The sequence below is a fragment of the Budorcas taxicolor genome, chromosome 5 (assembly GCF_023091745.1).
Source record: "Budorcas taxicolor isolate Tak-1 chromosome 5, Takin1.1, whole genome shotgun sequence".
NCBI classification, from domain to species: domain Eukaryota; kingdom Metazoa; phylum Chordata; class Mammalia; order Artiodactyla; family Bovidae; genus Budorcas; species Budorcas taxicolor.
In genome coordinates, this window is record NC_068914.1 from 128,049,951 (window position 1) to 128,184,930 (window position 134,980).

Sequence of the window (134,980 nt, forward strand, 5' to 3'; positions counted from 1 at the left end):
TTGTGTGTTCATTACGTGTCATTACGTTCATTGCTCGAGGCCCTTGGAATGCTTCAGTGAAGAAGCCAGAGGACACCTGCTCTTCTGGAGGTGGGGTTCAGCAGTGCATGGATGGAAGATGCAGACAGTAGCAGCCCAGGAGTGCTAGGAGGGCCCAGCTCTGATGCCAGCTCCCCTAGCTTTGAGTCCTCTTTTCTGCCACTTGCCTGACTCTCTTGAAAAGTTACGTAAGACTCTGACACTTCAGTTTTGAGCTCAGGTGTCTTTGGCCTGCAGCAGCTTGAAGCACGGTTTCAGTTCCCAGCCAGAGACTCAAGTCAGGCAGAGGCGGTGAGAGTGCTGAATCCCAACTACTAGATCCCTGCCCTCGCCGGGGACCGGCGGCCAGTGATAAAGGAATTTCCACATAGAGACAGTAAGTAGTAAAATAAGTAAAGTGCTTACCAGACGGAAAAAGAGTACAGTACATGTGGATAGATACATGGGCAGGCTCAAAGAGAGTCATGCCCTACTTGCAGTTTGAATCACTTTATGGGGTATTTTTTTCCAGGTTTCCTTTGGCCAGTCATCTTGCTTTGTCTGGTTCTGAGTCTGTATTTGGTGTATCTCAGGGTCCTCCCATGTGTGCACACAGCTCTTAGCCAAGGTGAATTCTAGTGAAGAGGCCTGTGGGTAGGTTGATATCACTGACTATGAGGTGATGCCCCTCACTTTTTGACCTGCAAAGAAACTTTCTGCACATATATAGTCAGGAATATCTCCTTGACTTCGGGAATGAAGAATATGAGGTCTTTTTTCTGGCCAGGACTTAGCTCCTCACTCACTCCTGCTATTTTGGAGTTTGTGTCCATGGGGTAAAAACTCCAGCTGCTCAGCCTGGGGCCTGTCTATCTCCTGCCTCAGTTTCTCTCCATCTGTCTTTAGATTCAAGTTTCAGTTCAGTCCCTCAGTCGTGTTCAACTCTTTGTGATCGCATGGACTGCAGCATGCCAGGCCTTCCTGTCCATCAACAATGCACTGAGCTTGCTCAAACTCAAATTCATCAAGTCAGTGATGCCATCCAACCATCTCATCCTCTGTCAACCCCTTCTCCTCCCGCCTTCAATCTTTCCCAGCATCAACGTCTTTTCTAATGAGTCAACTCGTCGCATCAGGTGGCCAAAGTACTGGAGCTTCAGCTTCAGCATTGGTCCTTCTAATGAATATTCAGGATTGATTTCCTTTAGGATTCACTGGTTTGATCTCCTTGCTGTCCACGGGACTCTCAAGAGTCTTCCCCAGCACCACAGTTCAAAAGCATCAATTCTTCGGTGCTTAGTCTTCTTTACTGTCCAACTCTCACATCCAAACATGACCATAGTAAAACCATACTTTTGACTATACAGACTTTTGTAGGCAAAGTAATGTCTCCACTTTTTAATATGCTATCTAGGTTTGTCGTAGCTTTTCTTCCAAGGAACAAGCATCATTTAATTTCATGGCTGCAGTCACCATTTGCAGTGATTTTGGAGCCCAAGAAAATAAAGTCTCTTCCTGTTTCCATTGTTTCCCCATCTATTTGCCATGAAGTGATGGGACCAGAGACCATGATCTTCGTTTTCTGAATGTTGAACTAAAGCCAACTTTTTCACTCTCCTCTTTGACTTTCATCAAGAGGCTCTTTAGTTCCTCTTCACTTTCTGCCATAAGGGTGGTGTCATCTGTATATCTGAGGTTATTGATATTTCTCCCGGCAATCTTGATTCCAGCTTGTGCTTCATCCAGCCTGGCATTTCTCATGATGTACTCTACATATAAGTTAAATAAGCAGGGTGAGAATATACAGCCTTGACATACTCCTTTCCCAATTTGGAACCAGTCCATTGTTCCATGTCCAGGTCTAATTGTTGCTTCTTGACCTGCATACAGATTTCTCAGGAGGCAGGTCAACTGGTCTGGTATTCTCATCTCTTGAAGAATTTTCCACAGATTTTTGTGGTCCACACAGTCAAAGGCTTTAGTGTAGTCAATTAAGCAGATGTTTTTCTGGAACTCTCTTGGTTTTTGATGATCCAACATATATTGGCAATTTGCTCTTTGGTTCCTCTGCCTTTTCTAAATCCAGCTTGAATATCTGGAAGTTCTAAGTTCATGTACTGTTGAAGCCTAGCTTGGAGAATTTTGAACACTACTTTGCTAGCATGTGAGATGAGTGCAATTGTGCGGTAGTTTGAGCATTCTTTGGCATTGCCTTTGTTTGGGGTTGGAATGAAAACTGACCTTTTCCAGTCCTATGGCCTAGCTGGGGTGAAATACCTGTTGCACAGCGCTGGAGAGAATCACATGACACGGTGCACATAAAACACTTAACGCGAGGCAAGGACTCAGTAAATTTTCCAGCTGAGCTGTTTCAAATCCTAAAAGATGATGCTGTGAAAGTGCTGCACTCAATATGCCAGCAAATTTGGAAAAACTCAGCAGTGGCCACAGGACTGGAAAAGGTCAGTTTTCATTCCAATCCCAAAGAAAGGCAATGCCAAAGAACGCTCAAACTATTGCACAACTGAACTCATCTCACACACTAGCAAAGTAATGTTCAATATTCTCCAAGCCAGGCTGCAACAGTATGTGAACCGTGAATTTCCAGATGTTCAAGCTGGTTTTAGAAAAGGCAGAGGAATCAGACAGCAAATTGCCAACATCCATTGGATCATCAAAAAGGCAAGAGAGTTCCAGAAAAACATCTATTTCTGCTTTATTGACGATGCTGAAGGCTTTGACTGTGTGGACCACAACAAACTGGAAAATTCTTCAAGAGATGAGACTACCAGACCAGTTGACCTGCTTCCTGAGAAATCTGTATGCAGGTCAAGAAGCAACAATTAGACCTGGACATGGAACAACAGACTGGTTCCAAATTGGGAAAGGAGTATGTCAAGGCTGTATATTGTCACCCTGCTTATTTAACTTATATGCAGAGTACATCATGAGAAATGCCAGGCTGGATGAAGCACAAGCTGGAATCAAGATTGCCGGGAGAAATATCAATAACCTCAGATATGCAGATGATACCAACCTTATGGCAGAAAGCAAAGAGCTAAAGAGCCTCTTGATGAAAGTGAAAGGGGAAAGTGAAAAGCTGACTTATAACTCAACATTCAGAAAACGAAGATCATGGCCTCTGGTCCCATCACTTCATGGCAAATAGATGGGGAAACAATGGAAACAGGAAGAGATTTTATTTTCTTGGGCTCCAAAATCACTGCAAATGGTGACTGCAGCCATGAAATTAAAAGACACTTTTGGAAGGAAAGTTATGACCAACCTAGATAGCATATTAAAAGCCAGAGACATTCCTTTGCCAACAAAGGTCCGTCTAGTCAAGGCTATGGTTTTTCCAGTGGTCATGTATGGACGTGAGAGTTGGACTATAAAGAAGGCTGAGTGCCAAAGAATTGATGCTTTTGAACTGTGGTGTTGGAGAAGACTCTTGAGAGTCTCTTGGACAGCAAGGTGATCCAACCAGTCCATCCTAAAGGAGATCAGTCCTGAATATTCATTGGAAGGACTGATGCTGAAGCTGAAACTCCAATCCTTTGACCACCTGATGGGAAGACCTGATGATCTGATGGAAAAGACCCTGATGCTGGGAAAGATTGACGGTGGGAGGAGAAGGGGACAACAGAGGATGAGATGGTTGGATGGCATCAATGACTCGATGGACGTGAGACTGAGTGAACTCCAGGAGTTGGTGATGGACAGGGAGGCCTGGTGTGCTGCGATTCATGGGGTCACAAAGAGTCAGACACGACTGAGCGACTGAACTGAACTGAGAACAAATGAAGACATGGCAGCAGACAGTGCTGGCTTTAGAGATGAATACAATCCACTCAGGGTTTTGTAGGAAGAGCAAGATGACCTGGTGCCTGAAGCTGCAATGCTGACTTTAGACTTTTGTGTTCAACACAAGAAGAGAGGTCAGTTCAGAGAAAAGATGGAGAGAAAAGTCAAATTGAATGACCTGCTCTGTGAAAAGCTAGCATGTCCCTGGAGCCCATTAAAATGGGCAAGTCGGGTAGCAGTTTCAACAGTTTTTGTTTTCCCTGGCAGGAAAAGCTAGGAGCTTTACTCCTATCATGTTGAAGAAAAAGAAACTTTTAAGTGGAAAAGGTGCATTTTAGCATGTATCTCATGCTTTAGAGAAACAGCAGCAACAACAAAACAGCCCCATTACATTTATTTTGCTAACTGTGAATGTTGGAATTGAGTTCATAGAATTGAAGAGCAGACGTTAAAGTTCTTGTTAACATTTAAAAAGGCCTGTCTGCCATTTTTTTCTGAAATGCCCTTTTAAAACATGAATGGGGAACTTCCTTTGTGATCTGGTGGTCAGGAATCTGCCCTGCAGTACAGAGAATGCAGGTTCAAGCCCTGGTCAGGCAAATAAGACCTCACACACCACAGGGCAACCACTGAACCCTCACACTCTAAAGCCCATGCTCCACAACTAGAAAAAGCCTGCATGCTGCAGAGAAGACCTGGTGCAGCCAAAAGTTTAACAGTATGGAAAACCCACAGGCTCCCCTGTCCACAGAATTCTCCACTCAGCACTGGAGTGAGTCACCATTTCCTACTCCAGGGGATCTTCCTAACCCAAGGATCGAACCCCGGTCTCCCACACTGCAGGCAGATGCTACCATTTGAGCCACCAGGGAAACCCATAGGTATTGGTATTCCAAATACAATCCAAAATACAATCATATATGGGGACATACAATTTCCTCTGGAAAGGGAACTCCATCATAACTGAAAGTAAACTATGGCAATAATCAAGCTTTTTTTTTCCTTTTTCTCAGCATGGCACACCCAAATTTCAAAGTCGAATTTACATCATAAACTACACATGGTCATCACTGTATGCATTTCACATCTCTTCAATATTTAAAAGCTAAAACTTTTGGAGACAGAGAGTTCAGAGGATTCCCTGAGAAGGGTCAAAGACTTCCACTCTGAGTTATTCGACTACTGCCAGAATTTACATGTTAGCAGAAAAATCTTACAGTGAATGCTTCAAAAAGGGAGGAATTAGCAAATCTATCCAGGATGAGCTTTAGCGAAAATTCTCTTGTATTAGTTATGCCCAGGAAAGTTTGATGGTCCAGTTTGCTGAAAGGAGTCTGTCCCTAGGCAGGGCCAGGCAGTAGGGGTTCGGGGGCGTGAACAGGAGGGAAAGGCAGGAATGCTAGGGAGGGGCTGCAGGAGGCCTTGTGCTCTGCCCCACCTGCCAAGGGCTGGAAGTTTGCTTCGGAAAAAACAGCAGAAGGAGCACCTGCAGCCTTAGATCATTCTTTCCTGGATCTCAGCCTGACTACCATCAGCCAGGCTGCCTGGAAGAACCATCTGGAAATGGGAATATTCTCCTAAACATCTTCTCTGGCAAAGACAGGCATAATAGGGTGGGGTGGAGTCAGAGTGGTAGTCCCTTTTAGCCATCTTATAAGCTGATTACAAAAGGGGGACTCAGAACTTTGAGTTTATTATTATATATTTTACTTGCACTGGAAAGAAGTGAAAAGGTGATTCTAATGTGCAGCTGGGGCTGAGAATTACCAACTTAAAGGAAAGAAGAGTTCTGAGGAGGGATAAAAGAATTTTTAATACTTCTAGTACCATTACTTTGGGTTAAGAATTTTCTCCCTTAAAATGGAAATGTTCTAAGAAGTAGGAGCCACATATTAAACCTCTAAAAATATCTTAGTGGGAGTGATTTTATCAACTTTCCTTTCTCCTCACGAGTAGATCTTCAGGAAGGGCTGATAGTAGAATCGAAGCCAAGGTTGACTAGAAAGCCATTGATTTGCTCTGTGTTTATTTTGTTATTTAGAATTTTTATACTTTAAGTCAAATTGATAATCTCCTCATATTTTTCATTTTGTGTATTAATTGTAGTATAAAGTTGGAAACCTAGTTGATAATGTATAAATGGTTACTAAGCACATACCACCAACCCAGCAATTCTACTTTTTTGAATATATTCTGGAAAGACTGCTGTGTGAATGCACAGGCAAATATATACAAAGGTGTTTTTTGTATTGTTTTTAACAGGGAAAATTGGGAATAATCCAAATGTCACTGAATACAGAAATGGGTCAATAAATTGGAGCAAGTTATAGAATGTCTTAAAATAGTGTGGCAAAGACTGTGACTCAATCATCAAACCTCTCTTCTGGGGCAATCATTTCACAGTGATGAAGATGGGTGATGAATTTCACTCATTCAACAGGCGTGTAATGAATGGCTGCTAGGTTTTAAGTGTAATAATACTATGCTAGGTACTGTGGATACACAAAGACAGATCACCTGCTTTCACAAAGCTCATAGCCTAGCCATCTTTGTATTTTACCGACCAAAGTATGATCCTAAAATTTATTTAGAGTTATCTTTTTGATCATTTTAGCAGGTGACTTGGTCTTGGAGTCAATTATTAAATTACATTGACAAATATTCAAATTGACATCAAATGATTTTACTGACAGAGCAAATCATTGACTTTCTAGACAGACTTGGTTTCTTTGATTCTACTGTAGGCCCTTCTTGAAGATCTTCTCACAAGGAGAAAGGAAACTTGATAAAATCACTCCTACTAAGATCTTTTTAGAGACCTAACAGGGTGCTCCAACCTCTTAGAGCATTTCCACTTTAAGGGAGAAAATTCTTAACCAGCCAAAGTGATGGTACTACTACAAGTATCAAATTCTTTAATCTACCCCTCAGAACTCTTTTCTGAGTTCTGGGGAACGATTCTTAAAAACACTGATCCCTGAGCCCTAATAGAGACCAATTAAATAAGAATTCCCAAAGGTACAGCCTGGGACCCGGAATTTTCTAGGAGCTCCCTTGGCAACCCTAATAGGCAGAGTTGTTTGAAATCAATCAAAATGTACATCTCCAGTAAAACTCTATGGTTAGCTAATGCATAAACAACCACAGAGGGACAAACTGGAGACAAAAAGGCCATTCTTGTGATAGTACTAGTGATGAAGAATCTGCCTGCCAGTGCAGGAGACACAAGAGATGCAGGTTCAATCCTTGGGTTGAGAAGATTGCCCTGGAGGAGGAAATGGCAACCCACTCCAGTACTGTTGCCAGGAAAATCCCACTGGCAGAGGAACCTGGTGGGCTACAGTCCACGTGATTGCAAAGAGTCAGACATGACTGAGGTCTGAGCACAATTCATCTAGAAAAGTTAAGATTGGGGAAATGATTGAGAGAGCAGTCTCTGGAGTCGGACCAGGCAAGTGTGTGTCAATGCTGCACACACAAGCTGTGTGAGTGGGTACATCAATCCCTTGACCGGTCACATGGGAGCAGGAATAATACCTACCTCTCCTAGGATCAGTATGAATAGAAATATTGGGTTGGCCAAGAAGTTCATTTGGTTAGTGAATGCATTGTTCAATAAAGTTCTTGGTGAAAATGAAAAAAAAAAAAAAAGGGTCTTATTTTTTACTTAAAACTGAACAAATTTTTTGGCTAAGTCAATACTTAGGCCAGAGTCTATTACCATTAGATCCTTCCAGTGGTGCTTCAGATTTCCCCTACTCTTTAAAACTTTCTTTCAGTCACTCAAGAAGAGTATATTACTTGCTTCTCTGGGCTTGCACTTTCTCTACTGAGACTAGTATTACTTAGCTGTTTATCACTTGGCAATGCAGTTGATGTTCTTCCTGTCTATCTCCCCTTACAGTAGTTTTCTGTTAAGTGAAATGCTTTACACTAGGGAGAATTACCTTATCACTAAAGGAAATAAACATCAATTCGTACTTCACTGATATTTTAAAATAACCCTTCCTATTTTAACTCTTTGAGAAAGTAGAAGCCACCAGAAGAAAATGTCTGGAGGCTCCCACCACCATTTCTACCAGCCGCCTGCATCCATGCCAATACACACACCCACCTTCCTTCACTACCATGGATACATGATCCTTTCCCCTAATAAAGGCCATCCCCTCCACTGGTTCATGAGGTCTCATCCTTTCTTGTCTACTGAGATGCTGCCTTCTGGATTTGACTAGTATCAGTGAAGTGTCTGTTGCCTCCAATCAAGAGGCACATGGTACCCAAGATTGCACAAGGACACTGGAATTCTGTAAAATTCACTTCTTCAGTTCAGTTCAGTTCAGTCGCTCAGTCGTGTCCGACTCTTTGCAACCCCATGGATCGCAGCACGCCAGGCCTCCCTGTCCATCACCAACTCCCGGAGTTCACTCAGACTCACGTCCATTGAGTCAGTGATGCCATCCAGCCATCTCATCCTCTGTCGTCCCCTTCTCCTCCTGCCCCCAATCCCTCCCAGCATCAGAGTCTTTTCCAATGAGTCAACTCTTCGCATGAGGTGGTATTATTCATTAAAAATAAATAAGGGAAAACCCTCTACCCAACAGGGCCTCCTCTTTAATATTAACAATAATGTTAATATTAATTTCAGGCCATTACTCATCCATTAATATTAATGTTAGTATTAAAGTTAATAGTAATATTAATAGCAGCAAGGGGAAAAGCAAGTCTCAGCCAGAGCTTGTGAGTCTTAATAGAATGTGCAAGTTACTGAGCAAGTTATTTATCTTCCCTGAGCCTCAGTTTCCTCATTTGTAAAGTGAATCGGGATAAAGATTCAATGATATAGAGCCTAGCACAAATGTCTGACACATAGTAAGTGCTCAAGAAATGCTGGCTATGATTCATCCAAAAAGTCAAAGTCGCTCAGTTGTTTTTGACTCTTTGCAACCCCATGGACTGTAGCCTGCCATGCTCCTCTGTCCATGGAATTCTCCAGGCCAGAATACTGGAGTGGGTAGCCGTTCCCTTCTCCAGGAGACCTTCCCAACCCAGGGATTGAACTCAGGTCTCACACACATGCAGGCAGATTCTTTACCAGCTGAGCTACCAGGGAAGCCTTGATTCATCCAAGTCTTTCCTTAAATATTTCTTTCTTAGTTCTTCACTGACCACACTATCTAAAATAGTATCAGTGATGTCATCTCTTTAACCTGTCTTATTTATTTTCTTCATAGACCTTACCACTATCTGACAGTATGAAGTGTGTGCGTATGTATGCATGTGTGTTAGCAACTTCAGATAGAGGTGATTCATTATAGGGAATGACATGCTTTTTCAGTTTATTCACTTATGTTAACAAGAAACATTTGAGTTTCCCTTTAAAATGTTAATTTTGCTGAATCTCTATCAAATGCTATGGCATTTTTCTTATTTCTGCAGTTAGCAGTAGAAAGAAAAGCTCTATCTCATTGAACTCACAAAAAACCCTTTGAATAGGTCCAATTATGTTAAAAGTTAAATGGTAAAGCAGGTTTAATAGGCACATTCTACCCCTGAAGTTTTGCTGTTTCAAGGAAAATATCTCTGACCGATAAACATTTACTCTTTAATCTACCACACACAATAAAGGGAAGCAGCCAAAATGGTGAGCAAAGGAAACATAAATTTATAAAGAACTATTTAAATAAGAAGTCAGTTTAACACAAAATGAGTCCCATTCTAGTACCATATTTGATGTAAAGCTCTTGTTCTCTCAGGACCTAGGATTCAGCACTGAAAATGTTCTCATTTTACTTAACTTACCTGCCTATATGAAATAATTTCGTGGTCAATATGAAGTTAACTTGGCTTGTCAAATCACTTGTCTGGGAAATAGATCAAGATGGACAGGAAGACCCAGAAAGAGAGGCAGGAAAGGCAGTGGTCTATTTCACAATCATATTTGGGGAATTTTTTTCATTAAACTTCTGTTCTTTTGGGGAAGGAAATTGCAACCCCCTCCAGTACTCTTGCCTGGAAAATCCCACGGACAGAGGAGCCTAGTAGGCTGCAGTCCATGGGCTCACAAACAATGGGACAGGACTTCACTTTTACTTTTTTTCTTTACGGTAATATACTGCAAATGTCCTTAAGTTGAATACTTGAATGCTAGCACTAAACCATTATATTTGACTAGACTATGGATGGGATGTACTTAACTCTCTCAGCTCACCTACAGAGTCAAGGATTCCACAGTGTGCTTCCCTCCTCTCACCCCTCCCTCTTCACTGTGTTCTTCATCTGCCTGTGCTCAGGTGTCCCCATCCTTAATAAAACCAACAACCTCCTCCCACTCCCATCATAATGATCAAACAGGTTCCTTTGATCTTATTAATCTCCTTCACTTGAGTGGCAGTTTTCTTTATGTCATTTATTTTCGTGGTCTCCCGTTCCTCATGACCTACTCATAGCCCAACATCTTAGGTAATTGCTCTCTGATATGCCACTAAAATTACCCTTTAATCGTATGTATTCTTAATCACTAAGTGGATAGCTTTCTCTCAGTATTTATTCTTCCTAACTTCCCTGGCATTTGATGATGTTTTTAAAAAAACTTTGGACTGAGTTCAGTTCAGTTCAGTCGTTCAGTCGTGTCTGACTCTTTGTGACCCCATGGACTGCAGCACACCAGGCCTCCTTGTCCATCACCAACTCCCAGAGGTTACCCAAACTCATGTGCATTGAGTCAATGATGCCATCCAAACATCTCATCCTCTGTTGTCCCCTTCTCCTCCCACCTTCAATCTTTCCCAGCATCAGGGTCTTTTTCAAGGAGTCAGTTCTTCGCATCAGGTGGCCAAAGGATTGGAGTTTCAGCTTCAGCATCAGTCCTTCCAATAAACACTCAGGACTGATTTCCTTTAGGATGAACTGATTGGATCTCCTTGCTGTCAAAGGGACTCTCAAAAGTCTTCTCCAATATCACAGTTCAAAAGCATCAATTCTTCAGCGCTCAGCTTTCTTTATAGTCCAACTCTCACATCCATAGATGACTACTGGAAAAACCATAGCTTTGACTAGATGGACCTTTGTTGGCAAAGTAATGTCTCTGGCTTTTAATATGTTGTCTAGGTTGGTCATAACTTTTCTTCCAAGGAGTAAATGTCTTTTAATTTCATGGCTGAAATCACCATCTGCAGTGATTTTGGAGCCCCCCAACATAAAGTCTGACACAGTTTCCACTATTTCCCCACCTATTTCCCATGAAGTGATGGGACCAGATGCCATGATCTTAGTTTTCTGAATGCTGAGCTTTAAGCCAACTTTTTCACTCTCCTCTTTCACTTTCATCAAGAGGCTTTTCAGTTCCTCTTCACTTTCTGCCATAAGGGTGGTGTCATCTGCATATCTGAGGTTATTGATATTTCTCCCAGCAATGTTGATTCCAACTTGCAATTCATCCAGCCCAGCATTTCTCATGATGTACTCTGCATATAACTTAAACAAGCAGGGTGACAATATACAGCCTTGACGTACTCCTTTACCTGTATGTCAAAAACAAATTTATGGTTACTAGGGACTAAGAGCAAGGGGAGGGATAAATTGGGAGATTGGGATTGACATATCCACACTATGATATATAAAATAGATAACTAATAAGGACCTACTGTATAACACAGGGAACTCTACTCAATATTCTATAATGGCCTATATGGGAAAAAAAATCTGAAAGAGAGTGAATATTTACATATAAATATATGTATAACTGATTCACTTTGCTATAAAGCAGAAACTAACATAACATTATAAATCAACTATACTCCAATAAAAATTTAAAAACAAACAAAAACTTGATCCCTCTCTTTATATCCCTACCCTGGATTATATGAGTTCTCTTCATTCTCCCCTGCTTCTTCTGATTCCTGTAAACCCCTAAAAGTAGATGTTTCTTAAGGTTCTCTTCTCTCTTTAAAGACACCGCTTTGAGGGTCTTACCCACTCCCACAGTCTCAACTGTGAAGGGAAGAAAGCTCCCCAGTTTTCCTTCATTCTTAGCCTCTGGTGCCACCTCAAACTCTACATGTCCAAAACCAAACCCAACATTTTCCCTTGCAGTTGATTGTGCCTTAAGACTTTCTCGTTATATGTGATGAATGAAACCATTTTCCCAGTCCAAATTAAAAGCCTTGGAAATTCGGTGGCTTCTCCCTCTCCCATCTAATGAGATGCCATCTAATGAGGTATCTACATCTCTGTGCCCTTCCCATCACACACCATCTGCACTATCACCACTCTAAAACAGCCTCTCGTTGCCTCTTTTCCTGGAACATTACTTTGCGTGCGTGCAGGCGTGTGCGCTGTCACTTCAGCTCTGTCTGACTCTTTGCGGCTCTATTGACTGTAGCCTGCCAGGCTCCTCTGTCCATGGGATTCTCCAAGCAAGAATGCTGGAGGGGGTTGCTGTGCCCTCTTCCAGGGGATCTTCTCAACCTAGGGATCAAACCCACATCTCCTATGGCTCCTGCATTGCAGGTGGATTGTTTACTGCTGAGCCACCGACACAGCCTGGACCATTACCTTATTTCCTGATTATCTCCCTCTTTCTGGCAGGCAATTGTTTTGCTGCATAGCTCTTTCTTAGTCTAGTAGGAAAGACCAACTCATTTTCAGAGCTTGCTCTCTCAGTTTTCATGCATGTCTATGTTATTACCTAGCTGCAATTTCCTTGATTTATATTTTCTCCTGTCAAAATCTTACCGACTATTGAAGGGCCAAATCTTCTATTTCATTGTTGAAGTATAGTTGATTTATAATGTTGCTGTTGTTGTTAAGCTGCTCAGTTGTGTCCAGCTCCTGCGAACCAACGGACTATAGCACAACACAGTCCTCTGTCCTCCACTGTCTCCCAGCGTTTGTGGAAATTCATGTCTATTGAGTCAGTGATGCTAGCCACCTTATCCTCTGCCACCTCCCTCTCCTTTTGTCTTCAGTATTTCCCAGCATCAGAGTCTTTTCGAATGACTCAGCTCTTCACATCAGGTGGCCAAAGTATTGGAGCTTCAGTTTCAGCAACAGTCCTTCCAATAAATATTCAGGGTTGACTTTCTTTAGGATTGACTGGTTTGGTATTTTTGCAGTCCAAGGAACTCTCCAGCACCACAATTCAAAAGCATCAATTCTTTGGTGCTCAGCCTTCTTTATGGTCCAGCTCTCACATCTGTACATGACTACTGGAAAATCCATAGCTTTGACTACACAAAGTGATATCTCTGCTGTCTAGGTTTGTCATAGCTTTTCTTCCAAGCAGCAAGAGTCTTTAAACTTCATGGCTGCAGTCACCATCCGCAGTGATTTTGGAGCCCAAGAATGTAAAATCAGTCACTGCTTCCATTTTCCCCTTCTATTTACCATGAAGTGATGAGACTGGATGCCATGATCTTAGTTTTTTGAATGTTGAGTTATAAGCTGGTTTTTTCCACTCTCCTCTTTCACCCTCATCAAGAGGCTCTTTAGTTCCTCTTCATTTTCTGCCCTTAAAGTGATATCATCTGCATATCTGAGGTTGATATTTTCCCCCTCAATCTTGATTTCAGCTTGTGATTCATCCATCCTAGCATTTTGCATGATGTACTCTGCATAGAAGTTAAGTAAGCAGGATGATAGTATATGGCCTTGTCATACTCCTTTCCCAATTTTTAACCAGTCCATTGTCCTATGTCTAGTTCTAACTGTTGCTTCTTGACCCACATACAGGTTTCTCAGGAGAAAGGTAAGGTGGTCTAGTATTCCCATCTCTTTAAGAATTTTCCGCAGCTTGTTGTGATCCACACAGTCAGAGATTTAATGTAGTCAGTGAAGCAGAAGTAGATGTTTTTCTGAAACTACTTTGTTTTCTCCATGAAGTAAAGAATGTTGGCAATTTGATCTCTTGTTCCTCTACCTCTTTGAAACCCAGCTTGTGCATCTGGAAGTTCTCAGTTCCTACACTACTGAAACCCAGCATGAAAGATTTTGAGCATAACCTTGCTAGCATGTAAAATGAGTGCAATTTTATAGTAGTTTGAACATTTTTTGGCATTGCCCTTCTTTTGGATTGGAATGAAATCTGACCTTTTCCTGTGGCCACTGCTGAGTTTTCCAAGTTTGCTGACATATTGAGTGCAGCACTTTAACAGCATCATCTTTTAGGAGTTTAGATACTCAGCTGGAATTCTGTCACCTCCACTAGCTTTGTTTATAGTGATGCTTCCTAAGGCCCACTTGACTTCACACTCCAGGATGTCCAGTTTTAGGTGAGTGACTGCACCATCATGGTTATCTGGGTCATTAAGATCTTTTTTGTATAGTTCTGTGTATTCTGTGCCACTTCTTCTTAGCCTCTTCTGCTTCTGTTAGGTCCTTACCATTTCTGTCTTTTATTGTGCCCATTCTTGCATGATGTTCCCTTGATACCTCCAATTTTCTTGAAGAGATCTTTAGTGTCTCCCATTTTGTTGTTTTCCTCTATTTCTTTGCCTTGTTTATCTAAATGGACCCTCTTATCTCACCTTGCTGTTCTCTGAAACTCAGCATTCAGTTGGGTATGTCTTCCTCTTTCTCCCTTGCCTTTCGCTTCTCTCTTTCCTCAGCTAATTATAAAGCCTCCTCAGACAACCACTTTGCCTTCCTGCATTTCTTTTTCTTTGGGATGATTTTGGTCAGTGCCTCCTGTACAATGTTACAAACCTCTGTCCATAGTTCTGCAGGCACGTGTCTACCAGATCTAATCCCTTGAATCTATTCATCACCTCCACTGTATAATCCTAAGGTATTTGATTTAGGGCTGCCCTGACTCAGATGGTAAAGAATCTGCCTGAAATGTGGGAGACCTGGGTTTGATCCCTGCGTCGGGAAGATCCTCTGGGGAAGGAAATGGCAACCCACTCCAGTGTTCTTGCCTGGAGAATTCCATGAACAGAGGAGCCTGGAGGGCTACAGTGCATGGGGTCAAAAAGAGTTGGACATGACTGAGTGACTAACACACTGAATGGCCTGGTGGTTTTCCCTACTTTCTTTGATTTAAGCCTGAATTTTGCAATAAGGAGCTCATGATCTGAGCCTGTCCATCTTGGGTGGCCCTGAACAGCATGGCATATAGAGCTTCATTGAGTTATGCAAACCCTTCACCATGACATGGCTGTGATCCCTGAACGGTTTATAGTGTTGTGCCAACATTATATTGAATATAGTTCCCTATGTTGTACAGTAGGACCTTGTTGTTTATCCATCCTATATATCATAGTTTATATCTGCTAATCCCAACTCACAGCTCTTACCTCCCCAACCCTCCTTCTTGCCAACCACAAGTCTGTTCTTTACGTCTATAAGTCTGTTTCTGTTTCCTAGGTAGGCTCATTTGTGTAATATTTTAGATTCTACATATAAGTGATATCATATGGTATTTGTCTTTTTCTGACTTACTTCACTTAGCATGATAATTTCTGGTTGCATCCATGTTGCTGCAAATGCCATTATTCCATCCTTTTTTACGGCTGAATAACATTCCGTTGTATCTATGTACCACGTCTTCTTTATCCATTCATCTGTGATGGACATTTAGGTTGTCTCCATCTTTTGGCTATTGTGAATAGTGCTGCTGTTAAAATAGAGGTGCATATATATTTTTGAATTATAGCTTTGTCTGGATATATGCCTGAGAGTAGGATTGAATGGATCATACGGCAATTCTATTTTCAGTTTTCTGAGGAAACTCCATGCTATTTTCCACATTGGCTGCACCAATTACATTCCCACTAACAATGTAGAAGTGCTCCCTTTTCTCCACAGCCTCTCCAGCATTTGTTATCTGTAGACTTTTGATCATGGGCATTCTGAGTGGTGTGAGGTGGTACCTCATTGTAGTTTTGATTTGCATTTATCTTATAATTAGTGATATTGATCATCTTTTCATGTTGCCTACTGACCATCTGTATGTCTTCTTTGGAGAAATGTCTACTAAGGTCTTCTCTGCCCATTTTTTGATTGAGTTGTTTGTTTTGTTGGTTTTGAATTATATGAGCTGTTTGTGCATTTTGGAGATTAAACCTTTATCTGTCACATAATTTGCAAGTATTTTCTCCCATTTTGTAGGTTGTCTTTTCATTTTTTATGGCTTTGTTTGCTGTGCAAAAGCTTGTAAGTTTGATTAGGTCTTAAGGGCCAAATCCTATTTTATATTTTTAAAGAAAAGTTCTCTCTTCCAACCTCAGACCCCACCATGAATTTTTGAGTTGTTCTTCTACTCCAAAAGTTCAGTGCTTCATGTATCCATTTGGGGCACTTTAATATTCTTGCTCATGTTACTTGTGTATATTTCTCCTTTTCCCTAATGGGATATCAATTTCACGGGGCAAGAATTACCTTTATGTCCTCTATAAACATTACTATAATAGAATTCCTTTCTTAGTCATTCAACACACATTTATTGTTTCTTCAGAATTAAAAGACTAGACTAAATCATCTCTAAGGAGACGTCCAACTTAAAAAAAAAAGTGTATGAATCTAGTTCTAGGACTTATATAATGAATGTAAAAAGACCTCTCTGTGCCCATATTGACTATGAGAGTTAAGAGTCAGATATGCTGATGTCACATTGGTGTTATAGGGAAGTTTATAAAATCTGATTTTGAAAAGTAGGTAAGTTTATTTTTCAAGAACTTTTGCAACCTTTCTATTGAGATAGTCAACACATGTTCCTGATAGAACTTTGAACATCAAAAGAATTGCACATCTGGTTATAGTTTTATGAAATTAAGTGACACTAAATCAGAGCTCCACAAAGTTAAAGGTTGTATAATTAAGAACATTCAAAAGGTAAACAGGGAATTCTGGCAAGACTTAAGAAGGGGAACATCTTATTGTGATCTATCAGAAATATTTACCACTCATTTATCTCTACCATTTCTTCCTGCTCTTCATGGCAGCAACCATTGTTGCTGACTTATGCTTGGCAAATTGCTGCCAAGAGTCCAGATGTTTCTCAGTGTGGATCTATGGAAACTTGTGTTGTCCAAATTTCAGAAGACGGGCTCTCAGACTAGGTTAGATAAAACAAGGGGAAAAAAAAACAAAGCCCAGAGCAACTTAGAAAATGAAGCCTGAAGTTTTTTTTGTCTCAATTACTCTCCTTCTCTTTTCGCTTCCCATCTGTGTGCAGTTCTCAGTGACTCAAATTAGAGAGGTTAAAAGCCAAATTAGTTGGAAGGCATGTCTTCCACCTCCAGGAAAATCCAAGTATATGGAAGTTTAGTGGGGTAGTTTGATCAGGTCAGAAGTGTCTTTTACTTTCGGTCCTTCTCAGGAAACAGTCTTCAGAAATTTTTTGGCTATCAGACATTAAAGTAAAGTCTCTCCGTCATGTCCGATTTTTTGTGACTGCATGGACTGAAGCCTGTCAGGCTCCTATGTCCATGGGATTTTCCAGGCAAGAATGTTGGAGTGGGTTGCCATTTCATTTTCCAGGGGGTCTTCCTGACCCAGGGATCGAACCTGGGTCTCCCACACTGCAGGCAGACCCTTTACCATCTGAGCCACTAAGGAAGCCCTCAATTATTAAAAGCCCCTTAGAAAAGTTTGAGAGGAAGTTTTTCCATGTAAGTCTGAGGCAAAGGTGATGCTGAGAAGAAGAGAAAGTCCTGCAACTCCTTAACCCCAAGGGCACCTCCAGCATTCACAAAACTCAGTGGTTTTCCTCAAAGCACAGCCTAGGCTTTCTTTTATTTTTTCAAACTTTGTATTGGGGTATAGCTGATTAACAGTGTTGTGGTAGTTTCAGGTGAGCAGTGAAGGGGCTCACTATATATTTATATACGTGTATCCATTCTCCCCCAAAGCCCTCTCCCATCCAGGCTGCCACATGACATTGAGCAGAGTTCCCTGTGCTATACAGTAGGTCCTTGTTGGTTACCCATTTTAAATGTAGCAAGGTGTACACGACCTTCCCAAAGTCCCTAACTGTCCCTTTTCCCCAGCAGCCATGAGGTCATTTTTTAAGTCTTGAGTCTCTTTCTGTTTTGTAAGTAATTTCATTCATTATGTTTAGATTCCACATATAAGGGATGTCATATGATATTTCTCTGTCTGATTTACTTCATTGAGTATGACACCCTCAAGGTCCATTCATGTTGCTGCAAATGACATTATTCCTGCAATCCCACTCCTGGGCCTATATCCGGAGGGGGAAAAAATGATCAGAAAGGATACATGCACCCCAGTGTTTGTTGCAACACAGTTTGCAATAGCCAGGACATGGAAGCAATGGCTTATGCTTTCTGCTGCTTGCCCCTCCATCCTCTGACTTCTCTTCCCTTTCAGCCTGAACAGGAGAAAGTCAGAATAATACAGTCCAAAAACAATCAACAAGATGGTTTCAGGTTTTTTCTTTTTACCTGGATACATGCTCTAAAGAAAGAAAGATTGAGGATTAACAAGTTGCAATGAGAGTCATGCTGCCCAATGACAAGTGTGATCTCATAAACTTTCCTGGTAACTTGACAATGAGACTAAACGATTTTAAAATTTAATATGACCCCCTTCCTGCTTTTCCTGATATTAAAAGAAGCATTATTAAAAACAATCAAACTCTGACATCATTGCCTAAAACATGCTTTCTAACATTATGGCGTAGGCATGAAAGTGTTGATGGACTATTCAGAAAAGAATGGTTTATAGCAAGAGTAGAACATGAGGACTGATGATTAAGTATTGATTTTCTTTTCTCATAAACTTGTATCTTGTGCTTCCAAAGCATTAGCCTTGTTTTGCAGGGGAATTGAATCTTCTCTTGGGCTTTAAACCCCACAAATGTGTGAGTTCTCTGGAGTAATGTGTGTAGGATAATGGGTGGTTGATTTGGGCTCAGCTTTGATATAAAACACTTCTGCCAGTGCAGGGACTCGTGGGGTAGTTGGACGTGAGGTATCTGCACACTGAATAATTGTTTGTGCAGTCTACACTCTCTTAAGTCTAACTGGTAAACTAGAAAGCATTTTCTAAAAATAATTATTCCATGTGGAATAGTCTTACCATAAAGATTGTAAACCTCATAATCCCTTCCTGGAAATTTGTCTGGTACCTGGGACAGCAAAACAATAATAAGATTCTTTGTTTTTAATGTCAACAGCTTATAAAATGAAAGATGTAATATAACCAAAAAATGTATGTAAAATAGATGTAATTTAAAAATAAGTAAAATGAATGAACTTGTATCTACCACCCAGCTTGAGAAATAGGAACAAATTGAGTGTTAACAATGTCTTATAGTCACCTGCGTGTCCATTCTCAATCCCAGCCTCCAATAGGCACCCTCAACCATTACCCTAGTTTGGTGTTTATCAGTTCTTTTCTTTGCAATTTTACCCCTTATGTATGTATCTCTAACATGCATGTATGTAATTTCGTGAGTTTTTAAATTTTATATTTAAAAAATCATACTTGTTTTCTGTTGACTTGATTTCCTTAACATGTTTGTAAGATTCATTCATGTAGATGTGTGTGCTCAGTCACATTCAACTCTTTGTAGCCCCATGGACCATAGCCTGCCAGGCTTCTCTGTCCATGGGATTTCCCAGACAAGAATACTGGAGTGGGTTACCGCTTCCTACTCCACGTGATCTTCCCATCCAGGGACTGAACCTGCATTTCTTGCATCTCCTGCATTAGCAGGCAGATTCTTTACCACTAGCACCACCTGGGAAGCCATAGATGTGTGTAGCTCTAGTTAATCTATTTCTGACTGTTAAATAAATGGAAGTATTATTCTTTCTCCTATTGGTCAATATTTAAATTGTTTCCAAAATTTTGCTGTTATAAATGATGTTGCTGTAAACATCCTTATGTATGTATCCGGGCTTATCTGATGGACCTGGGTTTGATTCCTGGGTTGGGAGATCCCCTGGAGACAGAAAAGGCTCCTCACTCCAGTATTCTGGCCTGGAGAGTTCCATGGACTGTATAGTCCATGGGGTCGCAAAGAGTCGGACTTCCACTTTCTTTTCATGTATGTATCCTGGGCTTCCCTCATAGCTCAGTTGGTAAAGAATCTGCCTGCAATGCAGGAGACCTGGGTTCGATCCCTGGGTCAGGAAGATCCTCTGGAGAAGGAAATGGCAATCTACTCCAGTATTCTTGCCTGGAATGGACAGAAGAGCCTGGTGGGCTACAGTCCATGGGGCTGCAAGAGTCAGACACGACTTAGTGACTAAACCACATCCTGGACAGTGATTGCTGGGTTGTGGGCATACATGTGTTAGCTCTGCTAGATAATGCCTGCCCCAGTTGTTTTTTCAGATCCCATGGACAGAGGAGCCTGGTAGGCTGCAGTCCATGGGGTTGCTAGAAGTCTGACACGACTGAGTGACTTCACTTTCACTTTTCACTTTCATGCATTGGAGAAGGAAATGGCAACCCACTTCAGTGTTCTTGCCTGGAGAATCCCAGGGATGGGGTAGCCTGGTGGGCTGCTGTCTATGGGGTCGCACAGAGTCAGACACGACTGAAGCGACTTAGCAGCAGCAGCAGCAGCAGCAGCAGCTTATAGAAGTTTCTGTTCTTCCATAGTCTCACCAAAAGTTGATATTATCATACTTTTAAAGCACATTTGGTGGGTCTTAAGTGGTATCTCATTGCATTTTAAATTTGTGTTTCCCTGATTACTAATGGTGTTGAGAATATTTTTAATGTTTAATGACTACTCAGTTCTGATTTTTTGCCCACTTTCCCATTGGAATGTTTCATTTTCATTAATTAACATGCAGGCCTTCTTCCCTTTTAATTGTGAAATATACATAAACAAAACTCCACAAAACATTTATGTACAACTTAGTAAAAAATTTCAAGGAAATATGCACGTAAGTACAACCTATGTCAAGAAATAAATGTTTCCAGTAGATGCAGGGAGGGGATCAAGATGGTGGACGAGAGAAGGACGCTGAGCTCACCTTCCCCAGTGCACACATCAAATTTACATACATCTACATATTGCAGGAAGGGAGATCCATTCCAGGGCCTGATAGTGGGCTGTTGTCTAACACTGGGAAATGAATTGTCTGAGGAGACACATGGGCTGACTAAGCAAGAGACTTTGTTGGGAAAGGACACCTGGGCAGAGACCAGGAGGATAAGGGAACCCAGTAGAACTCTGTCATGTGGCTCACAGTCTCAAGTTTTATGGTGATGGGATTAGTTTCCGGGTGTCCTAGGCCAATCATTCTGACTCAGGGTTCTTCCTGGTGATGCATCCATTGCTCAACCAAGATGGACGCCAGTTAGAAGGATTCTGGGAGATGAAAGGACATGTGACATCTTCTTTTGACCTTTCCCAAACCCTTCTGGTTGGTGGTGGCCTATTAATTCCGTATTCCTTACCAGGACCTTGTGTCATAACTCATGCAAATGGTACTATGGTTCCTGACTAGAGTGGGCAGTTTCAGTGTGTTACCCCTAACATACATGTGGAGCAAGTCTCACTGAAACAAACTGGAGACTGGCAGAAAGACTCTTCTACAACTAAGACTGTAAAGAAAGATCTACCTGGAACCAGGTAAGAAGGGAAGGAGCAAACACCAAGGCAGGGCCTACACAGAAGAGGAGGGGAATTACACAAGCTCAGAGATCCTCCCTAGGCATTGAGGGATCCAAAGCATGTATTGGGGCTCCCACCCTGGGATCCAACACCAGGAAAATGAGTCCCCTTATTTGGTTTAAAAACCAGTGGGACTTACAGGAGGGCTGTAGGAGACCAAGGCTTCATTCATGAAGAGTGCACACACTTACTTCCCTGCACAAGGCGGGAGACGCAGATTAAAACTGCCCAGGGCTCTGGCCAGTTCCCACCCCCCAACCCTCGAGCCCCAGTGCATACCCTCACCAGGGAGAAGGCTGCCGTACCAAGGAGAGTGCACACTTCGGGTGGGGGGACAGAGCCAGCTGGGAACCAGTAGTGCACCTGAGCGGGGTGTGGGTGGGCATTGCTGATGCTCTTGGAAGCAGTGGATCTGGATCACTCTGCAGGTCAGATTGGCATTCTGGGACCATGCCAGTATGTACCCTGGCTGACACTGGGTGCCCACTCTGGCCCACTTCCTTTAGCACTGTTCCCCACTGAGTTGAAGGTGCTATCGCCAGGAGATGGGAGAGTGCACATTTACAGGGAACAAAACCAGGTCGGACAGAACCTTGGGGCTTCTGACCTAGCATCTTAGGACCCAAGCTCAGCCTAGATAGGATGGTGACACCCGCTGAGCATAGGAGAAGCCCCAGATCACACATGGCTCTGGCTCCAGCCTCTCCATTTTCAGCCCCACCTACCACCAAGGTAATAGCTGTCATCACACCTCAGGGAAGGCGGGGCTCATCCTCACTTCAGATCCAGCTCTCCACCAAAGTCACTGGGCACATGAGGACTGCATAAGGATGCTCCCACGCAAGGAAACTCCTTCAAGACCTGGACAGATAACTATTTAATCCAATTTCATAGAGACAAGAGGTTAAAGAATCCACCTGCAATGCAGGAGATACAGGAGATGTGAGTTCAATCCCTGGGTCAGGAAGATCCCCTGGAGGTGGGCATGGCAACCCACTCCAGTATTCTTGCCTAGAGAATCCCATTGACAGAGGAGCCTGGCAATCTACAGTCCATAGGGTCGCAAAGAGTCAGACACGACTGAAGCAACTGAGAATGTGCATAGAGACAAGATTAACAAAATAAGACAGAAATTTGTTTCAAATGAAAGAACATAAAAACCTCTGGTTGAGGGCGGTGGAGGGGGAACTAACAAAACAGAGATAAATAATTTACCAGATAAAGAGTTCCAAATATAAGTAATAAGAATGCTAACTGAACTTGTGAAGAGAATAGATAAACAGAGAATTTTTAACAAGGAAGCAGTGAAGTGAAAGTGAACATGAAAGTGAAGTCGCTCAGTTGTGTCTGACTCTTTGTGACCCCGTGGACTGTAGCCCACCAGGCTCCTCCGTCCATGGGATTCTCCAGGCAAGAATACTGGAGTGGGTTGCCACTCAGAGCTGACGAATACAATAACTGGAATGAAAAGGAAAGAATTGATAGCAGACTAAGGGATACAAAAGAATGCATAAGTGATCTAGGAGATACGACTAATGGAAATCACCCAAACAGAAAAGCAAAACAAAAAAATAATTTTTAAATGAAGACAATTTCAGGGACAATATCAAATAGATGAAAGGTTGTTGCTGAACCACGCAAAGACACCAGGATTCTTGGCCTCCGGAGGAGAAGAATTCAATCCGGGGCTAGAGACGAGGCTTGATTGCTCAGAGCTTTTGTGTAATAAAGTTTTATTAAAGTATAAAGGAGATAGAGAAGGCTTCTGATAGGCATCAAAAGGGGGCAGAAAGAGTATCCGCTTGCTAGTGTAAGCAATGGAGTTATATACTCTCCAGTGAATCAAAAGAATGTCTGGAGGTTGTAAAGACCTAACCAGACCTACTCCCATAATTTACATTTTAAGATAACAGGATTAGCCAGAAGGTTTAATCCAGAGACTGTCCTCAGGCAGGATACATTATTGTTATATAATCCTAAAGAATGTAGAGGGGGGAAAAAAGTTTGTCCTTTCTTCCTCCTTGAGAATTCCAGACCCCTCTCTCCTTGGGGACCCCTAGACTTCTTATCAACATGCCTAGGAAATGACTCTCTCAGTATACTAACATTCACACTGTAGAGGTCTCAGAAGAGAGAGAGAGAAAAGGGAAGAACATATATTTAATGAAATTGTGGTGAAAATTTCCCATACCTGAAAAAGGAAATATACCTCCAGATACAAGAAGCAGAGAGTGTCTCCACAAGATGAATCCCAAAAAGCCTATAGCAACATAAAAGTAAAATAGCCAAAGTTGTCAAAGAGATAATTCTAAAGTCAGAAAGATAAAAACAAAGGGTCACATACAAGGGAACCACCATAATGCTATCAGCTAATTTTTCTACAGAAACATTGCAGGCCAGAAAAGAGTAGCATGATATATTTAAAGTACAAAGGGAAAAACCTACAACCTAGGATACTTTACCCAGCAAGGTTATCATTCAAAATTGAAGACGAGATAAGGAACTTCCCAGAGAAGCAGAAGCTAAAAGAATTCAACGAAACTATACCACACTACAAGAAGCATTGAAAGTGGAAGTCTAAGTAGAAAAGAAAAGGCTATAATATGAAGCAAAAATTTATAGGAAAGGAAAAATCCCATTAGTAAAGGCAAATATATACTAAAGGTTGTGTATCAATCACTTAAATAAGCTAGCCTGAAGATTAAAAGGCAAAAATTGCAATATCAATTATAACTGCAACAAATAGTTAAGGGATAAGATAAATATGGTGTCAAAAACACAAAAATGGAGGAGGGGAGTAAAAACAGAAATCTTTTAGAATGTCTTTGAACTTAAATAACTATCATTTTAAAAGTAGGTATGGGAGGCTGTGTAAGTATGGGACATGATCAAATCTATGTTTCAGGAATATTACCTTCCAGATTTTGTGGAATTTAGGAGGTCAGCTGTATAGTGAGTATTAGGGTTGACTTGATTGATAGTAACCCCAAATAACACTACTTTGAAAAGCTTTGTCTACCTGAAATAAATACAACATTATAAATCAATTGTACTCCAATAAAATCTTTTTTTAAAAGTCGTGTCCAGAGACACAGTTCAAGGTCTAATATGGTATCAAAGGCTCCCTGGTGTCAAAGACTCAGTGTCTTGCATTGCTTTTCTCATGAGTGGTCCCAATCTAATGCCCAAGATGGCAGTATCCACATTTCAAGCAGCAAACTTCAGTAGGGACACAGTAAAAGAGGTCAAAGTATGGCCATCAACAGTCCTTTAAAGAAGATTCCAAGGAACTGTCACATGACTCTTCTACTTACCTCCCATTGGCCAGAACTTAGTCACATGGTCATACCCACTGCAAGATAAACAGGGAAGTGTAGCAGAAAAAATGGAAGTGCAGGCAGCTGGCAGTTCTTGCCACTGAGAAACAAAATATTGGAAACAAGAGAGGAGCAATAACTACTGCAGACTACTGTAGTACTGCAGTAAGAAATAATAGGGACTATGTTTGTGAGGATGAAGTGTGAAGGCAAGATCTAAGAGCTGTCTGGGAAGCAGATGGCTTAAAAGATGGTGATCTAGTGGTTGGGTTGATGGCTCTTGATTTCTGGCTTGAGGGACTGACTAAATAGAAGTCATACCATGGGGAATTTTCACTATCACAAAGCAGATAGAAGGAAAAAACAAAATGAGGGGGGAAAGGCAAAATAGTTTGGATTTCACTTAAAAGCAGGAGAGATACAAATATCCAAATAACATAGGATGCTGGACATTTCCTTCTAGCCAAGAGAGTGGAATATGAAACTTCCAGACCTGATTGTCACCAACTAGAACAACAGTGGGCAAGTGATTTCATCCTCTGGACCTTAATTTTCTCATCTATAAAATGGCTTCCCTGGTGGCTCAGACAGTAAAGCATCTGCCTGCAATGCAGGAGACCCAGGTTCAATCCTTGAGTCAGGAAGACCCCCTGGAGAAGGAAATGGCAACCCACTCCAGTACTCTTGCCTAGACAATTCCATGGATGGAGGAGCCTGGTGGGCTACAGTCCATGGGGTTGCAAAGAGTCAGACATGACTGAGCAATTTCACTTTCATAAAATAGGAAATTTCCACCAGATAATGTCTAAGTTTTCATCAGCTGTAGAACTATTTGATTCACCAATCAATCACCTGTGCTAACCATCGGGATGAAGTGCACAACCTTGCATCACTCCAGCCCATGCATTCTGTGCCAATGGAGAAAGTAAAGAGGTTATATCTTTAAGTCCAAGTAAACACAATTTCCTGTGTAATTGCTTCATATCTCTTTTCAACTTGGCTGTTGGAAACCTAGTTTTGTGTGGTCAGATGGTATTAAACTTTGGCAAATTTACAAAGTCTCTTATTAAAGTGGGAGTAGTTTTGTGAAACTTCACTTCAAGATCATTTTAAAAGGTTTTACTTGGTAAGAAAAGATTATTTTTCCTATTATGTACATAAGTCTACATGGGGTAGTTGAAAATATCTCCCTTGAGTTAAGAATTTTCCCTTTTGGCTGATCAAGTGTCATTGTTCCATCTACTACAAAGGATTAAAATGACTTGCTTCATTACAGAGCAAAATAATGGCCACAGCATGTGATTTTGGTAGAAAGAACACTTTGTAATTGCTAATTTCCTATATCCAAATTCAGCTGAAGATTGCACCCTGAGTCGACAGTGCTTTGCAAGTCTTAACAACAGGACTGAAGGACTCTACCAGGCTTTGTAAAATGCCAGTCAATCTAGACTAGCAGGGAGTTTGCTGAGAATGAGGCTTTGAAAGGAATATTCAAATCCAAGACCCCAAATGCTTTATGGAGATGTGAAAGAGTCCGCAGGACACAACTGGTAGACTCAGGTGTTGGCTTTGGCTCGTGTCTCTCTTCTCATCTTCATTGTGTTCTATGCCAATTGGCAGCTGTCCTCAAGGTCAGACTCTTTTTTAAAAACTCAGCAATTTAAATGAAAGCCAGTGGTGCTTTCAGCAGGTATAATCCCTTTTACTTGAAAAGTGTTTCAGCTAGTATTTCTTTTGATACAAAAAAGTTTGGAAATCTGATATAAGTATAATATTTTCAAACTCATCTCTCACACCAAATTTACATTCCACAGCCAAAGAAAAATATTTTTTACTGAATAAGTATCAGATCCCCATCTACAATGAAAACACACATTTTCTAAGTAGCCAAAAGAAAACAAATGATAATGAAACTATGATGATATAATCAAATTTGATGCCACAGTTTTCTATCCCTCTAGTCCCCAAATAATCAACCTTGTCTCTCGTATTTTTTAATGAATTATTCTTTGCATTCGAAAACCAGACCTTAAAGTGCAAATATCTTTACTCTTTGTCAAAGCATTCCATGTAGATCCATTTGTGGAATGTGGGAACTGGAGTTACAGCTGATACCACTGAAACACTGCACTTCCAATTAGGTCTATAAAATATCTTGAATTATGTAAAATCTGTGAATTCTCAAAATCCAAAACACTGTGTTATGACTTTTGCTGATCAAGAAGTGGAGATGTGTGCAGGAACCACGGTGCTATAGGGCAAAGAGAATTGGCTCGGTATAACCACTGAGTCATACTCAAGGCCAAGTTTGTCCCTAACTAGCAGGGTGATCCTAGCAGAAAGTGAAGAGGAACTAAAAAGCCTCTTGATGAAAGTGAAAGAGGAGAGTGAAAAAGTTGGCTTAAAGCTCAACATTCAGAAAACTAAGATCATGGCATCCGGTCCCATCACTTCATGGGAAATAGATGGGGAAACAGTGGAAACAGTGTCAGACTTTATTTTTTTGGGCTCCAAAATCACTGAAGATGTTGACTGCAGCCATGAAATTAAAAGATGCTTACTTCTTGGAAGAAAAGATATGACAAACCTAGACAGCATATTCAAAAGCAGAGATATTACTTTGCCAACAAAGGTCTGTCTAGTCAAGGCTATGGTTTTTCCTGTGGTCATGTATGGATGTGAGAGTGGGACTGTGAAGAAGGCTGAGCACCGAAGAATTGATGCTTTTAAACTGTGGTGGTGCAGAAGACTCTTGAGAGTCCCTTGGACTGCAAGGAGATCCAACCAGTCCATTCTGAAGGAGATCAGCTCTGGGATTTCTTTGGAGGGAATGATGCTGAAGCTGAAACTCCAGTACTTTGGCCACCTGATGGGAAGAGTTGACTCCAGTACTTTGGCCACCTGATGGAAAGAGTTGACTCATTGGAAAAGACTCTGATGCTGGGAGGGATTGGTGGCAGGAGGAGAAGGGGATGACAGAGGATGAGATGGCTGGATGGCATCACTGACTCGATGGACGTGAGTCTGAGTGAACTCCGGGAGTTGGTGATGGACAGGGAGGCCTGGCGTGCTGCGATTCATGGGGTCGCAAAGAGTCGGACAGGACTGAGCGACTGAACTGAACTGAGCAGAGTGATCTTGGGTAACTGGCCTCTCTCTCACCAATAATTTCTAAATGTTTCAGTAACTCTTTAAGTGAGAAAAATCATCACTATGTCACATATATGAGATAGGCTACTTATCCTGTCTATATCTATCTTATCTGTTGGATTTGGCATAGAGTTCGAGTTCTTCCATAGCATCTTATGATTTGTTTTCAAAACGAATGTTTTGGCCAACCGAATACCTATCTATCTATCTATCTATCTATCCATCTATCTATGTATCATTCATCTACCTATCAGTAAACTAGTAGCTTAATTCCTAAATCCCTGAAGTCATCTTGTCTTCTCATCTCTCACTCCTCACTTCTAATCTACCACCAAATTCTGCCAACATTTCCTTCAGAATATACCCAGAACCTGACCCTTCTTGTTGCCTTCATTGTTCATGGTGGTGACCAGCCCTGTCAGCTCTCTTTGGATGACGGCATTGACCACCTCCCCTGATTTCTCTGCTTCTTGCTCTCCTTCAAGGTATTTTCAACACAGAAGCCAAAGTGACTTCTTAAAAACAGAAGTCAGATCCTCTCAGTCCTCAGCTCAATGACTGATCAGCCCCTGAGGATCTGGCCTCCCTCATCACTCTCTAGCCCGTTTTCTGCCTCTGCCCTCTCTGCCCCAACCTCAACAGCCTCTTGCCAGACATGCCGCTGCCTCAGAGCTCTGCATTGCTGCTTCCTCTGCCAGCAGAGACTGGTTCACCAACCCAAGTTTGAGTTAATGTGGGCAAAATATTTGCATTGAATCACTGGGAATGAAAAAGATATAGTAAATCTAGAATACATTCTTATAAAGTAAGTGTTAGTAAGTGTTAGTTGCTCAGTCATGTCTGACTCTGCAGCTCCATGGACTGTAGGCTGCCAGGCTCTCCTGTCCATGTAATTCTCCAGGCAAGAATACTGGAGTGGGCTGCCATTTCCTTCTTCAGGGGATCTTCCCAACCCAGGGATTGAACCCGGGTCTCCTGAATCTCAGGAGGATTCTTTATCGCCTGAGCCACGTTCCTAGCAAAGGCACAAACTTTACAGGACTGAGTGACAAATTGGAGAAAGGGATTAAAAAGGGTAAAAATATCTGTGTTCCTATATGAGCCAAGGATATTTTAAAATATTTTTTATATTATTTAAATAGCATTATATATTATCTTCCAAAGTTTTTCAGGTGTGGAATTAGTATACATTTCAAGTTCAGCATTTCAAAGTATCTTCTAACTCTAAAATACTATAATTAACAAGTACTATAAAATAATTATGTAAATCAAATACAGATATGCTTTCTCACATGACTGTGCTTATAGAATATTGATACAGTCTTATATGACTTCCCTTGTGGCTCAGCCGATGAAGAATCTGCCTGCAATACGGGAGACCTGGGTTTGATCCCTGGGTTGGGAAGACCCCTGGAGAAGGAAAAGGCTACCCACTCCAGTATTTTTGCCTGGAGAATTCTCGGACACGACTGAATGACTTTCACATTCACTTATTTAAATACTAGATTTATATTGCTGTATTTAACAAAAATAAAATTTTCAGTGACATTCACTTATTTAAATATCAGATTTATGTTACTGTAGTTAAGAAAAAAATTTTTTCAGCTATGTGGTTTTATGAGAAGTATTTTTCTACTTTTCAGAAATAATTTACTAAGAACCAATGAAGTTTTAATTTTAATCTTGAGCATTCCACCTTTCTCTTGCTAGACTGGATGTGTGTGTGTGTGTGTGTGTGTGTGTGTGTGTGTGTGTGTGTTATGTGTGTTTAATGAATCCATTAGTTCATGCAGAAGCCAAAAAATTAAAGTGGATCACCAATTTCGGGCGACTAAGCTACCTATTATTTCTTGTATGCATAAAGATGGATGTTTTTTAACCTATGTGATGTATTTCAACCTACATGGATCAGATATAAAAAGGTTTTCTGTGCCTGTCCCCTGATCCAGTGCCAAGGAGAAAAGACGTTTAAATAATTCTAACTTCTTAATAGCTTATCCAGACAACAAAGCCTCTGCCTTTGGATAATGCTACAGTTTCTTTAAAGTAGTGTTTGCACAGCACTTTAGAAGAGCTATTATTAAAAATGCAGGTCTTTGAGGTTTGTTTCAAACCTTCTGAAAGGTATTTCTAGTGCTGAAGCAGGAATCTGCTCCCTAGTTGACACGCATATATTAAAATTTGAAGATTACTGTAAAGAAGGTATTGCTTGAGGATTCTAAGTCAATATGTTGAAAACATTCCTTTAACATTATCAGTCATGTTTTGTGTTAGCTACTAGGCTGTGTTAAGGGCTCTGGGTATTCAGTTGTTATTGGATTATTGTTATGTAACTGACAGCTTTATTCAGCTAATTTATATACATCCCTCATTCAAAGTATGCTATTTAATGGTTTTTAGTATGTTCATAGAGTTGTGCAACAATCCTAATCATTAATTTTAGAACATTTTAATCCTTCTCGAAAGAATCTTCACACCCCTTAGCTATAATGTCTTTCCTCCTCAGCCCAAGGCAAGCACTAACCTAGCTTCTGTGTCTATAGATATATGGTGAACATTTGTGTACAAGTTTTGGGGTTAACATATGTTTCATTCTCTTAGGCTTTTACACTGAGTGGAATTGCTGGGTCTAATTGCAACTGTATGTTTAACTTTTTGAGCAACTGCCAAACTGTTTTGCAAAGTAGCTGTACCATTTTACATTCCAGCCAAATGTTTGAGAATTCTGATTTGTCTACATTCTCACCAACACTTACTGTCTTTTTGATCATAGCCTTTCTAGACAAGTGGTATTGATTGGCAGTTCCCTAATGACTATGTCAAGCATCATTTAAAATGTTTATTGGCCACTTGCGTATATTCTTTAGGGAAATGCCTGTTCATATCCTTTCCCAGTTTTTTAATGAGTTTTTAAAATCTTTTTATTATTGAGTTGTAAGGATTTTTTCACATAGTCTAGATAGTCCCTTGTCAGATGGATGATTTGCAGATATTTTGTGTCATTCTATGGATTTTATCATTTTCTTGGTAATGCCTTTTTTTGTACACAAGTTTTTAATTTTATTGATTTCCCATTTGTTTCTTCTCTTGTTGCTCATATTTTTTTTGTCCTAGCTAATAATTTGTTTCCAAGTTCAAAGTCATGCAGATTTACTCTTTTGTTTTCTTTCAAGAGTGTTATCGTTTTAGCTCTTAACGTTTAGATTTTTGATCAGTTTGAACTAATTTTTGTACATGGTGTGAAGTAGGGGTCCAGCTGCATGCACATGTCCAGTTGTCCCATTACCATCTGTTGAAAAGATTATTCTTCCCTTTATTGAATGGTTTTGTTGTTTAGTCGCTAAGTCGTGTTGACTCTTTGGCAACCCTATGGATTGTAACCCTCCAGGCTCCCCTGTCCATGGGATTTCCCAGGCAAAAATACTGGAGTGGGCTGCTGTTTCCTCTCCAAGGGATCTCTCTGACCCTGGTATCAAACCTGAGTCTCTTGCATTGGCAGGCAGATTCTTCACCACTGAGATAACAGGGAAGCACTTGAATGGCTTTAGCACCCTGTAAAAAGTCAATGATTCATAAATGTGAGAGTGTATTTCTGGACTTTCAATTCTATTACTGATCTATTATATATTCATCCTATGCCAGTAGCATACTGCCTTGACCACTGTGGCTTTATGATAAGTTTTTAAAATCAGGAAGTGTGAGTCCTTCAAGTTTATTCATCTTATATTAATAAAAGATTATTTGGTTATTCTGGGTCCTTTGGGTTTCCAAATGAATTTTAGGATCAGCATGTCAATTTCTACAAAGAAGTCTGGCAGGATTCTGATAGAGATTTCACTAAATTTATAGATCAGTTACAGAAGTAAAGCCATTTTAACAGTGTTAAGTCTTCCAATCTATAAACATAAAATGTCTTTCTATTTATTGTTCAGTTGAGTTCAGTCGCTCAGTCGTGTCCCCATGAACCGCAGCACGCCAGGCCTCCCTATCCATCACCAGCTCCCAGAGACCATCCAAACCCATGTCCATTGAGTCAGTGATGCCATCCAACCATCTCATCCTCTGTCGTCCCCTTCTCCTGCCCTCAATCTTTCCCAGCACAGGGTCTTTTCTAATGAGTTAGCTCTTCGCATAAGGTGGCGAGTTTCAGCTTCTAGATCAGTCCCTCCAGTGAACACCCAGGACTGATCTCCTTTAGGATGGACTGGCTTGACATCCTTGCAGTCCAAGGACTCTCAAGAGTCTTCTCCAACACTACAGTTCAAAAGCATCAATTCTTTGGCACTCAGCCTTCTTTACTGTCCAACTATCACATCCAAACATGACCACTGGTAAAACAATACTTTTGACTATACAGACCTTTGTAGGCAAAGTAATGTCTCTGCTTTTGAATATGCTGTCTAGGTTTATCATAGCTTTTCTTCCAAGGAACAAGCATCTTTTAATTTCATGGCTGCAATCACCATCTGCAGTGATTTTGGAGCCCCCAAAAAATAAAGTCTCTTACTGTTTTCATTGTTTCCCCATCTATTTGCCATGAAGTGATGAGAACAGATGCCATGATCTTAGTTTTCTGAATGTTGAGTTATAAGTCAGCTTTTCACTCTCTTCTTTCACTTTCATCAAGAGGCTCTTTAGTTCCTTTTTGCTTTCTGCTATAAGGGTGGTGTCATCTGTATATCTGAGGTTATTGACATTTCTCCCAGCAATCTTGATTCCAGCTTGTGATTCTTCCAGTCCAGCATGTCTCATGATGTACTCTGCATAGAAGTTAAATAAGCAGGGTGACAACATACAGCCTTGACATACTCCTTTCCCAATTTGTAACCAGTCCGTTGTTCCATGCCCAGGTCTAACTGTCGCTTCTTGACCTACATACAGATTTCTCAAGAGGCAGGTCAGGTGGTCTGGTATTCCCATCTCTTTCAGAATCTTCCACAGTTTATTGTGATTCACATAGTCAAAGCTTTTGGCATTGTCAATGAAGCAGAAATAGATGTTTTTCTGGAACTCTCTTGCTTTTTCGATGATCCAGTGGATGTTGGCAACTTGATCTTGATTCCTCTGCCTTTTCTAAAACCAGCTTGAACATCTGGAGGTTCAAGGTTCACATATTGCTGAAGCCTGGCTTGCAGAACTTTGAGCATTACTTTACTAGCATGTGAGATGAGTGCAATTGTGTGGTAGTTTCAGCATTCTTTGACTTTGCCTTTCTTTGGGATTGGAATGAAAACTGACCTTTTCCAGTCCTGTGGCCACTGCTGAGTTTTCCAAATTTGCTGGCATATTGAGTGCAGCACTTTCACAGCATCATCTTTCAGGATTTGAAATAGCTCAACTGGAATTCCATCACTTCCACTAGCTTTGTTTGTAGTGATGCTTCCTAAGGCCCACTTGACTTCACATTCCAGGATGTCTGGCTCTAGGTGAGTGTGAGTGATCACACCATTGTGATTATCTGGGTTGTGAAGATCTTTTTTGTACAATTCTTCTGTGTATTCTTGCCACCTCTTCTTAATATCTTCTGCTTCTGTTAGGTCCATACCATTTCTGTCCTTTATCGAGCCCATCTTTGCATGAAATGTTCCCTTGGTATCTCTAATTTTCTTGAAGAGATCTCTAGTCTTTCCCATTCTGTTGTTTTCCTCTATTTCTTTGCATTGATCGCTGAAGAAGGCTTTCTGATCTCTCCTTGCTATTTGGAAATCTGCATTCAAATGGGTATATCTGTCCTTTGCATTTCGTTTCTCTTCTTTTGCCGCTATTTGTAATGCCTCCTCAGACAGCCATTTTTCTTTTTTGCATTTCTTTTTCTTGGGATGATCTTGATTCCTGTCTCCTGTACAATGTCAGGAACCTCCATCCATAGTTCATCAAGCACTCTCTCTGATCTAGTCCCTTAAATCTATTTCTCACTTCCACTGTATAGTCATAAGGGATTTGGTTTAAGTCATACCTGAATGGTCTAGCGGTTTTCCCTACTTTCTTCAATTTAAGTCTCAATTTGGCAAGAAGGAGTTCATGATCTGAGCCACAGTCAGCTCCCAGTCTTGTTTTTGCTGACTGTATAGAGCTTCTCCATCTTTGGCTGCAAAGAATATTCTCAGTCTGATTTTGGTGTTGACCATCTGGTGATGGCCATGTGTAGAGTCTTCTCTTGTGTTGTTGAAAGAGGGTGTTTGCTATTATCAGTGCATTCTCTTGGCAGTACTCTATTAGCTTTTACCCTGCTTCATTCTGTATTCCAAGGCCAAATTTGCCTGTTACTCCAGGTGTTTCTTGACTTCTTACTTTTGCATATCAGTCCCCTATAATGAAAAGGACATCTTTTTCTGGTGTTAGTTCTAGAAGGTTTTGTAGGTCTTCATAGAACTATTCAACTTCAGCTTCTTCAGCTTTACTGGTCGGGGCATAGACTTACTTGGATTACTGTGTTATTGAATGGTTTGCCTTGGAAACTAACAGAGATCATTCTGTCATTTTTGAGATTGCATCCAAATACTGCATTTTGGACTCTTTTGTTGCCCATGATGGCTACTCTATTTCTTCTAAGGGACTCCTGCCCATAATAGTAGATATAATGGTCCTCTGAGTTAAATTCACCCATTCCAGTCCATGTTAGTTCGCTGATTCCTAGAATGTCGACATTCACTCTTGCCATCTCCTGTTTGACCACTTCCAATTTGTCTTGATTCATGGACCTAACATTCCAGGTTCCTATGCAATATTGCTCTTTATAGCATCGGACCTTGCTTCTATCACCAGTCACATCCACAATTGGGTACTGTTTTTGCTTTGGCTTCATCCCTTCATTCTTTCTGGAGTTATTTCTCCACTTATCTCCAGTAGCATATTGGGCACCTACTGACCGGGGGAGTTCCTCTTTCAGTATCCTATCATTTTGCCTTTTCATACTGTTCATGGAGTTCTCAAGGGAAGAATACTGAAGTGGTTTGCCATTCCCTTCTCCAGTGGACCACGTTCTGTCAGACCTCTCCACCATGACCCACTCATCTTGGGTAGCCCCACGGGCAATGCTTAGTTTCATTGAGTTAGACAAGGCTGTGGTCCTAGTGTGATTAGATTGACTAGTTTCTGTGATTATGGTTTCAGTGTGGAAGCAACAGTTAGAACTGGACATGGAACAACAGACTGGTTCCAAACAGGAAAAGGAGTACGTCAAGGCTGTATATTGTCACCCTGCTTATTTAACTTATATACAAAGTACATCATGAGAAATGCTGGGCTCGAAGAAGCACAAGCTGGAGTCAAGATTGCCGGGAGAAATATCAAGAACCTCAGATATGCAGATGACACCACCCTTATGGCAGAAAGTGAAGAGGAACTCAAAAGCCTCTGATGAAAGTGAAAGAGGAGAGTGAAAAAGTTGGCTTAAAGCTCAACATTCAGAAAACAAAGATCATGGCATCTGGTCCCATCACTTCATGGGAAATAGGTGGGGAAACAGTGGAAACAGTGTCAGACTTCATTTTTTTAGGCTCCAAAATCACTGCAGATAGTGACTGTAGCCATGAAATTAAAAGACGCTTACTCCTTGGAAAGAAAGTTATGACCAACCTAGATAGCATATTCAAAAGCAGAGACATTACTTTGCCGACTAAGGTCCATCTAGTCAAGGCTATGGTTTTTCCAGTGGTCATGTATGGATGTGAGAGTTGGACTGTGAAGAAAGCTGAGCACCGAAGAATTGATGCTTTTGTTCTGTGGTGTTGGAGAAGACTCTGGAGAGTCCCTTAGACTGCAAGGAGATCCAACCAGTCCATTCTGAAGGAGATCAGCCCTGGGATTTCTTTGGAGGGAATGATGCTGAAGCTGAAACTCCAGTACTTTGGCCATCTCATGCAAAGAGTTGACTCATTGGAAAAGACTCTGATGCCGGGAGGGATTGGGGGCAGGAAGAGAAGGGGATGACAGAGGATGAGATGGCTGGATGGCATCACTGACTCGATGGACGTGAGTCTGAGTGAACTCCGGGAGTTGGTGATGGACAGGGAGGCCTGGTGTGCTGCGGTTCATGGGGTCTCAAGAGTCGGACACGACTGAGGGACTGAAATGAACTGAACTGATCTGAACCTGATAGTTACATGGTTGGTTCCCCTGGCAATCAGCCCTCATCCTTAGATGGGATCCAAAAGTCACCTAATTAACATAACAAAAAAACGTTGATCACTGTCATCACTTAGGCAGGCAATTCCAAGGGTTTTAGAAGCCACTTCTGATTATGCTGATAATATGGCTGCTGTTAATGTACTAGGGATATATTAGAGGGCCAGGACTGCTTTTTCTTAGTCAAAACAGGAACTGTTTTTAACCCCTAAGGCATCTAGTTTTAAAAATCTGAATCCATTTCCAATGGTGGCATCTCTTTTGCTGATGAAATCTGAGGAGCAATTAGGTAGTTCTGTTGGTTAGTCAACTGTCAAGATTGGTAGCATAATCATAGGTATTTTCACAAGATCTTCTTATTCCTCAGTAAGGAAACATTTCACACTTCTTGGGTATGGGTCCCATGCTACCAGGGGTTTTATATTTTCACATGGACAAGGAGGGATAGAAGCAGAATTGGGAAAGAGGTTTTCGTATATAAGAATAAATGTATTTTCTAACCTAGATTTAACTCTTTTAACATCAATTATTTCTATCCATCAATTTTCCATGTTAGAAAGTAAATTCCTAGGATAATATTAAAAGAGTTTAATCAAAAGAGTTTGGAACAATTATTTTTTTCTATTAAATTTCATGACTTAGAGGTATTCAACATTTATTTATCTCAGAATCACCTTTCCTAGTTCTAACAGGTTCAGAGGGCCAGAGAAATAAAACAACTATGATTACATCACCAGTCTTGACAGTTGGTTTATCAGCTGCACTAACTAGTTGCTCCTCGTATTTCATCAGCAAAAGAGATATCTCCCTTGAAAATGGATTAAGGGAACTTCCCTGGTGGGCCAGTGGTTAAGATTTTGCCTTCCAATGCAGGGGGCACAGGTTCCATCCCTGGTTGGTGAGTGGAGAGCCCACATGCTGCACAGCACAGCCAAAAAATAAAAATGAATGAAATAACAGTAAGAATAATAAAATAATTTTTAAAAGAAAATGGATTCAGATGTTTTAAAACCAGATGCTTTAGGGCTAAAACAATAGTAATTTCTATTTTGGTGAGAAAAAAACATTGGGCCTTTAATTTATCTCTGTTTTAAGTGTTAGTCACTTAGTCATGTCTGACTCTTTGCCACCCCATGGACTGTAGCCCGCCAGGCTTCTCTGTCTATGGGATTCTCAAGGCAAGAATATTGGAGTGGGTTGCCATTTCCTTCTCCAGGGGATCCTCCTGACCCAAGAATCGAACCTATGGATGATGAACTGTACCTATTCTATACCATATATATGGATATCCAAATATATGTATGCATATACATATGTATGGGGTTTCCCTGGTGCCTCAAATGGTAAAGAACCTGCATGCAATAGGGAGACCCAGATTTGATCCCTGGGTGGGGAAGATCTCCCAGAAGAGGGAAAGATTAACCATTCCATGGGGATCATGAAGAGTTGGACACAACTGAGTGACTAACACTTTCACTTCACTTTCATGCACATGTATATTTTTAACTTCATAGACAATTCACAGCCTAAGGAGGAAACACTTTGAAACTAAGATATATCATTGTTGCTTCTTTAAGAGAAAAATTTATTTTAGATTTATGGTTTGAGTCAACTCATATGTCACATAATTTATAAATATCAAACATACTCAGAAACAAAGTTTGGCTTATTTGGATATTTCATTGAGCTAATAAGCCCAAGGGTAGATCTTGATTGACTTATAGGTGAGTTTGATTAGCAAATATTTCTGAGACGAATCTTCAAAGAGCATTTGTATTACTTTGCTCTAGTGAATTCCAAGATTTCATGCTGTCATATAGTAACAGGCTGCACATAAAAAACTTAGTACTGACTCGGCAAATGACAGCTGGGGGAACTGCTCAGTATCGGTGCATAGTCTGAATTGGCTCTAGTCTACACCAATGGTGGTGAGTCTTCATTAGAATATTTTAAAACTTTCTTGTTTACATGGTTTTGCATTAAACCGATTCACATACACATGGAATACATTGTATGATCAGTATCTCAACTATTTGTATTTGGTGACCGATCCTCATGAGCTTCCCCCCACCAAAAAAACTACAGAGTTGAGTAGTTTGTTTGAGGCATAGTCTCACCTACCAGAGTGTCACTGCTTTCCTAACCATGACGCATCTAAGTCCCCAAACTAAATCTGCTTGCCCAAAGGCACTACTGTAGCATTTCGCTCAAACCTGCCCTTCCATGTGCCGGGACCACTTTGCCTCCTCCTCTCTGGTGGCATTTAAACTCCCATTTAAGGAAACATCATGTTTTAGGAATTTAGGTTTGTCCACAGTAGTGTAAAAGTGATCAGCTACTCTTCCCAGTCTGTGTGTGTGTGTGTGTATACGTGTACACACATACCAAGGTGCTCTGTGATGTAAAATGCTTGCACGGATGACCTGCTTCCTGTTTTGTTCTGTGAGGTGGGAAAGGAAGACAAGCAAGCAGATGTGTAATCAGGAAGGTGAGCAGTGCAAGAAGCCTCTCAGGAAGTGAAGCTGAGGCACTAGCAGGTAGAAGGAGTCAGTCCACTGGGACTAGAGAATGGGTTCTCGCCATCTCCTCTCTAATCCCAGGGAGTCTCCTACACGGGCTCCATTAAGACAGGATGGGGAGACCAGCATGGACCCTCAAATGCCCTATGCTCTTAGAATCTATTTTCTGAATGCAAGGGTCCTTCCTAGCGGGTCTCTGGAAGAGAAGCATCTGGTCCCAGTCAAAAGGTCAAAGAAAGAGAGGTTTATTTTTACTTTCTATCTCCCTCATTGAGTTTATTACAGACCTTCTCAATACATATTGGAAACAATGTATTACCTCAATTCTAAGATGATTTTTTTTCACAATTCAACACCTCTGAAACTGAGATGCATCCTATCATCATTGGCAATTTACAGGATTGATGTTGCCTGAATTGAATTTCTTATATGAGCATGTATTTCCACTAGGGTCACTACGGACCTGAGACCACTTTAAATTAGATTATCTCCCTGAGTTGTTTGCAACACACTGGTGGTGTGAATGCAGATCTCATACCTATGTGAGTAAAAGTTATTGTTCTGAATCTCAGGGAAGAGTTTTCTTTTCTTTCGCCTACCAGGGCTGAGGTTGAAAAATGAAATTGTCCCTTGGGGACTCTGACTTTATGCCAGGGTCTCTTATGAGATTCCCTATCCTAGACTTTTTTCTTGGTAGTTGATAAAATAATGGCTTATCTTATAGCCAAAAGAATTTAAGAAATTTCATAGTGGAATTTAAAATGCTTGTCTCCAGGGAGAAGCATTTCTTCCCAGTTTCTTACTTGAATTGAAAATTGAAATTGGTTGTCTCCAGGGACAAGCATTCTTCCCAGTTTCTTACTTCTGAGCAGCAACACTGCCTTCTTCAGGTCTTCACTTGTCTTTCAGAGCCTTCCAGTCCTCTCCAAAAGAGCCAGGTAATCACCCTCCAGATGAATGATTCACTGTGTAATTTGTGGATATAATGGGATTTGTTCATTTGTAATTTCATCAAGATATAATTTTTGAGTAAATATTGTTATAATGCTATAATTACCACTGTGGTGAATTTGTTCATTTTCTTTTGCAAATATTTATAAGGTTATCTATTCTATGCACTGGAGAAGGAAAAAAGATGCCCAAGAAATGGCCCCTGACTTAAGGGAGCTTTGAGTTTGCTATGATTGGATAAGGGATGTGCTAAATAACTGTAATGTAAAGTAATGTAGAAAGTGATAATACTAGGGGGAAGGAATGGAAAAGCTATCCCATGATATTCAGGAGAGAAAGAAATCATTTCTAGTCTGAGAGAATCAAATAATACTTTATGGGTGATATGAGTTATAATATTAAGGGGGAAAGTAATAAGGATCATCTTTTAAAATGCTTTGTGCACTTAGTCACTCAGTCGTGTCTGACTCTATGTGACCCCATGCACTTTAGCCCTCCAGGCTCCTCTGGCTGTGGGATTCTCCAGGCAAGGATACTAGAGTGGGTTGGCAAGCCCTCCTCTTTGCCATGCCTCCTCCTCCTTTAGTTACACTATTTTATGTAATCCTCTATGAAATCAAAGTAAATTTCATTTTACAGCTGAGAAAACTAGTTTTGAAAACTGAATAGCTTTTTAGAGGCATAAGCCTTGTTGTTGGGCTTCCCTGGTGGCTCAGAGGTTAAAGCATCTGCCTGGAATGCGGGAGACCCGGGTTCGATCCCTGGGTTGGGAAGATCCCCTGGAGAAGGAAATGGCAACCCACTCCAGTATTCTTGCCTGGAGAATCCCATGGAGGGAGGAGCCTGGTAGGCTACAGTCCATGGGGTCGCAAAGAGTCGGCACAACTGAGTGACTTCACACACACAAGCCTTGTTGGGAAGGCTGGTGCTTATCAGTGGGAATAGTCGGAACAAAGGCAAGGATGGGGGAAAGCCAGGGGCACATGCACAGATACTACACAGATCATCGGAAGCCTAAAGGCAAGTGATAAGAGAGATAAACCGAGTACTTTGTTTTAGCTAGATAATCAAGGAATCAATGAGAGTTGTCATGGAGATAGAATAAAATAGCCTGGTAGATGGTTTCCTGAAGTTCTAACAAAGGAGGAAAGTGAAAGCGAAGTCACTCAGTCGTGTCCAACTCTGCAACCCCATGGGCTGTAGTTTACCAGGCTCCTCCATAGATGGGATTCTCCAGGCAAGAATACTGGAGTGGGTTGCCATTTCCTTCTCCAGGAGATCTTCCCGACCCAGGGATTGAACCTGATTCTCCTGCATTGTAGGCAGACACTTTACCATCTGAGTCACCAGGGAAGTCCCTAACAATGGAGGAATAGTTGTCACAGATGAGGCAGTGATTCGGGGATTGCGTGTCTAGGAGAAAGTAATACTAGAAGAAATAGAGAGCACAAGAGAATATGGGACATTACGGTCCTGTCCTAATGAGCTTAATTATAAGTATCCAAATACTGTCTGTGCCAGCAGAGTAAGAGTTTAGGAGAAAGGGCCAAGCAATTGTAGGATGTAATCAATGGTAAGGCTAGTGCCCATGGAGGGATAATCTTACATCAGAGTGCTTCAAACTCAAATATGGTTCAGTGAGGTACCATGATATACAAAAAGTGATCCTCATACATGGACCTTGGTGACTCATGAAGTACGGGGAGACTCATTCTCATCAAGGAAGACATTTCAGTCCCCAATGAGAGAGACTGAGAGCAAATCTGAACCACAAGGAAAAGGACTGATTTATGCTAAAGGGGGCTTCTCTAGTGGCTCAGCTGGTAAAAAAAATCTGCCTGTAATGCGGGAGCTTTGTGGTCTTTCAATGGAAGACTGAAATGTTATGCTCTCCACCTCTCTGCTGCTGCTGCTGCTGCTAAGTCGCTTCAGTCGTGTCCGACTCTGTGCAACCCCATAGACGGCAGCCCACCAGGCTCCCCTGTCCCTGGGATTCTCCAGGCAAGAACACTGGAGTGGGTTGCCATTTCCTTCTCCAATGCATGAAAGTGAAAAATGAAAGTGAAGTCGCTTAGTCGTGTCTGAACCTCAGCGACTCCATGGACTGCAGCCCACCAGACTCCTCTGTCCATGGGATTTTCCAGGCAAGAGTACTGGAGTGGCTCCACCTCTCTAGGGATCTGTTGATTTCAAAGCACCCTGACATCAGGCATAAAGAAGTCAAAGGATTACATTACTTCCAGTCCATGTTTGTTTACAGAGAAGGTAACTGATATCTACTGCCAGCCTGAATTCTCATTTATTCTAAATATATGTATATATATTTATTTTTGATGACGCTGTTTGGGTCTTTGTTGCTGTGCATGGGCCTTCTCTAGTTGTGGAGGGGGGGATACTCTCTAGTCAAGGTGTGCGACTTCTTGTGGTGGCTTGTCTTGTTGAAGAGCGTGGACTCTGGGTGCATGGCTTCAGTAGCTGTGGCTCCCAGGCTCCAGAGTCCAGGCTTGGCAATTGCGGCTTAGTTGCCCCATGGCATGTGGGATATTCCCAGACTAGGGATCAAACCGGTGTCCCCTGCAATGCAAGGCAGATTCTTAACCACTGGACCACTAGGGAAACCCTCATTAATTCTAGAACAATTACAGGTAGCTTGAGTAGGGTTGGAAAAATCTGAAACCATCAGTAGGCAGTTGAAATTGCTCGATTAGTTTAAGAGGAGAGCATAAACAAGAGGTTTTAAAGTCATGAAGATACAATGTGTGTCTGCTCGGTCATGTCCAGCTCTTTGAAACGCCCTGCACTGTCGCTTGCCAGGATCCTCTGTCTGTGTAATTTTTCCAGGCAAGAATACTGGAGCAGGTTGCCGTTTCCTCCTCCAGGGGATCTTCCTGACCCAGGGATTGAACCTGAGCCTTTTGCATCTTCTGCATTGGCAGGCAGATTCTTTACCACTGCACTACCTGGGAGGCCCCTAAATAGATACCATGGTTGCAAGTTTGTTTTTTTTTTTTTTAAGTGAAATTGTTGAAGGAAATAGGAAAGGGAAAAAGCAAACAGAGGGAAGATCCAAGGACTGACACAAAGGGATCCTCTGAAGGTGGAGAAAAAGAGGAGGAAGGGGAGCTGGACCAGAATTTGGAGGGAAGGAGGGCAGGAGAGAATGACAGATGTCACACAGAAACAGAGAAGGAATAAAACCATCAGATGGTCTACCAGGAGGTCGTTGTGACCCCTAAGAGCAAGCATGACTTATGCGTGAGTGAACAAATCATACCACAGTGGATGTAACATGAGTGAGCAGTAAGGAAATGAAAGCAATATAGTTTTTTCCCCTCAAAGGTTCTTGCTGTGGAAGGAAGGAGGGAAAGAGAGGCAGGGAAGGAACTCTGAGCACAGAAACTCAGAGTTGAGAGACGTTTTTCTTTTTGATTTTCAAATCTTTGAAGTGTTGTCTTTGAAAAGAATTTTCTCTAATCTTCAGTGTCTTATTGCTTCTATTTTAGGCCGTGGGATTAGAGTCAGAGGGTCCTGGATTCAGTTTATGCTGCTGTGTACTAGCTTTATCTTTTCCATGGAGCATAAGGTGTATGATTTTGACATGTTACTTAATCTTACTTATTTCACATGCAGATGAACATTACGCTTTGTTTACTTTGTGATTCTTCTTCCCAGGAGAAGGTCTGATTAAATCACTTGTCATCATTCAATGAAGCACAACACTTCTGCAGAGAACAGTTCACCAAGACGTTCTCAGAGGTGCTGCTAATCTATGTGCACGAGGTTGTTACAAGATAAATGATTATGAGTCTAGAATAGTAATATGGCCTTATACATGCATTTTTCTTTAAATATTTACAAAGAATTTTTACAGGCATTTTTCTAATTAAATTTGCATAACACACTCTCTGAAAGCAGAAAGAGTGAAGTAGCTAAAAAAACAGAAGGAAAAGCTAGATAATGAGGCCAAATAAAAATTGCCAAGTAGCAAAATAAATTGATTCTCACCTTGAATTTGTCATGGAACCTATAAGCTATAGAACCAGTTCTTTTGTCTAAGCACAATACCAAAGGGAATATTTCTTTTGTTGACTCCAATATATATTGTAAAGAGTTGAGCCAAAAGACATACAAATATTTTATTTAAACAATATGAGAATCAGGATTTAGTAAGGGCTGCCCAGGTACTTTGGACTAATTCTCCTACTGAAAACAAATAGAAAAGCTGGGGAATTGTAATAGAACTAAAGACGCCAAAATGCTATCAAGTCAGTCAAGCATTGTGTTTCCAAGATCCAGAAGAATGAAAAAGACCCAGAAAGATAACTAATCTGTAAAGTCAGATTTGCCCTAAATTTGTCAGGTTATTTTAGAAAGAATTGGTTGAGAGAATAAACAGAGATTTTACAGATTTATGGATACAGAGGACAAAAGTTGGATCTCAAGGCCCAACAAAGAGAGTAACTACTAACATCTCCCTCCAGATTCTTGTTGGAAGCTTGAAAGTCCAACCTGGGAGTAAGAATTGACCAGACAGAGATGGGCCTTCACTGAAACAGAAACCCAGCTCCAAACTGTCCTAAGTCCTAACTGAATTAAGTTAATAGGGACTTTCTGTGTCCCCAGCCATCAGTTAGATATTCTCTAAAGGAATATATCATCTTAGGTCTAAATTAGACCTATAATTTTTTTCATAAACTATAATTGTTAATCAAGAGTACTCAGAAATATGAGGAAACAAGACAGGTGGCTAACACTAAGAAATAATAGATATAAGAAACTTACACTACTCAATAGGAAAAGATATATAAGGTTGTTAGTTATTTGCTGACTTGTGTCTGACTCTTTTGTGACCCTATGGACTGTAGGCCACCAGGCTCCTCCATCCATGGGGTGTTCTGAGCAAGAATACTGGAGTGGGTTGCCGTTTCCTTCCCTGGTGGTTCAGACAGTAAAGAGTCTGCCTGCAATGCAGGAGAGTTGGGTTCAATCCCTGGGTCAGGAAGATCGTCTGGTGAAAGGAATGGCTACCCACTGCAGTATTCTTGTCTGGAGAATCCCATGAACAGAGGAGCCTGGTGGGCTATAGTCCACTGGGTCACAAAGAGGTGGACACAACAGAATGACTAACACTTTCACTTTTTCTTTCTCCAGTACACACACACACATACACACATATAGATATAATCTAGTAAAAAAAAAAAAAAGGAGGGGTGGGCAAAAGACCTGAATAAACATTTTCCCAAAGAAGACATACAGATGACCAATAGGTATGTGAAAAGATGCTCAACATCACTAATCCATCGGAGAAATACAAATCAAAAAATGAGATATCACTTCACACCTGGAGATGGTTTTTGTCAAAAAGACAAGCAATAACAAGTGTTAGTGAAGATGCTGGGGAAAGGGAATCCTTTCACACTGTTGGTAGGAATGTAAAATAGAGTCAAAATCTGCAAAAAATAATGATGAATCTTCACTGTCTGTAATTTTTATAAGTAGGAAAAAATCAGTGAGGATAAAAATAACACAATTATTGCTGATACTTTAATTGAGACATATAAAACCCTATTCTCAACAAATTCAGAATATGCACTTTTTTTCAAAAGCAATAAAAAAACTTTACAAAAATGGACCATATGCTTGCCATGAGGTAATAAAATTTCAAATAAATTATTCAAAGTATGAACTCTGGCCACAGAGGGATTTAATTAAAACTTACTAACAAAAAATAACTTGAAAATCTTTACATGTTTGGAAATTAAGCAACAGCTATCTAAAAAACTATGTAAATTCAAAAATACATATTTAAATAAATGATAATGAAAATACTGAATAGTAACATTTATGGAATAAAGTTCTGACTATATTAGAAAATAAAAATATGATGTAATTGTCTAACTATCCATCTCAAGTATTCACAAAAATAATAGAAAACTAAACCCAAAGCAAATTTTAAAATGTATAATAAAGAGAATCAAAAGCCAGTGATTGGTTCTTTAAAAACACTGAGCAAATTAATGAGGGGAAAAATATATAGACGAGCCAAATAACCAGTGTTAGTAACAAAAAGGAGATAATATCATGGATTCCACCAACATCAAAGAGACTATAGGAAAACACAGCTTACCAGAAATCAATGAAGAAGAAATAGAAAATATAATCAGCCCTGTAACTCTTACTACCCAGTAAGTAAAGTCCAGAATCAAAATATTTCATGAATAAATTCTACACAGGACATAAGGAACTCATAATGCCAATCCTGAGCAATGGAAAAAGAGAAAACATTTACCAACTTGTGTTAAGAGACCAACATAATCTTTCTTTTCTTTTTTTGGACAAGGTAATGGCTATGATTCCCTGTGTTGTACAATGTATTATTGATGCTTACTTATTTTATACATAGTAGTTTTTATCTTTTAACCCCTCTTCCCCACTGGTAACCGTTAGTTTGTTTTCTAAATCAGTGAGTCTGTTTCTGTTTTGCTACATACATGCATTTGTATTATTTTTTTAGATTCCACATATAGGTAATATTGTATCCCAACTCAGGGATCAAACCCAGGTCTCCTGCATTGCACACAGACAGATTCTTTACTGACTGAGCTATGAGGGAAGCTTTTTTATGGCTGAGTAATATTCTTGTGTGTGTGTGTGTGTGTGTGTGTGTGTGTGTTTCTCTCTCTCTCTCTCTCTCTCTCTCTCTCTCTCTCTCTCTCTCTCTATATATATATATATATATATATAAAACACATCTTCTTTATCCATTCTTGGACACTTGAGTTACTTCCATATATTGGCTATTGTAAATAGTGCTGCTGGGAATATTGGGATGCATGTATTCTTACAAATCAGTGTTTTCATCTTTTCCAGATACATACCCAGGAGTGGAATTGCTGGATCATCTGATAGTTCTATTTTTAGTTTTTTGAGAACCCTGCATATGGTTTTCCACAGTGACTGAACCAATTTACATTCCCCACCAACAGTGTACAGGTGTTCCCTTTCCCCCCACATCCTTCCCAACATTTGTTATCTGTAAACTTTTTAATGATAGTCATTCTTATAGATGTAATACAATAGCTCATTGTTGATTTGATTTGCATCTCTCTAGTAATTAGCAATATTCAGCATCTTTTCATGTACCTGTTAGCCATCTGTATGTATTCTTTGGAAAAATATCTATTCAGGTCTTCTGCCCATTTTTACTGGGTTATTTGTTTTTTGATTTTGAGTTGTGTGAGCTGTTTATATATTTTTGTATATTAACATTTTGTTCATTGTCATTTGCGAATATTTTCTCCCATTCTATAGGCTGTATTTTCATTTTGTTTATGGTTTCTTTTGCTGAGTAAAAGTTTAAAGTTTCATTAAGTTCCATTTGTTTATTTTTGCTTTTATTTCAGAGACCAGCATAACCTTCATACCAAAACCTGACAAGACTATTACCAGAAAGGAAGATTGCAGGTAATCCATTCTTTCCAGATTGATCCCTACAGTCAGTGCAACCGCAAACAAAATCTAAGCTGATATTTTTAAAATTGACAAAGTGAAAGTGAAAGTTGTTCAGTTGTGTCCAACTCTTTGTGACTCTCTGGACTATATAGTCCATGGGATTCTCCAGGCCAGAACGCTGGAGTGGGGAGCCTTTCTCTTCTCCAGGGGATCTTCCCAACCCAGGGATCAAACCCAGGTCTCCCGCATTGCAGGCGGATTCTTTACCAGCTGAGCCACAAAGGAAACCCATAATTGACAGGATTATTCCAAAAATTCACTTGGAAATCAAAGAATCTAGAATGGTCATGATACTATTAAATTTTTTTGAAAGACCTGTATACAACACTGGGGCTTCGCAAGTGGCTCAGTGGTAAAGAATCTGCCTGCCAATGCAGGAGATGAGGGAAGAGCCCCTGGAGAAGGAAATGGTAACCCACTCCAGTATGAAATCCCATGGACAGAAGAGCCTAGTAGGCTACAGTCCATGGGGTCTCAAAGAGTAGGACACAACTTAGTGACTAAAACAACAACACAAAGTATGCTACAAAGTTACCTTAATTAAGACAGTGGGGTAATGGCACAAGGATAGACAAATATACTCTACTCATAAAATGCATCTTTCAGAGAGTGAAAATATAAATTATAATCTGAGAGAATATATTTGCAATACATAAATCCAGCAAAGAAATTTGATCTGGAATAAAGAGCGCCTATGAATCCGAAAAAGAAAAACACACATACTCTTTCATACAAATAGAAGGAAGAAACTCCTGAAATATCCTGTTCAGTTCAGTTCATTCGCTCAGTTGTGTCCAACTCTTTGTGACCCCGTGTACTGTAGCACACCTGGCCTCCCTGTCCATCACCAACTCCCAGAGCTTGTTCAAATTCATGTCCATCGAGTCAGTCATATCACCCAAGGAAATATTCTGTAATTAATCTAACTATTGACATTGTTGTTGTTTAGTCCTTAAGGCATGTCTGACTCTTTTGTGATCCCTTGGACTGTAGCCCAGCAAGCTCCTCTGTCCATGGGATTCTCCAGGCAAGAATACTGGAGTGGGCTGCCATTTCCTTCTCCAGGGGATCTTCCTGACCCCGGGAGTAAACCGTCATCTCCTGCATTGGCAGGTGGATTCTTTACCACGAAGCCACCAGGGAAACCCATGTAGTGCATACTGAGAGTGTATTCTACTCCTTGGCCTGGGTTCACAGCCCTCTCTGATCTGGTCTCCACTATGTATCTGACTCTACCTAGCACTGCACACTCAGGTCATCTCTCTGCCTCAGCCATTAGTATGCCTACACCAAGCCTATCCCAGATTTGGATGCTCGCAGAAAAAGTACATTCAATACTGTCAAGTCACAACAAATAATATGTTTCTGTTGAGTGAATGCATGCATGAAAGAATAAAATAATATCTTCCTTCCTGTTCTCTGCTTTTCAAAATCTTATCTAGCCTTTGAGGTCCATACATACTGCATATCCCGTCTCTTCTGTGAAGGCTTTCCTACTAATTCTCTGAGTTCTTCTAGCTCTTTAACAGAACTATCCTTTGATTCATATCACATTCTGTAATGCATTAATTTATTTTCATATTCACAGATACTATTGTCCCATCAAAAGAATAAATTCCAGAAGAGCAAGGAACATATCTGTCATCCATTTATATTATAAAGTATCTGTCCAACTGTCTTATAACCAGTGGTGCTCAATATTTTTCAGGGAAAGAATTGTAATGATGAAAAATGCAGCCCCGAAATTCAAATAGATCTGAACTCTGGCCTTGGTTTTGCTGTGTGACTCTGGGCAGTTACCTGACCGCTCTGTCGGTTTCCTCATCTGTGAAAGATGGAAAATAACACATCTTGTCCTACTCTTTGTGATCCCATGGTCTGTAGCCCTGCCAGGCTCCTCTGTCCATGGGATTTTCTTGGCAAGAATACTAGAGTGGGTTACCATTTCCTCCTCCAGGGGATCATCCCCACCTAGGGATCAAACCTACATCTCCTGAGTCTCCTTCATTGGCAGGCAGATTCTTTACCACTGTGCCACCTGGTAAGCCTGTAATATACATCACACAAATAGGAAATACATGTTAAATGATTGCTGCTATTCATGGGGTCGCAAAGAGTCGGACACAACTGAGCGACTGAACTGAACTGAACTGAGCAGTAGTAGTAGTATTCAGTATTAAATATGGCTCTGACTTGTAAAAGCATTCACTCTGAAAATTAAGAGAGACAAACGTGAACACAGAACAGTAACCATAAAGCTAAGAATAATAGAACAGCCAAAGAAAATTTCCAGCATGTAAAAATGTCCAGCTTGTCTCTCTTCTCCTGCAGACTAATCTACACATGGCCAAAGGTCTTCAGGGAGTTCTGTTTCCTAACACTGCAGGAATTATCTCATTCCATCTCAGATGTCTGCTTTCTCCCCTCTTTCTTATATACAGGGTCTCAAACAAATGACACAGGATAGCTTCAAGCACAGTATTATCCACCCCAGTAATTTCTTTTCTGTCCGTAGTGAAGGTCAGAAGTGTCCTTCTCTTGCAAAAGACATAATGCAAACCTCAGGGTTCTTCTATCCTCAGGATCCTCTCCGATTCTCCTGTCTCATTAGCACAGGAGGATAAAAGCTGCTACACAAGCTACATTTAATTTACTGATTTACATTTGTCTATACTTCAAATTAAATGGTTAGATAGTATCACCGACTCAGTAGCAAACTCTGAGAGATAGAGGACAGAGGAGCCTGGCATGCTACAGTCCACGGGGTCGCAAAGAATCGGACACAACTTTGCAACTGAATGACAACAAAGATACTTCTCAAAAATTATTCTCCTGACAATAATGAAAGCATCTTCATTTACGTATCTAGTATTCTCACGGGATTTCTCAAGAGTAACTGATCCATCCTTAGTAAACTGTACCCCTTATTGCCACCTATTGCCATCATTATCATCAATGATGAATAAAGCTGAAAGTAGCTACCACGGATAAAATTTGTTATGTGTGCCCTAACCAAGGAGGAAGGGGTGAGTCAGGACTGAAGCCCCTTCTTGCCTGGATGTGCTTCCACACTGAGTTGGGAGAGGCTCCATTCAGTCTTATATTTGTGCCTAACACCATGGGCAGAGCCCATATTCAGGTTTCTAATAACTCTCTTTCATACTCCTTTAATCCATGGCTACTCACACTTGTTCCCAAGGGGCACTAGTGTTCCAAGCTATAGAGAGCAAGCGTTTGACTGTAATATTGAATGATTGCCTTTACCCTGTCTGCAAAGGAAAAATGTTAATAGATCACATATTCTCAATTCAAATTTTCTCTCCAATCATTTTTTACAAGTCCTTGTCTCCAGACACCACTTTCCTGCTTAAGGTTGCCAGTAGATGAGAGAAGAAAATGAAATTGCAAATTCCTATGAAGAGGAAATCTCAAAATCAATCATTTGGTCTTGGCTGAACACTTTGTTGGGTGATATATTTTATTTTAAGATGTGTGAGCTGGTAGTTGTGAGTTTATATGGTATCCAAATAATATAGGTGCATTTCTTTTTGCTAGTAAATATGTATATAAAACTAGGGTGTAGAGGAAGTAAAAATGTATTGATCTGTATTTTTGAAAATATTTAACAAAGAAAATGTTCTGCAAATAAGAGCGTATGTTCTGGACCTCTGCCCTTCTGAACAAGTCTGAGATGCCCTGTCTCAGAATAGATATTTTATTCCTCCAAAGAAAGTGGATAGAAATGATTCATGGATAAAGGCTGAGCCTCAGTATATGTACTTATTTATTTTACGTGTAATTACATGTATCTATGTAGTTATTTATGAACTGTTGCTGAAACTGATATGAATGTTTGAGAATTCAAGCTATTGTTTGACATTTAGTATCATGTAAACAAATCTGAGTTCTTACGGTTGTTTGGCAATAGAATTTTGTGATTGGGAAGGGCCATGAAGGTATTCAGAGCAAGATATCTGAAACTTGAAACTCCCAATAACTGGCCCTCTGTCCTTTCCTGTGAACACCTCCAGCAGGACCTTCACGTGACCCTGACTTCAAGGTGAAATAATAGCATCTCTGTTCAAGGCTGTGTTATTACATGTGGATTTGTGTGAAGGATATGAAGCAATACAGCACATTTTTAGACTAGCAAAATGCTTTACAATAGGAATTTGTACTATAATATGAGTGCAAATGTGAAAGTGTAACCCTATATATACAAATTCTTTGAATCATAGATAGTGGAGCAAAATCAAGTTTTAAATTGTAATCTTCAATTACATGATACTCAATTTGGAGATTTCCATCCATGGTCTGAGAGGGGAAGAAAATTCTCTTTATATATACTACCTTCATTCACACAAGACATTTTATTTATATTACTGATTTAATCAAAATCTCCTACTGTGCAAATGTTCTCCATATGGGGAAACAGAAGACCAGAGTGCATAAAGCCAGCTCTTTGTGTCTTTCAACTTTTAAAAAATTATGGACATATAATGTTTTGCCTATTTTTTTTTTAGATTACAGAATATGTATTTTTTTTAATCAAGGTAAAAGCTCACAATATAACTCAGTTATCATCATCTTATTTTGTCCTATATATACTCTTTCAATTTCTCATGCAAAATTCTGATGTCTTCCCAATAGAGGATATAGCCAAAGAAAAATGACGCAGAGTCTGGACGATGGGAGAGAGTGATCTGAGACCATAGCAAAGAGAAAGATCAGGACTGAGCTGGTTCAGGGGCAGAGAAGTAGTTACGCAGTTTCCTTGGAAGGAGTTCGGAAGCTATTGGACATTAATTACAGCAGAGACACAGGGAGTAGAGTGAAGGAGATTTTGTAAGAAATGGGTGTGAGACCAAATCCTGGCTCAGCCATCCAGTGGCCGTATAACCTTGGAAGAGATTTTCATCTCTCTGGACTGCCACTTCCTCACATGGGGAGACTCCCATCTTCCAGAGCTGTAGTGAAAGGACCTGTGTGAGGCTGGTGAACCTCACAAATAGTGTTCCTGCTTTTACCTTTCAGCTCTAACTTGCCTCTGTCCTTCCTGAACTAGAGACAGCCGTGATGATGATGTTATCAATGTAAGGGGTCTGCTGGTGTTCTTGTTCAGTTGCCCAGTCGTGTCCGACTCTACGACTCCATGGACTGCAGCACGTCAGGCTTCCCTGTTCTTCGCTGTCTCCCAAGTTCATGTCCACTGCATCAGTGATGCCATCCAGCCATCTCATCCTCTGACACCCTCTTCTCTTTTTGCCCTCAATCTTTCCCAACATCAGGGACTTTCCCAGTGAGTCAGCTGTTCACATCAGGTGACCGAATCTTCAGTATCTGTCCCTCCAATGAATGCAGAGTCTACACATCCCCAAATGACCCTCCCTTTTCACTACAGAGAATTTCAAAATTTATAGAAAAAATAAACAAAATGTATAACAAACCTCCGTGTACCCATTACCCAGCTTCAACAATTACAAGTCATTGCCATCTTTTTCATTCACAGCTCCATCCACTCCCTACTTTCTGCATTATTTTGAAGCAAATCTAGACATCATATCATTTTATCTACAGTGTTTCAGGATGTATCTCTAAACAAGGAATCTTTTTTTAAAAATACAGTCATAATACCATTGTTGGTTCTTTTGTTGCTAAGTCATGTCTGACTCTTTAGCAACCCCATGGACTGTAGCCCACCAGGCTCCTCTACCCATGGGATTCCCCAGGCAAGTATACTGGAATGGGTTGCCATTTTTCTTCTCTACATAATACCATAATGCACCTTAAATATTTAACAGTTAGTCCTTAATATTATTAAGTATCCAGTGTACTTAAATTTCCAATGTCTTTTGCATTTTTTAGTTTGCTTGAATTCAGATATGTTATATCCACAAATTACACAGGTTGTCTTTAAAATATCTTGATCAATTAGCTAACGTGCTCTTCTGTTCTCTATATTTTATGTAAATTAGAAGATCATCAGATTCATGTTGATTTTGTTGTTGTTGTTGCTACTGTTATTGCCTATGTCAGATAAGTTATATCACATGAACACACCAAGTGATATTGCCTTTGATGATGTAATTTTTCCAACTGATGAACAACTTTTGGAAAAGGTCTGAACAAACCAATCTATAATCTTCCCTCACTGTAAATAATGCATAGTTACTTTAGGGAAAATATTAAAATGTACAAAAATATTTTTCACTTATATATAATACAGAGTTGGGTAGACTCAGATAATTATAAATTAGTTTTCATCTCCATGAATGTCTAGCAAGTCGGATGGTGCATGGGAAAATTCTTTACCAAGGAGGATTATCTGCCACGTTGTAGAAAGCCTAACACTTCTGGATCCTGTCCACTAAATGCCAGTAGCAACCCACCAAATCTTTATGACTACTACTAATTTCCCTTCATGGGATTTCCTGGTGGGTCAGACAGCAAAGAATCTGCCTGTGATATTGAAGACCCAGGTTCAGTCCCTGGAAGATCCTCTGGAGAAGGGAATGGCTACCCACTCCAGTATTCTTGCCTGGAGAATTCCATGGACAGAGGAGCCTGAACAATGTCCCCTCACATTCACAAAATTCCCTGTGATTCACTTCATCTCCTGTTGAAAACTACTGGCTTAGTTTGAGAAGCAGCAAAAGAAGAAACTGATTTTAATTGCATGTATGCTCTAGCTTGGGAAGTAGATAAAGAAAACGTCTTGTGCAGGGAATAACTATTGAAACCTTCACAATACTAAAGCTTTTCAACATTTTTCTCCATTGGCAGGTTTTTGTTTCTCCAAACAATATTGGAAAATGTGAAGAGGTTTTCTGATAAAACAAATGATATCATAATGACATCATGGGAATATATGTAGTTCAAGTACAAAATTGTTTAGTAGCTAGGAAACCATCCCCATAGGAAGATGTAAGGAAACTGGGATGGTGGCAAAAAGTAATAAGTGCATTTGAATTCTTTTCTGAACATAAATATAAATTTATAAATCTCTTTGTGTTGATATAATTGGCCTATAATTCTAATAAGGAATTTCCCTTCATCTCTGAGATGAAGAAAATATAGTCAAATGTTTGCTCTCCTCATGTTTACTTGTATCATTATGTGATATACTTCTTGCCTTTCTCTTTTATTAAAACAGTTACTTTCTTCATTGTCCTTTGTATTGATATTTACATACTATGCATCATTCCAAGTTGGAAGCCATTTTCTAATCTAAATTAGGAGATATTTTATCATTATTCCTTGAGGCAGGAATTGTTTGTTCGTAGTATCTTGATGGTTCCTGGTAATAGTAAATGCTTGTTTAAATATCTATTGAATGAACTTACTCATCCAGTAATCATCATTGATATATCTTATTACTATGCACAATTATGTACTTTCATGTGTGTTAATTGTATCCCCATGCCATTATTATTATGACACACTAAATGTGGATCTTTTACTCAAGGTAGAATCTTAACTGAGTGATCTCTTCTAAATCATATTGCTGGAATAACTAGCAGAAGAATTTAGAACTCCTGGCTTTGGTTTCATTTCCACCAATAGGTTTCTTTTTGCCTCAAAATATACACATTTTCTGTTTGTTCTGCCTAGTTGTTGCCATGTCTTCAAAAAGCATTTGTCAAAACAAATGAACCAACGCCCCCACCCCCAGAACAGTGAGTAACTCCCCCCAGATTTGCATACTAGCTTTAACCCTCAGAAATTCAAAATAGGATAACAAACATTTTGATGACAAAATTTGCCTGGTAGGAGAAATGGCTCTCTTAAAAGCGATTTACGTTATTTGATGTGTGCAAACTGCAAAGCAGGTACAGTATTAACACAGCAATTGTTCAGAGGCTGGAACTTTGTAACTATGGAGACGCTACCTCATAGTGTTCTAACAGGCAGGATCGGCCAGATGTGAAAGTTGTGATCATAAAGGTAGCTTTGCTGGGTTACCGCCCTGTCTCTTGAGCTGCCTCCAGTGAGTGCTGCACACCTTCATCTTGATTTGTTTAACATTCTTAGCCAGTATCAGTATTGGCTATGTCGGTACTTACACATTCACATTAGAATCCTGGCATCAGCTTGGTGAAGAAATCATGATGTCTGGAGAGTGCTTTAAGGTAGTTAGATTAACAAGTGAGGTCACTTGAAAAAGAAAATCTGCCTTGAATCTCAGTTCTCTTCATTGTCTAATGCCATAATTTATTTTTCCAGAAAAGAAAAGATTCTTGTTTTCCAGCCAGTGCAAGAGACTCAGAAACTATTCAGGAAATGTCGGTGGTGCTGCAGAGTGGAGTCCATGAGACAGAAGATAAGATGGAGACTCGAGCACAGTAAGAAAGTCACAAATGAGTTTCAGAAGATGAGGATGGAGCATTTGACCTTTTTATTTCAAAACAGCTTATACAATAGAACTAGAATCGAGTCTACAAATCCCTGAAAATTAATGATAACATACTACAGTTTCCTCAACCACTGTATTATAATGTTTAGTCCCTGAGTAATAAAAAAATTCACCTAGACAGATCTCCATCATATCAGACCTGGTAGAGTTTCCAAAACTCATATCTAAACATGTTAAAGTAATTGGCAAACAGTTTCTTTAAAACTACTTTACTAACAGAGAACTGCTGGAGAATTTTGGTTTAGGAAATGTCTAGGAGGATGTTAAAATTACAACTCTCTGTTTTTTACTACTAATGTAAATCATTTTATCAACGACAGCATCAGCATTTGTTTTCCAACGTTTTGTTAAAAAATGATCTTTAAGAAAAACAGCCATATGTTAATGCATATATATGGAACCTAGAAAGATGATACTGATGAATCTATTTGCAGGGTGGCAGCGGAGACACAGACATAGAGACCAGGCTTGTGGACACAGTGGGGGAGGAAGAGGGAGGGACGAATTGAAAGAGTAACATGGAAACACGTAGATTACCATATGTAAAACAGATAGCCAGTGGGAATTTGCTGTATGACACTGGGAGCTCAAACCTGGTGCTCTGTGACAACCTAGAGAGCTGGGAGGGAGGGGACATATGTATATCTATGGCTGATTCATGATGATGTATGGCAGAAACTAACATAATATTGTAAAGCAATTATCCTCCAATTAAAAATGTTTCAGTTCAGTTCAGTCGCTCAGTCATGTCTGACTCTTTGTGACCCCATGAATCACAGCACGCCAGGCCTCCCTGTCCATCACCAGCTCCTGGAGTTCACCCAAACTCATGTGCATCGAGTCGGTGATGCCATCCAGCCATCTCATCCTCTGTTGCCCCCTTTTCCTCCTGCCCCCAATCCCTCCCAGCATCAGTCTTTCCCAATGAGTCAACTCTTCGCATGTGGTGGCCAAAGTATTGGAGTTTCAGCTTTAGCATCATTCCTTCCAAAGAACACCCAGGGCTGATCTCCTTTAGAATGGACTGGTTGGATCTCCTTGCAGTCCAAGGGACTCTCAAGAGTCTTCTCTAACACCACAGTTCAAAAGCATTAATTCTTTGGCGCTCAGCTTTCTTCACAGTCCAACTCTCGCATCCATACATGACCACTGGAAAAACCATAGCCTTGACTAAATGGACCTTTGTTGGCAAAGTAAGTCTCTGCTTTTCAATATGCTATCTAGGTTGTTCATAACTTTTCTTCCAAGGAGTAAGCGTCTTTTAATTTCATGGCTGCAGTCACCATCTGCAGTGATTTTGGAGCCCCCCAAAATAAGTCTGACATTGATTCCACTGTTTCCTCGTCTATTTCCCATGAAGCGAAGGGACCAGAGGCCATGATCTTAGTTTTCTGAATGTTGAGCTTTAAGCCAACTTTTTCACTCTCCTCTTTCACTTTCATCAAGAGGCTTTTGAGTTCCTCTTCACTATCTGCCATAAGGGTGATGTCATCTGCATATCTGAGGTTCTTGATATTTCTCCCAGCAATCTTGATTCTAGCTTATGCTTCTTCCAGCCCAGCATTTCTCATGATGTACTCTGCATACAAGTTAAATAAGCAGGGTGACAATATACAGCCTTGACGTACTCCTTTTCTTATTTGGAACCAGTCTGTTGTTCCATGTCCAGTTCTAACTGTTGTTTCCTGACCTGCATATAGGTTTCTCAAGAGGCAGGTCAGGTGGTCTTGTTAAATGATCTTTAATACTGAATATACACAATTTTTAAAGCCAATGTTACTTTGGACTTAGATGTCTTGTGTTTACTGATCAGTTCAAGTCCATTTTTAAAATATTTGTTCTTAGAGGTCATCTGAGAAATATTAATAACTCTTGTCAATATGACCAATGCCGCATTGAAATAACATTGAAATGCTCAAATTGAATATTTATAACTACCTCTTCCTTCATGTTAACTAGTTACAGAGGAAGCAAAATACCAAGTAAGAGCTTGGAAAATTCCACATGGGGAAGGGAAACCTAACCAAGCACCAGGAAGAAAGTCTCTCATCTTCCAAAAGGAGTCTAATAGGTCTGTGAGGGCAGGTTTCAAACAGTGGGCTGCCCCATGCTCATCTCTTCCTGAAATGTTTTAGCTTTTCCAACAGTGCACGCTGCCATTAGAAACTTCTTGTTCAGCTACAAAAATAAGAACCCCCCTGTGGCCCTAGACCAGATTTCTTTGATCACAACATTTGCAAAAGCTCATTGGGAATCTTTCATGGAATTAAATTTATTTGGAAATGCAATTGTTTTACCAAAGGAAGAAAAGAAAATCAGAGCTTATAAAATGAACATGCTGAAAAGATATAGTCAGTTGTCTGTAATGAAACCCAGATGTAAGGAACTTTAAAAGAGAAAGGTCCTTTTCCTGCTTGTTCTAGACAGTGTCAGGGAAAAATTATGTCATATGATGTCTCATTTTAGACAGAGATGAAATGCTTGTGACTTGACAATAGACCTCTGTAGTCTCATTTTCATTACCACCCCTGTCATACTCAAGAGGGTGTCTTCATGGGTTAGAGCTTCTTTGACGAAAGCTGAGTGTCTGGGAAGCCAGTGGAATGGCATGTGCTGAAGCTTTTTAAGTACTGCACAGTAATAATGCAGGCTTTCCAGGGGTCACTGTGGTAAAGAACCCACCTGCCAACGCAGGAGACACAAGAGACACGGGTTCGATCCCTGGGTTGGGAAGATCCCCTGGAGGAGGGCATGGCAACCCACTCCAGTATTCTTGCATAGACAATCTGGTGGACAGAGGAGCCTTGCAGGCTACAGTCCACAGGGTCGCACAGAGTCGGACATGACTAAAGCAACTTAGCATGCAGAGTAAGAATGCAGCTGCCAATGCCATTTAATTCTTTTTTAAAGTTGCTTGAGACATCTGTGCCATGTGAGAGGGACACTCAGAGAAGTCTGATTTTGAGTAGAAAGCTATCCAGATATATAACATTTCTGATGAAGGAACTTACCAATTATAGAATAAAACAACTGTGACTACCTCTTGGTAAACAAAAAGATTGAGAGTAATACCAGAAAGATGGCAGATTAGGAAGTTTCAGGCCTTTGTTCCCTTACATAAAGATTTGGAAAAACAAAAACAAAACAGTACTGGCTCAAATAACATTATGGGAACTCTGGAAAATGAGATCAAAATAGAGATGGTGTGTAGAGGCAAAACACTTAGTTCATAACTTATAGACGTGTGGCCCCCAGGAAGGCGGGGCTTAGGCTGGCCATGAATCTGGTTTTTCAGAGCTAAAGGATGGGACTCCAGGACCTTGCATTAAAAACACACACGGTCACAGGCACATGGATTGCTTTGAGGTTACTGAGAAGAGCCTCAATGTGAGTCATAAAACGCAGTTGTCATAAGCCTTTTCATGAGCTACTCCATGAAAATATTGTTTTACTCATAAAATATCTGTATTGTGGTTTAGGGACTTTGTTTAAATCAATGCATACTATACTTTTATATTTATAAAAAAATCTCTTTATTCATAGTAAGATTTACTTACAAAAATAATGCCTGAAGAGTAAGTCTTTCTTCTCTCTTTTGTGCTATTCCCTTCAGCATCCACACACACACATACACAAATACACACACACGTACACATGTGAGCTGTATTTGTAGTTATTAATTTGTAGCATGTATTTGAAAGCATACATTAACTGTAGATTCTTTATAAATGCAAGACAATTAAACAACAAGAGAAATTAAAGGGAAAAGGTATAGTAAACAATGATATATTAAACAGAAGTGATAATCATGTTTTTTCATGTTAATGGAAAGGGGAGATATAATACATGATGAAAGTGGGATGGGTGAATTTAATTCAGATGACCATTATATCTACTACTGTGGGCAAGAATCCCTTAGAAGTAATGGAGTAGCCCTCATAGTCAACAAAAGAGTCCAAAATCCAGTACTCGGGTGCAGTTACAAAAATGGCAGAATGATCTCTGTTCATTTCCAAGGCAAACCATTCCATTTCGCAGTAATCCAAGTCTATGCCCCAACCACTAGTGCCAAAGAAGCTGAAGCTGAACAGTTCTGTGATGACCTACAAGACCTACTAGAACTAACACCAAAAAAATATGTCCTTTTCATCAAAGGGGACTAGAATGAAAAAGTAGAAAGTCAAGAGATACCTGGAAAATAGGCAAGTTTGGCATTGGAGTACAAAATAAGCAGGGCAAAGGCTAACAGTTTTGCCAAGAGAATGCACTGGCAAAGCAAACACCCTCTTCCAACAACACAAGAGACAACTCTACACATGGACATCACCAGATGGTTAATACCAAAATTTGATTATATTCTTTGTAGCTGAAGATGGAGAAGCTCTCTACAGTCAGCAAAAATAAAAGACTGGGAGTTGACTGTGGCTCAGATCATGAACCCTTTATTGCCAAATTCAGGATTAAATTGAAGAAAGTAGGGAAAGCCACTAGACCATTCAGGTATGACCTAAATCAAATCCCTTACAATTATACAGTGGAAGTGAGAAACAGGTACAAGGATTAGATCTGATAGAGTGCCTGAAGAACTATGTATGAGGTTTATGACATTGTACAGGAGGCAGTGATCAAGACCATCCCCAAGAAAAAAAAATGCAAAAGGGCAAAATGGTAGTATGAGGAGGTCTTACAAATAGCTGAGAAAAGAAGAGAAGCGAAAGGCAAAGGTGAAAAGGAAAGATATACTCATCTGAATGCAGAGTTCCAAAGAATAGCAAGGAGAGATAAGAAAGCCTTCAATTAAAATAAATAAATTTAAATTAAAAAAAATAAAACAAGACACAAAGAGCATTAAAAAAAGAAAAAGAAAGCCTTCCTCAGTGATCAATGCAAAGGAACAGAGAAAAACAATAGAATGGGAAAGACTGGAGATATTTTCAAGAAAATTAGAGATATCAAAGAACATTTCATGCAAGTTGGGCACAATAAAGGACAGAAATGGTGTGGACCTAACAGAAACAGAAGAGATTAAGAAGCGGTGGTAGGAATACACAGAAGAACTATACAAGAAAGATCTTCATGACCCAGATAACCACTGTGGTGTGATCACTCACCTAGAGCCAGACATCCTGGAGTCCAAAGTCATGTGGCTCTTAGAAAACATCACTACAACCAAAGCTAGTGGAGGTAACGGAATTTCAGCTGAGCTGTTTCTAGTTCTAAAAGATGATGCTGTTAAAGTGCTGCACTCAATATGCAAGCAAATTTGGAAAATGCAGCAGTGGCCACAGGACTGGAAAAGATCTGTTTTCATTCCAATCCCAAAGAAAAGCAATGCCAAAGAATGCTCAAACTACCACACAATTGCACTCATCTCACACGCTAGGAAAGTAATGCTCAAATGTCTCCAAACAAGGCTTCAACAGTATGTGAACTGAGAAATTCCAGATGTACAAGCTAGATTTAGAAAAGACAGAAGAACCAGAGATCAAATTGCCAACATCCATTAGATCATCAAAAAAGCAAGAGAGTTCCAGAAAAACATCTACTTCTGCTTTATTGGCTATGCCAAAGCCTTTGACTGTGTGGATCACACAAACTGAAAATTCTTCAAGAGATGGGACTACCATACCACCTTGCCTGTCTGCTGAGAAATCTGTATGCAGGTCAAGAAGCAACAGTTAGAACCAGACATGGAACAACGGACTGGTTCCACATTTGGAAAGGAGTATGTCAAGGCTCTATATTGTCATCTTGCTTATTTAACTTATATGCAGAGTATATCATGCAAAATGCTGGGCTGGATAAAGTCCTCCTGACTACAATCTTTCCCAGCATCAGGGTCTTTTCCAGTGAGTCAGTTCTTCCCATCAGTTGGCCAATATTGGAGCTTCTGGAATCAAGTTGGAAACAAGGTTGCCAGGAGAAATATCAAAACCTCAGATATGCACATGACACCACCCTTATAGCAGAAAGCAAAGAGGAACTAAAGAGCCTCTTGATGAAAGTGAAAGAGGAGAGTGAAAAAGTTGGCTTAAAACTCAACGTTCAAAAACCTAAGATCAAGGCATCTGTTCCCATCACTTCATGGCAAATAGATGGGGAAACAGTGGAAACAGTGACAGATTGATTTTGAGGGGGCTCCAAAATCACTGCAGATGGTGACTACAGCCATGAAATTAAAAGATGCTTACTCCATGGAAGAAAAGCTATGACCAACCTAGACAGCATATGAAAAAGCAGAGACATTACTTTACCAACAAAGGTCCGTCTAGTCAAGGCTATGGTTTTTCCAATGGTCATGTATGGATGTGACAGTTGGACTATAAAGAAAGCTGAGTGCAGAAGAATTGATGCTTTTGAACTGTGGTGTTGGAGAAGACTCTTGAGAGTCCCTTGGACTGCAAGGAGATCCAACCAGTGCATTCTGAAGGAAATCAGTCCTGAATATTCATTGGAAAGACTGATGCTGAAGCAGAAGCTCCAATATTGGCCACCTGATGGGAAGAACTGTCTCACTGGAAAAGACCCTGATGCTGGGAAAGATTGTAGTCAGGAGGAGAAGAGGACCACAGAAGATAAGATACTTGGATGGCCTCAATGACTTGATGGACATGAGTTTGAGTAAGCTCTAGGAGTTGGTGATAGGGAAGCCTGGCATTCTGCAGTCCCTGGGGTGGCAAAGAGTCGGACAGGACTGAGCGACTTAACTGAACTGAGAAGTGGGATATAAATGGTTTATAGAGTCTCAATTTTGAGTGAAAAGTCCTGGAAGGAAAAGATATTGAATCAGTACATTGTACATCTGAAACTAATATAATATTGGAAATCAATTGTATTTCAATTTAAACATTCTTAATAAAAATAAGAAGCCTGGAAGGAAATGGTAAAAATTTTAGTTGGTGGGATTGTAATAATTTTTATTTTCTTCTTTCAGGTTTTACACTTTTGTAAAGCTATCTGAAATAGGAGTTTATTGATTTTTAAATAGAAAAAAGAAAAGCTTGACTTGATACTGAAGTGTTTTATTCAGATTGTTAAAATTAAAAATATAAGATAATCTTCTTTAGATGCATAATACCTTTGAAAAGCAAAAACTGGAGTAATAGTAACAGTGAATGCTTCTTGTGTTCATAGTCTATCATTTTGACCATCTCACTTTGTTATACTCATTTTTGTACGCAGGACAGAAGACTCACGGGACGACTTCCCAAAGAAACTGCCATCTTTAGTGCATTTCTTTCCATCGTCGACAGATTCAGATAGCACGACACTGCCGTGTTCACGGTCTTTCTCTGATGAAATCCCTCTCAGTTACTGTCTGTCTAGCCCTCAAGTTAGTGGAGCAACTATATCGACAATTGGACCAAAGCCTCTTCAACCTGCTCTAGGGACCCATTCCAAATCAGAAAACAGCTTGGGTAAGCAAAACGCAAACTTTTTAAGAGTGTTTTTAAAGCCTATAGTTTGAGTCATTATATGCCTCGAAGTCAGAATGACGTTTTATTATTTGTCTTCAGTTCAGTAGATCAGTCATGTCTGACTCTTTGAGACCTGATGGACTGCAGCATGCCAGGCCTCCCTGTCCATCACCAACTCCCAGAGCTTACTCAAACTCATGTCCATCAAGTCAGTGAGGCCATCCAGCCATCTCATCCTCTGTCGTCCCCTTCTCCTCCTGCCTTCAATCTTTCCAGCATCAGAGTCTTTTTAATGAGTCAGTTCTTTGCATCAGGTGGCCAAAGGATTGGAGTTTCAGCTTCAGCATCAGTCCTTCCAAAGAACACCCAGGACTGATCACCTTTAGGATGGACTGGTTGGATCTCCTTGCTGTCCAAGGGACTTTCAAGAGTCTTCTCCAACACCAAAGTTCAAAAGCATCAATTCTTTGGCACTCAGCTTTCTTTATAGTCCAACTCTCACATCCATACTACTACTGGAAAAACCTTAGCTTTGACTAGATGGACATTTGTTGGCAAAGTAATGTCTCTGCTTTTTAATATGTTGTCTAGGTTGGTCATAGCTTTTCTTCCAATGAATAAGCATCTTTTAATTTCATGGCTGCAGTCACCATCTGCAGTGATTATGGAGCCCCCCAAAATCAAATCTGTTACTGTTTCCACTCTTTCTCCAACTATTTGCCATGAAGTGATGGGACCAGATGCCATGATCTTAGTTTTCTGAATGTTGGGCTTTAAGCCAACTTTTTCACTCTTATCTTTCACTTTTATCAAGAGGCTTTTTAGTTCCTCCTCACTTTCTGCCATAAGGGTGGTGTCATCTGCATATCTGAGGTTCTTGATATTTCTCCCAGCAATCTTGATTTCAGCTTGTGTGTCCTCCAGCCCAGTGTTTCTCATGATGTACTCTGCATATAAGTTAAAGAAGCAGGGTGACAATATATAGCCTTGATGTACTCTTTTTCCTATGTGGAATCAGTCTGTTGTTCCATGTCCAGTTCTAACTGTTCCTTCTTGACCTGCATACAGATTTCTCAAGAGGTAGGTCAGGTGGTCTGGTATTCCCATCTTTTTAAGAATTTTCCAGAATGTCTCCAGTATACTAATTTCTTAATGCCATATGCAGAATAATTTAACTATATTCACCATTGATTCTAGCACTGGAAGTCATATTCAGGTCACATAAATATATGTGGCCAAACACATCGTCTCTATGATTAAAGTGTCTTATGTTGTCATAATGGTTCATGGGTTGACCAATTAGATTCTAGAATTGCTGGATAACTGAAAGTTTTGTAGTATGGCATTAACTGCCTTTCCTTTGAATGCCACCAGAAAGATGAACAATATTGTCCATATTGTGCTATAGAACTATGGCTTACAGAAGGAAAGACAGCTAAGAGAACGAAGAAATACAAAGTGCATAATAAAATGGTGGAGAGAAAGGGAGAAACAATCATTTGGAAACAAGGAAAATGACAGTAATGTTTTGACAGTTGCCGCAATGCACTCAGCAGTGTTCACACTATGAGGTGTATGTTCCTCACTGCGTTTGAGGAACTTTGAGTTTTCAGCATTTAATGAAAAGACTACTGTCTTTGGAAACTGAAATCCTTGGTTCAAACCTACAACATGAAACATTTGGAATTAAATTAGTTCATTCCCACTCGAATGAGAATTTGCTTTAATCTTTACGTGAGACATTAGTTTAGATACTTGGTAACTCTGAGTCTCATTTTCCATAACCACAAAATGCAGGTTAAAATATCAACTTCGAGGGCTATTCTAAGTATTAAATGAGATATTTGTGAAAATCACCTAGCGCATAATAAATGTGCTCAGTAAAGTTGTGAATCTGAACGTATCTGTACCTTCTCATAGAATAGGCTAAATTTGAGGTTTGCATTACTTCAACTAACAAATTTCAAAATTGTTAGCACAAATACACCCATGACTACTTGATGTCTTCATTTCCCCTTACCATTCTATGCACATCTACAACCTCTATATTTCACTTTGTTCGTGATATCTTCTTAAGATTTTGACACAGTGTCATACAAGATTTTGACCTTCTGCCATTATTGCTGTATTCCCTGTGCTTCAGTGTTTGTATGCCTAAGGTACATTTTTCAAAGCAGCCTCCTAAGTTCACACTGACCTTGAGCAATGACCAGTATCTCTATGCTTAGAAGTAAAAATACACATTTTATATCTAAGGAGGTAATATTTCTCATCCTTTGGCACTGTATCATTGTGTATGTTCTCTATTTGGGTTGAACTGCAGCAGCTCTTAGTATGAAGGGAAAAATAAATATATTGGTTTCCCCTTGCAAGATGAGAGTGGTGCTGGGATAGAGTCTTTTCCTTCAGTTACTGTAGATCCTGACTCTGAAGATGGGTATCTGAGTTCTCCAAGACTTGTTTTGCATTTGGTCCATTTCATTTCTAGATGAGATGATAATTGGAACCCAAGATCCATGTGTCTTCTTCCCTTTCAGAGTACAAAGATTTTCATCCCTCAAGATGAGCTGTTAACAATGCTAAATAGTCTCTGTCTTCAAAGGAATTTAAAAATTTAGCAAATACTCACTTGAATAGGAATGAATTAATTTAATTCCAAGTATTTCTTCTAAACAAAATCCCCTAAGGAATCCTCTTTAGGAAGTATGTGTTTTTATTTTTTTTCATATCTCGCCTTGCTTTGGTTTTGTTAAAGACACAAGAAGATAAAGCACACTCTGCTGCTGCTGCTAAGTCACTTCAGTCATGTTCGATTCTGTGTGACCTCATAGACAGCAGCCCACCAGGCTCCCCCATCCCTGGGATTCTCCAGGCAAGAACAATGGAGTGGGCTGCCATTTCCTTCTCCACACCCTAGACTGTCTTAATCCTTCGATGATTTTGGACCCAGGGTCATGTCAGCCAAAGTACCTGTGCTACAACAATCTCTATCATTTATTGAGTACCTGCTAAATGCTAGACACGCATCTATATTATCTGCAATCCTCACACTGCCTCACACAAGGTAGTATTATCCTTATTTTATTTTCAAGAAAACTGAGAATTAGAAGGTTTAAATTATTTTATTTAAATCAGTAAGTAACAAAGCTGGGATACAAGTGTGTCTAAATCCAAGACACAGTGCTCTATTTCATCATGTTGTCTCTCTGTAATGTTTCTCTCTGCAGATACACAATTAGATTTATCCAGCATGATTCCTTCTATGCAAAATAATGAAACCCATTTTATGTTTGAATCTTAGTACTAAGAATTTTAAAAGAGTAAATTTCCAAGAGGACATTAGAATCTGATTAAGTATTCCTTTATCTTCCTAATACAATATTTCAGTTGATTAGAGGAAATTTAAGTCTGCCTGGCAAAACATACACCATTGGTAGGAAAGAACTCATTTGAGACTTTAATTTATGTGTAGCAATTTGGGGAGAAGAGCTAATTATGAAATAGAATAAACTGTATATATCCAAATTTGAGAGACTCAAATGTTTTATCTACTCAAAAACTTACATTGCTTCTACTACAACTTACTTAAATTATAATTATGCTGGTGATTGAGAGTTTTAAGATAACTGAAATAATCTCTAAGAACTGAGTGTCCCTAAAAATAATCACTTCCTGGTTATTTTACAGACTTTGGTTTAAAGTTTCTAACTATCCTCATTGAGTTTGACTGTGACAGTAAAGTATATAAAGAAGGTTGTTTCGTATGGAAGCAAGGAATAAACATAGCAGCTTTGGGTCCTTTTACTCTTTTATATACTTCTCTATATTTGGTTTCTTTGAAAGGACTCAACATCATCAAAATTCCAAAGAAACACTCTATTCCAGTCCTTGCTGGTGAGCCAGCTGTGATTGGGGAAGGGGAAGATTATTTCCTGTCTCTGTTTGGTGATACAAGGAAACTTGTGCATTCATTCCACGAGAAAAGTTGGAAGCACTTCTCTATGATTCTTGAAGAAGTGGGCCAATCTAGATCCAGGTATATACTCTATTTGAACTATTTATGTCTTCTATTGGAGTAAGAGTAATAAATTAGTAGGAAATAAAGATCTAATCTGTTGTTAGATCCAAGGTCTCTTCTACAAACCCTAAGAAATCCATTAAAATATAACTATTCAATATTCTGGGCAATTAAAAGGGATAAATGCAACTTTCTAGGGAACCAAACAAGGAATGTTAATTCTTCTAAGATGCCAGAGAAAACAGCACTACATAAGTCTTACCAATAAAGTAAACTCTATATAAGAACCTTTTTATTATTGGCAAAGCATTCAGATGGATTTAGAATCTTTTTTTCATCTGCTTTGAGTTCAAGACAGAGGGAGAAAGGTGGACCTATAACTCACTTATCAAAATATCCATTTTTATGGTTGTTAGTATCTACAGGAAAAAGAATTGGCCAGAAAGAAAGTTGATGTTAGAATCAAAATAAAAGATGACTTGTTTATGCATTTACTTCACCCTGCTTTTCTTGTTGCGTGAGCAACAGGTTAAACTGTGAATTTTTAGTAATAAACATATTTTTTAAAAAGCTTTTATAGAAGAATCGTTGGTTTACAGTGTTGTGCTGGTTTCAGGTGTCCATCACATTATTTGTGGACTTTTTAACGACAGCCATTCTGATAGGTATGAGGTAATTCCTTATTGTGGTTCTGATTTGCATTTCTCTATTAATTAGGAGTGTTAAGCATCTTTTCATGTGACTGTGTGTCTTCCTTGAAGAAACATCTATTTAGATCTTTACCTATGTTGGATACATTTTTTTCTATTAAGTTGTATGAGCTGTTTGTGTACTTTGGATATTAACCCCTTGCCGGTTGCATCATATGAAAATATTCTCTCCTATTCCATAGATGTCTTTTCATTTTGTTGATAGTTTCCTTTGCTGTGCAAGAGCTTTTAAGTTTGATTAGGTTCCGGTTTTTAAATTTTCCTTTTCTTTATGCCTTGGGAGATTGATCTAGGAAAATATTTCTACAATTTATGTTAAATTATGTTCTGCTTATGTGCTCTTCTAGGAGGAAATGGCAATCCGCTCCAATATTCTTGCTTGGAGAATCCCATGAACAGAGAAGCTTGACAGACTAAGGTCCATAGGGTTGCAAACAGTCAGACATTACTGAGCAACTGACCATGCATGCACAAAGCTACAGTAAACAAAATGGTGTGGTATTGGCACAAAACTAGACATTAGGATCAATATAACAGGATAGAAAGTTCAGAAACAAATCCACACACATATTACCAATTAGTATTATGACACAGGAAGTAAGAATATACAATGAAGAAAAGACATTTTTCAACAAGTGAATTTTTTTTACAAGTGAGTTATACATCCACTTTTCTCCCTTTTTTGAACTCAAGATAGATGAAAAAAGATTCTAAATCCATCTGAGTGATGTGCTAGTAAGGTTATGGTCAAAATCCTTCAAGCTAGGCTTCAGCAGTATGTGAACTTTGAAATGTGCAAGCTGGGTTTAGAAAAGGCAGAGGAACCAAAGATCAAATTGCCAACATTCATTGGACCATAGAGAAAGCAAGGGAATTCTAGAAAAACATCTATTTCTGCTTCATTGACTACACTAAAGCCTTTGACTATGTGGATCTCAACAAACTGTGGAAAATTCTTAAAGAGATGGGAATACAAGACCACCTTACCTGTCTCTTGAGAACCCTGTATGCAGGTCAAGAAGTAACACTTAGAACTAGACATGGAACGACAGACTGGTTCCAAATTGGGAAAAGAGTATGTCAAGACTGTATATTGTCACTCTGTTTATTTAACTTATATGCATAGTACATTGTGTGAAATGCTGGCTGGATGAATTATAAGCTGGCATCAAGATTTCTAGGGGAAATATCAGTAACCTCATATATACAGATGATGCCACTCTAATGGCAGAAAGTGTAGAGGAACTAAAGAACCTCTTGAAGAGGGTGAAAGAGGAGAGTGAAAAAGCTGGCTTGAAACTCAACATTAAAGAAACAAAGATTATGGCTTCTGGTCCCATCACTTCATGACAAATAGAAGGGAAAAGAAAAAATGGAACCAGTGACATATTTTATTTTCTTGGGCTCCAAAATCACTGGATGGTGACTGCAGCCATAAAATTAAAGGCTTACTCCTTGGAGGAAAGCTATGACAAACCTAGACAATGTATTTAAAAGCAGAGACATCACTTTGCAGAGACATCAAAACTATGGTTTTTCCAGTAGCCATGTACAGATGTGAGAGTTGGACCATAAAGAAAGCTGAGCCCTGAAGAACTGATGCTTTTGAATTCTGGTGCTGGAGAAGACTCTTGAGAGTCCCTTGGACCAAAAGGAGATCAAACCAGTCAATCCTAAAGGAAATCTACCCTGAGTAGTCATTAGAGAGATGATGCTGAAGCCACAGTTCCAATATTTTGGTCACCTGATGCGAAGAGCTGGCTCATTGGAAAAGACCCTAATGCTAGGGAAAATTGAGAGTAGGAGGTGTGGCAGAGGATGAGATAGTTAGATAGCATCACTGACTCAATGGACATGAATTTGAGCAAACTCCAAGAGACAGCAGAGGATAGAGGAGCTTGGCATGCTGCAGTCCATGGGTTCACAAAGAGTCAGATATTACTTAGCAACTGAAGAACAACAAGAAGGAGCTATATGGTGTCATATCATACATTTAGGTCTTCAAACAATTTTGAGTTTACTTTTGCACACGATGTGAGGAAATATTCTAATTTCATTGATTACACCCAACTTTAGCTGTCCAGCTTTCCAAACATCACTTAAGAAATGGTATTTTCTCCATTGCATATTCTTACATCCTGTGTCATACATTAATTGATGTTAGGTGTGTGGGTTTATTTCTCGGTTCTCTATCCTGTTGCACTGATCCATATGTCTGTTTGTGTGCCAATACAACACTATTTTGATTACTGTAGCTTTGTGCACGCATGCTCAGTTGCTCACTCAGTTCCAGCTCTTTGCAGCCCCATGAACTGTAGCCAGCCAGGTTCCTCTGGCCATGGGATTCTCTAGGCAAATATACTGGAGTGGGTTGCCATTTCCTCCTCCAACGGATCTTCCAGACCCAGGGATCAAACCCAGATCTCCTGCGTCTCCTGCACTGACAGACAGATTCTTTACCACTCTGCCTTCTGGGAAGCCCACTATAGCTTTGTAGTATAGCCCAAGACTGGAAGAGTAAAACTGCCAACTTTGTTCTTTTTCCTCAGGGTTGCTTTGGTAATTCTGGTTTTGGTTTCTTACTCTTGATTTGGCAGTTCCATATAAATTTTAGGATTATTTGTTCTAGTTCTGAAAAAAATGCCATGGGTAATTTGATAGAGATTGCATTAAATCTGTAGTTTGCTTTGTTTAGTGAAAGTGAAAAGAAAGTGAGGTCACTCAGTCATGTCTGACTCATGACCCCGTGGACTGTAGCCCACCAGGTTCCTCTGTCCATGGGATTCTCCAGGCAAGAATACTGGAGTGGGTTGCCATTTCCTTCTCCAGGGGATCTTCCCAACCCAGGGATAGAACCCAGGTCTCCCGCATTGCAAGCAGATGTTTAACCTCTGTGTGTTCTAGTTTTTAGCATAAAAATCTTTCACCTCCTTGGTTAAGTTTACTCCTAGGTATTTTATTCTTTTTGATGAGATTTGAGGGTCATTTTTGAGGATTTAAAAAAATTTTTTCTATCTAATATTTCATTATTAGTGTATAAAAATTGAAGAAATTTCTGTCTATTAATCTTGCATCCTGCTACCTTGCTGAAATCATTTATGAGTTCTAATAGTTTTTGTGTGAAGACTTTAGGGCTCTCCATATAGAGTATCACATCATCTGCAACTACTGACAGTTTTACCTTCTTCCTTTCCAATGTGGATATCTTTTATTTCTTTTTTTTTTTTTTTTTCTCTGATTGCTATGGCTAGGACTTCCAATTCTATGTTGAATAGAAGTAGTGAGAGTTGGAATCCTTGCCTTGTTTCTGAATTTAGCAGGAAGGCTTTTATCTTTTCACCATTGAGTATTATTTGGCTATGGGTAGCTTTAATTATGTTGAGATATGTTCCTTCTATGTCTTGTTTGGAGAAATATCAATTTAGATCATCCACCCATTTTTTTATTGGGTTTTTTGTTGTTATTGTTAAGCAGTATAAATTGTTTGTATATTTTGGAAATTAATCCCTTGTTGGTAGCATCGTTTGCAAATATTTTCTCCCAGTCTGTAGGTTGTTTTGACATTTTGTGATGATAATGTCCTATTTTACATTTTAATGCTTATCCTTTTACAGTTTATTATGGTTATAAACACTTTTACAATTTTTTCAATTTTTAAAAATCTACATACTATCTTATTTAAGTGATTTTCAATCCTTCTATATATTTGCCTTTCCTATGGTGATTTTTTTTCCCTTTCCTATAGATTATTCTTTCTTTTCTATTTAGAGAAGAGCTTTCAGTATCTGTTTTAGGGTAGGTTTGTTGTTGTTCAGTTGCTAAGTCTTGTCTGATTCTTTGTGACTCTGTGGACTGCACCACCTTCACTATCTCCTAGAGTTTGTTCAAATGCATGTCCATTGTGTCGATTATGCCATCCAACCATCTCATCTTCTGTCACCCCCTTTTCCTCCTGCCCTCAATCTTTCCTGGCATCAGGGTCTTTTCCAATGATTTGGCGCTTCACATCAGGTGGTCAAAGTATTGGCATCAGCTTCAGCATCAATCTTTCCAATGAATATTCAGGGTTGATTTCCTTTAGAATTGACTGGTTTGATCTTCTTGCAGTCCAAGACTCTCAAGAGTCCTCTCCAGCACCACAATTCAAAAGCATCAATTCTTTGGAGCTCAGCCTTCTTTATGGTTCAAACCTCACATTTGTACATGACTAGTGGAAAAACCATAGCTTTGACTATATGGACCTTTGTTAGCAAAGTGATGTCTCTGCTTTTTAACATGCTGTCTAGGTATGTCATAGCTTTCCTTCCAAGGGGCAAGAGTCTTTTAATTTCATGGCAGCAGTCACTGCCTGCAGTGATTTGGAGTCCAAGAAAATAAAATCTGTCACTATTTCCATTTTTTCCCCATCAATTTGCCATGAAGTTATGAGATCAGATGCCATGATCTTAGTTTTTTTTGAATGTTGGGTTTCAAGCCAGCTTTTTCACTTTCCCCTTTCACCCTCATTAAGAGACTCTTTAGTTTCCCTTTACTTTCTGCCGTTAGAGTGGTATCATCTGCATATCTGAGGTTATTGATATTTCTCCCAGCAACCTTGATTCCAGCTTGTGGTTCATCCAGCCTGGCATTTCGCATGATATACTCTGCATATAAGTTAAATAAGCAAGATGACAATATAAAGCCTTGGCATACTCCTTTCCTAATTTTGAACCAGTGCTGAATTCTTTTTGCTTGTCTGAGAAATTTTTTGTCTCTCTTTCTGATCTAAATGATAATCTTGCTGGGCAGAGTATCCTGGATTTTAAGTTTTTCTCCTTCCAGGACTTTCAATATAGCATGCCACTCCTTTCCAGTCTGTAAACTTTCTGCAGAGAAACCGGCTGATAGCCGTTTAGGGGTTCCCTTGTGAACTGACTTTTTGTTTTTCTCTTGCTGCTTTTAGAATCCTGTCTTTACTGTTAACTTTTGTCATTTTAATTATGACATGTCTTGATGTGGGTCTGTTTGGTTTCACCTTGTTTGGGACTCTCTGTGCTTCCTGTGCCTGGAGATCTTCTTGCTTTAAGTTTGGGAAGTTTTCAGCCAAAATTTCTTCAAATACCTTTCGGATTCCCTTGTCTCTCTCTCCTGCCTCTGGAACCCCTCTTATGCATAGGTTCACATGTTTTATTTTATATTATCCAATAGATCTGTTGCTTTCTTTTCTTCTTCTTCTTCTTTTATTTATTTATTTATTTATTTTTTGTTTTCTGTCTGCTGTTCTGATTGGTTGATTTCCATTATTCTACTTTTCAGATCACTTATTTGTTCTTCTGTGTTATCTAATTCACTACTCATTGCTTCTAGATTGGTTTTTATCTCAGCAATTGAATTCTTTGTTTTTGATTAGTTCATCATCATTTCTAATTTCTTGTTTCTGTGATCTGCATTTCTATCAATAATCTTTCTTAGCTCACCATTTTATTATCACCTTTTCTGAACTTGGGAGTCTAGTAGACTGGTGAACTCTTGTTTCATTATTCTTGCAGAGATTTCCCTTGTTCTTTTAACCAGAATTAACTTTTCTGCCTTTTCATTTCACTCAACTTTCTCTACCTCTATGAATTCAGGAAAAATAGTTATCTAATGTAGTCTTGAAGAGGTGTTTTTATGTGGGAACATTCCTGTGTAGACTGTGTCCAGCGTTCTTGGTGGGATGACTGCTTTTGCTATGGACACCTGTGTATAGTTCCTAAGGGTATGCTGGTCATTATCCCTGTGATAGGTGTGTGGTTGGTGTTACAGTGTCTAGAGTCTGTGCAGGTTGTGAAGCAGGGCTTGCTGCTCTGCTCCGTGGCTGCTGCTGTACACCCTATCGGAAGCAAGGTGTACTCCTCAGAAGGAGCAGAAGCCCTGAGTGTCGGACTCTGTTGCCCTTAGGTATATGCCCTGCCCCAAAGGAGGTAATTGCTGCAGCGAATGAGGTCTGTGCAGTCACAGAGGACCTTTGAACCACCTGTGCAGGTGTCTGCAGTTCTGCTCAGAAGCAGCCCCAAGGTCATGTACCTTTCTTTGTTTTGTTTGTCCCAGATCTAGTGCATAGCTATGATGTGGAATTGCCTGGGGTTAGGGCTTGGGGTATCGTGGCTACTGAAGTTGAGGTGGTTCAGCTGCTGAGATCTGGGCTGCTTCTGTGGCATCTTCTTCCAGGACCTGTCTGCCCTAGATCTAGTGCTCAGCTGCAGTGTGGGGTAGGCAGAGCCAGGGCACTCTCACTAGGAGAGCGCTGCATACTCCTGACTGTGCTGACGGTGGCCACCACCACTCCATCCAGACCACACTTCAGGCTCTCCTTATTGTCTCTGCACAGTGAGACTGAGTCCTCTTCCAGGGCCTGTCTGCCCAAGATTCAGTGCCTACTGATGGCATCAAAATACTTGGTAGTTTCCATTTCTATGTCGTCTTTGTTCCTTGAGTATTTAGAAGTGCATTGTTTAGTTTCCAAATAATTTTACAGATTTTCCATTTCTAATGACTTTCCAGATAGCCTTTTAAAATTAATCAATCGTTATTATTATTGGCTGTGCTCCGTCTTCACTGGTGCACTCAGGCTTTCTCTAGTTGTGGTGAGTGGGGGATGCTCTTCGTTGTGGTGCAGAGGCTTCTCACTGTGGTGGCTACTCTTGTTGCAGCTCACCGGCTCTGGAGTGCAGGCTTAGCAGTTGTGGCACAACGGCCTAGTTGCCCTATGGCATGTGGACTATTCCCAGACCAGGGATCAAAGGATCCCCTACATTGGCAGACGGATTCTTAATCACTGGATCACCAGAGAAGTCCCAGATATCTTTTGTTATTGATCTCTAATTCAGTTTCGTACTGGTCAAAGAATAGAATTTGTATGACTTAAGTCATACAATTTTAAATGTATTGAGACTTACTTTTTAGCAAGATATTGTTTCTACCAGTAAACGTTCATTTTACAAAGAATGTATATTCTGATGTTGAGTGAAGTGTTTCGTAAATATTGATCAGGTCAAATTGGTTGATGGTGCTTTTTGTCTTTTTTTTTCATGTTGTTGATTTTTATGTCCATCAGTTATTGAGAAAAAGGTGTTAACATTTCCAACTGTAATTGTGGATTTGTTGATTTCTCTTTGCAGTTCTCTCAATTTTAGCTTCATGTATTTTGAAGCTCTGTTTTCAGGTGCATAAACATTTAGGATTGTTACTTCCTCTTCATGAACAGATGTCTATATCATTATGAAATAACCTTTATCCCTGGCATTATTCTTTGCTCAGAAATCTGTTATCAATGGCTATATCAATATAGCCATTCCAATACTGGTATTAACATGTTTTTTTTTTATCCTTTTAGTTTTAGCCTATTTGTCTCTTTATATCTAATGTTATATTTTATAGGTAGCATGTAATAGGCTTGCTTTTTCACCTTCTGACAATCCCAGTCTTTTAATTTGGGCCTTTAAACTATTCATGTTTAAAGTAATTATTAATATGGTTGATAATGTCTTGTTTTTTGTTATCATTTTTGATTTGCTGCAACTGTTCTGTGTTCTCTTTTTTCTCTGTCTTCTTTGGAATTAATTATTATTATTAATTCCATTTTGTCTCCATTTTTGGCTGATTTTCTACAACTGTTATGTAGAAGTTCCTTCCAAGTTTATAGGATACATCGCGAGCCTATTGCAGAATACTTTCATGTTATCTTTTACCACTTCTCAAATAGTATAAGAGTCTTCAGTTCAGTTCAGTTCAGTTCAGTTGCTCAGTCGTGTCCGACTCTTTGCCACCCCATGAATCGCAGCACGCCAGGCCTCCCTGTCCATCACCAACTCCCGGAGTTCACTCAAACTCATGTCCATCAAGTCAGTGATGCCATCCAGCCATCTCATCCTCTGTCATCCCCTTCTCCTCCTGCCCATAATCCCTCCCAGCATCAGAGTCTTTTCCAATGAGTCAACTCTTCACATGAGGTAGCCAAAATACTGGAGTTTCAGCTTTAGCATCAGTCCTCCCAATGAACACCCAGGACTGATCTCCTTTAGAATGGACTGATTGGATCTCCTTGGAGTCCAAGGGACTCTCAAAAGTCTTCTCCAACACCACAGCTCAAAAGCATCAATTCTTTTGCGCTCAGCCTTCTTCACAGTCCAACTCTCACATCCATACATGACCACTGGAAAAACCATAGCCTCGACTAGATGGACCTTTGTTGGCAAAGTAATGTCTCTCCTTTTCAATATGCCATCTAGGTTGGTCATAACTTTCCTTCCAAGGAGTAAGCGTCTTTTAATTTCATGGCTGCAGTCACCATCTGCAGTGATTTTAGAGCCCCCCAAAATAAAGTCTGACACTGTTTCCACTGTTTTCCCATCTATTTGCCATGAAGTGATGGGATCAGATGCCATGATCTTAGTTTTATGCATGTTGAGCTTTAAGCCAACTATTTCACTCTCCCCTTTCACTTTCGTCAAGAGGCTTAGTTCCTCCACTTTCTGCCATAAGGGTGGTGTCATCTGCATATCTGAAGTTATTGATATTTCTCCCCGCAATCTTGATTCCAGCTTGTGCTTCTTCCAACCCAGTGTTTCTCACGATGTACTCTGCATAGAAGTTAAATAAGCAAGGTGACAATATACAGCCTTGATGTCCTCCTTTTCCTATTCAGAACCAGTCTGTTGTTCCATGTCCAGTTCTAACTGTTGTTTCCTGATCTGCATACAGGTTTCTCACGAGGCAGGTCAGGTGGTCTGGTATTCCCATCTGTTTCAGGATTTTCCAGTTCATTGTGATCCACACAGTCAAAGGCTTTGGCATAGTCAGTAAAGCAGAAATCGATGTTTTTCTGGAACTCTCTTGCTTTCTCCATGATGCAGCGCATGTTGGCAATTTGATCTTAGGGTACTATAATTTCATTTGTCTTCCCCCTAGTCATTGTGCTTTTGCTGTCATCTATTTTATTCCTACATATGCTGTAAATCCTTAAATCATTAAATCATTAAATGAAATTTAATGATAAGAAAAATATCTTATATATTTACCCTTATGTGTTTTCACTGCTTTCTTTGCTTTTTATTTCTTTTTATTTGTTTATTTGTCAGTTTTTAGGGAGGAGCTCTATAAATTATATTCCCATCCATTATAATTATCCTAGTACCTGAAAAGAACTTCCTTTAATATTTTTTTATATTGTGAGTCTGCTCATGATGATTTCTTCTTTCAGTTTCTTTAAACAGTTTTTTTGAGATTCATTTCCATAAAAATGCATTGTTTAAGATGTACAGCTTGATTTTTTTATCTTTGGGGTTTTTTTAATTGAGATATGATTGACAAATAGCATTGTGTAAACTTACACAATGATGACTTGATACCCATATGTATTGTGAAATAATTATCATAATAAGGTTAGTTAACACATCCCTCACACAATTACTTTTTTTTCTGGTGAGAACATTTTTTTTTAAGATCCACTGTCTTCAAGTATATAGCAATATATTTTTAACTGTAGTCACCATGCTATACATAAGATTCCCAGAACTTATTCATCTTGTAACCAGAAGTTTGGATCCCATAACCAATATCACCTCCATTTTCCTTACCATCTATTCCCTGGCAAACACTGGTCTAATTTCTGTTTCTATGAGTTCACTTTTTTAAAACTATACATATAAGTGAGATTATACAGTGTTTGTCCTTCTCTGATTTATTTCACTAAGCATAAATGTGATTAATATCCATCTGTGTTATTATAAATGGCAGGTTGTCCTTTTTATTATAGCTGAATAATACTCCCTTATAGATATAGATATGGATTTCCCAGATGGGTCAAGTGGTAAAGAATCTACCTGCCAATGCATGATATGCAAGAGATGTGGGTTTGATCCCTGGGTCGTGAAGATCAACCCCCTGGAGGAGGAAATGGCAACCTATTCCAGTATTCTTGCCTGGAAAATCTCATAGACAGAAGAGGCTGGTCAGCTACAGTCCATGGGATCACAAAGAGTCAGACACGACTGAGCAACTGACCATATATGTAGATGTGTGTGTGTATATATATATATATAGAGAGAGAGAGAGAGAGAGAAAGGAGAAGTTGCTCAGTTGTGTCCGACTCTTTGTGACCCCATGGATGGTAGCCTACCAGGCTCCTCCATCCATAGAACTTTCCAGGCAAGAGTACTGGAGTGGGTTGCCATTTCCTTCTCCAGGGGATCTTCCCGACCCAGAGATCAAACCTGGTCTTCCACGTTGCAGGCAGACACTTTACCATCTGAGCTACCAGAGAATCCCTAAATAAAGATACAGTGAAAGTGAAAGTCACTCAGTCGCATCCGACTCTTTGCGACCCCATGGACTGTCCGTGGAATTCTCCAGGCCAGAATACTGGAGTGGATAGCCAGTCCCTTCTCCAGGGGATCATCCTCACAACCCAAGGATTGAACCCAGGTCTCCTGCTTGGCCATCTGAGCCACTAGGGAAGTCCTATATATATAGAGAGAGAGAGACAGAGACAGAGACAGAGAGACAGAGAGAGACACACATACGAACAATTGACCCTTGAACAACACACGTTTGAACTGCATGGGTTCACTTATAGGTGGGTTTTTTTTCAATTAATACTCCATTACTACATGATTTGTCGTTGGTTGAATCTAGGGATGTGAAATCACAGATACGGAGTCTTGACTGTAAAGTTATATGCTGACTTTCCACTGTATGGGGGGTCAACATCCCTAACTCCTGCACTGTCCGTGATCAACCGCATTTATAAAACATATACCATATTCACTTTATCCATTCATCTGTCTATGGATAATTAGTTTGTTACTGTGACTTAGCTGTTTGTGAATAATGCTGTAATGAACATGATGGTGCAGATAACTCAGCAAATGGTCATTTTATTTCCTTCAAATAAATACCTAAAGGTGAGATTACTGGATCATATGGTAGTTCTAGTTTTCATTTTTTGAAGAACCTCCATAGTGCTTTCATATCTTTGCATCAATTTACATTCCCACCAACAGAGCACAAGGTTCCCTTTTCTCTACATCTTTGTCAACACTTATTATTTGTTGTCTCTTTGATAACAGCCATTCTTACAGGTATGAAGTGCTATCTCTTTGTGATTTTAATTTGTGTTTCCCTGACGATTAGTGATGTTGAGCACATTTTCATGTACCTGTTAACCATTCATACATCTACTTTGGAAAAATGTCTATTCAGGTCTTTTTCACTTTTTAAATTGGATTATTTCATTTTTTGCTATTGAGTTGTGTGAATTCTTTATGTAGTTTCAATATTAACCCCTTATCACACATATAATTTGCAAATATTTTTCCCATTTTGTAGGTTGCCTTTTCATTTTGTTGATTGTTTCCTTTGCTATACAGAAGCTTTTTAGTTTGAGATAATCCTCAGATTCAGTTCAGTCGCTCAGTCATATCCAACTCTTTGTGACCCGATAGACTGCAGCACACCAGGCCTCCCTGTCCATCACCAACTCCTGGAGCCTACTCAAACTCATGTCCATTGCGTCGGTGATGCCATCCAACCATCTCATCCTTTGTCGTCCCCTTCTCCTTCTGCCATCAATCCTTCCCAGCATTAGGATCTTTTCAAGTGAGTCAGTTCTTTGCATCAGATGGCCAAAGTATTGGAGTTTCAGCTTCAGCATCAGTCCTTCCAATGAATATTCAGGATTGATTTCCTTTAGGATGCACTGATTGGATCTCCTTTCAGTCCAAGTGATTCTCAAGAGTCTTCTCCAACACCACTGTTCAAAAGCATCAATTCTTCAGCACTCAGCTTTCTTTATAGTTCAACTCTTACATCCAAACATGACTACTGGAAAAACCATAGCCTTGACTAGATGGACCTTTGTTGGCAAAGTAATGTCTCTGCTTTTTAATGTGTCAGCTATGTTGGTCATAGCTTTTCTTCCACGGAACATGTGTTTTTTAATTTCATGGCTGCAGTCACAATCTGCAGTGATTTTGGAGCCCAAAATAATAAAGTCTGTTACCATTTCCACTGTTTCCCCATCTATTTCCCATGAAGTGATGGGACCAGATGCTATGATCTTCGTTTTCTGAATGTTGAGCTTTAGGCCAGCTTTTTCGCTCTCCTCTTTCACTTTCATCAAGAGGCTCCTTAGCTCCTCTTCACTTTCTGCCGTAAGGGTGGGGTCATCTGCATGTCTGAGGTTATTTGTATTTCTCCCAGCAGTCTTCTTTTCTATAATTGCTTTTGTTGCCTGTGCTTTGGTATCTTACCTAAGACAGCAAAGAATGTCGGAGTTCTTGACAATAAGAAATTATTGTAAGACTGATGTCAAGAAGGTTTTCCCCTACGTTTTCTTATAGAAGTTTTATGGTTTCAAGTCTTATTAAGTCTTTAACCCATTTTGAGTTGACTTTTATGTATATTGTGGGATAGAGGTGCAGTTTATTCTTTTGCATGTGGCTATCCACTTTCCAGCATTTTGTGAAGAGACTATCCTTGCTTTTGGCCCTCTTATTGAAGAGCAGTTGACCATAAATATATGGGTTCCTTTCTGGGTTCTCTGTTCTGTTCCACTGGTCTATTTGTCTTTCTTTATTCTAGTACCATATTGTTTTAGTTACTTCAGCTTTATATAAATAAATATAAATTATATAAAAATAATATAAATTATAATATAAATTATATAAATATAATTTGAAGTCAAGAAGTGTGATATCTCCAGCTTTGTCCTTGGTCAAGAATGCTTTGGTTATTTAGGGTCTTTTGTAGTTTCACATAAATTTTAGGATTGTTTTTTACAGCTTCTGTTTAAAAATGTCATTGATATTTTGATAGGGACTGCATTGATTTTGTTAGTATGAGCACTTTGACATTACTTTTTCCAATCCATGAACATGGAAGAATATTTTTTCCATTTTCTTGTGTCTTTTTAAATTTCCTTCATTGGTGTTTTATGGTTTTCAGTATATAAGTCTTTCATTTTTTTGTTAACTTAATACCTAAGTATTTTGTTCTCTCATTGCTAAGGTATATGAGATTTTTTAAATTAATTAATTTTAATTGGAGGCTAATTATTTTACAATATTGTAGTAGTTTTTGCCACACATTGACATGAATCAGCCATGGGTGTACATGTGTCCCCCATCCTGAACCCCCCTCCCACCTCCCTCCCCATCCCATCCCTCAGGGTCATCCCAGTGCACCAGCCCTGAGCACCGTCTCATGCATAGAACCTGGACTGGCGATCTTTTTCACATATGGTAATATACATGTTACAATGCTATTCTCTCAAATCATCCCACCCTCACCTTCTCCCACGGAGTTCAGAAGTCTGTTCTTTACATATGTATCTCTTTCACAGTCTCACATATAGGGTCATCATTACCATCTTTCTAAATTCCATATATATGCATTGATATACTGTATTGGTGTGTTTCTTTCAGACTTACTTCACTCTGTATAATAGGCTCCAGTTTCATCCACCTCATTAGAATTGATTCAAATGTATTCTTTTTAATAGCTGAGTAATATTCCATTGTGTATATGTACCACAGCTTTCCTATCCATTTGTCTGCCGATGGACATCTAGGTTGCTTCCACGTCCTGGCTATTGTAAACAGTGCTGCGATGAACACTAGGGTACACATGTCTCTTTCAATTCTGGTTTCCTTGGTGTGTATGTCCAGCAGTGGGATTGCTGGGTCATATGACAGTTCTATTTCCAGTTTTTTAAGGAATCTCCACACTGTTTTCCATAGTGGCTGTACTAGTTTGCAGTCACACTAGTGTAAGTGGGTTCCCTTTTCTCCACATCTTCTCCAGCATTTATTGTTTGTAGACGTTTTTTGATAGCAACTATTCTGACCAGTGTGAGATGGTACCTCATTGTGGTTTTGATTTGCATTTCTCTGATAATGAGTGGTGTTGAGCATCTTTTCAATGTTTGTTAGCCATCTGCATGTCTTCTTTGGAGAAATGTCTGTTTAGGTCTTTGGTCCAAGTAAATGGGATTGTTTTCTTAATTTCCCTTTTGGTTAGTTAGTGTCCAGACTCATCACTGATTTTTGTATGTTGATTTTTGTATTCTACAAATTTAATGAATTTGTTTTGTGATGTTCTTAGGGTTTTTTACTTATAAAATCTCTGCAAACAGAGATGATTTACTTTTTCCTTTCTGATCTGACACTTTTTTTTTTCTTGCCTGAATGCTTTGGGTAAGACTCCCAGTGCTATTAAATAGCACTTGTATGTCTTCGCCTTGTTCTGGATCTTAAAGGAAGTTTTACCTCACTGATTGTGTTAGCTGAGGTGTTTTCAAATATGGCCTTTATTATGCTGAGGTATGTTTTTTCTCTACCTATGTTTTGAGTTGTTATAGTGGAAAGATGTTGAATATTGTCAAAAATTTTTTTTCTGCATCTGTTGTAAAAAGTGTGATCATGTGATCTTCATCTTTCCTTTTGTTAATGGAAGCTATAAACATAGGTCTCAGTCTTCTCAGATAATGTTAAATACTTGCATATTGAAGGAACTGAAATGCTAAAGATAAGTTTAATAAACTTTAGAGTAGCAAAACCCTAAAGGCAGATAAGTAGCATGGAGCTATCAAGTAGAATCCTACAAGTAGAGAAATTAGAGCTTAAATAATGAAAAATTATCATTTAAATAATAAGTGATATGGCCATTTGTTTTTTCAATATCTACAAATCAAGACCATGCAAAGGCTACTGACAGAATGTTTAGTATAGCACTCTACACTCAGCCCATCTCACACAACTTATAAGCAGAGGTTTCATTTTCCTACTAAAGAAATAATGGGAGGGCTTACAGGGAAGAAAAAAGATAACTATTAAAGGCTGTGTGATAGCAGACTAACAGCCCTGGCTCTGTGAATTTCCTTGTATTGTGTGAAGTATTTTTCTATAACTTTTGGCATTATATCAAAAGGAAGGCAAATGAAATTACTATCCATGATATGGACAATAGTATTTTTTCTTTCAGAAAAGCTAATCTATTCTACTTATATACATAAAATAAAAATTTAGCATTACTGAATAAACATTTCACTTGAATAATAGGACATTTTTGAAAAGCAACTATACATATCCAAATACATACAGATACCAAAGGGATAACTGAGATATCCTAGGGTCTCATCTGTTTAAAAGAAAAACTCAACCTACTGCTCATCATCCCAGGCAGAAAAGGCAAGTATGAAAAACAAAAAGGAATTCTGTCAAGAAATGAAAACATCCCACAGAGAATTCAATAGCACTGGAATGAGGATGACACTGAGAAATTCAAGGGCTATCAAAGAACCATAAAAATGTTATATATATAACTTAGTAAGAACCATAATGCTAATGTAAAAGAAAAGAACTGGTATATAAATTGTGCACAAACGAACCTCTACAAAATAGGCATCCTCGTACAATGTAGTATGGGTATAAAATGAGACTGCTGAAAGCAGTTTGTTAGTGTAGATTAAGATTTCATAGATCTTAATTTATTCTCCTTTATCCTCATATAAATCTCCTTTATTCTCACAAGCCCTCTTCTACGAGAGGGAACTCAGAGTGATAGCCTGACACTTGGAGCCACTTTTCTCCTCAAAACACTTGTCGATTTGAAAGCAGCAGCTAAGAGGCTGAAGAATTTAATCAGAGATTTTGGCAGTCTCACTAGCTTTCCTGATGGCTCAGAAGTAAAGAGTTCACCTGCAATGCAGGAGACTCAGGTTCCATCCCTGGGTTGGGAAGATCCCCTGGAGAAAGGAGTGTCTACCCACTCCAGTATTCTTGCCTGGGAAATCCCAGAGACAGAAGAATCTGGCAGGCTACAGTCCATGGGGTCACAAGAGTTGGACACAACTTAGTGACTAACCTACCACCACCAAGAGGCTGAGAATTTAATCAGAGACTTTGGCAGTCTCACAAGACTGGATGAATAAAAACTGAATTTCAGGGCCTGTCAAGAAGGAAGGTCATCCCAGATTTTCAGTTATAACTTCAAAAGTACATCCAATAGTAAGGCTATATTCAAAATAAATGGCTGACCACCTGAAGAAGTGCAGTTCCAGTACTGTAGAGAAGTGGGAAGAAGCGATCCCACTGCCACTTTATGTGTGTGACACGAGAACTCACTAAAGAAGGACGTTCACTTCACTCAGTGAAAGCTGAGCTTAAAACTCTAATTCCACTTGCACATACATGCATGCACCTAGTATAAATTCTTTGTAATATGTGATACTTTATTAATGTATTAAAGATTCAGTTCAGTTCAGTCGCTCAGTCGTGTCCGACTCTTTGCAACCCCATGAATTGCAGCACGCCAGGCCTCCCTGTCCATCACCATGTCCCGGAGTTCACTCAAACTCACATCCATCGAGTCAGTGATGCTATCCAGCCATCTCATCCTCTGTCGTCCCCTTCTCCTCCTGCCCACAATCCCTCCCAGCATCAGAGTCTTTTCCAATGAGTCAACTCTTTGCATGAGGTGGCCAAAGTACTGGAGTTTCAGCTTTAGCATCAATCCTTCCAAAGAACACCCAGGGCTTATCTCCTTTAGAATGGACTGGTTGGATGTCCTTGCAGCCCAAGGGACTCTCAAGAGTCTTCTCCAACACCACAGTTCAAAAGCATCAATTGTTCGGTGCTCAGCTTTCTTCACAGTCCAACTCTCACATCCATACATGACCACAGGAAAAACCATAGCCTGGACTAGACGGACCTTTGTTGGCAAAGTAAGACTGCAACTAGCTAAATTTACTGTCACTATGTATATAATGTTTTGAAGGGACATATATTTTTATGAAGTACTGTTTGGTTGGGGAAATGTTGCCTTAATGTTTGAAATGTGTGAATTTTTTGGAACTTACTGGACAGAATGATTTAACTTTTAGCTACATTATTTTCAGGTTTAGTATTTTTAATGGTGGCATGTTTTGGTTCTTAAATTTTTTGCTTCTTAAACTAATAAGACCCTGACCAAACAATATACTCCTCAGTTCTGTGGGTTACAAGCCATGCATTCAAAAAATAAAATTTTGATTCTAATTTTTATATCATAGATTCTTCAGATAAAACATTTAATTGCTGAAGCACTGCATAAGAACATTATAAAGTTTTTATTTTCTAGTAAAAATTTCCTCATACATAATTGCTAATATGTAGATGATCTCTAATGTATACATAATATTTAAATTATGAATAATGTTGATAATGCCCTTTATCATGTTTTAAAAATAGTACACAATAATGTTGTCACCTTATGTATTTACACCTTCCATACAGAGAGTGACCATACTCAGCCTTTTTGGTTAAATACCACATCCAAAGACTCATGGCAGTATGTTACAGATTAAAGCAAAATCAAACAAAAAAAAACCCCATCCTGTTAATTCAGTTTAATTTGAAACTGTATATAGTATTATACATTTGCTAGGAATTGGATATTTGGAGAGAACAAAGTATAGCTGACCCTTCATATGGAAAATACTTGAAGAAAAATCCATGAAATTGCAAAAATCAAAACTTGAATTTGCCACTTATCTTCAACTATTTATATAGCACTTACATTATATTTGGACTTCTCTGGTGGCTTAGATAGTAAAGAATCTCCCTGTAATGCAGGAGACACAGGTTTGATCCCTGGGTGAGAAAGATCCCCTGGAGAAGAAAATAGCATCCACTCCAGAATATTTGCCTGGAGAATTCCATGGACAGAGGAACCTGGCAGGCTCCAATCCATGGTGGTCACAAAGAGTTGGACTGAGCAACTAACACTACTACTAATTTGGGCCAAAGCTTAGTGTTAAATTATTTCACACCCTGATTGGGTTAAAGCGATTTCCCCCGACTGTCGATGGCTGCCAAAACATTATACATAGCTTTATAGTACCTCTGCAAAGTTTAGTATATCATATTGATACTAGGCACCAAGTCAGACATAACAAGATATACAAGCAGTAAAACTTGACCCAAAGCTAAGATTAAAAATAAGCACAAAAGAAGCCTAGGTGACCCAGATATTATGGTTATCTGATAGGGATTTTTAAACAACATTGTCTAAAATAGTCAAGAAATTAAGTGGCAAGATAAATATTTTTAGCATAGAATTGGAACCTAAAATTAAAGAATCAATGGGAATTTCTAGAAATAAAATAAATCCTATAACAGAAATCACTATTTCAAAAGTATATGAGTTTAACAATATATTTGATGCAACAGAAGAGAGAATTATTGAATGGGAACATTCTCAGAAAAAAACATCCAGACTCTAGTCTATGTCTGACGCAGGATACAGCATGCTTGGGGCTGGTGCATGGGGATGACCCACAGAGATGTTATGGGGAGGGAGGTGGGAGGGGGGTTCATGTTTGGGAACACATGTAAGAATTAAAGATTTTAAAATTAAAAAAAAAAGAAAAAAAATAATAAAACACAAATTTGATCATCTTAAAAAAAAAAAAAAAAAGACTATACCCAAGCTGGGTATAAACTAGCAGTAATTTCGATGAGACAATAAACTTGATGTTTTGAAAAAAAAAAAAAAGAGTTTGCCACAAAAAAAAAAAAATAAAATAAAACAAAATATGTTATTCTTTAAAAAAAATAAAATAAATTACCTTTAATAAAAAAAAAAAAAATCCAGACTGAATTATAGAGAACAAAGAAATTAGGGGGAAAAAACAGAAAAAAATAAAACCAAGCATAAGGACAAATTAGGCCAACATTTAAAAAAATCTAAATTCTTGCAATTGAAGTCATTAAGGACAGGGAGGCCTGGCGTGCTGCGATTCATGGGGTCGCAAAGAGTCGGACACGACTGAACGACTGAACTGAACTGAACAGAACTGAAGGAGAAGAGAGATTGAGGTAGAACAGTACTGGTGGAAGTACAGCAGAGAATTTGCCCTAAAGTGAAAGACATCAAGCCACAGATATAAGCAGCACTACCTACTCCTAGCAAGAGAAAAGATCCGGGGGTGGGGGTGGGGGTGGGGAGGGACCCCTAGGAATACTGTAGAAAAACTTCTCAAACAGAAGAAGAAAGGAAAATCTTAGAGAGTCAGAGGAAAGGACACTCATCTTCAAAGGAATAACAAAAAAGTTGACTGTTGGTTTATCAACAGAAAAATACAAACCAGAAGACACTGAAATAAATCTCTAGTGAGGGTTTTGGGACCAAAACTTGCAAGCATCAGCACAGTGATTCTAAAATTCATAAGTGTGTGTTACTTTCCTTTTGCTGTCATAACAAATTATTACCAACATAGCAACTTAACGTGGATAATACCCACTTATTACCACACAGTTCTTCTTCTGAAAATGTGTGTATACTTAAACGCTATGCTATAAATCAATCATAAAAATATAAAACATCTCTATCGAAATGGACAAAATTTTATGAAAAGGCAATTTTCGGAAGAAGAAAACTGAGTAGCCAATAAGTAGCTTATTCAACTGAATTCAATTGATTTCCATCAGGGGAAATCAATTTAAAATAACAATGAGATGTTTTGTGCCCATGATACTGAAAGTATTAAGAAGTCTGAACATTTCGAGTGTTGGGGAACAAGAAGAGGGAATATAACGTGCATAGGCAGTGGGTAAGCATACAATGACATACATTATGACAAGTCTTGTGAGAAATTCTTGGGGTTACCGTTTAAGCAAAATAGGAAATAGGGAAAAAAAGAAATTAAAGAGGCTGATAGATTACTTAGGGCCTTATGTCCATGCTGTGACACTGGTGTTTTCCCTAGAAAGAAATGGTCAGACTTTGAAGGATTTATTCTTGTACCAAGATTGCTCTGGAAGCAAAATGTTGAATGGTTAGGAGGGAAGGGAGCAAGACTGGAGAAACCAGTTAGGACGTCGTTACAATGTGACACAGAAGTGATGAGAACCTAATGAAGACAGCAGCAGTGAGGATGGAAAAAAGGAAATATAGAGAGAAGATACTAAAGAATAACACTAACAGAATGTTGTCACAGATAAGGCAAGAAGGATAAGAGACCAGGAGAGTAATAGAAGTTTCAGGCGTGGCCAATGGGATGAATGATGAAACTCACTGGAGTAGGGTTCCTACTTTTCTAAAATGATGAGTTCAGTCTGGGGCTTGATTTAGAGGTTCCGTTGGTGTCTTCTCTTCTTTGGGGGTCAGTTGTTTCTGTGGATCTGAAACTCAGCAGAAAGAAGATTTAGATGTAGCAGTCATCAGTGTATTAACGTTACTGAAAGCCCTGTTCATGGGTGATAGCTCTTGTGTAGAGCGTGATGGAACAAGAGGATCAGAACCCCAGGGATTAACATCTGAGAGATGGGTGAAGGAAGAGAAATCTGAAAAAGAGACTGAAAAGGAACACCCAGCCTGGTAGAAGGAAAACAGTGACCTTGGGGAAACATGGCGAATGGAGACTATTGGGCAGAGGCAAATACCGCAGAGGCGTGAAGGCAGAGACTGAGTTGGTGGGAATGTAAATTTAACCACCATGGGAACCAGTGTGGAGGTCCCCCCAAAAATTAAAAACAGAACTATCATTTAATCCAGCAGATCCCCTTTTGAATATTTATCCAAAGAAAGCAAAACCTCTAATTCAAAAAGGTATGTGCACCACCATGTTCATTGCAGCATTGTTTACAATAGCCAGGATGCTAGAGACAACTGTAATGTCCGTCAGTGGGTGAGTAAATAAAGTGAATCAGTGGTAGTAGTAGTAAATAAAATAAATAAAATTAATGAGTAAATAAAGTGTGGTAAAAATGTAAAATGCAATATTATTCAGCTGTTAAAAAATTAAATTTTGCCATTTGCAACAACATGGATGGGTCTTGTGGGCATTATGCTAAGTAAAATAAGCCAGAGAAAGACAAATACCATATGACCTCACCAGTGAAACCCAACCCCCCCCCACCCCCAAAAAACAAAAAGAACTCATAGATACAGAGAAAAGATTGGTTGCCAAAAGCAGGAGTTCAGTTCAGTTCAGTTCAGTTCAGTCACTCAGTTGTGTCCGACTCTTTGCAACCCCATGAATTGCAGCACGCCAGGCCTCCCTGTCCATCACCAACTCCCAGAGTTCACTCAAACTCACGTCCATCAAGTCGGTGACGCCATCCAGCCATCTCATCCTCTGTCATCCCCTTCTCCTCCTGCCCATAATCCCTCCCAGCATCAGAGTCTTTTTCAATGAGTCAACTCTTTGCATGAGGTGGCCAAAGTACTGGAGTTTCAGCTTTAACATCATTCCTTCCAAAGAACACCCAGGGCTGATCTCCTTTTAGGGGATGGCAAAATGGGAAAAGGAGGGCCACAAATTTCCGTTTATAAAACAAATAAGTCATGGGAATATAATGTACAGCATGGTGACCATAGTCAATATTCAGTAACACTGCATTGTATGAAAAGTTTTTAAGAGAGTAGATCTTAAAAGTTTTCATCACAAGAAAAAGAATCGTAGCTGTATATGGTGATCATTGTTAACTAGACTTATGATCATTTTGCCTTATGTACAATTATTGAATCATTATGTTGTATACCCAAAGCTAATATAATGTTATATGTCAATTATACCTCAATTTAAAAAAAGTTACCACTCAGTTCACCAACTGAGAAGGCATTGATCATCTTGTTCTAAGGCAGAAATACACTGTTGTGGTTGAGGAAGTGAATAAGAGATGAATTCATGACATTGTCTTTCCTAAAGCTGGGTTGTGATGGCAGTGTGAGGTGGAAGAGGACTGTGAGAATTGTCTTTTTCTGTGTTGAATGGTGTAGCACTTGGCAGATATGTACATATTTGGGGGGAGAGAGGCAGTTTAAGGGAGAGGTTAGTGTCAAAAGAAGAGAAGGAAAGGGACTGAAACACCGAAGCAGCTGGAGGAGGCGGTAAGACAAGTTTCACTTCCGATGGAGAAGGGTTCCTCCTGCACTGAAAAGAGGTGGCTGGGACGAAGAGGTCACTATGGGCAGGAGAGAACCTGTTTCTAAGGCGAAAGCGGGAAAACACACTTATCTCTGATGGCCCTATTTTCTTAGATCATTTTCTGACAGTAAAGATCGAGACATGAGACAGGGACTTGAACGTTGTTGAAGGAATGACAGAATGTGATGGCTCAGTTCGTGATCACAATTTGCTGCCGATGACTAAGGAGCCAGGGGTGGTTGGAGACCATTGATTCATCTGGAGTCAGCAATCTGTGCTCTGTGTGTGTGTGTGTTCTAACAGTGCTCAACCACCACGTTGTATGCAAGATTTGAACATTTTGAATGATTTGATCAAACCTCTTTGAGAATTTACTAGCTGAAACAGAAGAACAAACACTAACATTTATTGAATGACCTTGGACATGGTGACTGATGTCTCTAAACCTCAGTTTGCTGATCTATGGGCGTGCATGCTAAGTCAATTAAGTTGTGTCTGACTCTTCAACCCTATGGACTATAGCCCACCAGGCTCCCCTGTCCATGGGATTCTCCAGGCAAGAATACTGGAGTGGGTTGCCATTTCCTCCTCCAGAGAATCTTCCCAACCAAGGGATTGAACCCATGTCTCTTATATGTCTCCTGCCTTGGCAGGCAGTTTCTTTACCTCTAGTGCCACCTGGGAAGTCCCTTCCTTATTCATAAAGTGGGATTAAAAATAGCACCTGTCTCACTGGGTTGTTGTGGGAATTAAATGAGATGATGCAATATTTCTCAAATTTTTGATAGTCACCTTCAATAAGAAATATGTAGCCTTATTGTGACAATTAAATGAGTAAGTACCAGTCCACAATGCCTTCACCAAAATACTTGAAGACTTACATGTTTCCAAAATCAGAATTTGGAGGATTTTAAGAAAGTAATATAGTGACTAGAGCACATATGACCTAACCCCCCAAAAGGGCTGAGAGAAGTATCCAAAATCAAGCAGTAATCTTTCCACAGTCAAACTGATGAGTAGTCACACAAACTGTGAATGAAGACTATAACTAACCTTGTCTCAGTTTCAGATCAGATTTTGCCATTAAAGGAATTGAGTCAAATTTTGCTTTAAATCTTTTTTTGGTGTTTTTTTTTTTTAAGAAAGCTTTCGGTTTTTCAGATAGTTTTGGATTTTGGAATTATGGAAATAAAATTATAACTATATAGAAATATAATATTTTAAAAGTCCCTGGCATGTCATAAGTATGGTTTATATCACTGGTTCCATTTTTAAAATGATGACGCTAACCCACCAAAGGAAGTTAATGATGTACTAATAGGCTGTGACCCACACTTTGAAAAATGCTTATATATAAATGGTTAGCCTGGTCCCTGGTACATGCTAAGATCACAACACATATTAGAAAAAGTACCATCTTATATTTATATATTGTTTTAAATTTGCAGAATTCTTTTAAGCACATAGATGCTATTCATGTTCACAGTAACTTTATCAGAAATAAACTAGTTTAACTTTCCTCTTGACCTACCGCAGAGTTTTATATCTCAGTGGTTTTGTGAAGAACAGTAAGAAATTTAAATAATAATAATTACGCCTTCCTATGGCATCTCTGGACTTCTTAGGTAGAGCTAGTGGTAAAGAACCTGTCTGCCAATGAAGGAGACTTGATGAGATGCAGGCTCAATCCCTGGATCAGGAAGATCTCCTGGAGGAGGACATGGCAACCTACCCACTCCAGTATTCTTGCCTGGAGAATCCCATGGATAGAGAAACCTGGCAGGCTACAGTCCATAGCGTCACACAGTCAGGCATGACTGAAGCAACTTAGCATGGCATGGCATGACATCTTCAGGGCTTCGCTGGTGGTCCCGTGGTTAAGAATCTGCCTTGCAATGCAGGGGACACAGGTTCGACCCTGGGTCAGGAAGATCCTCTGGAGAAGGAAATGGCAACCCACTCCAGTATTCTTGCCTGAAAAATCCCATGGACAAAGATGGTGGGACAGAGGAATCCCATGGGCTACATCCATCCATGTCCACAAAGAGTTGGACACAACTTAGCAACTAAACGCCAACAATGGCATCTTTACCTTGGTATCTGAAGCATTTTTAAAGCTTTCTTTAAGTATTTTATATAAAATTAATTCTTTTCCATAGATAAACATGCAGAACTAAGAAATCACACCATTTGCTTAGGGCACAAAATACACTATTTCTACATGGATTTTGTCCAACAGAATACACTGCTCAGCAACAACCTCCAAAGCATATTTATTTTTCTGTTCTTAAAGTGAGCTAAAGACCCGCTCCTCTGAATGCAATTTATAATCTTTGCATTTTATTTGCTAGTGCTCTTGGAGACATTAAAATAGCTGAGGTGAATGTCAAGGGTTTATTCGTGAAGCTCATTAACTCTTCCCCCGACAAAGAGCTGGAAATTGGAAATCATACTCTCCAACAAAATGTGGATGGACAAACAATCTCTCTCTACCGATTCCTTCCCGGTATCATAATGCAGGCCAATTCTACAGTAACAGTGAGTATAAGATATAAATGCTGTGAACTAGAATTGTACAGGAAAAGGTTCATTTCCCCAGTCAGACTGTGGCTTAGCACTGGTGGTTTCTTTGATCTCTCTGTTAACTGTGATTTTTGGGTTGTTGTTAGTTAATTGTGTCACTTTGTCCATCTCTGAAAATAAATTATCATAATTAAATTTCTGCAGCTTTCTTCAACTTGGCATACAATACTTGGTGTTTTTATGCTTTAACTATCAAAATGAAATATCTAAGTTCATAAAACTAAGCAGTATAGTCTTTAAAAGAAAGGAAAGAGAAGGTTTGCTTCAGTTCAGTTCAGTTCAGTCGCTCAGTAGTGTCCGACTCTTTGCAACCCCATGAATTGCAGCACGCCAGGCCTCCCTGTCCATCACCAACTCCCGGAGTTCACTCAAACTCATGTCCGTTGAGTCAGTGATGCCATCCAGCCATCTACCCTCTGTCGTCCCCTTTTCCTCCTGCCCCCAATCCCTCCCACCATCAGAGTTTTTTCCAATGAGTCAACTCTTCGCATGAAGTGGCCAAAGTACTGGAGTTTCAGCTTTAGCATCATTCCTTCCAAAGAACACCCAGGGCTGATCTCCTTTAGAATGGACTGGTTGGATCTGCTTGCAGTCCATGGGACTCTCAAGAGTCTTCTCCAACAGCACAGTTCAAAAAGGTGATTCTAAAGGGCTCCTCCCTCTTTCTCAGGCATCCCTCTAAACTACACACACTAGCTTTGCAGTTACACAACTTGACATTACAGATTATTGCTGTTGTTCAGTCATTAAGTCATGTCTGACTCTTTGCAACCCCATGGACTGCAGCACTCCAGGCCTCCCTGCCTCTAACCATTTCCCGGAGTTCGCCCAGGTGTGTGTCCATTGAATCAGTGATGCTGTCCAACCATCTCATTCTCGGCCAGCCCCTTCTTTTGCCTTCAATCTTCCCCCAGCATCAGGGTCTTTTTCAATGAGTCAGCTCTTCACATCAGGTGGCCAAAGTATTGGAAATTCAGCTTCAGCTTCAGTCTTTCCAACAAGTATTCAGGGTTGATTTCCCTTAGGATTGACTGGTTTGGATGTCAGTATATTTTAAAGACCCCTGGGACTTCCCTGGAGGTCTAGTAGTTAGGACTTCACCTTCCAATGCAGGGGTGCTGGTTCAATCCCTCATTGAGAAGCTAAGATCCCACATACCTTGAAGCCAAAAAACCAAAACATGAAACAGAAGCAACATTATGCCAAATTTAATAAAGATTTTTTTAATCTTAAAAATAAAAACTCACCTGTTTAAAAGATGTGTTGCAATAACTCTTACAGTTATAAAACTACATTGAACTCCACCAGCAATTGTCATTAACAAAATCTTTTCCTACAGGTCTGGACAGCAGCATCTGAAATAAAGTATCAGTCACCATCTGATTTTCTTTGGAAGGAACACAACAGGTTTCACACAGGCCCAAACTGTACAACCATCCTGTGCAAACCTAACGGTGAAGTCAGTGTCCAGTCCTTAATAATAGTTTTTAATAAGAATGGATAGCTCTGCTTATGTCCTCCTTTCCCCTCTTAGCTCGCTCAATGAGTTTTTCATCTTTAAACGCTTGGAAAGAACCGTCACTAACTGTCATAACATGTCAGGCAAATCAGTAGCAGCCTCTCTTCAGTGCCAAAGAGGTGCTTATAGTTTGGCAAAGATAATTTTAATATCCTGTGTTTCTAGAAGTGACTTCAAGTTTCAGAATCAAGCATGGATTTTATTTATGGCATTTGGCCTTCTCCTGAAGAGAAGGATGAGAAAGGAAGGAACCACATGTGGGCTTTCTTCTATTAGTTTCTCCATTTCTCGATTGCTTGTTGAGATTATTCTCTATTCCCAGGGCTGTGATAAGCGTGATAAATGTTGGGAATGTAACACAGGTCAAGATTCCTACTCTCAGAGGACTATAGACTCTCACTTGTGGCCACTATATACTTTATTCGGGCTTCCCAGGTGGCGCTAGTGGTAAACAATCTGCCTAACAATGCAGGAGATGCAAGAGACGCTAGTTCGATCCCCGGGTGGAGAAGATCTGCTGGAGGAGGAAATGGCAACCCACTCCCAAGGTTCTTGCTTGGAAAATCCCATGGACACAGGAGCCTGGTGGGCTACAGTCCACTGGGTAGCAAGGAGTTGGTCATGACTGAGTGACTAAGCACACACACACATTATGCTTTATTCACTGTCAAATTAAGTCTATAGAAATAACTCTGATTCAGGAGGGAGGGGCTATATGTATACCTATGGCTGATTCATGTTGAGGTTTGACAGAAAGCAAAATTCTATAAACCAATTATCCTTCAATTAAAAAATAAATTAAAAAATAACTCTATATAACTCATTACCAATATTCTGCAATTTTATACTTTCACTCTGCCTTTTTTGGTATAATATTAGCCTAAATATATACCTCAAAACATGCCAGTAAAGTGTAAATGTATCCCTTTTTATGAGAAAAAATTTACTCCTTTCTCAAAGCCATTCTTTAGATTTTTTAATCTCTGCCTTTTCTTACCCCAAGCCTATAATTACTAATTCATACAATATATTGATCAAAATCTATTTCTGAGTTTCTTTCTTGCTGTATTATACCTGACTGTCCCTTCAGAGTAGATTTGCTAATTAATTAAGAGCTATTTAATGTCTTTTTGTGAGAACACACAGCATTAGATGGAGTGAACACTCTTTAGATGTAAATTTGCAGGCTTTACTCACTCACTGTCTCATATTTCTATGGGCACAAACTGAATTCTATAATACTTCCAGTAGTTGTCACTGATGGGGAAAATAAGGTTATGTAATCTAAGTTATTTACTCACCTTCATAAGAAATCATTAGCAGAACTCAGGTTAGGATTAAGGCATTCTTGTTTCAGACCTTTCACATTTATCCACCCATTTAGCCATTGTGTAAACACTTTAGGCTTCCCTGGTAGCTCAAGATGGTAAAGAATCTGCCTGCAATGCAGGAGACCTGGGTTTGATCCCTAGGTTGGAAGATCCCCTGGAGGAGGACATGGCAACCCACTCCAATATTCTTGCCTGGAGAATTCCATGGACAGAGAAGCCTGGCGTGCTACAGTCCATGGGGTCACAGTCAGACACTTTGTGTGTACAGTGTCCCAAGCACTGGGTGTTAAACCAGACAGACAAGGTCCCTGAGCTCCTGGAAGGCACATTTTAGTGAACTGTCCCTCCTTGCCACTGAATTAAACTTGGCATTTTGAGTTTTCCTTTTACTGATTGGTTTGATCTACTTGGCACATATAGGTTCAGACCATTTCTTCAGGGTGATGTAAACACAAGTAATTTTGTCTGCTAATATAAGAGTTAAACTGGTTGATTCATATGGAAAATGTTTACATATATTTATTATCTGCCAAGCTTTGTGCTAGAAGCTAGGGAAAAAAACATAATTGTTGCACGATTCTTGTCCTCAGAAAACTCATGAGTCTGGTAGTAAAAATTGATATGAAACAATAAATAATTGCATTATTGTGAAACAATGCTTTAGTAGAAGTTGGTGCACAGAGTGTGGCAACTCAGATTAGAGATTCAACCCTGTAAAGGAGAGGATCAAGAAAAACATTAGAGGGCATAAAGCACTTGTTTTGAGTCTGCAGATGAGAGAAGTTCACCCAGTTGACTTGAATCATAGTGTGTTGCCCCTTTCCTCCTCCCTAACTCACACCTCCCTGTGGCTTCTCTTATTTTCCAGTACTTAATTGCTCCCTCAAGCCACGGGGCCTTAGCACATGCTTTTGCGTCTCCATAGACTCTTTCTCTCTTCCTCTACTTACCTATTAATTCCTACTCACCCTTCAGGCATCAGCTCAAGTCTTTTTTTAAAGGTCAGTTCCTGTTGGAATTTCCACCCCATGGTAAAGCAATCAGCATTATTTAATTCAAATAGAAAATATTTCCATTAACTACACTGAGGTGTGACATTGTCAATCTAAAAGCCCTAATATAAGCACAAAATTCTCCCCCCCTTTTTTTAAACAACAATTAATTCCTGTTCTCACCTCAGTGATACTGGATCTCACTATCTGCAGTTGCCAGGCAAATTTTTCTTGAAATGATAGATTGCTACATTCCCATAGACATGCTGGAAAACAGATCCAGGCTTTCTTTGCGATCCTGGAATTGCTTCTGTTGATATAACTCGTGTGTTGAAAATAATTAATATCTTGTGGGGAAAGTTACAGAACCTGAAATCTGACTAGAACAATAGTAGACAATGACATAGACTAGAATAGGTCCTGAGTCTGGACTTGAAAAATACTTAAAAAAAAAAAAAAAAGTGTGGCAAAGAGAAGTTATATCATTGTTCAGTCACTAAGTTGTGTCCAACTCTAAAAATAGAAACCTAAAATAAAGTATGACAGATTACTTTTTGGTTCATCACTAACTTGGCAATACTTAATATTCGATCAGTTACAAACCATATGGTGTAATATAAAGGTAGATTTAGTCTTGCTTTGTCAGGAGTTCATGTAAGGTTACATAGTACAATCACTATGATTCTATGAGGCTATTGACTTTTAAACAAGGCTAGATTTTTTTTCAGAAACCACTTTTTTGTCCTATATGATTTGTAGCCTCTACATTTCATGTCAAAAATTGAATGGGCATCTAATATGACTGAATGCCTTGAATTTTCCCAATACATTGTTCTCAGAAAATATGGAATTCTCAGTGAATTCTGGTGCTGTATCAACTCATGAAGGGCTGTTTATATGTGCATTATCTCCTTTGATTCTCAGATTATTTAAGCATTATACAAAGGAAGAAAATGGGGCTTGGAAAGTTAAATGGCTTTCTCAAGATCACATGACTGGCAAAATGGCAAAAGTAAAATAAAACCAGATATTCCAGCTCCAAAAATTTTTCTGTTAGGTACTAAAAATAGCCCACAAGGTTCATATGGTCAACATTTCAGAAGTGAGATTAAAACTATATCATTTTATTTGATCACATTATCATTGTAATTATCAGTAGATATTTTTAAGTCCCTTATAATACAGGAAGAAATAAAATATTGCTCTTGGCTAGGAAAGGCTTACAATCTAATTGAGAGAGATTTCACTCAAAAGATGATTAACATATTTTCCACAAAAATATCTATTTGAGCTGCAAAAGAGGAGAATCCCTAACTGATGACCTGAACCAAAAGTGGGGTTTTCTGCTGTGATCTATGAAATTAAATTTTTTCTTTGCCTAGCTTAACTTGCCTTGTGTTGTCTTTATGTGTGTTTAACTTATCAAGGCATACAGAGGGTTTTTCAATGGATACAACATCAATCTAAGCCTCTATAATTTTATAAGCTAAAAACAGATCACAAGAACAAGTAGATGGGGTACACTGCAGTGCTTAACTTTCCCTGTTGAACAAACACATAATTATCAGTCCCTACACATGATTTTTCTGAATGATTTTTACACGTATATGTTATACATGCCACGTATTCAGGAAACCAAAACAAACTCCCCACCTAGGATTCTAGCTTGGAGAACGTGGTTTCCTCTTCATGTCTTTAGTTTTAACACCCATTTTCCCATCTCAAATAATATATGTATATAGAGTGTGTTGCCACTTCCTTCTCCAGGGGATCTTGCCAACCCAGGGACTGAACCTGTGTCTCCTGCTTTGCAGATGGATTCTCTACCACTGAGCCACCATGGAAGCCCCATATTTAATATATATATATTTATATTATATTTAATATTTATGTTATATTTAATTTATATAAAATAGTATACAAATATATAATATACAAATATATTAACTATTAAATTTTAACTTATTAATATAACTTTTTGCACAGTTCCTTTTAATTATGAAATTCAGTAGCTTAATTGAATCTCATAATGCTGTCATATAGCCACCACCTTCCCCGTTTTACATATGAGGACACATTCCAAGGGAGTAAGTAATAACCTGCCTGCGTAGATGCAGCTTGAAATTTTCAGAGTTGGAAACTAAGGCAGGATGTCTCACTATAGCCTCATTATGTGTTTCACTAATCATTTCACAGTACATAAATGACATTACAGTTTGACTAAAATTTTATTGCAATGAGCCTGAAGTGAAGTGAAGTGAAAGTCGCTCAGTCGTGTTCGACTCTTTGCGACCCCATGTACTATACAGTCCATGGAATTCTCCAGGCCAGAATACTGGAGTGGGTAGCCTTTCCCTTCTTCAGGGGATCTTCCCGACCCAGGGCTCAAACCGGGGTCTCCCACATTGCAGGAGGATTCTTTACCAGCTGAGCCACAAGGGAAGCCCAAGAATACTGGAGTTGGCAGCCTTTCCCTTCGCCAGGTGATCTTCCCAACCCAGGAATCAAACCAGGGTCTCCTGCATTGCAGGCAGATTCTTTACCAACTGAGCTATCTGGGAAGCCTGCAATAAGCCTATGTCATTTTAAAAACTTAACTCTAATAGTATTTAATATTAATGAATCCTTTTTGTTAGGCTGTTGCCTGGTACACTCCCATTCACTGGAAGCAAGCATGGGAAAAATTAGAGACTGACATCGAATTTGACAGATGTTCAATAATAAGTGCAACACCTCAACGGCACATGTTTAATTGGCCAGCAGTTGCAACTACAACTAAAGAAAAACGAGATCAGTTTAAGAGAGAGTCCTCAAAATGCCAGGTGGAACAAGTTCAAGCTTCTCTTAAGAGGTAAAAGTTGCTCTTCGTTTTAATTGTATTTTTGTCTGTGCTGGGTCATTATTTCTGCGCAGGCTTTTCTCCAGTTGTGGAGAGTGGGGGCTACTCTCTAGTGGTGGTACGCAGGCTTCTCATTGTGGTGGCTGCTCTTGTTGCAGAGCCTGGGCTCTAGGGCATGTGGGCTTCAGTAGTTGCAGCACGTGGGCTCAGTATTTGCTGCTCCAGGCTCGAGAGCACAGGCTCAACAGTTGTGGCACACGGGCTTAGTTGCTCCTTGGCATGTGGGATCTTGCCAGATCAGGGATCGCATCCATGTCTCCTGGATTGGGAGGCAGATTCATTACCACTGAGCCACCAGGGAAGTCTGTTTGATTTTTTTTTTTTAGTTGAGTTCTTCCCACAATTAATAAGGGTTGAACAGGTGGGAATGACTGGGTGACAATGTGATGAACAGATAAATCGATAAAAACAAACAAACAAAAAAACTTCTATTTTGAATAGGACCATAAAAACCATAATAGCTTTTATGTTTTGAAACACAAAAACACAGAGCAAGCAGAGACACGCTCATGAGAAAATAAAGGTCGGCAATTTCCACTAATTGATATTAAGACACCCCCCTCCCGCAGGTTGTTTCATTTCATAACAGCCCTCCTGTTAGCAGTAAGGCCAAGGGGCAGTGCAGAGAGGAAGTCATCACCATGCCTTTCATAGAGCTTAGGTGGAGGAAGATTTGCATCATCTAGCACTTTCATCTTGGATCAAGAGGGGGCTGTGCCTGAAAGTACAGAATTTATGTTATTTATATGTAGTCAGATGCTTCTGATGTAATAACAGTGCTGCTCACAAGACTGGAAAAGCCATGCTCTCTAAACTTGGAACACGCTTTCTCTCTAATGGAGCCTTCATTATTCACCTCACTGGGTGAAGTGGCTTTCCAGTTCAATTTGGGCTAAATTTTTCTTTTACAGAGAAAAAGAAATCCCACCAACCCTTTTCCCCACTCGCAGCCCATGGTGCCACAGTCCTGATGTCCCTGCACACCCCTACTGTGCACTGACCGATGCTCACAGCACCGCCATGGCTGAACACAGCTTAAACAGACAGCCCAGGTCAACCCGGACTGATTCAGTCCAGGTAGGTCAAAGGGATATTATTCCAATGGGAGGTAAGTGATGTATGTGTGTGTGTAGAACTAGTAAAAATGTGGTTAAGTAATAAAAGTCTCTTAAGTGTTAAAAATTATTCATATCCTCAAGAATAGATGGCCTCTAAAGTCAGTACCATGAGCTTGTTGACTTATTATGTCCGTTCGGGTTTTCCATGCAATGGCTCGGAAAAACCCAAACTTTTAGCCAACCTAATACTTCTGCTCTAGCACAGTGTCTGAGTTATTATTGTTGTTGTGCAGTTGCTAAGTCATGTCCGACTCTTCAAGACCTCATGGACTGCAGCATGCCAGGCTTCCCTCTCCTTCACCATCTCCCGCATTTTGCTCAGATTCATGTCCAACGAGTGGGTAATGCCATATAACCACCTCATCCTCTGCTGCCCCCTTCTTCTTTGGCCTTCAGTCTTTCCCAGCATCAGGCACTTTTCCATTGAGTTGGCTCTTTGCATCAGGTGTCTGAATGCATCATCAAAAGAACATCATGAATGACAAGAGGACATAGGATTCTTTAAGTGTGGTTAAAAGTACATTTTGTTTCTCAATAGACAGGATAAATGGGTCCTATAAGTTAAGCTGTTGTAAAAAAAAAAATCCATTTTTTCTCAACACATCCTAATATTAATCCCAAATTCTTATTCTTTTTTCAAGCAGAAGTTTCTTATATAAGTCCTTTAAGTAAAGCTTTTAGAGTTGGTGTTATTAGCCCAGGATCTGTTCATGGACGTCAGGAAGTCCACGAATCTGTTAAACTTGGAGAAAAAAAAAAAAAGTAAGCCTATGTGATGTTTTCTGGCAAGAAAGTTCACAAGGTTCACCAGAGGTTCCCAAATAATTAAGAACTGATTAGATATGGTGCCAGATCCTAAGCTTTCATATAGCAGCTAAATCCTGGAGAAGTTAAAATGATTTACAAACACATTTAGCAGAAAGATGCCTTTTTAAGTGAAATCTTGGGCAGAATCCCAATATATGAAATGGATGAAAACAGACCCATCCAAGTTGAAGAAGAGTGATTCCCACTACCCACTACAGCTATCTTCTTCTTTTATTTATTCATTTATATTACTATTTGGCTGTGCGGGGTCTTAGCTGCCATGCAGGGGCTTTCTCTAGTTTCAGTGAAGGGGGGCAACTCTCTAATTGTTGTGCTCGGGCTTCTCATTGCAATGCCTTCTCTTGTTGCAGAACTCAGGCTGTAGGGTGCTTGGGCTCAATAGTTGTGGTGCATGGGCTTAGTTGCCCTGTGGCATGTCAGATCTTCCTGGACCAGGGATTGAACCCATATCCCCTGCATTGGCAGGTGGATTCTTATCCTCTAGACCACCAGGAAGTCTCACCCATTTTCTTCTCTCCTCCTTCCCTGTGACCTCTGAGGCACTTATTTGGAATCACAGGATTCTGTACACTCAGTATGAAAACTACCATGCTAGTGTACTAACCCATGCTAGAAATAGCAGCCCCCAAAATAATGCCTTTTAGAAGTGGAATGATGGAAATTCTGTAAATTCCTGAATATATTCCATTTCATAAAATTAAGTATCCTATGTCTTGTGCCTGAGTTGCTTCATCTATAAAGTATGAGACTTGGACCTGAAATTTTAAAAGCTCTTTCAGCAATAAGTCATATATATATATATATATACACACACACATTTAACATACATACATATTTTATAGACACACATATTTAGGACGTTAGGACTTAGATTTGAGATTTTAAGAAGTACCTTCATGTTTTTCTCCAATTAATGATTGCCTTCACTTATTCTGAACAACTTGTTTACCAAAGAAATTTGACTTCAAAATTTCTTGATACACCTTTCTATAGTGATGGCAATTTACACTGATTATTCAGTAAATTTTTGTTCAACATAAATTGCACTATATTTGTATATTATAAAGTGATAGTTTTTAAACTTTATTTATATATTTATATTTTTTACTGTCCTGGGTCTTTGTTGCTGCACTAGGGTGTCTTCTAGTTGTGGCCAGTGGAGGCTTCTTTTTGTTGCAGTGTGAGGTCTTATTGTGTGGTTTCTCTCACTGGGGTGGCTTCTCTTGTTGCAGAGTATGGGCTTTAGGGTGCATAGGCTCAATAGTTGCAGCTCACGGGCTAGAGCACAGGCTCAGTAGTTGCGGTGTACAGGCTTAGTTGCTGTGCAACATGTGGGATATTTCCAGATCAGGGTTCAAACCTGTGTCCCCTGCACTGGCAGGTGGATTCTTAACCACTGGACCACCGGGGAAATCCCATATAATGATAATTTTAAAAGACAATTACTTTAACGCTTTCAGGGCATCTGTTCATTCAGTTCAGTTCAGTCGCTCAGTCGTGTCCAACTCGTTGCGACCCCATGAATCACAGCACGCCAGGCCTCCCTGTCCATGACCAACTCCCAGATTCACTGAGACTCACGTCCATCGAGTCGGTGATGCCATCCAGCCATCTCATCCTCTGTCCCCTTCTCCTCCTGCCCCCAATCCCTCCCAGCATCAAAGTCTTTTCCAATGAGTCAGCTCTTCACATGAGGTGGCCAAAGTACTGGAGTTTCAGCTTCAGCATCATTCCTTCCAAAGAAATCCCAGGGCTGATCTCCTTCAGAATGGACTGGTTGGATCTCCTTGCAGTCCATGGGACTCTCAAGAGTCTTCTCCAATACCACAGTTCAAAAGCATCAATTCTTCGGCGTTCAGCCTTCTTCACAGTCCAACTCTCACATCCATACATGACCACAGGAAAAACCATAGGCTTGACTAGCCAGGCCTTAGTAGGCAAAGTAATGTCTCTGCTTTTGAATATACTATCTAGGTTGGTCATAACTTTTCCTCCAAGGAGTAAGCATCTTTTAATTTCATGGCTGCAGTCACCATCTGCAGTGATTTTGGAGCCCAAAAAAATAAAGTCTGACACTGTTTCTACTGTTTCCCCATCTATTTCCCATGAAGTGATGGGACCGGATACCATGATCTTCGTTTTCTGAATGTTGAGCTTTAAGCCAACTTTTTCACTCTCCTCTTTCACTTTTATCAAGAGGCTTTTGAGTTCCTCTTCACTTTCTGCCATAAGGGTGGTGTCCTCTGCATATCTGAGGTTATTGAGATTTCTCCCGGCAATCTTGATTCCAACTTGTGTTTCTTCCAGTCCAGCATTTCTCATGATGTACTCTGCATAGAAGTTAAATAAGCAGGGTGACAATATACAGCCTTGACGTACTCCTTTTCCTATTTGGAACCAGTCTGTGGTTCCATGTGCAGTTCTAACTGTTGCTTCCTGACCTGCATACAGATTTCTCAAGAGGCAGGTCAGGTGGTCTGGTATTCCCATCTCTTTCAGAATCTTCCACAGTTTATTGTGATCCACACAGTCAAAGGCTTTGGCATAGTCAATAAAGCAGAAGTAGATGTTTTTCTGGAACTTTCTTGCTTTCTCCATGATCCAGTGGATGTTGGCAATTTGATCTCTGGTTCCTCTGCCTTTTCTAAAACCAGCTTGAACATCTGGAAGTTCACGGTTCACGTATTGCTGAAGCCTGGCTTGCAGAATTTTGAGCATTACTTTACTAGCGTGTGAGACTAGGTGCTAAATATTTCAGGCTCAAATAACCCAAGAAATTACCACCTTCACACTCTGAAATGGAAGCACTACCAGTGATAATCTCATCATTAAAATTCAAGAAATTATAGATGGGAATTTTCTGTAAGTGTTTGTAGCTCTAAAATGCAATACTCTGCTGAAGAACAAGCTTTTGGAGTGCAATTCAAAACCTTCATCTTCAGGCTCATCATTCTGGAAGGACACACATAAAATATTTACAAGAGTGTTTCATGCCAAAAAATTGCTCCAAAAGATGAGAAGCGATGGCTAGATTGTTCTGTCTAAACGATTGCCTGTGTAAGGAAAATATCTTAGAAGCCTGTTTATATTTCAGGTCCATAACTCACTGTTCAGAAAGTTAATACTGTGATGTGCCAAACAGCATCCTGATTCATTAGATTTAGAAACCTATCAGTGGCTACGAGAATCACTGTGTTAACCAGCAATACTCTGCGTTTTTGTTACTCTTTCTTGCACATCACATTTTCACACTTTGCAATCAGTTCAGTTCAGTTCAGTCACTCAATCGTGTCTGACTCTTTGCGACCCCATGAAACGCAGCACGCCAGGCCTCCCTGTCCATCACCAACTCCCAGAGTCCACCCAAACCCATGTCCATTGTGTCAGTGATGCCATCCAACCATCTCATCCTCTGCCGTCCCCTTCTCCTCCTGTCCTCAATCTTTCCCAGCATCAGGGTCTTTTCAAATGAGTCAATTCTTTGCATCAGGTGGCCAAAGTATTGGCCTAGAATGTCAACGTTCACTCTTTCCATCTCCTGTTTGACCACTTTCAAGTTGCCTTGATTCATGGACCTAACATTCCAGGTTCCTGTGCAATATTGCTCCTTACAGCATCGGACCTTGCTTCTATCACCAGTCACATCCACAACTGGGTATTGTTTTTGTTTTGGCTCCATCCCTTCATTCTTTTTGGAGTTATTTCTCCACTGATCTCCAGTAGCATATTGGGCACCTACTGACCTGGGGAGTTCCTCTTTCAGTATCCTATCATTTTGTCTTTTCATACTGTTCATGGGGTTCTCAAGGCAAGAATACTGAAGTGGTTTGCCATTCTCTTCTCCAGTGGACCACTTTCTGTCAGACGGCTCCACCAGACCTGTCCGTCTTGGGTGGCCCCACAGGGCATGGCTTTGTTTCACTGAGTTAGACAAGGCTATGGTCCATGTGATCAGATTGGCTAGTTGTCTCTGATTGTGGTTGCAGTCTGTCTGCCCTCTGCTGCCCTCTCAGCACCTACCATCTTACTTGGGTTTTACCGTCTTACTCAGTCTTACATTGGATGTGGGGTATCTCGTCATGGCTGCTCCAGCAAAACGCAGCCACTGCTCCTTACCTTGGACCTGGGGTAGCTCCTCTCGGCCATGCTCGTGGGCTATCAAATACTAGCAACTCACTTGACAGTTCTTCTGAACTCACAGAGAAGAAAAAGAGATAGACATGACTGAGCAGCTTCCCTAGAGTGGTCTTTTCTGGAGGAGTGCATTGTAATCTGCATCTAAAATATTATTTTTCTTTCCTCTCTTGTTTTACAAGAATAAAATAACATTTCATCTCTGGGCTGGAAGTAATTTGTACTTGGGATCATCCATCCAGTACTATTTCAGTTTGATACACTTGGTTTTTTCTATGTAGGAATTATATTTCAACAAAGTGACTTTCAGTCCCTCCCAAATAGATGGAAGTGAGGTGACGGGGTCCAGCCCCAGTGGATCCAGGGTAATTCAAAGTTGGGGACAGAATCGGCATCCTAGGAAAAACTTATTTAATTACAGATAGAGAGAGATTAGAAAATTAGCGGAGAAAAGGAGGCTGAATAATTTGGTTTACGTGGAATACCAGTCACCACCTACATAGGCCACAGGCGTCTTTCTGTTCTCCTGAAGGAGAGGAGGCACTGAGGCCTCCCCGGTCTGATCTTAGAAGCCCAGGCAAAATTAGCAGGCTTGGTGAGTACCCATGTACCAGATGGGAATTCAGCCAGAAAATAGTAGGAGAGAAAAAGAGGCTGAATAACTTGGTTTACGTGGGATACTAATAAAATTCCAAGACAAGGAATTTGCACCATCTACGTTGGGCCACCGGCGCCACTTGAATATCGGAAGGTGCCCCTCCTTGGGCTCCTTCTCGTGTGGAACTTAAAAGCCGGGGCAAGTAAGTAGATGTGGCGGGCACCCATGCTCTAGATGGGAATTCAGCCAGAAAAACGGGGAGCAAGAAAGAATGACATGGGGGAATCAGTCTTTCCAGAAACTGATCCCATTTCTTTATTTTTTAGGTTTGCTTATATACCTTTTGTTACACATAGAGATAAATGGAAATTTTAAAGTCAAGCGGGGGTCAGCAGTCCTGATCTTTATCAAAATCAGGTGCTTCACATAAAAGTATAAAAAAAAGGTCTTAGGGGTTTTACATCAACTTCTGGCCATGAGGCCTTCTGACATTTTATGATCCTTTCTGATAACCAAAAAACTTATTTTTTCCAAGGTGTGTTTTCTTAAACCAGGCGCCACCCTCTGAAGGTACCAGATAAAGTTGCATTCCTATAGGGTGAGGGTGCAGTGGGTTACAACTAAGAAAGGAATTTATTTAACCCAAGGTTAACATGATTAATCTTAAAGGTTAATACTTATTTCTCCTATATGCTAGTTATATTCATTATAAGGGCAGGGAATATGGAGATTTAGCAGCAAACATCAGCCCAACAAATGAAAACCCTTCACCAATGTTCCCCTTAAGATCTATTTAGTCTTAAGATAGTGATAAAGTTACATTTTTACATAGCAAGGACACAGTGATTTATAACAAAGTACAGTGATCTATAACAAAAGAGAAAATTCATTAACTCAAAAGTTCTAGTATTGCTAACATCAAAAACTACTATATTTCCTTTTCTGTATTCCAAATACATTGATTAATATATTCCCAGGTGCCTAAGGATATGGAGGCCTGGTGGCAATCACTGACTCAACAATGAGAAAAGCCCTATGCTAATTAAGACTTTCAAGATACTCCAAACTCTCTGTGCTGTTTATGGTTGAGAGGTTGTCACAGAAGCTAGTCTGTCAGCAGAGAGGTTTGACCTGAGACACCCTTGTCACACCCAGGAATGTTATTGACTGGAGCTGCACGTTTACTCCTTCTCTGAGAGAACCGGTGGGGAACAGCCCCCCATAAGGTCAGAGGTGTAGATGAGAGCATGAAATAGTAAAGCAGGTAGACTCTGGTTTGGGGGTAGATGCTCGGGAACAGGGGGTTTCCTGAGGCTCGATCCTGCCTTTGCGTCTGCCGAGCCTCCTTCCTCATGACCTTTGCCAAGGGTGGAGTTCCTCACGCTGGCTTCCAGCAGTGAGGGAGGCCACCACTCTACCCTGGCGATGAATAGTCAGCTCATTCATCACCAGCGTAGAGCCACCTAAATTGGCAGGCTAGGTGGTGTCTGCTTCTGTTCACACATCTCCTTGTATTAATAACTAACTCTCTCCTGATGCAACCTTATTCCTGAACCTCCCTTCACTGGCTACTGCGTCACTGTGGCTGCTGGAATTGTAGAAAGCATTTGAGGAATTTTACAGGCTGGTAAAATTATTCTGCAACCTCAGTTTTTAAAAATACATCTTCCAGATATTTCTTCTCTCAAAGTTTTAATTATATCTTGTGATCTATGTTCCCATTTAAAGTGACTCAAAGTTTGGACTTACCAATCAAATAATACTTTTCCAGTGGTATTTAAACCCTTTGATTCAAGTTACTATTAAATATTGTCCTTATACCTTAGATTTTTTTCTTCAAATGAAAGATAATCCTTTGGTTGTTAGTTTATTCCAGGGTTTATTTTAATGTGGAAAAAATAATGCTTGGCATATAAGATCTTGCCCATCTGCCTAAGCTCAAGCCTTTTTTTGGGTTTGCAGAGATCAAGAAAAAACAGGACATCTGAGTTTACAAAAGCAATAGGCAGTCAATTCAACATCTAAAGGTGAGTATATAGAGATACTGCAAATTTGCCTTCTTTGAAGAAAAAGAAAACTAAAATAATTTGTAGATACATCTTTAGAAGCCATCAGATCATGGGATTTTTTCATATATCCTGTAATGATTAATTTTCTGTTAAATATTTATGTTGCTTTTGGAACCATCAATTTTTTTTCATCTCTGTTGTATGATAAACTTTCTAAGAGTGGGAAACAAAGAAATAGCACATCTTTACTTTTTGCCCTCATCCTACCTGTATATCCTCATCCTATCCTTGTTGATGGGTAAGTAAGAGTGACTGAAATTCAGAGTCACTTAGAATACTTCCAGAAATGCTCTGTGACAACCTAGAGGGGTGGGATGGAGGTAGGGGTGAGAGGGAGGTTCAAGAAGGAGAGAATATATGTATACTTATGACTGATTCATGTTGTACAGAAGAAACCAACGCTTGTAAACCAATTGTCCTCCAAATAAAAATAAATTCAAAAAAATGTTAAAACCTCAAACATTAAAAAAAAAAAAAAAAACAGCCAGTGGTGGCAAGGATGAGGAGAAACCTCCATTCTCATTCATTGCTAAAGAGAGAATAAAGTCCTTCGAAACTTTAAAAACCATTTTGCAGCTATACCAGTACATTTTAGGTCCTATGAGCAACAAAGTATTAATAATATAACAAAGTTATTCTGGTTAAGGAGACTATGGAAGCTGTGTAGTTGTGTATTTTTTAAATGGCGATGAAAGAGTAGGAGCTCTGGCCTCTGCTATTTATTTGATAAATGACTTTGCATTGTTTAACCAATCACTTCCTACATTGCCTCATCTTTTTCGTGCTGATATCTACATCTAAGTGATATCTACAATGACTTTCTGTTTTATAAGTGGTTGTGTTTAAACTCTTGTCCAAAGAGCTGATGACAAGACAATTTTGGGTCAAGGAATCTTTTTGGTCAGTATCCTTCTTTAGCTGACAATCCTTTGTTGCCCTAGTCCATGACTGATCTACTTATACATCTTATTGATCTATTTTTCTGATGAAGCTTTGTGTTTACTCCTTGATTTCAGAATAAAGCTACAGGCACTGGATCCCTAACTTGTTAATATTCTAGACTCTGCTGATAAAAATGACTTAACACAACTACCCTACACAGCCCGCTGGCCTTTCATGGTCCCACCAGCCACCCATGTCTATGTACCAACCTGTCGAGTTTTCTCTGGTGGCTCAGCTGTTCAGTTTCTTTCAATTTGTCTCTGCCTTGGTTTTTCCTGATCATCTTCTATTTTTCTGAATGTTACCTACTCTTACACAAGTCCACTCTTTCCATTTCTATAGCCTCGTTATCCTTGAGCTTCCGACCTCTTAAAAACATGCTGGCTGCCTGTTCCTATTCTTCTGGGAAGTTGTCTTCTCAGACACTTCTCATAAAACATTAGGGCTGTAAAAGAATTTATTTTAGCTACTTCATTCTAGAGTGAAAGAAACGGAAGTCTGTGGGGACAAGTTTACCAAAATTCACCTAGTAATCAACCACAAGGCCAGAATTAAGGATTTTTTCATTGCAAAGAACTGGAGACTCCAGCCTTGGCCCCCACTGATATAATCTCTGCTCCCAGAAGTCTTCTAGAGTTTTATCTACACTGGGATCCATTTCTTCCAGTTGGCATAACCCTGAGCAGGGGGGTCATTGAAATGCAGAGGATGGGATCTGAGATCTGCCACAGGCGTTAGCAACCAGCACTTCTATACTTCAATTACCCTTCACTTTCTGTAACCAGAAGGGAATTGCACTGCATACAGAAAGTGCAGATGAGTTGGAAGAGGGACATTATATTAAAAACAAAAACAGGACTTTGTTCTAGTCGGTTTTGGTTGGAAAAAACTGTTCTAAATCCTCTCATGGGATATTGAATAACATAATTTTGGCAAAAGATTGTAACCTTTGTTGGTCTTCTTCCGTCATTATTCTGCTTAACTCCCATAGTCACAGATCTGTTCTCTGAGCCTCTCTGTGGGAAATTCTTTGGTAGTTCTGAGTTTTTTTGCACCTACTCTGTTTTGAAAAGTCCTTGTTTTCTTGAGACGCCTGTCTTTTGTTTTCTCAGAGCCCCCATCCCCAACTGGTGACATCTCTAGGATGGATCATTAATGTGCTCTCAGAATATATTCTGAAGCTTTTAGTGGGAGCAAAATTTTACTTCATCTGTCAGTGAATGACTTCTGTATTGCAGTCATATCTGGTGTGTCTGTTCTTGGAAAACTGTTCAAAGTCATTATTCAGTTCCCGCTGGTATTTATAATCATTCCTTGGTGACTTATATTGTTACACATCTGCGTAGAATTTCATGGTTTTCACATTATCTTGTTTGAATCTATGAGATATAGGTAGGGCTGATATTATCTCCATTTTGTGGTTGTAGAAACTTCAGCTCAGTGATTCAGTGACTTTCCTAAAGTCACCAAGATAGTAAGTGGCAGAGTGAAGACTAAAATCTTAGCCTAATGCCAGTGCTCTTCCACATGACTCTACTAATCAGGCATGAAGATTGTCTTTGTCTGATTGCACCCCACCCACTTGTCTGAAAGGCAAAAACACCCTACGTTTAGAAGTAGGACTAGAAAAAGACATCTTCATTCACATGAAAAAAAGCAGTTTGCTACCATGAGACTCTTAAGACATCTCCTTACACCAAAAAAGATTCAAGTCTTATTTCCAAAACTGCTAACTGAAGAATGTCAGTTACAAACACAGAAAATCAAAGTTCAATCTCCAGCATCTCCGACTGCTAATTACATTTTTACGCTAACCACATTTCTATGTTACAACTGAATAAATCCATGCCTTGCACTTGGAGTCGCAGCTCCCAGAAGCTCTTTGCTCAGTTCTTTGCAAGGAACGTGTGTGAGTTCTACTGTCTGACTAATGGGCCATGCAGATGGATGATGCCACAGATGGCTGCAGAAATAGAACTCCTCACAGGTTAGAGTAGATAACTTTGGCAAGGCCAAGTCATGTCTCTGTCTGCCACCTGCCCTGTGAACTCTCAGACTAGCCATGAGACACTGAGGAACCTAGAATAGAGAAGGAAGACAGATCAAGGGCAGAAGTGGAACTTCTTACATTTCATCAGTACTGTCCTCAAGAGTATGCCATTGCAAAAAAAATAAATAAATAAAAAGAGGGAGAGAGTATGCAATTGCTTAGGACCTGGGTCAGAGCAGCAAAATTGCAAACATGGCATACTAAGTTCATAATTGGCTAAAGGTCTTACACTTGTAAGGCACTCTTGTATTAGGGCTCCTAAAAAAGTAGTACTGATAGAGTCCTTCCATGAACTGGTCTGTGTTCACACACCACTTACTGTTCTAAATGGCCCAAACTGGACAGCTCAAACATAGGATATCCTTCTTGTCCTCCTCTGAACCTTCCTTGGGACCCTGACAAGAACTTGTGAATATGTATGTTAGTCACTCAATCATGTCCAACTCTTTATGACCCCATGAACTACAGCACGCCAGTCTTCCCTGTCCTTCACCATCTCCTGAGGTTTACTGAAATTCTTGTCCATTAAATCTGTGATGCCATCCAACCATCTCATCCTCTATCATCCCCTTCTCCTCCTACACTCAATCTTTCCCAGCATGAATGTCTTTTCCAATGAGTTGGCTCTTTGCATCAGGTAGCCAAAGTATTGGAGCTTCAGCTTCCGCACCAGTCCTTCCAATGAATATTCAGAGTTGATTTTCTTTAGGACTAAGTGGTTTGATCTACTTGCTGTCCAAGGGACTCTCAAGAGTCTTCTCCAGCACCACAGTTCGAAAGCATCAATTCTTTGGCACTCAACCTTCTTTATGGTCCAGCTCTCACATCCATGCTTGACTACTGGAAAAACCATAGCTTTGACTATTTGGACCTTTGTTGGCAAAGTGATGTCTCTGTTTTTTAATACATTGTACATTGTCTAGGTTTGTCATAGCTATTCTTCCAGGAGCAAGTGAATTTTAATTATGTGGCTGAAGTCAATGTCTGCATTGACTTTGGAGCCCAAGAAAATGAAATGTGATACTGTTGCTACTTTTTCCCCATCTATTTGCCATGAAGTGATAGGACTGGATGCCATGATCTTAATTTTTTGAATGTTGAGTTGTAAGTCAGCTTTTCCCACTCTGCTCTTTGACCTTCATCAAAAAGCTCTTTAGTTCCTCTTTACTTTCTGCCACTAAAGTGGTATCATCTGCATATCTGAGGTTGTTGATATTTCTCCCAGCAATCTTGATTCCAGCTTGTGAGTCATCCACTCCAGCATTTCATATAATGTACTCTGTATATAAGTTAAATAAGCAGGGTGACAACGTACAGCCTTGACATACTCCTTCCCCAACTTTGAATCAGCCCGTTGTTCCATGTCCGATTCTAACTCTTGCTTCTTGTCCTGCAAACAGGTTTCTCAGGAGGCAGGGAATGTGGTCTGATATTCCCATCTCTTTAAGAATATTTCACAGTTTGTTGTGATCCACGCAAAGGCTTTAGCATAGTCAGTGAAGCAGAAGTAGATTTTTTTGGAATTCCCTTGCTTTTCCTATGATCCAGCATATGTTGGCAATTTGATCTATTTTTCCTTTGCCATTTCTAAATCCAGCTTGTACCTCTGGAAGTTCTCAGTTCACATATTGCTGAAGCCTAGCTAGAAGGATTTTGAGCATAATCTTGCAAGCATGTAAAATGAGTGCAATTGTACAGTAATTTGAACATCCTTTGGCATTTCCTCTCTTTGGAATTGGAATGAAAACTGACCTTTTCCAGTCCTGTGCCCACTGCTGAGTTTTCCAAATTTGCTGACATATTGAGTGCAGCACTTTCACAGCATCATCGTTTAGTATTTGAAATAGCTCAGCTGGAATTTCATCACCTCCACTATCTTTGTTCATAGTAATGCTTCCTAAGGCCCACTTGACTTCACACTCCAGGATGTCTGGCTTTAGGTGAGTGACCACAACATCCTGGTTATCTGGGTCATTAAGAGCTTTTTTTGTACAGTTTTTCTGTGTATTCTTTCCACCTAATCTCTTCTGAGTCTATTAGGCCCTTGCCATTTATGAAAGGAGTTTTGAAAGTCTAGTGATTGATTAAATTTTCTGGTGTCAGCATTTTCTATGTAGCTTTTGTTGTATGTTTCTTCCATCTATGTCTTTCTCCTCTCAGTGCTCAAGGTGGACTGTTTGCAAAATTCTTCAGTCAGTTGAAATTTCAAGAATATCTGTTTCTCATAACCTCCCTTCTTTCAAGTCTGTTTGCTACCCTGTTCTCTGTGTACCCAGCCACACCTTCCTGTGCCACAGCAAGGTTGTATGAGAGGAGTAAAACCACCTACAATTTAGACTCTTCTCCATGCTGGATCAGAGATACTCCATAGGTTAGAGGAAACTACATGTAGGTGAGATGTCTTCAGCTCTATTTCCTCAGAGGAGGGAGAATATAAACATCTGAGACTGAGAAGTCTCCTGCTAAGACTCCTAGAGAAGACTCAAGCAGTTGCAACAGAGAAACAAAACTTTCTCTTCCTCTTTATGTGTGTTACCTGGTATGTTGTAAATCTGGGGCATATCTTAGCTATTTAGAGGAAAAGCTAATCAGATACTAGTTAAGTACCACCAAGAAGGAAATGGAGGGGTGAAAGTTTAGAAATGAGTCATTAAGCTGGTTGTCTCAGAATCATTGGGATCTTCATAGTTAAGACCAGAAGGAGATAGTATCCATGATCAGGTAGTGAAATAGCTGCACTGCTTAGGAGTCATGACTCAGCATAAGAACTGTAACCTGAATAAGCACACAAATTACCAAGTTGAGTTAGAATGAGAGAAAAGTGAGTACTCGTTTTACCCTGGCAAAAGGTAAGGCATCAGCAAATACCTTCTTCCTGTTATTGTCCCCCATCCATGAGTCTGTTCTAGAGAGAAGTTCTTCCATGTGAAGAACTTGATCATTTCCACTTTATATTGCTCTGAAAGTTTCAACATGTTTATAGTCTGTATTATATTTCACCATGCATTTCCGTTTTATCTTTTGTTCAGGATGATAATATTCTAGTCTGGAGAACAACACGAAGATGCCTAACATGATGCAGCCTGACTTCCACACAGGAAAGGAGAGGAAGCCAGCAGCAAGCAAGAACATGGTTTCTTTTAGAAAAGATATTTCCTCAGGACTTTCCTGATATCATTTGTTAAAGAAGGGAGATAAGAGTTTGTGCACAAATTGAAACATTTGTTGTCCAGGGTGTTACAAAGAAAAATACTGGTCAAAAGCAAAACCATCACAGTTTTCATTTTATGCACATGAAGTTTCCCAATCATTAATTTCAGTCTTTTATACCCTGCCCAGATGTTAGGTCAACCACTTCTGCCATCTCTGCAGATGCCTTTTCCAAAAGGACATGTTTTAGGAATTCCGAATCTTGTGGTCTGTCTGATTTTCTACACTTGGAATCTGTCTCCCTAAAGCATGTGTTAATCTGGCTTCCTAATGTCTAGAAGTAATAGAGGAAGTTTCTATGGGATAACTAATTGGGAGTTTTTAAACCTGCCTGCATGTAACTCAGATTCAGCCAAAATAATCTCTTCTACCTTGTGACAAAATCCTAGGTACAAAATCCCATAGATAGGAAATACCGAGTTTTTATTAAGTAATCTGATGGAGCTACTATTTTTTTTTACACAATTCTCACTTCTTATTCTCTAGCGATCTTATTCTATACTCATCAAGAGTATACAAGTTGAAAAACTAATGAACTTGTTCATTTTTAATGTTGACCCTCTCTTCATAGGCAGAAGGTATGATTATTTCTGTTTCTGAGAACAAATCCTGTCTATGCCTCATAGCCCAGCTTAATTTATTTTAATTTTTGTTTATTTATATAACACATGCTGAAGATGGGGCATATACAGTCTTGAAATGTGAGAAGGAGCAAGAAAAGTGAGGATTTTCCCCAAATATATTGTTTGAAAAAAATAAAGAAATGTAAAGTGAAAGTGAAAGAAAGTGAAGAAATGTAAAATAACCCCCAAACCCATTAGTGATGACCACTGAGTTTTGTTTATTATATCCAAATATCAAGGGCTAAAAATACTTTATTTTTAAAAAGTCACATTCCAAGGAACTCAAACATATACTTGTACACCAGTATTAATAGCAGACTATTCATAAGTAATAAAAGATGAAAACAACTCAAGTGTTCATCAACAGATGAATGGATTCTTAAAATGTGGAATATACCCATAACAGAATTTTATTCATCCATTAAAAAAAATGTTAATATATGCTACAAGATGGTTAAACCTTGAAAATATTGTGCTAAATGAAATAAGCCAGACACAAAAGGACATTTGTCTGAGGTACTGAGAATAGGCAAATTCATAGAAATGGAAAGTACAATAGCGCTTACCAGGGGCCAGGTCAAGGGGAGAATGAGCAGTTGTTTTTTAAGGGGCACAACATCTCTGCTCAAGATAATGAAACAGTTCTGGAAACACTAATGATAGTTGTACAATATTGTGATTGTACTTAATGCTGCTGATTTGTATGCTTAAAATAGTTAAAATGGTAAACAAACAAATAAAACTCTAATAAAATCTGATCAGTATTTCCAAGATGGGAAAAAAAGCATATGCCAGTTCTAAAGCATCTGAGAAGACTTACACCACTTGACAATAATTTGTCATAAACTTTTTGGTTTGAGATCAAAGGATTTCACATCAACCCCAGCATAATGATCCAGCATAAATATTTTCTAGTCACTAGGCCACACTGATTACATCACTTCCTTAGTCTTCAGACTTGTACATTTTCAGATAGCTCTCAGTAACACCTTATGCCACTTTGAACCGCAAAGTGCGATCTTTGAGTCACACATTGGCTGAACTGTGTAGGCTCTTCTGTCTTTTTCATAGTTACCATAGAAACTGGGTAGCCATTGTGTTGTGAGGAGACAATAAGAGCATCTAAGGGTGTACAGTCAAAGTTAACCACGTTTCTTGGTTCATAATCTCTTCCAGCTGACTCCATGTGTGATTATCATGTTCACATTGGGAGTATAAACATACAACCCAAAGGACTCTGGGAACTGAAGCCAAGAAACCATCTCACCCATGCAGGCGTCCCTCCCAACCTCCTCCCCTCAAAGATTTGTGAAAGAAACACATGAAAGAAACAGCATGTGAGCCTCAGGTGTTTCCAATTATATATATCCCTCATGTGAGCAGAGATTTCCTAATTCAAAACATATTTTAGCTCAAATAGTCTTCCTTATACTTGAAGACTGTGTATCTTCAGGAGAATTTCATCTGATTCATATCCTATTCATTGACACTTCATCAATAACAACATCTCCTCTGAGCTCTTCGGTAAGAGCACTTCCTCTCTGGGTGGTCAAAAATACAGTGCATTTAAGCACTGATTATTTTTATGAAGCACACTCTCAGAAAGTGTATAACCTTTTGCCCTTGCAAGAAAAAGAGAAATAAATGCTCAGTGCGGTAGATTTTTTGTCAGTGACATCACCATGGAGTTTTCTAGCACAAGCCTAAACCATCTTCCTGCTCAAGGCCAGTCAGCCTCTCTCTAGAAATGGTATAGAAGGAGGAAGACTGAGTGATATAAATATATCTCCTATGCTGATATAAAACATTAACTGCCTAAATGTTAATAACTACTCAGGCAAGACTATTCAGGGATTACAAAGAAAGAATGTGGGTTTGGAGCATTTTGTTTTCCTACGTTTCTTGAATGAAAGATTTAAGACTGATCCTTTAGGCTTCAGCAGCCTTAGACAGCAGCAAGCTTTATCTTACGGTCCCAGAACTTAGCCACTTCATTGTTGCCTCTGCGAGTTGGGTGTAGCACTCTGCTTATAGCCATCTTATAGGGGTTGTGTTATTTTATGAAGTATCTGAATAATAAGTATTGTTAAATAATATTCACTGTTTAGGGAAACATTTATCTACAGATGGATGAACTACATGAATTACAATGAAAATAAACCCCAAACTTTACCTTCTGCTGAATATGTCACAAAAATAGGTATTTTAAGCCCTATCCCAGTGCTTTTCCTCTCTCTGTTACACACACGCACACGCACACACACACACACACACACACACACACACACACACATTTTATGATTTTGGCATGAAATAGTGAAAGAAATTATGAAAGGATAAATTGTTCTTATGATGAAGTGTTTTTGGTTAATTGCCAATGAGCCTTGTAGAGGAATCCAAATTTTCAGATCAGTATCAGGGCTAGAGTTCTGGAGGGGATAAACTCCTACTCTTGGCACTTAATACCAAATCTAAGTAGAGGAGGCATTCGTTAGAATCTAGCCATCTGAGTTAAGTTTAAAATGTGTGGTAACAATACAACTTTGGGCTCAAATAATATAAATGGTTACCACTCAATTATGTTTATAAAAACACTCACTTGAAATATATCTAATAGTCATATCCAGAACATAGCCATATTCTTTTGAGCATATTACAAGACAAAACAGATGCAAATAGAAATATTATTTTTCAGTTCAGTTCAGTCGCTCAGTCGTGCCTGATGATTTGCGACCCCATGAACCGCAGCACGCCAGGCCTCCCTGTCCATCACCAACTCATGGAGTTTCCCCAAACTCATGTCCATTGAGTCAATGATGCCATCCAACCATCTCATCTTCTGTCATCCTCGTCTCCTCCTGTCCTCAATCTTTCCCAGCATCAGGGTCTTTTCAAATGAGTCAGCTGTTCACATGAGGTGGCCAAAGTATTGGAGTTTCAGGTTCAACATCTGTCCTTCCAATGAACACCCAGGACTGATCTCCTTTAGGATGGACTTGTTGGATGTTCTTGCAGTCCAAGGGACTCTCAAGAGTCTTCTCCAGCACCACAGTTCAAAAGCTTCAATTTTTTGGCGCTCAGCTTTCTTTACAGTCCAACTCTCACATCCATACATGACCACTGGAAAAACCACAGTCTTGACTAGATGGACCTTTGTTGACAAAGTAATGTCTCTGCTTTTTAATATACTATGTAGGTTGGTCATAATCTTCCTTCCAAGGAGTAAGGATTTTTTAATTTCATGGTTGAAATCACCATCTGCAGTGATTTTGGAGCCCCAAAAAATAAGTCAGCCACTGTTTCCACTCTTACCCCATCTATTTGCCATGAAGTGACAGGACCAGATGCCATGACCCAGCTTGTGCTTCTTCCAGCCCAGCGTTTCTTATGATGTACTCTGCATAGAAGTTAAGTAAGCAGGGTGACAATATACAACCCTGACATACTCCTTTTCCTATTTGGAACCAGTCTGTGGTTCCATGTCCAGTTCTAACTGTTGCTTCCTGACCTGCATACAGATTTCTCAAGAGGCAGGTCAGGTGGTCTGGTATTCCCATCTCTCAGATTTTTCCACAGTTTCTTGTGATCCACACAGTTAAAGGCTTTGGCATAGTCAATAAAGCAGAAATAGATGTTTTTCTGGAACTCTCTTGCTTTTTCAAAGATCCAGCAGATGTTGGCAGTTTGATCTCTGATTTCTCTGCCTTTTCTAAAACCAGCTTGAACATCTGGAAGTTCATGGTTCATGTATTGCTGAAGCCTGGCTTGCAGAATTTTGAGCATTACTTTACTAGCATGTGAGATGAGTGCAATTGTGCGGTAGTTTGAGCATTCTTTGGCATTGCCTTTCTTTGGGATTGGAATGAAAACTGACCTTCTCCAGTCCAGTGGCCACTGCTGAGTTTTCCAAATTTGCTGGCATATTGAGTGCAGCACTTTCACAGCATCATCTTTCAGGATTTGAAATAGCTCCACTGGAATTTCATCACCTCCACTATCTTTGTTCATAGTGATGCTTCCTAAGGCCCTCTTCACTTCACATTCCAGAATGTCTGGCTCTAGGGGAATGATCACACCATCGTGGTTATCTGGGTCATGAAGATCTTTTTTGTATAGTTCTGTGTATTCTTGCCACCTCTTCCTAATATCTTCTGCTTCTGTTAGGTCCATACCATTTCTGTCCTTTATCGAGCCCATCTTTGCATGAACTGTTCCCTTGGTATCTCTAATTTTCTTGAAGAGATCTCTAGTCTTTCCCATTCTATTGTTTTCCTCTGCTTTGCATTGATCCCTGAGGAAGGCTTTCTTATCTCTCCTTGCTATTCTTTGGAACTCTGCATTCAGATGCTTATATCTTTCCTTTTCTCCTTTGCTTTTCACTTGTCTTCTTTTCACAGCTATTTGTAAGGCCTTCTCAGACAACCATTTTGCTTTTTGCATTTATTTTTCCTGGGGATGGTCTTGATCCCTGTCTCCTGTACAATGTCACGAACCTCCATCCATAGTTCATCAGGTACTCTATCAGATCTAGTCCCTTAAATCTATTTATCATTTCCACTGTATAATCATAAGGGATTTGATTTAGGTCATACCTGAATGGTTTAGTGGTTTTCCCTACTTTCTTCAATTTAAGTCTGAATTTGGCAATAAGGAGTTCATGATTTGAGCCACAGTCAGCTCCCAGTCTTGTTTTTGCTAACTTTATAGAGCGTCTCCATCTTTGGCTGCAAAGAATATAATCAATCTGATTTCAGTGTTGGCCATCTGGTGATGTCCATGTGTAGAGTCTTCTCTTGTGTCATTGGAAGAGGGTGTTTTCTATGACCAGTGCATTCTCTTGGGAAAACTCTATCAGCAATTGCCCTGCTTCATCCTGTACTTTAAGGCCAAATTTGCCTGTTACTCCAGGTGTTTCTTCACTTCTTACTCTTGCATTCCAGTCCCCTATAATGAAAAGGACATCTTTTTTGGGTGTTCTAAAAGCCCTGGGAGGTCTTCATAGAATCATCCAACATCAGCATCTTCAGCATTACTGGTCAGGGCATAGACTTGCATTACCATGATATTCAATGGTTTGCCTTGGAAACGAACAGAGAATATTCTGTTGTTTTTGAGACTGTATCCAAATACTGCATTTTGGACTCTTTTGTTGACCATGATAGCTACTCCATTTCTTCTAAGGGATCCTCCCCACAGTAGTAGATATAATGGTCATCTGAGTTAAATTCACCCACTCCAGTCTATTTTAGTTTGCTAATTCCTAGAATGCCAATGTTCACTCTTGCCATCTCCTGTTTGACCACTTCCAATTTGCCTTGATTGATGGACCTAACATTCCAGGTTCTTATGCAATATTGCTGTTTACAGCATCGGACCTTGCTTCTATCACCAGTCACATCCACAACTGGGTGTTCTTTTTGCTTTGGCTCCATCCTTCACTCTTTCTGGAGTTATTTCTCCACTGATCTCCAGTAGCATATTGGATCCAGTAGTCGGCGCAGGAGCAGCAGTGGCACGGTACAGGAGCCGCCAAGAGGAGAGACCCCCACATCCAAGGTCAGGAGTGGTGGCTGTGAGGAGATACCCCATATTCAAGGTAAAAGAAACCCAGGTAAGATGGTAGGCGCCAAGAGAGGGCATCAGAGGGCAGACAGACTGCAACCACAATCACAGAAAACTAGCCAATATGATCACATGGACCATAGCCTTGTCTAACTGAATGAAACTAAGCCATGCCCTGTGGGGCCACCCAAGACGGACAGGTCATGGTGGAGACGTCTGACAGAAAGTGGTCCACTGGAGAAGGGAATGGCAAACCACTTCAGTATTCTTGCCTCGAGAACCCCATGAACAGTATGAAAAGGCAAAAAGATAGGACACTGAAAGATGAACTCCCCAGGTCAGTAGGTGCCCAATATGCTACTGATGATCAGTGGAGAAATAACTCCTAAAAGTTTTATTTTTAGAGGAGTTTTATTTTCCTAATACTGAGATTTTATTTTTCTTAGGCTAAAGACAAGTTCCGCATGCTCTGCTGTGCACGCTCAGTTGCTCAGTCATGTCCGACTCTTTGCAGCCCCATGAACCTGCCAGGCTTCTCTGTCCAAGGAATTTTCCAGAAGGAGTACTGGAGGAGGTAGCTATTTCCTTCTCCAGGGCATCTTCTCTACCCGAGGACAGAACCTGCATCTCTTGTGTCTTCTGCATTGGCAGGCTAATTCTTTACAACTGCACCACTTGGGAAGCCCGCAGCATGTTGAATGCCATGCAATTTCACACAAGCCTGTTGCTTATGTTTTACCACAGTATGAAAAGTGTAAAACCTTTGGGATTATCTGAAAACAGAATCGTCTGTTCTAAATAGGCTGAGTTCGTGTCTGTATTGTGGTCCTAGAAAGAGGGGGAAAGGTTTCTCTAAGTAAGAGGCCAGTAGAATTGCCGGGCAGCCAAATTTGGCCTTAATATCAACAGATTGCCGAGGTGAGTAATAATACTACTTTCTGCCTGCATTACACATTAGATTTTATATTAGTCAATGAAAAATAATTTTAGGACTAGAAGGAGGAACACTGTAACCATGAGCAGAAGTACCATAGGAACTGCTTTTCAAGCTCAAGCCTCATACTTCTTGCTCTGCTGAAAACAGGGAAACCACAAGGCATTCAGGATGGATGTAGCTGGGGAAGACACCCACTCACAAGATGGTTCATTTACATGGCAGGCAAACTGGTACAGACTGCTCTCCCCAAGGCAGTTTGGACTTCCCCTCACACAACTTACTCAGGTTCCAAGAGTGAATGTCCTCAGAAGCAGGAAGTGAAAGCTACCCATTCCTCAAGGCCTGGATGCAGAACATGCACTTTGCCATGTTCAGCTATTAGTCAAGCAGTTACAGAGCCCGTGCTCAAGGGGAGGAGACATAGACACCACTTCTCTACAGGAGACCCTATTTTTAAACCACCACTATGTATAAATCATCAACACAAAAGCATTCTTCTTTTTAACTTGATCTTGCCCTTATAATCTTACCTGGGCATGTCTGTCCCAATCTTGGAAAATTAAGTACATCCCCAAGTTCAGCTAGTAAATCCTGATGTTTCAAAGAATCACAACAAAACAGACAAGAAACTGTGTGGCCTTACCTTTATTTAGGGGCTTCCCAGGTGGCATGGTGGTAAAGAACCCACCTACCAATGCAGGAGATGCAAGAGAGGCAGGTTTGGTCCCTGGGTGGGAAAGATCTCCTAGAGAAGGAAAAGAAACCCACTCCAGTATTCTTGCTTGGAGAATCTGCAGGGACAGAGGCGCCTGATGGGCTACAGTCCATGGGGTCGCAAAGAGCTGGACACAGCTGAGCAACTAAACAACAATACCTTTACTGGGGTATGTTGTCAATTTAACTGAAACAAGGGAAATCTCTTTGAAATATTGTCCTGAAGCAATAATTGGCTCCAGAGATTATAAACTATCTCTTTAATTTCTTGCACCACCATTCAAGAATCCCTTAATGTTTTCCCCTCTTCCTTTAATCACCGAAATCTAGGTAGATTAGCTGGAGATGTATCTTAAAGGGCTTGTAGTTGTCTGTTGAGTCTGTATTTTGCAAGCTTATTTTTTCCCTGTGATGCATTCTTAATCACTAGTTATTCTGAGCATCTACTATATGCTAGGCACTGGGATTTTTTCAAGATACATGATTTGTTCTTTTATGGGAGTCATAGACCAGTGGGAGAGATACTTTTAATAAAGTAAAGAATCCTAAAATAAAGAATCAAAGAAATACTAAAATAAAACTAAATATAAAATTACATGTGCTTTCTGGAACATGAAGCGTTCCAAATAGGTGCCATGGAGCTGATTTTAAGAAACAAGTGAAGATGTTTCAAGCAAGTGGAGACAAGCCGATCAGCACAGGTGGCAAATAGAAGTCACTAGGTGGGCGGCTCTGAGAAATGGTCATTCATATTAGTGTGTGCGTAGAAAACAGAATAAAAGAAGGAACAAGGAAATGGGGCTAAGAAAAGTAGATTGAGCCATATCATGAGTGTTGTGTTCCGGGGCCAAGTGTTTGAACTTGCTCTCGTGTGTTATAGAAGGGAAATAGTAATTCCAGATTCTCCTTTGAATCTGGCAGCACACTGGCTAGTGACAGAGAATTTATCCCACTATAATACAGTGGCTATTTGTTGAAGAAACCTCAACTTTTCCAAATTTGGTTTTTATAAGACTTGCCCTAAAAGAAAATATAGATCAGAGAATTTCTAGCTACATATACACAGTTGATAAACTTAAAAACCATAGAGCAAATATGGTGATTGATTATTCCAAGCTTTGACAACTGAGCAGGACTCACCAAACTTCCCTGGTGGCTCAGATGGTAAAGAATCTACCTGCAGTGCAGGAGACTAGGTATCCATCCCTGGGTTGGGAAGATCTCCTGGAGAAGGAAATGGCAACCTACTCCAGTATTCTTGCCTGGAGAATTCTATGGACAGAGGAGCCTGGCGGGCTACAGTCCATGGGGTCGCAAAGAGTCGGACATGACTCGGCCACTAACACATACACACAGGACCCTGTGGTGCCTTCCTGGGACAGACTACTCCTCCATTCTCTCTGCTTTAGCTCTTTAGCTCCTCTCTGAGGTACCTTGATGGCAGTAGCTGAGGCACATTTCCTGAGTTGTTTTACAGATTCAAAACGCCCCCCACCAAATGGAAGATGTTAATTAGTTGATAACTATGAGTACATAGCCCCAGGCCTCTAGGAACCAAAGGACTGAAAAAGTTAACCCCTGTGACACTACCCTGTTACCTAACCATCAACCAGTCAGAGAACCGTGCACAAACTGGTCACAAGGTGCGACCATCCCCGCCCACCTCCGTCACCTGGTTTTTAAAAATGCTTTGCCGAAATCCTTTGGTCTTTTGAGGGGTGTGAGGCTTCCCCCGTGGCTCAGGTGGTAAAGAATCTGCCTGCCAATGCAGGAGACTTCAGTTCGATCCCTGGGTTGTGAAGATCCCCTAGAGAAGGAAATGGCAATTCTTGTCTAGAAAATTCCATGGACAGAGGAGCCTGGTGGGCTACAGTCAGTGTAATCACAAAGAGCTGGATACAACTGAAAACACATACACATACCTATCTCCATGCATCCTCAGTTCCTCAGTGTTAGTCGCTCATTCGTGCCCGATTTGCAACCAGTGGACTGTAGCCCACAAGGCTTCTCTATCCATGGGATTTTCCAGGCAAGGATACTCGAATGGTTTGCCATTTCCTTCTCTAGGGGATCTTCCCAACCCAGGAATCGAACCTGGGTCTCCTTCACTGTAGGCAGATTCTTTACCGAGTGAGCTACCAGGGAAGCCCTTCTCCATGCATGGCTCTACATTAAACCTTTCTTTGCTCCAAACTCCAACCTTTCAGTTTGTTTGGCCTCACTGTGTGTTAGGCACAGAATCTGTGCAAACACTTTGGGTTCAGAGTAAAGGTCTGTCTTTATAGTCATCATGGTCCTCTTAAAATGCTTTCACCATTATATGCTGTTAGAACAAAGCATACAGATACTCAAAGGCAGCCATGGTCTGTGTGATAATTCCCCCTTCCCTACCCAGAAATTTGGTGTTAAGGCAATATCAATCTATACAATGTAGCTCATATTCCCTGGCTAATAGATGGCATATTGTCAACCTTCCTTATGAAAATATGCTATCAGGAAATTGCCATGTTCAAGGAGCTGTCTCAGAAAATGAGGAGGGTATCTTATTAAGAGAAAAGAATGGAGGTGTGAGCCTAAATTGAAAAGTTGTCTTGAGCTATTCTACTAATGTCTTATAAAATTTTCAGGTAAAAACTTCATGGGGGATGGGAAGATACTCTAATTTTAAAAAGACTTTTGAAAATGTCCTGTTGAGATTGATCGATATGCTTTCCTGGGGGCTTCCTAGGCGGCTCGGCAGTAAAGAACCTGCCTGCCAGTGCAGGAGATGCAGGAGCTACAGGTTTGATCTCTGGGTTGGGAAGACCCGCTGGAGGAAAAAATGGCAACCCACTCCAGTATTCTAGCCTTGGAAATCCCATGGACAGAGGAGCCTCGTGGGCACAGTCCATAGGGTCTGAAAGAGTCAGATACAACTGAGCATACACACAATATGCTTTTCTAAACGTGCCGTATTCCTTTTGCCAAACTGAAAATCCACAAAGTAAAAATGAAACTCATCACAGTTCAAGACCTACAATGGCTCTTGCTCACCTATCGTCTGAAACCTCAAGTGAAATCTAAAATGTATGAAGTCTTCTAGTTGATTTCTAGTCTCTCCCTTCTATATCTATGTACACATTACTGTCTCAATCAGCAACTTATTTTTTTGTGGTCCCCCTAAAAATGTTCTTAAAGGGGGGCATTATCCTGCCCCCCATCATGTGAAGCCCCCCTCATCTCTCCTGTATTGCTGGGGATTGTTGATTGTCAAGGGGTTAAGTTTCCCATGGTCACTAATGACTTCCTTCTGAATTCAACATGGGCTGTTCCGGTCTTGCCTTCTGCATGTGCTGTCTTTTCCCACAATCTGAACACAACCATCAGGCTGGACACCACCAGAATCCTTCCCACCCCAAACTGCTTCCTACTCAGGGCTGTATGACGTATACAGCATATAGCGCATCATACTAGTACAGAAGGTTTGTGTGAGCCTGTTGCAAAGCAAACAGAGCTGAATGTCTAACATTCTGTTCTTAAGTCTTTGGGGCATTCCTATACTCTGCACCCAATTACAATGTGTGAATTTTTTCTCCCACACCAAGAAATTCTCAGACAACAGCTGGTTGTCCAACAATTTAACTCAGTTCTGACTATCTACCTGGAGGGAGCATCAGATGCCACAGGTTAAGAGCTCAGTCCTACACGATGCTCAGCCTCACCACTTCTTCAGACGCCCATCCCAAGTCCAGCTTGTCACACGGGCTCCTGAAGAACTGGCTATAGATGGCAGGTTCCCCTCCTTGCATAGATTAATTTGCCAGAGTGGCTCACAGAACTCAGAGAAATATTTCACTCTCTAGATCACTGGTTCATTATATGTGTTAATTCACTTCAGTCATCTCTGACTCTTTGCAACCCTATGGACTATAGCCCACCAGGCTCCTCTGTCTATGAGATTCTCCGGGCAAGGATACTGGACTGGGTTGCCATACCCTTTCCCAGAGGATCTTCCTGACCCAGGGAAGAACCCATGTCTCTTGCATCTCCTGCATTAGCAGATGGGTTCTTTACCACTAGCGCCACCTGGTTTATTATAAAAGAACAGCCAGATGAAAGAGATGCACAGGGCAAGGTGTGGGGAAGGGGCAGGGAACTTCCCCCAGAGCACACCATTCTCCTCCAATCTTCGTGTGTTCACCAACCACAAATTCTCCAAACCCATCCTTCCGGTGTTTTATGGACATGTCACTACAGAGCCATGTTGATTAAGTAATTGGCTGCTGCTGCTGAATTCATCCTTTCTTCCCTCCTTGGAGGTCAGTGAGGGTGGGACTGAGAGGTCCAGCCCTCTAATCACATGGTTCGTTCCCCTGGCAACCAGCCACCTCCTTAGGTGTTTCCTAAAAGCCACTTATTAATGTAACAAAAGAAACCTTTGCTCTCATCACAGGAAATTCTCTGGTGGTGCAGAGGTTAAAGCGTCTGCCTGCAATGTGGGAGACCAGGGTTCGATCCCTGGGTCAGGAAGATCCCCTGGAGAAGGAAATGGTGGCAACCCACTCCAATATTCTTGCCTGGAGAATCCCATGGACAGAGGAGCTTGGTAGACTACAGTCCACTGGTCTCAAAGAGTTGGACACAACTGAGTGACTTCACTTTCACTTTCTTTCACTTTCACAGGAAATTCCAAGGGTTTTGGGAACTCTGTGCCAGGACAGGCATTGAGAATGTGTGCTCAGTCACATCCAACTCTTTGCGACCCCTGGACTGTATGTAGCCCACCAGGCTCCTCTGTCCATGGGATTTCACAGGCAAGAATACTGGAGTGGGGTGCCATTTCCTCCTCCAGGGATCTTCCTGACCCAGGGATCGAAGCCTCATCTCTTATATCTCCTGCATTAGCAGGCAGCTTCTTTACCAACTGAGTCACCTGGGAAGCCCCACCAGGAACAGGCGGAAGACCAAATATATATTTCTTGTTGTAAATCATAATGTCACACCACCTCTCGGAACTTCTCAAGGCCATTCCCCTCATAAAAGCTCCGTCAGCCTCCCTTCTTAGCCCCACATTCTTAGTTTCCTCAGTTCAGTTCAGTTCAGTTACTCAGTTGTGTCCCACTCTTTGTGACCCCATGAATCACAGCACGCCAGGCCTCCCTGTTCATCACCACCTCCCGGAGTTCACTCAGACTCACGTCCATCGAGTCAGTGATGCCATCCAGCTATCTCATCCTCTGTCGTCCCCTTCTCCTCCTGCCCCCAATCCCTCCCAGCATCAAAGTCTTTTCCAATGAGTCAACTCTTCTCATGAGATGGCCAAAGTATTGGAGTTTCAGCTTTAGCATCATTCCTTCCAAAGAAATCCCAGGGCTGATCTCCTTCAGAATGGACTGGTTGGATCTCCTTGCAGTCCATGGGACTCTCGAGAGTCTTCTCCAACACCACAGTTCAAATGCATCAATTCTTCGGCGCTCAGCTTTCTTCACAGTCCAACTCTCACATCCACACATGACTACTGGAAAAACCATAGCCTTAACTAGACGGACCTTTGTTGGCAAAGTAATGTCTCTGCTTTTCAATATGCTGTCTAGGTTGGTCCTAACTTTCCTTCCAAGTCTGCTTTTAACTCTCCACCCACCCCACCACTTCCACAGTTAACCTCACTGTTACTCCTTTTATGAAAAGTTACCCTTTCCAGCTTGTTTTGTTAAAGCCAATCATCTTCCAAAAGCAACAGTAGTTCCAAATTCATAAAGTAATGTCTTCTGCACAAAGTCCTCTAATCAGCAGTGGATTTTATCAGTATAAAATGCTGAAATGTTATTTGGTTGTGCTCCCTAAGTTTCATTTGGTAAATTTTTTATAGAGAGAAGAGAAAAATACAGCTATTGACCACACACTTGGTACCAGCCACTGAGCTAGATACGTTAAGGTTTCATTTTATCCTCAGGCAACATGGGCTCCCCACACCAAAGTGGGCTGGAGTTTGGTCGTGGCTGCTTTTCTCACACCTGGCAAGTGCATGAGGGATTACTTCTGACAACCATCTACTTCACTTCCACAGAGGCGTGCAACGTTGCTTTCTCATGCTGTGCATGGGCTTCCCAGGTGGCGCTACTGATAAAGAATCCACCTGCCAATGCAGGAGACAAAAGAGACACAGGTTCAGTCCTGCGCCGGAAACATCCCCTGGAGGAGGGCGTGGCAATCCACTGCAGTATTCTTGCCTGGGAAATACCATGGACAGAGGAGCCCGGTGGGCCACAGTCCATAGGGTTACATAGAGTCAGACACAACGGAAAATGCTAGTCAAAGATTAATCTCTAGAGCAGTTGCATTGAATCACCTGGGAGCTTATTAGAAATCCATCACCTTAGAAGCCACCTAGACCAACTGGGTTAGAATCTGCATCCTAATTCTATCCCTCGGTGGTTAGTACGCACATTGAACTTAGAGAAGCACTAAGTTAGAGAACTCTGTACATTTCTATGATCACATAAACTTCACAAATGCTTGTTCATTAAGCTCTGTATTCAACTAGGACTGCTGGCTCAGAGTATGAGGATGCCAATTGCCCTACATCTCCCCTTATCACTTCCCCCTGAAAAAAGCAAAAATAATTTTAACTTTTTCCTTTCTTTATTTATTATTTTGGCTGTGCTGAGTCTTCGTTCTGCATGTCGACTTTCTCTTGTTGAGACGAGTGGATGCTACTCTGCATTGCAGCACTCGGGTTCCTCAATGCGGTGGCTTCTCTTGCAGTGCTCAGGCTCCGGGCGCGAGGGCTTCAGGAGCTGCAGTTTGCAGACGCAGGAATCAAGGCACACAGGTTCAATTGCTCCCTGGCATGTGCGATCTTCCCGGATCAGGGATCAAACCCATGTCCCCTGCACTGGCAGGCGAATTTTTATCCATTGTACCGCCCAAGAAGTCAAAAAAAATCAAAGTTTAATAAGGCAAGAGTAATGAGAAAGGAAAGGCTTTAGTTCCAAACTGAAGCTATTCACAAAAATTTAAAAACAATGTTCAGATTTCTAGTTCCCTTCCATAACCCCATAAAATAAGGTTTTTTTCCCACACCTTTGTAAATGCTTCACTTTTAAATTTTGTGAATTTATCCACTCCATCTAGATAATAAATGTGCCACTTTTGTTTGTTAGCAACTAAAGAACATACACTTTGTTAAGAACTGTAATTGCCATGTTTTGGAAATTATGTCCCTGAAAGAAGCATTACAGTTTAACCTTCACTTATATTAGGAACGTTTTACGAACATACATAAATGCTGTTTGAATTTGCCAAATGGAGATTTTGCTAGTTCTTTTGCAGCTAACAAAAATGACTATAGATGTCCATCATTATCTGGTGTTTCTTTGCTAACTTTGGGTTTATTTGCTTATTTTTTGCTACATTTTTAAGAAGGAGAGATTAGAAAAGATATGGGATTGTGTTGCAGAAGAATAAATTACACATTACAGGCTTATTCAAAATCTTCAAATATTGAACAAATGGGGAGGCGTTCAGGAAGCTCAAAGGAGATACACTCAGCTGGTTTTTATTTAAACTCAAATACTTTTTTTAAAAAAACTAAACTTTTCAGTTTCCTTTAGATTTTATCAGCAAAGTTTTCACAGGCTCTCTTTGGTGTAAAAATAAGCCTAATATATTACTTTGAATTAAAATAATAAATGTATAGCCATATTATAGAGATTTTGAAAGCTATAGAAACAGGTACACTTGACGTCAGTACGTACAATCTTTATATCCCGTTTTTTTTTTTTTTTCTTCTTTTTGTTTTTCAGTGGTATCACTGGACTTTCTTATGTAATTTTATTATAGGCATAGTACATATTGCTTCACAGTCTTTGTAAACTAGATGATCATTGGGTCAAATCTCATGACTTATTTATCTATTCACTTACTATTTCCAAATGCTTCCTATTATAAGCAGTGCTTCCAGAAACATATTCAGGGACTTCCCTGGTGGTCCAGTGGTTAAGAATCTGCCTGCCAGTGCAGGGACATGGGTTCAGCTCCCGGTCTGGGGAGATGCCACAGGCCGCAGAGCAGCTAAGCTTATGTGCCACAGCTACCGAGCCTGCACTATGGAGCCTGAGGGCTGCAAATACTGAAGCCAGTGAGCCTCAGGCCTGCGCACCGCAGAGAGGAGTAGCCCTGCTCTCTGCAGCTAGAGAAAGTCTACGTGTAGCACAAAGACCCAGCATAACCCAAAATAAATAAAATAAAGGGTTTCTTAAAAAAAAGAAAGATCATATTCATGCATATCGCTTTTCTACATATTGGGTTTTTGGGGGATATACAAAAATGCTAAAATAAAATAGAAGAGTTTAATTGAAAACTCTAACTGGATAAAACATGAACGTTTTCTAAATGACTCTCCCATTCTCAAATTCAAAAATGAAAGGAAAAAAATCTGGAAAAAAAAGCCCACAAGTAACTATCCAGGTAACTTAAAAACACTTTTTTCTCAGTAATTACCTGGAAAGTTTGAATTTAATCCCCTTCCTGACTGAACTTTGCTTTACATGAACAGACACTATCCTTAAGGTTAGTCAGTACAGTTAAAGCTCTGGGTACTCCAATCTTAGCTCTTCAAATTATTTATGTCAGCAAAGAAACGTTTTAACCAAGGGTGGAATGGTTAGAATTCTAATTCATACTTTTTGTGGGGTTACTACCAAGGAATATCAGCTTTCTTCATTAACTGTTCATTCTTAGAGAACCACACTGATATTTCTTTTTAAAATTTTTATTGGAGTATGGTTGTTTTACAATGTTGTGTTAGTTTCTACTGTACGACAAAGTCAATCAGCTATGCATATAGATATATTCCCTTTTTTTTTTTAAATTTCCTTTAGGTCACCACAGAGCCCTGAGTAGGGTTCCCTGAGCGATACAGTTAGATTCTCTAATAGATTAGTTATCTATTTTATACATAGTATCAATAACATATATGTGTCAATCTCCCCAAAATAAACAAAACTGGGTCACTTATGGAGACATGGATGGACCTAGAGACTGCCATAGACAGTGAAGTAAGTCAGAAAGAGAAAAACAAATATATATCAACACACACATGTGAAATCTAGAAAAATGGCACAGATGATCTTATTTGCAAAACAGACACAGATACAGAGGACAAATGTATGGACACCAAGGAAGGAAGGGGGAGTAAGATGAACTGAGAGACCGGGATTGACATATATAGACTATTGATGTTTCTCATACCCGTTTATTCTCTGCTGTTGGTCTTCCATTTTCAAGTGTATGTCAAAATCCAATGGAAAAAAAAAATCTCAGACAAATGACGAACAAGCACTCTAAAGTTAAGAGAAAAAGATTAGTGTATTGTGCGACAATAATTTTGCAAAGACACTGCTGCTACTTTGAAAACCCTAAAGTTATCCTTCCCAGACTAGATGGGTGATGTAGGCACAAGCACGTTTGGAAGAGCACCGTGGCCTGGCAGTGTTTTCTTCTGTGAACACAGAATTTCTGAGCTCAGAACACTGTTGACAAATGATAATTAATTTAATTGTGAACAGCTGTTTCCTAAGCCTGTGCCTTTTCAAGTGAGGGGGCTGAACACAAACACAGTCACCAGCCAGGCACTGGGAGGACAGGACTTCAGAGAACACGCTGCCCTTGCTCTGGAGACACGGAGAAGTACATCTTCTGAAAAACATGGAAACGTTCTATTTCTTCATTTTAGGAGGAGTCTCTTGTCTCCACTTCTTGAATTTTGTTACTGAATCTCACTTGGGAACATTAGCAATTGACATATCCAAAATGTAACTGATTTTGTCCATAGGAAATGAGACAACCCCGGATCATTCTCAAAAAGCATAATGAGTCAACGGTTAAGTATTACAATTCCTTATTGAGGCAGTTAGATTTGTGTTAAGTCCTGGGGTGTAACTTTTTTTTCTTCATGAAAGTAGATTGTGTTAGAAATTCAAGATTAATGATCCCTAACAACTGTAATGGAGAAGGAAATGGCAACCCACTCCAGTGTTCTTGCCTGGAGAATCCCACGGACAGGGGAGCCTGGTGGGCTGCTGTCTGTGGGGTCGCACAGAGTCGGACACGACTGAAGCGACTTAGCAGCAGCAGCAGCGGCAACAACTGTAAAAAGTATGATTAGTGGGAAATGTACAATTAAACATCGTGGAGACTATTGAAGCTGAAGTGATTCTGGGCTCAGTATGCAGTTATTAGGTCCCAATATGCTTATCTCCTGTTGATTCTAATCAGACTTAGCCAATTAATCACTTTAACTCATAATTCAAACGTGTACTGCTGACAACAGCCATTTTATAGCCTGAAGTTTACAGAATGTGAAATTCTTCATTGCTATTATTTGTTTTTGTCTCCATTTTGCTCTTAAACTTATTCTGAACTGTTTTTCAAATTACTTCACTTCCATCTAGTCATTTACAATTAGTTTTGTTCCATTCCCACAAAGAAAAATACTGTAGAAGAGATTTTTTTTTTGGCTGCACTGCATAGCTTGTAGGTATTCCCCAACCAGGTATTGAACCCAGACCCTTGGCAGTAAGAATACAACAGAATCTTAACCACTGGACCACCAGGAAATTCCTGCTGAAGATTTGAGTTTCAAAAAAAAGCATTGCTTGACTTGAAGCCTTCAAATGGAACCTCAGGAGAATTTATTTTCAATCATATCTATACAATAGAGCATATATATCAGAACATACATAATATATATATATTATATGTATATCAGAAGAAGAAATATTGTGTTCATGTATGCTGGTGACTGAAGAACATCTCCACTGACCTAACTTATTAAAGTAGGTGGTTACTTAAGTTTGGGATTGAAAGAAGTCTTGGGAAACCTGGCTGCTGAAGAATATCTGTACTGTCAAAACAGTTACACCAGGTACCCTTGAGGGTTTAAAGGATTTCTACTGGAATTTAGCTATTGTCTATCCAGGCACAATTTAGCCATGATAAGTTCTAGATTTTACAGAGCCAACCTGATTTCAAATCACTATTCTATTGTCTTCGAATCATCGTTCCTCAAAATATATATATTAGTACCCAAACTCTACATACCAGGTTGCACAAAAAGTCTGGAAGTGACTCCCAAATGCCAGACCAATTTTTGATTTATAATATACTTTGGTCACTGTATATATAATTTTAAAAAGTAATATATGAAACTATTTGCAAGCAATGTATTCAACACAGAATGCCTGAGTGCCAGCTCTGTTCTCACCAACTGTTCACCTTGCTCCGGGGTGTCCTGGGCTGGGGTAGGTGTGAGAAACAGACAAGTTATCTGCCTTCACAGAGCTTATATTTTAGTGATGGGAGACTAACAATGAATAAGTAAGTGCAGCAATGCAGCCTGTTAGAAGGTGCTGTTATGCTGGGAAACAAAACCGGGGAGGGTCAGAAGGGAAGGCTAGAGTGGGTTTACCGAAATTTTAAACACGTTAGACAGGGAAGGAGTCCCTAAGAATGTGACACGACAGCTGATAGGGAGGAAAATGCGGAACAAGCCAAGTGGAGACGCGGAAGAATTTCATCAGGAGGATAGTGAGGACAGGGATTCGGGGTGGGGGTGGGTCTGGTGTGCATGAGCAACAGGACGGAAGCACGACTGGGCTGGAGAGCATGCAGGAGAGTAGAAGAAGGCCAGATCAGAGAGGGGAGGGGGAAGCCTTATTGAATAAGGGATCTTACTTAAGGATCCCTGATTTTAAAGAGTGTCACAAGGACATTCTTCTATGTTTATTGCAAATGTCTAAAGGAATCTAGGATAAACGGGTTAGTTCTTTTTCACTTAGTTTTGAAGGCTTAAGGGGTTTTGTGTGTTATTCCTCTTGTTTTCCATTTGGCATGAACTACTTACACTTGACAAAAAATTAAACTGACAAGCAACAAGAAACAGCTACTGAAGCCTGAAAGTTGGGTACTATCAGTTACTTTCTCATGTCTAGTAACGCATACTTGGGAAACACAACTCATTTGTTATAAATACCCAATTCAAATCAAGAATAAACAGCTACTTTGTTTTAAAACAAATAAAAATAAAAAGTAAAGAATGCCACAAGCCTCATAGCTTCAGGCATCAAGGAAGACAGGTTGCTCTCTAGCCCACGATGCACCGTCATAGTGGCTCAACTGTAATGCCATCATTATTTGTGGATTGCAAATCATTTAGGGATTCAGTTCAGTTCAGTTCAGTTGCTCAGTCGAGTCCGACTCTTTGCAACCCCTTGAACTGCAGCACGCCAGGCCTCCTTGTCCATCACCATCTCCCGGAGTTCACCCAAACTCATGTACATCGAGTCGGTGATGCCATCCAGCCATCTCATCCTCTATCGTCCCCTTCTCCTCCTGCCCCCAGTCCCTCCCAGATGGGTCTTTTCCAATGAGTCAACTCTTCGCATGAAGTGGCCAAAGTATTGGAGTTTCAGCCTCAGCATCAGTCCTTCCAATGAACACCCAGGACTGATCTCCTTTAGGATGGACTGGTTCGATCTCCTTGCAGTCCATGGGACTCTCAAGAATCTTCTCCAACACCACAGTTCAAAAGCATCAATTCTTCAGTGCTCAGCTTTCTTCACAGTCCAACTCTTGCATCCATACATGACCACAGGAAAAACTATAGCCTTGACTAGACGGACCTTTGTTGGCAAAGTAATGTCTCTGCTTTTCAATATGCTATTTAGGTTGGTCATAACTTTCCTTCCAAGGAGTAAGGGTCTTTTAATTTCATGGCTGCAATCACCATCTGCAGTGACTTTGGAGCCCCCCAAAAATAAAGTCTGACACTGTTTCCATTGTTTCCCCATCTATTTGCTATGAAGTGATGGGACCAGATGCCATAATCTTAGTTTTCTGAATGTTGAGCTTTAAGCCAACTTTTTCACTCTCCCCTTTCACTTTCATCAAGAGGCTTTTGAGTTCCTCTTCACTTTCTGCCATAAGGGTGGTGTCATCTGCATATCTGAGGTTATTGAAATTTCTTCCGGAAATCTTGATTCCAGCTTGTGCTTCTTCCAGCCCAGCGTTTCTCATGATGTACTCTGCATATAAGTTAAATAAGCAGGGTGACAATATACAGCCTTGACATACTCCTGTTTGGACGTATTTCCTATTTGGAACCAGTCTGTTGTTCCATGTCCAGTTCTAACTGTTGCTTCCTGACCTGCATACAGGTTTCTCGAGAGGCAGTTCAGGTGGTCTAGTATTCCCATCTCTTTCAGAGTTTTCCACAGTTTCTTGTGATCCACACAGTCAAAGGCTTTGGCATAGTCAATAAAGCAGAAATAGATGTTTTTCTGGAACTCTTGCTTTTTCGATGGGCCAGTGGATGTTGTCAATTTGACCTCTGGTTCCTCTGCCTTTTCTA

The 134,980-nt window shown here is 40.0% G+C and overlaps 1 protein-coding gene across 1 annotated transcript; it reads left to right on the forward strand.

Annotated features, from left to right (window-relative positions):
- The first annotated feature begins 55,256 nt into the window (after positions 1 to 55,256).
- On the forward strand, positions 55,257 to 107,508 carry LMNTD1 (lamin tail domain containing 1). The gene is made up of 8 exons (XM_052640612.1): positions 55,257 to 55,336; positions 62,590 to 62,825; positions 66,669 to 66,861; positions 91,833 to 92,019; positions 93,404 to 93,523; positions 98,543 to 98,757; positions 99,717 to 99,882; positions 107,446 to 107,508. Exons 1-8 carry the CDS (start codon positions 55,275 to 55,277, stop codon positions 107,506 to 107,508), a joined length of 1,242 nt encoding a protein of 413 aa, XP_052496572.1. The 5' UTR covers positions 55,257 to 55,274.
- Positions 107,509 to 134,980: the final 27,472 nt, after the last annotated feature.

Bases quoted from the DNA above. Each gene is read 5' to 3' on its own strand.
- LMNTD1 (XM_052640612.1), top strand. From the start codon at position 55,275: ATGTCGGTGGTGCTGCAGAGTGGAGTCCATGAGACAGAAGATAAGATG. The intron at 98,758-99,716 runs GTAAAAGTTGCT...TTTCTTTTACAG, and splicing joins GTTCAAGCTTCTCTTAAGAG to AGAAAAAGAAATCCCACCAA. The intron at 99,883-107,445 runs GTAGGTCAAAGG...TTGGGTTTGCAG, and splicing joins CCCGGACTGATTCAGTCCAG to AGATCAAGAAAAAACAGGAC.